The 114,180-nt window shown below is 38.7% G+C and overlaps 1 protein-coding gene and 1 long non-coding RNA gene across 2 annotated transcripts; one reads left to right on the plus strand and one right to left on the minus strand.

Annotated features, from left to right (window-relative positions):
* Positions 1 to 2,994: 2,994 nt before the first annotated feature.
* Positions 2,995 to 99,721, minus strand: MBOAT2 (membrane bound O-acyltransferase domain containing 2). The gene is made up of 13 exons (XM_064448006.1): positions 99,502 to 99,721; positions 81,852 to 81,997; positions 76,921 to 76,998; positions 40,921 to 41,016; positions 37,133 to 37,188; positions 27,992 to 28,046; positions 26,997 to 27,180; positions 20,969 to 21,161; positions 17,923 to 18,026; positions 17,516 to 17,580; positions 12,582 to 12,714; positions 10,302 to 10,453; positions 2,995 to 9,709 (listed from the first exon to the last, which is right to left on the minus strand). Exons 1-13 carry the CDS (start codon positions 99,571 to 99,573, stop codon positions 9,487 to 9,489), a joined length of 1,557 nt encoding a protein of 518 aa, XP_064304076.1. The 5' UTR covers positions 99,574 to 99,721; the 3' UTR covers positions 2,995 to 9,486.
* A 152-nt stretch (positions 99,722 to 99,873) lies between these two features.
* LOC135312672 (uncharacterized) lies at positions 99,874 to 107,999 on the plus strand. The gene is made up of 3 exons (XR_010372355.1): positions 99,874 to 99,981; positions 100,593 to 100,752; positions 107,571 to 107,999. It is a non-coding gene; the product is annotated as an uncharacterized LOC135312672 (long non-coding RNA).
* Positions 108,000 to 114,180: the final 6,181 nt, after the last annotated feature.

Raw genomic sequence — 114,180 nt, forward strand, 5'->3', positions numbered from 1 at the left:
AGAATGGTTGAGGTTGGAAGGGACCTCTACAGGTCCCTCCTTTGCAGCAAGGGCACATTGCTGGCTCATGGTTAATTTGATGACACCAGGACCCCCACATCCCCCCCTGCAAAGCAGCTTTCCAGCTGGGTGGCCACCAGCACATACTGGTGCATGGGGTTACCCCTCTCCTGGTGCAGGACTTGGCATTTCTCCTCTTTGAACTTCATTAGGTTCCTGTCAGCCTATTTCTCCAGCCCATTGGGGTCCCTCTGGGCAGCCTCACGATCCTCTGGCCCACTAGCCACTCCTCCCACCTTAGTGCCATTAGCAACTTGCTGAGGGTACACTCTGCCCCATCATCCAGATCATTAACAAAGATGTTGAAAAGGATGGGACCCCTTACCAACCCCTGAGGCACACAGCTGTTACTGGCCTCCAACTCGACTTGTGCCACTGATCACCACCCTCTGGTCCTGGCAAGTCAGCCTTTTTTCAGTCCACCTCCCTGTCTGCTCATCCAGCCCATACATCAACAGGTTCTCTGTGAGGATCTTACGGTTGCAGCATCAAAAGCCTTGCTGAAGCCCAGGCAGACAATAGCCACTGCTCAACCCTCATCTACCAAGACAGTCATTTCAGCATAGAAGTTTCTCAAGTTGGTTGAGTATGACTTTCCCTTGGTGAATCCATGCTGATTATTTCCAGTCACCTTCTTGACTTTCACGTGACTGGAAATTGTTTCCAGGATTAGCTGAAATTCAACAATCCAAAATCATGGATAAAATTTAGCGAGACTCAAAAACCAACGAACCAACTAAAAACCCCAAACTAAAAACATTAAGTGCATTTTTTAAAATAGTTCTTAACCTTTTTGTTTAGCCTCCCTCATAATAGAAGTATGATTTTTAATCTTTAAACTTTTCAGCTGTTTAAAAATTGAACTGTCACAGTAACTACTCAGGCACAAAATTGTTCCACTGTTTCAGATTTCAACATCTACCCAATACAAATTAAAAATTATTGCTGTGCTTTAATTATCAATAAGCTTATTATTCTGATTTTAATTAATCTAATACTTAAAACAGTTTTCTTTCCTTCCTCCAATTTCCTCAACTTAAATTGATCAAAATTATGACTATATAACATGGCTATTTTTGCCACCTGACAACAGCATTAATGCAGGAGGCGGCTGTTACAGGGTGGAGTACCCGGGCAGCCATGTTGCTCACTGTGTAATAACCCAAACAGTGAAGTAGGCAATAGAAGGCAAACTCCTAGGATTTGACACAAAGACCAACGTATCTTAAACAAAATGAGAGCTGGCATGGAATTCTCCCCCATGAAATTATTAATTATCAATGAAGTAATTTAGGTACCCCATCAGGAAAGCATTGCTTTAAGCATGCGTAATACAGGAGCGTTTTGGGTTTTATCTCATGCTTGATTTGTATTTAAATATTTTTCTTATGACAGAAGAATAACTAGAATAAAAGTGTGGAGAGTCCTTTTGCTGTCATAGTTTATTTAGTTTGGAAAGATCATGAGTAACCCCCACAGAGAAATACTCTTTTGCTACTATAGATGACCATCCTAGGAAGATCTGTAAAATGTACTGGCAAACCTCGCTGAGGGTACAGGTCTCCAACTCTAATTAGAAAGTAGGTTGAACACATCTTCCCCTAGAACTACTTCTGTATTCTATACTGAAACATCCTGCATGTTGTCAGGAAGTCACTCAGATGGAATCAAGTTAATTATAGTCACAGGAAAATATCTGCTGGCTCCGGGATGTTCTTAATCAGGACTCTTTCTGTTCAGTGCCTTAAAAGAGCAGAGTTAAAAGTTTATATCATAAGAATAATCAGATTCACCAACAAGTCTTAGCACCCTGAAGCAGCAGCAGAAAGCTGTGTTTTATGTTAATATCTTCAAATTAGTTTTTCACTAAATGCAGTAATAAGTGTTTAGTTCATGAAGATACTGTTCCTACCCCCAGCTGGCCCCATTGTGAACGTGTATTTGAGGAGGCAACTTCCATTGCAGTCTCTAGCTTCTGGTTGAAATGACAAATGTCACCAGAGCTTCTAAAATTGCATCTGTAGTCCTTTGTGTTGAAATGCCAAGTATTTTTATCTCCCATGATGCAGCTTGCTGAAAGAATTCTAAACACACAAGGCTTAAAAATATCATTACTACAGGAGGGCCTTTCAAGAGCCCAAAGCACATGTTCCGGTAATTCCTTTAGGGTGGGACCACTTGCAGAAACAAGTCTTTGTAAAGGTGTCTTCACAAAACTACAACAGCATTACAAGGTTTGTACAGAAGCAGCATTAATACCAGCTCAAGAGAAGAGAGAAAATGATTCAGTATGAGACAGGAAGTGATGGAAGCAGCCCTTGTTTAGTAGCGGCATAAAATATCCCTTCTTTTCTGTCACAATCTGAACGCACCTGTAGGTCAAGGAGTCTCAGCCTGCTTTAACATACTGCCACAGGCAAACAGAAACTATTGTAGTGGGGTCCTAGCAGTCAAGTTTCAAAAAAAACCAAAAAAAATGTGCACATATGGTACACATTTAGTCCTGCTTCTTTGGAATCCTCAGTTAAAGCAGCAGCTTACTCACACTTTTGATTTGTTAGTTATGAGGATTCCATTTCTCAAGCTAAAAATACCTGAGTTATATTCAGAAGTAGTGCACATGAGGTAGCAATATGCTTTGAGACAGAGGGTTTAAAGCTGCTAAGTACCTTTCCTAAGTAACAAGAAGCTAGACTTGAAACTCTATTTACCAGCTCTACTAGAAAATAATTATATACACCTATGTGTATAGAAGCTCTAGAAAACAAATGAAATAAAAGCAATTCTGAAGCAGAACACTCCAAACAACAGTGTTAATGCCTGCATAGTCAGGTTTAGTAATGTAAAAGGAGAATCTGCATTGAAATAATTTTGTTCTTTAGCACTCATTAACGACAGACACCAAATAATGTAGAAAAACAAGATCACTTTTTTTAAACTACAGTTTAATCAGATTTAAAGACACAAATTAGAAAAAAACATTTATAGGCAAGTTAAAAACACCTTTAAAACATAACAGCATGCTGCTTCAGCAGCACTGCTGAGACAAATTAGAAATAAGTAATTATTAAAATATCACAATCACAGTGTAACTAACAGTGGTATTTTAATTTTACCATACAACAACACTTAGTTTATGGATCTGTTGAAAAATAACACTTTTTAAAAAATATATATTTTGGAATAATAAAAATTAAATTCACCAACAATGCATTATAATCTGAACCAGGAAAGGCAAATTTAGGAATACTGTAGCTATCCACTTTTAGGGGTGTTTTCTCACCTTCACAAATGGGTAGTTGGAGGCATAACTACTTCTGAGTTGAGGTAAAACTATTCCCTTGAATGCGTAACCAAGGCAGGAAAGAACAAATTTTAAATTCTTAAATTGAATAACTTATTACAAGATCTTTGAATAATGCTCTATTTAACCATCTTACACTATTTTTCGTTCAATACATTTTGAATGTTCTCTTCTAACTGATCTAGAACACATCTGAGGTCTGGGATTTAAGAATAACTACCTAATCACTATTGTATCGTTTTGACACCTTTGCCACAGTAAGACACATCAGAAGATTCTTCATAGAAATAGTCAACACCACCGGACAAAAGAGGGTACAAATAAAAGATGTAAAGAGAACCGATAAACACATAGAAAGGCAAAATACGCGTAGGCAAATACTCCTTAAGTTATTGTGACAGAAGATTGTTGCACCTTTAATATGCAGCGTTGCACCACTCTGATTACCAGTCTCTAGGCACCCTGTTTCTCTATTTTTTTTTCAGATTGCATCGTCACAGTTTGGAAGCCTAATCTGACTAGAGCATGGACCACACCCATTTGTTCATATGGCATTCTGTAGTGAGATCTAAATAAAAATGCATCTTGGGCTATTTCTCCCTCAGAACAAAAGGAAGGAAGAAGATTGTGCAGAGGTCTCTTTCACCAAGAGGTTTGTTTGGAATAAGGTGCTGGACGGAGTCACTATTAATACAAAAAGTTTCCTCGGGAAGTGGCCCTAACTCAGATTTCAGTCATGTATCCAAAGTCGCATTTTGTATTCACTGACTGCGGCAGAATACCCTGTGAGGGTTGGTTTTGCAGAGCGAAAGAAGCCTTTTACTTTCCACTTGAAGTGTAACCAACAAATTGTATTTTCCCTTTAGGAAGCAGAAAGCTTAGTTCTCCAAGAACAGAGCCCAACAGCCTTCAGCAGATGTAGTCTACAACTGGAGGGCTCAACACCAGCCTCACAGAAATGTTGATATAGTGTGCATAAATATACTTCAAATAGTCCATATGTAACTACAGTTTGTCAATTCGTAAAGTTTACACAATTTTTATATGGATATGCACATGGATATAGAAAATTTAAAACCAGCTAAAACCAAAACCAGGCCCAAGTCACTGGACACACAGCTAACGCACAGAAGACGATGCAGTGGCAAAATTTTCTTTTGCACATTTGTATACCTAAAGTGGGCAAAATTCTGGTTTAAATGGGATTAAAATTGTTATAATTGATGGTTAGGTTTATAAAAAACATACAAAAAGCTCATCTCAAACCAAGTTTTTAAGAAACTCTTTTTTCTTCGTTTAGTTTTGACCATAATAAGCAACTGTTGCAATATTTGCAGTTGTAACCTTGCAGGGTGACTTTGTGGATGCCTGGGTTTCATGGTGTTTGCAAAATGTCTAGGTTATGACAGCAAACACAAAAAATTCAGGTAGATCTAGCCCAGAGCAGCTGCAGCCTGGGTCGTGAGCGAGCAGACCCTCCGTCAAGCTCTATGTGTAGGGTGAGCTCCCCCCAGGAGCTGCGGGGACAGCTTGGGGACAGCTCACGGCCACTGATGGGACATGTTCTTACCAGAGAGTTCTTCACAGCCAGCTTTTCCACCATGGCTGTGAAGAGGATCAAGACCGACAGTGCCAGCTAGCTTAGATCCAGACAGATCTGCTCATCTAACGAGAGTAGGCTCAATTGACTAGAGTATTTGTTTAGATACTTACTCAGCACAGCATTTAAACACTTGTTTAAGTACTTATACCCAATTGATTTTTTTAACAGGAAATTTAAAAATACTCCGAAGTGTTCTTCTGAGTATCACTAAACCTAAACAAACACATAAAGGCTAATCATGTAATGAAATGCTGTGATGAGTCACCACAGAACCAGTGTATCTTTCATACATAGAGTCTGCATCACATTAAAATCAGTATATTTCCATCTGTTTTCCTAACATGTATCACTTCAACAAAAATGGCAATATTTCCAAATTTTCATTGAAAACAAAAAATTCTCAAACCTGATTTCAGAATTCAATGAGAATTACAAAGCAAAAGGCTTAAGGATAAGGGAAGTGAAAGCCTAAATTATTGTAACTTGTGCTTTTAAATTTCTTTATCATTCAAGGCCACCAACTTATGAAGTTGAGCATGTGAAAGTTTACACGTAAGCAACAGTGACACATTTGCAGGCAAATGTAAGGATATATTTGACCATGTATGTTGACAATAAATTGTCAACAATTTGTTTGCAAAGCTTCTGAGAGAAAAATCCAGACTGTTAAAATTACTTTTGATATGAATTTGACAGGAGGCAAGGATATTAAAGGTCTCCTCTGCATCAGGGGAGATTTTACCACTAACCAATTCAATGCCATCAAAAGAGACACAACTACCTAGTGTGCATCCTGTCATACAAGCATAGCAGAGTCATGTCGCTTATTCCCATAGGGGAAACAGAACAAGTTAAAGTGTAAAATTCTTCTAATAAATAATATACTATACTGGTAAAATTCATACCATAAGTCAGCGTCAAGCAGGGAATATAGAGAAATCTCTCCGTAAATTCTTCTCACTGAAGTATGATTTGTTATCAAGAGCATATTGAAATGCATACCAGTATTTTTACATGGTAATGTATTTTAAAATGTCACCTACTGAAATCTTGTCTACATGTCAACTTAAGGAATGGCCATGGAAGATTAAGTTTCCTGACTAAGAAGGGCATATCTAACTGTGAAGCTAACAAAAGCCTTCACGATTACAACAGTAGTAGGCACCACTGAAAGTATTATTTAAATATATATTATATCTCTCTTTCATTAATACAGAATCATAAAGGTTAAAAAAGGTTAAGCAAGCAAATAGTTACTATCAGGGTGACTACATTTACTAATTAATGTGAACTCATTAAGTGCCTGAACAAACTGTTCACAATAGGCAAATAGCTGCAAAGCACCATAAGATTACGAATGATATGGTTGTATTTACTTGTCATAGTGTGCTGATCTGCAGCACAGAAAACACTTTTACCTTTTGGATAGATAGTAGTTAGTAAGTGAAAGAATACTTAAAACCGTGCTTCCTTCATGACCAAAACGTTTCTAGGAAATTTACTTTCTCCTGTTTTGCTCAGCAAGAGCAGTAGTAAATCACCACCATCCTTCCAAATTCAGCATTAGAAAATGATGTGTGTGAAACTGAAGGATTATCTAAAGCATCAGGGCTGGCTGCTCTTGACTTTCTGACTGAATGGATTAAGAAGGGTCCAGTGCGACAGCAAAGCAGAAAGCTAGTAAAGCAGAGGTAAAGCAACAACAACAAAACCCCAGTTTGACTAAAGTCAGAGTGCTGCCGTTAAAATAAAAAACCTCTTTCCATAGTCCCCAAGAGAATTCATTTACATGAAGAGCAGATTTTGGTACTTTTATATTCAATGACATTTAAAGGGCAAATTCTAGGACACCATACTTAGAAATAATTTCTATGCAGAACTAATTGTCATAATTTTCTTGTGTTGCAATTATTTAAGGGGCTCAGATCATAAAGAAAAAGTAACTGTATTGCACACAGACACCAGTCACGTCCGGTTTGAAACACATACCTTGCCACTTGTGCCCAACTAAAGCATGTACATATTTTCTTAGCTGTTTTAATTTCCCCATATGCAAAAGTTCTGAACAAAACTGTACCTGTGGATTCACTCACACTGAAGTACCAGCCTTTGCTATCCTAAACCTGCTTCTTTTCTGAGAGTGCTTACAACTGTTTTCATATTTCATAATGAAGAATTAGTAAGCCTCCATCACACACAGGGACGCACGTGCCAAAACAAGAAAACAAGAGCAGCAGAACATTATTGGGAAAAACGGCACATTAGATGTTCCACTGGCATCCAGAAGTGCTTGTTAGGGTAGATACATAGACTACACCAACAAGATGAATTTAAGCTCAACAGCAACAAATGCTGAAAGAAACAACCCTAACTCTACTAACCTACCCAGAAATGTGCATTTCTATTTGTCATTTTACGTAAATGTTCCTTCAAGAGCAGACAGTAGAAAAGTGTCTTTCCTGATCCTATATCTAATAAGGATAATCACACATAAGGGGAAACTAGGTGCCCTTACGTAAACACAACAGTAAAAACCATGATGCCATTTCAAAGACGTATATGACAACCACAACCCCACGTAAGGGGAGGTCTGCTTGGGTAATCAAAGTAAAGATTTAGAAGTCACATTATTTTCTTTTCAAGATAATACAGCTGTCACTGAAACAAAAAACATCCCTACTCATATAAACAGACTCGCCCACTCTCATTTTATATTTAGTTCCCCCTTTCTAACTGTGTAGGTTAATTAGTGCTAACCTACGTATATGGAAAAGGTATATTATCCTTCTGGAGTTTTAGGCAAGGAACAAAAGGCCAGACACAGGACTATCACAGCAAGGAAACGACTCTGACCTGACTTAGGATCTAGTTCTTTAGTCACAATCCTTCTGGCCTACTCTCCATTTTTGCATGGTACTATCCCCAAAGCTGAGGGCTATCATTGCACTTCTGGTACTAAGACTATTCACCCCACTGGTGCCAGATCTTTGATCAAAAATCTAAGGTTCAAAATATTATGACAAAATTTCTCATTCATTTGTAGGTTATTAATCAACAAGCTGCATTATTTTTCTCCAGTAGTATTTTGTGTCATTTTTAAAGCTAAAAAAACCCCATGTGGATGAACAATTTGTGTTTACTTAAAAAAAAAAGAAAATACAGAATATAAGCAATTAAAACGTAGCCCTTTAACAGTAGTACTCTAGCAGGGACCATCATCACAACAAATGGTCTGGAATAGATATAATCATTGCATTATTCCCTTGACACACTTCCATAATTCAGGCAAGTCAGAAGGATTTCTTTCTTTTTTTCATTATGTTACCCACAAATATGACGTGAATTTTGCATCTAAAATTCTAATTCAAAGAAATAGCTTTTCCTCAAATTCACATACTTCTTTGGATAAAGGGCCATCAATTACCACGCACACAGAAATTGGTTATGATAGTAATTTCATGTTTGACTACCTGTGCACTAGAGCTCAAGGTAATTTTGCTATTTTATACAGAAAGGATCATCAACGAACTACTGTATGCCTGAAAATTCCATACAACTTTAAGTATTTAAAAAATCATTTTTTGTAACACAGTTCTACTCTAGCACAAGTATTTCTGGTACTTAAGGGTAAAAACACACTTTCACTGAAATCCTGGTGTTTGCACATTGTCTTCTGCGTCCTATGGCTGCCTTTCCTTCCCTAGCTGCAAAGCCCACTTGGCAGTGCTTTTAAAATTGTTTTTAGGTACTTTAAAGTAAAAGAAACCTAGATTAGAGCTATCAAGCCCTGGGAAAAGGTGAACCTTCTGGTGTTTTATGTTTTTTTAATCCCTTCAGAAGGGCTATGTGTAATTATATTCTTTAACAAAGAAGCCTAACTATAATTTGGCATCAGTAATGCTTACAGTTCCATAGTGTACTGTAATAGTTTGAGATACTTTAAGAAAACCCTCCAAATACTGAGATGCTTATTGCAATTCCCTTTTAAAGATTCAAAAGCCTTTTAATGACTTTCCGTTTCCTATTTTTATCTTCTTCATAGCATATGGTATTATATATTTGAAATAGGCTTCCAACATAAAATCAAACTTGAAAATACCCACTTTCAAAACAATATTTCAGTAAATAGAGGGTTTAAGGCAAGTCATTCATTTGGAAAAATTAACTTCCATTTGTTAAACCTAGACTGACACAATTTTATTCCACCCCATCAGTGCCTTGGGATACACAACGTACATTCAGCAAAGGGCACACATATGACCCTATGGACATACGTTGCAAGTCCTGAGTGCCCATTGGAATAATGGTAGTATCTTCATATAAGGCGTGACCCACAGGGACATGGCATGGGAGGGGTTAATTTGTTTTGTTTCCAGTCTTGCTATTGTATGTGATTTTCCTAGGTAATGCATTCTTTTCTTACTAAACATCTTTGCAAACAAATACAAACCCCTTTAAAAGGTGCTAAAAATGGGTTTCTGAAAACATACAAAATATATTCATCATAGTATTTCCTCAATCACTCTTTTAATGCTTGATATCTGCAGGTTATTTCTCGTTTCTGACTGAAACTATTATTTGTTGCAGAAAAACTGTTCTTTTGCAAAAGATTCTCCTCTTCTAGTTTTTTGGACCACACGGGCTGGATGCTTTCATGCGTTTTACTTCCTTTTTGAGTTCTTTTCAATGGAAATACCAACAACACCAGGATGCTGGCAATATGAAGACAGAAATAGCAGGAGCTAAAAAACAAACAAAAATAATAATGCAATAGAACTCTGGTCACTCTTACAGGATGCTTAAGGAATATGCTGTCAAAACCAACTTGTACACAGTACTTTGCATGTAAGACATTTAAGTCAGGAAGACATCAATATTTCCTTTAATAAAAGTAATAAGGGGGAAACCACAAATGAAGTCTTCCGACACAGTACCCGGTGCTGTAACAGAGATGAGGGCAGACTTCCTGTCACTTTACAACTATTTTCACAAGTTACTTTTGGAAAGTCATTATCTAGTCTTGCTACAAAACAGTTCAAGCACATATAGTGATCTCAAAGGTACTGTCTGTTGTTTTTTTTTGGTTGGTTGGTTTTTTTTCTTCCCTATTTTTCCCCAGGAAAAATGCGTCTATTACAATAGGAAAACAAGATCACTTTATGGTTTCTCATACACAACACAAACTATGTTCGAGCACTAGAACAGAAATACAGTTTGCTCAGCTAATGAATAAATCTTGTTACCACTAAAATAGCTTCAGAAATCTTATGCCACAGAAAATACTTCTATTCCAAGTCAAAGAAAAGAAAAAGGAATCTGATAGGATGTGCTTACCTGTAGAAGGTGAAAGAGGGTTTTACGGAGAGCAGTACAAACGGCACAACTGTGTAACTTATTGCTACTTGAGTTGCCATCCATGTTATAATATCATAGCATACTTTAACAGCAGGAGATTCAACAAAATGGTGTCTGATATTGTTTCTTATCTGAAAAAAAATCAGATAATAGTAAGTCAGCTTACTCCTAAGCTTTGAGAGCTATCTTACTGCACAGAGTTTGTTGCACTTCCATAAAATTTATAGGATGAATTTAAATGCTACAGTTTGGTCAAGTATTTTTGAACTATTGAAAATACCCATCAACTTCAACAAGAGTCAGTTCAAATTCCCTGCCTTTTAGGCTAGTGTACTTCATCCAGCACAGGCATTTAAGTATTTATGAATTTAAGCAGAATTTACATATATGAACACCACACATACCGCACCCCCCCAAATCCAGTGTGACTTTGGACTACTTGGCTGAATGAAGCAGACATTCTATCAGGCCGTTCTGTAAAGATAGTGTTGGAGTAAACGAAAGCCAGAACCCTTCTGTTGAAAGCTTCTATATGGTAAGCCATTTTCACATACTTGCTAGTAAGATATATTTTAGGACAAGAATGGTATAAATCAGGATATACAAAATATCAGTTCCAATGACGTATTTCAGGAGTCTCAATAACATCTAACATCAAGCGGGACTATTATTAAAGGACTATTTTCTATGCTGAGCCTTCTTTCTTTCATAAAATTCTGTTCAAACAGTGGAGTATCAAAGGTATTTAAAAAAATCCAAAACCCATACAGGTTTAGGTTCAATTTTATTTAAGTCTATAACTAAAATGACACCAGCAGATCATTGCCCCGTCTTCCTTTGACTGAACTGTCATCCTTGCTCACACTCTTATTTGCTGACAAGCCAAGACAGGCTCAATTCAGCCTCTGTGTCACTTGGTATCACAGTTGCCCCCTTCCAACCACCCACACTGAGGTAGTCCTCTCCGAAAAGCTGCACCCAAAGGACAGTTTAGCTTCTTCATCCTTCTGTGACTTTAGAACTCCTGGTTCTAAAGAACATATGGAAGGCTAGCTTGTGCTGATTTTATTATTTATATTAAAAACTGTTTTTAACCTTCTTGTCGTTCTTACCCAAATTCCCCTGTAGGTATCACATTCCCACTCAGCCTTTGCTTAGTTAAGCTAAGTAAAACAAGTCATTCTAGCCACATACCCTTCATCCTACCATCTGCCATCTCCCCCCAGTTTTCTCCCATGGTCACGTGCAATGACTTGTTTCTGAGTTCTGTAAAACTTGGATGAAGTTTCAAAGAATTTCTTGTAGAGAAATCTAGTATTTTAGGACTTGGAGGACAGCTTCTAAGATAAATCTATAATGATCTATAATGGCCCCTAATAAAAACTTGATTTTGAAACATGTAGTGACTGAAGGGAGTAAAACTAGTTGAATACATGCTTAGGCATGACAGGAGAAAGTGTGGGACATAAATGCCAAGCTTTGCCGTCTAGGGGTAAATAATGAACATGCTGGAGTACCTCTAACATATCTTGGCAGTTAATATTAAGTAACAGTTCATACATAAACTAAATATTTTTTATTTAATAGCCTATTGATTGATACATATGAAACGTGAATACAACACAGCTTACTAGCAAAGCCCAGGACAAAGTGCAGTGAGCACTCCGCTCTACTGGACTCTCCTTACTAAGAGAACACTTTTACCTGTGAACTGACCCTGAATCTTGGCTTTTGCACCAGCCCCTGGCTGATAAATATCAAAAATTCACTGTGATAGAGTCTGGAAAGGAGAAGGGAGCTATACCTATTGTAAGGAAAGGAGTCAGTTCTGTCAAACAAGGACCATACCCATATCTTTGTGAAGAAAGAGGAAGAGCATCTGTTTTACTACTGTATGTAGCACTGATCCCCCAAGTTTTAAACTACTGATAAACAGTGGTAAAGTTTTTTCAAAATGATATTAGGTAACATCATCTTGCTTAGCATGGCATAATAATACATGATCAGTTAATACAGAGGAAGGGCTTCCACAAAAGATATGCTACAAAGATGTTATAGGCTGTGTACAGTCTTGCTTGTTTCTACTGACCAACCCCTCCTTATCAATAATAATTCCCGTTGTTTCTCATAACTAAAAAAGTAAGCAAAACTATCAGACCAAATGTGCATCAACTGTAAATTGCATCTTTGGGCTACAGAACACAATCACTTTTCTTTTACAGGACTAATTATTTAAGAAGATACTTGGTTGGTACTTACAGCTCGTGCTGCTAGTGTCATTAGTACTCCTGTTAAAAATGTTAAATAATATCCTGGGTAAACCCCATGCCAGATGGCAGAGAGGATGAAGGTTTGGATCGTTGGGCTGAAGGTGGCTCGCTCATAGCACACTCTAGCAAGTCAAAGACAATTCAAGATAAATGAGACACAGATCACCAACAATCTTCCCAGTTATCATTTATACATTTGCACTTCTAGCAGATTTGACTCCAACACATGGAGTCAGAGCAATGCAGTTTCCGTTTACCATTACTTAATAATGTTGCCACTATATTATGAATTACAGAAAATACTTAAAGCTATTCACAGCTCCTGATTTAACTCCTCAGTGCTAACCTATGCTCAGTGCCATCACATATGGTACTTCTTAATAGCAAAGAAATACAGAAGCATCCAAAGATGGGTGTTGGTGTTAATAAGGGACCTTGAGCCATCCAAGAATGTGTTTGAGGAACTACACTGGAAGGCACAGACTATCCCGCAAACTCTTGCGATAAGTCAGATATATTAATCATAAAATAAGAGCAGCTTTAGAGGAAGGCAAAAAGTAACAACTATCTTCAATTTTGAGTAAGAGAGAGACAACAGTTGAAAATGTGTCTGTGTATGACAATTAGGTGAGCATGATGATGAAATAATGACTCTAGGGATGTGAGAATATCACATGAGGAGAATGCTGAACTCTATTTAAAAACTGAGACTCCAAATTATTAGGCAAAGTCCTATAGTAAGGAATTCTAGAAGGAAGAAGGGAAATAGGAATCCAAGAAAAGTTGTTTCTAGAAGACAACATTAAATGACACAATGACAAACCATCGTGATGTGGAAGAATGATAGGAAACATGGTAAGGTCCTGATATGGCTTCATCAAAAGTTCTTTAATGTCTTTAATGATCTGAAAACCAAAAAGCAATAGGAAATATGGAAACAGATGCACACTAACACAAAACAAAAACGAACAGCACAAGCATGCATGAACACAAATCTAAAACTAACATGCAAAATTAGTTTTAACTAAAAAAGGCCATAGACAACAATATGTAGAAGGTTTTATAAATGCATTGCAAGTAACAGAGAGAGAGGAGAGAATGCACGTCTTATTCAAAGAGAAAGACAAGCTAATGATACAGAGGGCCAAAACATTTACTACTAATGTAGTATTTTACTACAACTTCTGTATATACAAAAGACTGGTGAGACCAAGTTATACAGTCAGTGCTAAAGAACAGAAGGTAAAAAGAAAGGAACTGAATAGGGAAGGATAAAAAATATATTTTGTTAATTCAGTTTATCCTGGTCAAATACATGTGATAAGTTTTTTTTCTTATGAGGTCTCCAGTGCGGGGTACCAGCAGAGGCCCCTCTCCTTGCCAAAGGTCTTCACTAACAATGCCTGTTAGGATGAGAACATGGGCCTAAGTAGGGTGCAGGTGCATGCATGCATAATACACAAAACTATCTGAGGACATTTGCCCACAAAGCTACATTGGCCAGACTAAATAGTAACCAGGGAATTTCAAGGAGACCTTTAAACAAAGAAGGTGTCAGCCTAGAAAAAAGAAAAGCGCTAGGAAAATTTGTAACAAGTCAGGGAGGCACCTTTGAGCAAAATACTAGTCATCAAAACCTGGTGTGACACTGCCAGAAGTTGCCCCACCAGCATTATGACCTCTCTCTTGGCCAAGACAGAGCATCCTCCCTGGTAGACACCCAGTAGCCTGCATCCAGCTAGGGGACCATGAGGGAGCAATGTCTCATCCCTATCAGCTGCATGCAGGTGAGTTCGTGGCATGCTTTTCTAATTGGCATGTGAACCAATGGGTTCACTTAGAGCTGGAACACCCACATCTCCCACAGGCAGCAGATACAAGCAGGGCCTCTGCGCTTCCAGAGGGAGGTGGCGTTTTTGTGACCCACGTGTCCTTGGGAGCGGAGGTGCGGTTTGCACATAACCGTGTGTGTGCATGTTGATTTCATTGGCTTTTTTTAAGCCCTTCAGGATTAGTTACAGAAGAGTGTTTAGAAATTTGTTTATCAAGCCACAACACTAAGCACTTACAAAACATTATCTGTTCTAGTACTGATATTAATTCTGAATGTGTATTTCACTGACTAGTGGTTAATTATCTTGTTAATATACTGATAAATGGCTTCAATCTTTATTTGTTTTAAAATACTTTAACTAAGCAGATTTTCTCTGCAAAGCATTCAGGAGCTAAAAAACTACCTAAATTAACTACTCAAATTTCAGCTATATCAATGCTCAAATGATCAAAGACAGACAAATACATACTAAAAAAACAGATCATCAGGCTTCAAATTTCAAAGAGTTGCGTCCCTAAGAGCAAACCAAGGAAATATGGTCATCACAACAAGCTAAGAAAATCCATTCAAATATGGGTGGTTCAGGTTATCTATGATTTGTTCTAGAAGTGGAAAGGTGCATCAACTTCTCAGCAAGTCACTCCCCATCGACTGGTTCTATATTTTCATTATTAGCTTGGGCGGTAAACCAAAAAGTGTATTTTTCCACCCTGCCTTCCCTTCCTTTTTTTTTTTTTTTTGGAGGGGGTGAGGAGATAAAGGAGATTGGTGGTGTTTCCTTAATAGACAGAGCACTAGAAGCCAAAATTATCTTGACAGACTTGAATGGTGTTATGAAATCAACAAGATGAAGTCCAAATTCTAGAACATCTTAAAAAAGTGGAAGACACAAAACAGTACCCGTCCATTCAATGTTACTGAAGAAGTGTAGCTGAGCATGAATATGAATCAAGAGTATGAAATGCTGAGCATGAATCAACACTACTGCTACAGAAAAGGACAGATGTAATACCCTGATGCACTGGCAAAAATTATCTAAAGAAAAGAAAGGTAATTAATCCACTTAAAGCATTCAACTCCACCTGTAACAAGCCAGGGAAGGACCCTGGAGGTCCTCGCAGAAGTACTACCTCCACTGTATGATGACCGGATGTTTGGAAAGAAGCCAGAAGAGAACAAGAACCACAGAGGTTTGCAAACATGAGCAAAGACAAAAGGAATTAGATGGTTTTTTTTGGAAAAAACAATGAACAGGCTGAGGCGAACATGACATGTTTCCCCAGTCAGGAAACAGTACCATGGTACGTACTGTTGATATGCACTACTATGTAAATATCTTAACTTGCATGCTTGTAACAATATGATCTTTGAACTGCTGTATTTTGTGATCTACATTAAATGTTAACTAACTTCTTTATGATCTGTAAACAGTTAACAGTGTTTACAAAGAGTTTGTTTTTACAAATCAGGGTTTAAGATTGGTTCCTCTTGAAAGATTATCAGAAATGAAGACAATGAATGCTGACATCCGATATGTCTATTTCACATGAGAGAAATGCCTAAGATTTTTGGATACTTCCACAAATGGTAAACAGGTCATGCATTAAAAATGGATGTTTAAGGTAATACATGAGCTTGTCCTCTAATCAAACACTGCAACTAACCGAGGTATTGGTAATATGATATATACTCTGGACAAATATTTATGCCTCATACAGAATCATTAAAAAAAATCTTATGTGCAACATATCTTTAAGAAAGCATCCATCCTGTGGCAGAATCACTATGTGTTTTAGACTACCCTCAGATTCACCTACAACTGTTCTAGATCATTTAAAAGCAATTTATTGTTCTTAAACTGAACGCAATTGTTCTTAAAAGTATTTATTAAAGGAGATGCTTTAATTTTTCTTTACATCTTCTTTTAATGTCACCTTGAACAACTGATTTGCATTTTCTTCTTTCTATTCCTAACAGAAATGGTACTTGCGGCCTTAGTCTCTTAGTTCACCATCATTCAATTTAGGAGCTTTGGAAGTTTGTTGGAACACAATCTCCTCTTAAGTTTTAACACTGATAAACTTCTGTTCTCTAACTAAATTAAAATGCATTTTAAAATAGCTTATTTGCTTTATTAAATTATATATTTCAATACCTGCAAGCACGCAATTCTTCTTTACTGAGTGTCATAGAATAGATTCTATTGCCTACTGAGCCAACTACAATAATCACATAAATTTCAACTTCGGTTTTCAATTGCATCAGAAAAATATTTGGGAAAGAAGTTACAGATGGAAGAGAATACATTATAGAGAAATTTGGTGGAAGAAACATCCTGTTGCCATCCCTAGAGTAAGGGAAGGCCCTCTGAGTGATCCCAAGATGGGGGTCTCAGTTAAACTCATACCTATTCATAAAAGATCACATCTATACAGAGACTGGAAGCAGGGAAACAACATCCATGTACTACTCAAGAACACTTTTTTATTTTCTAGTTACCACAAAGAAATATTAAAAGCAGAGTTTTTTAGTTCACTGGGCACTATACTTGTTTCCCAGACAAGGGAAAAAGCACATCTGAGGAATACTCATTTGCAATTTTTTTGATAGCACACTGTAGGGTTTCATATTTGCCACGCACTCATTACAGAGGGAGGGCACAAAGTTTTCTCGCAGAACGTATAGAAGTTCCTGTATCACTGTGTGGCTAGAAAAACCCAACCAACCAAAATAAACCCCCAGAGTTTCTGCAGGCTAGCAGCCAAAGATGTGCATTTGCTTACGGCTCTCAGCAACCTGCACTGCTTTGAATGCCAAGAGGGAAAAAAAAGAGACATCTCCACAGAGTAATACTTTTAGGTTTCCTATGAGGAGTGATGAAAAAGTTTCTACCGTGACCTGATCATTTACACTAAGAAGAAAAGTGCTAAATTCGGAGGCTTTACTTCAAGTATTACAAGAACGTCCTGTGCAGTTGCTAATCGACTGTATTGTTTTGTGGCGCTTAACTTTAAACATCAAATTATCTTCAAAGACATATTAATCTAAGAAACTTCATTGGAGAAAACTTTTCTTTAAGCAATAAATACCTTTTAAGCCAAAGAGCTGTTTGGATATTCCAGTTATCAAGAAACATCTTGAAACTTGTGGAAAACTGTAAAGTAAAAACAAACCAATAATTTCTGTAACTGAAAAATGTTACAAAAGTATTTCAGAATTCTGACAGATGAATTATAAAAAAACCCTATTTTGTTATGAGTTGAATAAGGTACTGACTGAACTACTTAACCACAAAATATTTTGGAAGTCAACTGACAAGTAGAACATATTCAAAACAGACTCTATTTTCTATCCTTTCCTAAGGGTGTGAACATGTAATTTCTGACTTAGAACATATTCACTATCTTGAGGAATGAAATACATAGGAAAAGTTACTGAAATTATAAGCAAATAGCTCCATGGGCATGGATTTTATTTCAAAGAGCCATAAACAAACCTCTATTTGCTGGATTCTCAGATTAGATATTAGATCCCAACGTGTAGCTCCGTTTTTATCGTAGCCTCTAAAACCAAACCCTGCTGCATTATTAATTGCATCTGCTGCAATGAAACAAAAAGAAACAAGTGAATTATAAACTGCCTGTATTGTGAATTGTGCATCACACAATGTATACTTTGTTAAAAATATTTATCACATTTTAAAGGCTACGGTTTTTTTAAATACTGAGAATCACTGTATTAGACACTCAAACAAACAGAAAATAATCCAGGCAACACACCAGCTTTCAATTAAAAAACTTGTACAAAAGCAAAGAATGAAAAGTAGCACTATTGACTTCACAGTACAGGTGTCCCCCCTCTCTCATACCACCTACTTCAACTCGCTTGAGCAATCTGAGAGAAAAACAAACTCAATGAGATGCATCTAGACTATGGAACAGGGGCTGGTTGAAATGATTTGAGATAGCAGCTCAACGCTCAGATGGCATGTCTTTGGTCTTCATTATGCTTTAAACATCATTGTTGCTGCATAAAGATAAAATTGCACGAGTCACTTCCAGCAGGTGCACATTTACAGCACCACACAGAGCAGTGCAAACCTAATAGAAGAAAACAGTAATTTACTAAGCAACACAGGATTTGTCAGATTTCCACTAATGGCACAAGGCCACCTTTAGCAACACTTCTGATTGTGAAGTGTTTACAAAGCATGTCAAAGGTCAAATAGTTCAAAGCAAACAATATCTTTCCCTAGGACAAAAAGCTGCTACTGTCATCTGGTCAATGTAGGAAAATACAAGGGATCTCTGTCTGAATGCTGCTTATCACTTTCAGTCTCCACCTTTGCCTCAGCTTTGTTGTACAAGACATTTGGAGTCTTTTCTCCAAAAACTAGTTTCTTCTCCAAATATTGCCTCTGTTGAGCCAGGCACTCGGTTGCAGCACCTAAACATGGGGGCACATCTGTGAGGCAACGAACCCAACCATGTACCCTCTTACGTGGATCAATAAGTGACCGTGGGGAGAACAACGCCAGCTCTCCTCCCAGTGCAGAGGTGTCCCGAGGCGTTGGAAGCAAGGTAGGCAAAAGACTCTGCAGAAGCATTACTGATCTAGTCCTCTAATTACATGACATAAGCCCTCCCTGTTAGCTTGGAGTTAGTCTTAGGCACTGTAATTAGATTGTCACCTTTTAAATTACAACTAGCAAGGCAAGAGAAATTGCTCAGTTTGTATTACCATATTAAAAATAATTTACTTCACACAGCAGTGGTGTGTAAGAGAAATTCATATCTTTCCCATTTTCCTTTCTTCTTAACAACTTTTTCAACATATTAATCCAATGTATTTTGAAAGTAAAAGAAACAATTGACTCAAACAGTTCCCTTCCTAAACCTCTTTTTCTCCAGTTATCTACTAGTCTGGAAGAGGGCTTTGTGACATTTGATTTAATATAGGGTAATTTATAATATTTATATTTCATCATCAATAGCCATTTAAAAAAAAATATCTTTAAAAGCAACTATTTGCTGCTTTACCTCTGATATCACTGATGTTGACTTCAAACATCAGACAATAATTTTATGCTCAATTAGAAACAGTTTAAGACATGAACTCCATAATCTCTTGCTAGCTAGAGTACAAAGACTACGGTTACAGTAAGTACTTATTTACTAAAATGCTAGTTAAGTAATTCATTTAATTAACAGATTTTTTTTTTTTCTTAATTGCAAAGAATAGCAAGGTACCACTCAAAAGCATATCATCCAGTAAAATTTTAAGGGTTCCTCACATTCTACTCATACCATTATAAGTTTACATAAGGTAAAATAGAAGGAAGAAAGTAAAAAAAAGTTAGTTAGTAAACTAAAAGTACAGAGTTGACATAGTTTATTTTCTCCAGTAATTTCCCAAGGAATGCTAGCGAAAACATAAGAAGTCCGTCTGAAGCATTATGGAGGAAAACCACAACGAAGATTGCTCATTTTTCAGATGACTCATACTCTTTACAGACAACGATACTGGTGCATAAGAGCACACTATTTAAAAATTATTTCATTCCACAACAAGCCCCAGCATTACTATATCCAGACAAGCTGAAAGCACTTCATTCATTGACCAGGAACGAAACCAGCAGATGTAAATGAGTCATGCTGCTCTGCTACACTAAGGCTTTCTTTATTGCATTGTTTCCCACAGATTCTCTCTCAAAAGAATTATGAAAAAATATTTAAAACCTGAGGAGGAGGAGGAGGAAGTTGATGAAATCTGTTTTGTGAGCCAATTCCAAGTTGTCAGCTTACATAAATCAGCATTTTACTGTTGTATGTGTTGGATTTATTTTTTTTTCAAATAACATGAAGTGAAAAGCAAAATGTTCTTTAAACGATATCATCTATTCAGTGTCTTAAATCAGTGACTATGGGTGTTATCCCATCGGTCAATTAGAACTTTTAGGAAACGAAGACTAAAACTGAAGCGTCACCCATCAAATTATGAAAATACTACTGTGAATGCCACCTCCTATTAACAACACTACAATTTACCTGAATTCCAATATATTCATTTTTCCTTCATGCTTGAATAACATTAGGTAAGTTACTGGTAACTAACCACAGAAAGAGGCTTAGAGAAACTTTTCAGATATGCCAAAAATCAAGGTATCACAAAAAAAAGGTAAAAAAATAAATCAATGATTGTACATCAGACTAAACTACAATTTTTAAAAACCAAAGAAGTAATTGCTCTTTAAAACACTTGGCACTCTCCAAAAACCCTTATGTTTCACTCAGATTTGTTCAGGGGACCATGATGTCATCTAGAACACTGTCACAGCACTGTGCTTAGATTTATGGTAAGTTTTGTTTCTCAGAAAGAGAGACACCATTCAATATACTTCAACTATACCTCATAATACTTAAATGTAATAATGTTTTCCTAAGGCCTCAAGAGGGCACTGTCACTTTTTAATGCATGCCTAGTGTGCAGCATCTCAAATGAAACTCAATACATACACTTTTTAAAAAAATATATTTACTTACCTAAAGTCCATGCAAAATAATACTTGGGTCTGGCAGCCATAAGAGACACATACAGGTAGAAAAACCTTACAGGCCATGATGCTGTAGCTCTGAAATTATCATCAATGTTGTATTCCACAGGCAAAGTTTTTGTAATAGTCATGTGGAAGAGTAAGGACAGTCCACAGATTAAGAGCTTCTGTGCCACAGCTATCTGAAAAGTTTAAGACGGGAAACTTTGTAAGCTTAATTTTTTATTAATCTTCTGGAAACAATGGCAAGTTATAATCTTCCTTCCCTAAACAGTTATATATATATGCAGATTTTTCTGTAATATATACTACCAACTTTAAAACATTTTATAGAGGCTCAAGGAATATAGTTGATTAAATTGTGAGCACCACTTTTGGCAAACACAGCAAATCCAATCTGGCTACAAGGAGCCTCTAAAAACCCTTTCAATAAAGGGAACATCTTTTGAAACTCCAGTTTTCTTATTTCATTGTCAAATTACTATAGCAAGTAAGTTGGTAAAACGCCATAACACAAAACATACAATCTAGGACAAGATGAGTGCAATTATTGCAGAGATTCCAAAAACAATGGCAAAGCTTCAGCTCATTTTCGGTAGCCTTTGGCATAATGCAGGTGTTCAACTGCTGCCCAACTCAATGTATCAATCATCTCTGTTAGATTATTACAATATCTAAATTCTGGAACAACTAGGATACCAAAATAATTTATGAATCTACAGCGAAAATACCTCAGTTCTATATAGACCTGTTTTCCCAACTAGAGAGAACCAGCTACACGGGGTCAAATAATATGCTCACAGATGTGTAAAAATATGTTGTTCAGATAGGACCTGGACTCAGATTTTCCTCAAAATTCAGTTTTGCAATAACCATCACACTAAAGAGTATGTATTTTTAGGAAAACATTCTTATGGTTCTATTGGAAAACACACAGAGCAATAATGCACGACATTGCTGTAAGTCGCTAGTCTGATCCATGTCTAAAGGGCACAGACCACGTTCTGTGCAAGTTCCTAAAGTAACACACTAACCAAGCACCTATAACGGAGAAGTTCGGGAGCTAGTTAATTTAAATATAATTTTCAAGTTTTGATTGTAAGTGATCTCGATATTTAAACATAACAATTTTAATTTACCTAATTCTACAAACACTAAGTTTGGCGAGAAAACAACAAATCTAGCTATTTTTCTTTGAAGCACCAGAACATAAAAAACACCCCACCAGAATCCTTTCTCTGCCCATCCTGCTCCCATTACACCTGCCCAAACTGTTAAAGATAAGCTGTACTCTACTTGAAGCAGGACATTTACATATCTAGTTCCAAAATAAAGATTAATTCTGTTCCATGATACAGAATAGAGCATTAAGTGCCCAAAGGAAAACAGATTTCTGCAAGACACAGTTATCTGATTCACCCAGTGACACAGATCTAAGAGGTGGTACAACCTGATAAGAAACTAGACTTGGAAAAGCTGTAAAATGGTGAGGGTAACTTTGGCTATTGCATATATTTCATGTGGCTGATCTCAGAATATATTTCTGAGAAGATCAGAAAACCCAGCTAATTAAACAAAGCAGCTGGATAATTCAGGAAGCAACTAGCTAAAAACACTAGCTAAAGCCAGCATCTAATTATTTGTTTCTACTTGCTTTCTAATAAACTTTTGTAGTAGAGCAAAATATTAAAATAGAGTTCAAAGTAAAGGGCATTAATTTTCTAAAAGTGTTCCTTTGTTTTTCTAGCAACTATTAATACATCTCTCTCTTTGCCAGAGCAGGGGAGAGGTTCAGGTGGCTTAACTCCTTCCAGAATTTAAACAGAAATGAGTGTTCAGAAAATGAGTTATCAACACTAATGAACCTTTAATTTTAATATGCAATATTTGATACATGCAAAGGTTAGATATTTGTAGATACTGAAAGGCACCACCCCAAACTTGGCTGCAGGTTTTTTGGGTTTTGTGTTGGTTTTTTTTCTCCCTCCTTCTAGTGAGTCAGACTAGAAAAGCAAATAAAGTGAAAATCTAGCCTTTGAGGGGTTTGCCTTTTTTTTTTTTAAATTCTGTAGTTCTCTATTTGTAGCAGTAGAAAAAAATACTTAGGAGGAAAGTGTTTTAATTTATTTATCAAGTATTTAAATGATGTATTTCTACAATTTTTTTCTTTATGAGCAACATTTAGGTGTAGGGACAAGCATAACTACATCTAGAAACAACATGACTTTTTAAAAATCATACTACTCGACTCAGTAATTATAAATCCCAGAATGCCAATCAAGCATGATGATGCCACTTACAGGGCTCAGTATCAGGTATATTAGTGTCCTTAGCAAACAGCGATTGCGATATTCTCCTGCCCCTACAAAGACTGGGAGCTGCAGTTTCAAGACTAGTTTAAGCAGAGTTTCTGGAGGACAATCCAAACACAGGCTGCAGTGCAAAGCAGTAGTCCTGCCCTGTCTCCTCACCCTGGCTGCAGGTTTTTGTTCTTTTCCTTCTAGTGAGTCAGACTAGAAAAGCAAAACAAGTGAAAATCTAGCCATTGAGGGGTTTGCCTTTTTTTTTAAAATGCAAGTTAGTTTTAGACCAGATCGAATAATCTGCACCAGACCACAATGCAGTACAATACACGTTAGCACTGCTACAATAAACAAAGAACACAGCCAGGACCTACCATGTTCAGCAAGAATTTATACTTTGGTTGGCCTAAATAGATTATTAAACTACAGCCTGAGGCTTGTTTATAGCACTCCAGTTTTCAGTACATTTATACAGAAGCAGAAGTCCTTACTGACAACAAAATACTCTACAGTTCAATTACCTACAGAAACGCATTTCATAAAACATTAATTCACTTCCTATTGCTCAATTAACTAGGTTACCGATACAAGCTTCTCTGCCAAGGCATAAGTGGCTAATCACTGGATTGCACATTCACAGGAGGGTTGGTCAGTTTTTACAAGGATGAAGTAACTAATTCAGAAGTTTGAAGTTGAATTTCATTCATTCTTTAAAGTTTTCAACATATCAAGTTGAAGAGTAACACCTGGTTATGGTGGAATAACTCAGAAACTGCACTTCCCCAAAATAACTGTTCGTTAAGGAACTGAAAGACCTTAAGCTGCAGGATAACTGATCTCACACGAAGTAGAACATAAATTTATTTTACAACAAAACGTTAGAAAGGTTTGGCTCATTTAGCTTTGATGAAGAAAAACTGAGCATACCTGTATAAAAATATCAAATATGGCCAACACTGGAAAGGTAAAAAAAGCACTTAAGCTAAAAGACAGTGCCAGGACAAAACTAAGTGTGCATTCATTAGATGGGAATATAGTTAGGTTGAAAGCTAGATTCTTAATCAGAGAAAGGAGTTCAGGAATAGCTGTCTAATTGAAGCAATAAAGATAAAACATTCACTGAGCTTAGGAATTTTATAAATATATTATTGTATAAACATACATAAGATATATAAGCATATACCGAAAAGTAGAAAAGGATCTTCTAAACTTTTATTTGAATGAATCTGTTATTCTTCTTGGTTGATAAACGATCAATAAGGAGCTCAATATAACACTGAACTATGTTAGAGCATATTACTTTGAGGAGGTTAGCACCTCAGGTAGAAATTACAGGTAATTAATCAAGAACTTTATAACCTGTAGGAAGAGTCTGCGTAATAAGCAAGAAAGCAGATATCTGCTGACAAGAATCTTGTATTTTAAGGGTAGCCATAATAAAAAGAAACTTACAAAGACACATTAATTTCTGAGAGTTGACACCACTTTGAGCACCAACAATTGATAGCTTGCAAAAAGGCACAATAGGAGGAATATAAGAAATAAGTTTTAATATGTTGACTTGATTAATTTAACATGCAATGAACACAGCAAAAATACTAAACCAAGTTAACATCATGCAGTCAACACACAGTATAGAGGAGGAGGCTGGCATGAACTACTTCAGTTATGTAATTATATTTAACAAGAAATGAAACTTATTGTAACTCAGCTGAAGGATTTTTTTTTTCGTTTACTACATTAACATTTGCTGATCCCCATTACATTTCATTTTCTTTGAATTATATAAATTTATTCTTGAAATAATAACAGGAGAATCAAAAGAACAAATTTAAAGTATTAATATGAAGTTAATGGTATTTAAACATTCTTCTAGAACAAGACCATGAATATTTTAATTGATGCAGCAAATGCAGAAAAACTGTATCATCCGTATTTCTCCAAAAGCACAAAATACTCTCTGGTGTTACAAAATGCAGCCAGATTTCTCTTAACACCAGTTGGAAGATGAAGTATCAACAGTATAGACAGCTTCTCTTTATGTCAAAAGCTAATGCAGCATAAAATCGCAAAAATTTTCAAGCATCTTAAGAGCAATTCATTTTAAAGAAAACTGCTTACCTGAAAGAAGACTCCATCATAGGTTTACTTTTATTTCTGTTGACTTTGTTCAGACTGCTAGCAAGATTATGTGGTAAAAAGCTAGGAAGTCCTACCAGGTAATCAGTAGGTGCATGTCCAGAAGTACTGATACTGGCAGATTTAGTTAGTTCCATTTATTTGCAATATTTTTACTACATTATTTTTCTGCAGAAATAGGATTTTAGTACATAAGCGGTAATGCCTGTACTGAGCCAATACGTCCTTTAAAAACAAAAGAAGTGTCTTCCACTTCGTTGTTACAACACATCAGTGCAGGCTATGAGGGGCCAATCTATGCAAGGTGGTCTCTTGAGTCTTTCTACCTTCCTGAGTACCTGCACCACAGCACGCTTCTAGGAGCTTGGGTACTTTGTCAACATGTGGAGAGGCCTAAAACGTTATCCTCCAGCCACTAGTTTACACTCCTGTGGTGCAAGTTACAACCACACAAGACAGGTAGAATGGAACGTGTAAAGAGCCCCTACACACATTCAAAGGATGGAAGTGGCCGGAGATGACACAACCGATTGGGAAGCACTCCCTGTTAGCCCAGCTGTTGGGATGGTAGGACGTGACAAGCAGCTGCAAGTGGGAATGCTTTCATCTGCTCCAGCAACAGCTGGTGGCCCACAAGATAAGCAGAAAACAGGTAATTGCTGCTGGAATTAGCAAAAGCCATTTATCTGAAGTGTTCCATTGAACTCTATGATAATTCCACTATTTATGTGTGGTAATAATTATCTTAGGCACACATAAAATTAAGTCTGATACACTCCTATTTAAGAGAATATGAAAAGAGAAGATAATATTCACTACCCTGAGCATGAAACTAATTGGATTAAATTTAGAAGTAACAAGCTTCCAGAGCCTTTGATTTTAATTCAGGCCATACAAACTCTTGTAAGGTATGATCAACAGGACTTTCTTCTGTATGTATTTGGTCTCTTCCAATAATGGAACAAAGAGAAAAAAAGAAATATGTGGCACGGATTACTAGCCATAGTATTACGGCTACTACATCTTTTACTGCACTTTCAGATCAAAACCCATCTTTAGTACTTCTCTATAAGAATGAAAGCCAGAAAAATGAAACTCTTCCCTTTGGGTGTTTTTCAACTTGTTACATATCAATGTTTTCTACTTGCTGAAAGACGACATTAAAAAACAGTTGAATCTGAAACATTCATGAAACCTTGCTGAAACTGTTAAGTCTTATCAGCTTTCAAATGACAAAATGTGCACATCGTCCTTACCAGGACTTTTTTTATGCACAGTATATGCTTTGGAGGAAACATACATGAACTGTTTGAATTTAAAGATGGCTTTTTACCATATAGGCTTGTTAGGAAGCTCCAGTTTAATCTTCTTTTATCCACAAGATCCACATTGGAAACCATGGAGAAAGCCTACCTTAAAAAAGTAAGTATTTAACTTTTTGAACACGGAACCATACTGTGGATGAGTGAACTCCAGATACAGCTCAGAAGTTATGCCTGTAAATGAACTGTGCAAACCAAGCTTTTCATGCAATGATTATGTAAGCATCAGCACTGCAAGAGTCATACATCTTACATTTGGAGAAGGATCCGTTTGTTCATATTTTGTATCTTCCTTCCCGTTTGCTTCAGACTGTTGCAGTTGGTATGATCTGCCTTCAATGAAAGTAATATAGTCTTTGTAAGAGCATAACGGGCCTGCCAGGATACCCATGAAATTACAGTTGTAACTTAAATACTCCAGTAGACTTGGCATGCGTCTGTAATTCAAAGACAAGCAACTCGTGAGATGGAATGTGTAGTTCTACAGAATTTCCACAGTAGGAAAAGCACTCCGTGTTATTGCTTACTCTAACTGGCAGTAAAAGCCACATGTAGAAAAGCAGTTTGCGTGTCTTTTATAATCACAGCTTAAAACATTCTATACATAGTGTTTCTTTCCCATCCATACTGTGCATTTTCAGACAGATCTCCTGAACTCTTGGAGACTCTCTCCTTGCCCAGTAGAGGTGTTTGAGTGAAGCTGAGCCTGGGGAAGAAGGAAGGGTGCTTCCCTGAGAGTTCATTCAACTGTTTATACTTCCTCGTTTTCTGCTTAATAACTGAATTAGTAAATAAAGGTTTGTGTTAACTATCAATAATTTCAGTTAAGGTCAACTCAAGACTGTTTTGCCCAGGACAACGTACTACTTCCAAGTCTCCTGAATAAAGAAAGGAGAAAATGTAAGTTAAATACTGAAAACAGAATTAAACAAGCATGTTCCCTTGCCAGATACTTCATAGGGGTACTAAATATTAACTATTCTCCTGTCTGATATGGCATTAATTTGCATAGAACTTAGGATGTTTTCCTTAAGGAAGTGTAAAACCTACTTCTAATGATATTTTCCTGAACAGATGTGTGAATTAAGCTACAAATACAAAGAGCATAGATCTGTCTTACATGAGTTTGCAAACTCTCTCTCTTGAATGTGAAATGTAGCAATTCCACAGAGCATTAATAAAGCACACAAAACATCAGCTTCTCCCCACACCCAAAAATATATTCTCAAGAGATGTCTGAAAGCCTACCTTACAGCCAAGCACCTCTGTGATGGAGTCAAATCTTCACTTTTCCGAAACATTCCTAGGGAAGAAGACAGAAAAAAGGAAAAAATAAAGAAAAGCTAAAGCCCCACACATTAATTAGCAGTTTCTTTACTCAGTAGAGCAAGCTTTATGCTGCAATGTAATTTCTTAAGTCCTCAAGTAATTTCAGAGGTATTATGCCACATAACATTTTTGCTGGAGTTGGATCAAACAATTCTTACTGTTGACAGAACTACCAGCTCTCATATCCTCAGTTATATCCAACAGTGCCTAAGCCTGAAATCATACGGATTTCAGGGAAGTATTACGAAGTCTTGCAATAAGTGTTGATAATTAAAATTCCCCTACATTGGTTAAGATTATAAAGTCTGCAGGTTTTAAAACCCTTTATTCCCATCCATGGAAACTGGACATGCCCCAAACCCCTTTCAGCATTGCAGTAACCCAGGGGCAGTACACTAGTCATTGCACTTTTGATATACAGTATGAACACAGTCTAAGATAGATTTAAGCAATTCAAAACTTAAGGCAGACCTCAAGAGCACCTTCATGCTGCAAGTAAAGTTTGGAAACAAGGTCCAGTGAAGCAGGCACAACAAATAAAGGGGAGCTCAAGTCTTTTTTATGAGGACTAAGGAGAAGCCCTAACGCCTGCTAGCAGAAGGGGGCAGGCCAAGTCTAAGTTCAGCAGCAAGACTGAATTTACGTTCTTGCCATAGTGGCACCTTCTGAAATGCTGGTAGCCTACCCCTGAAAAATAGGCTTCAAATATTGTATTCCCATAATAGTGAATAAGTAAAAAAATATGACCTTCAAAACTTCAAATTATTACAAAATACACTCATTCAGGCGCACAGAAAAAGGAGAGCTCCTTCTTTCAGATAGCCCTGGTTTATACCAGCCAGCACCGCTTGCCAAAATGACTGCTTCAGCTCCTTCTGCAGCCTCTCCACTGGTTCAGACATTAGCGCATTTATCCATTCCTGGCTATTCTCATTTGCAAGTTGTCTTTGCCATCACAGGCACTAAAATATTTATGTTTATGAGCATAGCTTCCTAAAGAAAATGAAATTTATGGAATACCGTTTCAATTATCTTCCTCCCTAGGAGTGTCTAAACCCAACAGCCAATTTCTAACCAAGTTTGATGAAGGAGTAGAGGTAATATGATATGAAATGCCCATGTACTTTATGCAAATAGGTGATTCTATAGAAGATCCTCCTCCACTCACAGAAAGGTTGCCTTAAACCCCACCCCTTGATGCCAGTAAGTCCACAGAGGGAAGCCCTTATATTTGATCCAAACATAAAGAGAGTTTTAACTGGAGCCAATTATTTTTTTTTTTTAAGGTATCAAAATTAGTCAGACTTAAGACAAAAACAAGACTGGGGGGCAGGAGAGAACTCAAACCTCGTTTCATTCTATGATTCATGGAAATACTTGTTATCTAAAGAGAAGATAACTCTGTTGTCTTCATGTGACTCCAGGAACCATGATGCTTATAACTTTAAAACTTGTACTTTTAGTCTTCAACAAAGCTGAGAATACAGAGGGGTTAGCAACTTGACATCTCCTCTCTTCCAATATGACCTAGAAAAATACCTTCCCCAGTCCTGATTCTTTGCATTGGAAAAATCATGCTCACTCAAGGCAAGAAATTGAAGGACAAAGGCATCACCCCTAACTTCATGCTGGTACTTTCTCTTTCCCATCATTATATTTTCACATCTTTTTTCCCGGTGCTACAGCAAAGATTTCTACGCCAATAACTGTACTGAATAAAAAAGTGTGGGAGAAGCATTTTGAAAGGTCCTTATAAACTTTAAGGCCATAAGACTACAGTTCTCAGGCAGTGAATCTTTTAATTTAACACAAACTTCAACAGAAATTTAACACAAGGGCTCCTATAGATAGATGTAGCTCACATGACATGCCTAGTGTACAGAAGTAGCCCGTACAGAGTGTTCAGTCTCTCACAGAATATACAATGCAAACTGACTGGAGCAGGAGCCTTTGCTGTTATATACCACATGAGTATTTTACCCGTAAGTCAGAAAGAAGCAGCAGTTACCAAGTGTGTCCAAATGAACTTGCATAAAGCCAGACTAACCACTAAATAAAGGTAATTAGTCAATTTTTCCATGTCATTTATGCGGTATGAAAAAAAGAAGAAAAACCCTCAAATCTGAAATAAAATAATCACTGAAGTATGACCTATGCTTTTGGAGGGGCGAGGAAGAAAGATTTGGCATATTTAAAACAAGTTCAAATTATATACATACATAAGAAGCCAGTTAAGGCCTAAATAACTTGGTGAGCAATACCCTTGCTATCTCAAACATACCGCATACAAATAAGCTACCATTACCTTTTCATTTCCCTACCTCACTAAGATTTCCCTTCAGTCAGCAGCTTCTTTGAGGTCAGTTCAGCGGTTTTCCTTTTTTTTTTTGGGGGGGGCGGGGTGGGGAGAATAGGAGGAGGGGGTGAAAATAGTGGTGGTGGTGTTTAAGTGTCTTCTCAGTGCCTTGAAGGCCTATTTATTATCTTTGCATAGCATGCAAGAACAAGGAAACCATTGATCTCTGCCTCTGTCATACTCTTGAAAGCTTTTGGGAAGCTACTGTTAACATTTTTTTAATTCATAGAAAATACATATGAAAAGGTGCTCTTACATTGATGCTTATCTAATATGAAATTAATTCATATATATAAATTCAATATTTCCCAGACAGGGCATCTGCCCATGGGAACAGTGGCCTCATAAATCATAGCTGCTCCCTACCTACTACACACTGGAGATGAAGAAGCCCCACTCCAGCAGGACGCTGCTGACAGGGAACTCATGAAGTTTTGTAACCTTTCTCTGGGAATTATGAGAACTGTTTTCTCCTGTCCTAAAGCAGGAGACTACTGCAATGGCTGCAGCTTTTATTTGCTACCAAATCACACAGCAGGGATTAGAGAAAATGAGTTTTATCCAACACCTGTTAGAGAGCAACTATAACTCAGTTCTCATCCTTAAAGAACAAAGTACTCCTACATTCCTTCCTCGGTAAAAGAATTTTGTCGATCAGCTATAACAAAATTTATTCCCAGTGGTCTAGATCATGAGGAAGTTGCATCTTTTCATTCCTCCTCAGGAGACCACATCCTAATGGTAACAAAATCAACATCTTTAGGTAAACACCAATATCCTGCCATTAAGGCATATTATGACTACTACCTGTTCTCACTATCATAATACAATCATATCATAGCACCACCACAGCTTTGCAGTTAATCTGCTTAGAATATATTGACCTCTGTATTTGCATTTGCTAATTAGTAACTCATTAATAAAGCTTAGACATAAGATTATATTACATTAATAATACTTAAACATGGAGATCGTATCGCAGGCTCTGTTGTAATTACAGTAAATTTTAATTTGAGGTTCTGAAATGGATCACCAGCTGAGCACAAATGCATGCTGTTATTAAAATATTTTAAGACTTGAAGACAGACAATAACAGTTTTAGTTGTTAGTAGCACATTGGCAGCAACAAAAGCAGACAGACACAGATGCCAGCTGAGTAAAACTGCAAAGAAACTACAAAAAGCAAGCAAGAAAAAAAAAAAAATCAGTCTTAGTGTCCAGAGAGCTGTGCAAGCAAAGATAGGCCCAGAACAATACTTGAAGACATAGGAGCAGGGAAATAGAATATATTTCCTTTAAACACTAATGACACGTATATCACAGTGATTTGGTAACTGATATTAAAACAATGACCATATAGGATCAAGAGACAATTGGAGAGAGGGAATTAAAAGAAACTCCTAGAGATAAGAAGGAAGCATCAAGTTACAAAAAAAATCCAAACAAAAAACCCAAACAAACAAAAAACCCAGCTACACCCCTATACCACCCCACCATGGCAGTTCCACTGACATAATTAGCAGACAAATTAGAAAATAACAATCTTGATTGAACAGCTGCAACTTTTTTGCTGTAATACCAGCATTTATGAAGTGGAACTGGGTCATAATGACCTATCAAAAATCCTTAAAAGTATTTAGTTCTACATATGCAAGCACATATTCCTTTGTCTCATGGGTTGTTCAATTTTCTCTTGCTTGCAACCATCCAAACACTTTTTAAAAGACCTAATAAATAATAATAATAGGCCTATTTGAAATCAGAAAAGTACACTGATCCTTTGAGACCTTTATTTTCATAAATATTACAATATTCCTTAACTGACCGCCTCTCACTGCAACAAAAAAAATCCACTTAATTGCAAAAGTAAGTTACCATGTTTTGGCCATGTTCCCCCTTTTACCATGGGGTCACACCGTGACAATTAGCAATTCAGCCTGGTCATCTCTTCTGGTTTTGTAGGTATTTAAAATAAATGTGAAATATCACCTCTAGTGCACAGAAATACATAATCTGTTCAACACTTCAGTACATCCACATTTCCACCCTTTAAGCCAGAGCAGACCAATACTAAAGTTGTCTGTAAGCCTTTAGAAAGATGTAGCATCTTTCTATTGAATATGGGAATTATTTCCCTTTGAGAAAAGTAAAAGGCAAAGAATCTAGTTAACTGAACATAAAGATGAAATGTTTATATCAACTAAATCAAGAAACTTTCTTCAATACTTCTGACACTATTACCTTGTTCAAGAACAGGTAACAAACCCACTACTACTAACATAATAGCAGGTATTGTAGTTTGGATGGGACTGCTCATTAGCTGAAAACCAACAAGGAAGTTACTTTCTAATAAAAAGAAAGAAAAGGAAAAAAAAAAAGCATTGTCTGAAAAACCTCCCGAGTTTATGGTGTAGCACCACAACCTGATGAGGCAGGTAGCAATAGATAGGGAAGACCGTGGCAACTAAAACAGTGTTTGTGCGTAAGTTACTCCAACACCACCTTTGTTTCTTTTTCCTCATCTCTTTCCCACTTTCCATGTGTTACATCTATCCGTTGAAATATCTCTCCTCTCAGTGACCATATTGGACAGAGACTATACTTTTTCATTATTTTTTAGGGTAAAATGGGCTCTAACAGCCAATTTGGAAATCTTTCAACTTTATAATAGTACAACAGCAATATAAGGAAAAGCAGCATAACATAATCCAACCACTGTCCTAATAGCCTGCTGTTGGAACAAAGTAAATGACTAAAATACTGGTGTAAGACTAGCCTTTAATTATATTTCACCAGTATATCATTCAAACTAAAAGGCAGAGGTTAAAAAAAGCATATCCTTCAAGTTGCATGTTCAGTGTACTCTATCTCCTTTTACTTCTCACAGTAAATGCAGTGCCTTACCAAATCAGCATCAATGTCTACTCTGTTGCTTTTAAAAATGAAGAACACTAGATACATAGAAGGAAACAAGCAGCATTCCAGGAAAAGCACATTTAAATATTATCAACTACTGAGCTGAAACCCAAGGCATAAAGGATGGGAGAAGGGTACACACAGGAACAAAGATTTTATTTTTTTTTGTGGTCAGAAAGCACGTGAGGGAAGCCCCTGGAAACTAAGCAGCAGCTGACTGGAGAGTGTTATGGTTCTGGTTTCTTAGCTGTATTTAGCCACACATTTTTATAGACAAGTGCAACATAGTAATATGAAGCAATAATCTGGAAGAATTAGATTTCCTATTTAGTACATGGGTATTGCACTTAAAAACGACCTTTTTTTCTTTAAAGTTTTATGTATTATTTCATTTAAATTGGAGAAAAGAACAAGAAGGTTGGAAGAAGCTGTGAGAATTTTTTTTCCTTTTAAATATTATTTTCAAGTCTAACGTTCCTTAATTTTGCTGGCTGAATCTCTTGGAAATTTAAAAAGAAACATGTTGTAAGCTCCAGAACTTCAATGGCTTATGAACAGAAACATTTGAAGAGACTCAGATTCATTAAGCAGTAGAATTAAAAACAAGCTGCCAAAGTGCATACAGATTAGTGAGGTTAAATTCAGATACGGGTCTCTCCTGTAAAGATCCCTGATCTCATACAGAATTGCGGTAAAATGAGTGAGACTCTGTGGGGATGAGTGTGTTATAAGCAAAGAAGGGAGAATGCCATATGAACTCATTGCAAGATAAGACTTAAGCAGTGACAGTATTTCTCTTCCTCTCCCCTGCTTAATTTTCAGTACCTTATAATGACAAAAGCTTCTCTACTTGCCACCACCTCTTAGCTAGAAATTTCTTGTGCAAGTACAATCCTCCATTTTATAGCCTTGCTAAACTGCACCTGTAGAGAAGCCCCCTGCTTCTAAAATAACTGCAGTGCACCTTGCCTTCTCCAAAATACACTAGTTTTAAATTTGATGAAAAGGCACTCCGGAATATAGGATCTGAAGTATAAAAAAAAATTCCTTTTCTCCCTCAACTGTCATTAGCCTAAAGTGTTGCATAAATAAATTTAAATCTTGCCATAAAGACTGAATATGGACACAAGCAGTCTCCAAATCATGTAAAAACATTTCTGCCCTTAGAAAATACATGTGTGATGCCAAAGATAATCAGCAAAAAATACAAAGCAAATTTTAACATACTGACTACTCATTTTTGGCAGTGCTCATCTGAGTAACGAGAAACTGTAAGAAGGCAAGAGCTATCAAGGGCTTAAGTTCAAAATGTAAAACAAAGTGCACCAAAGGCATACTCCAAATTTACTCAGGTGTAAATCTGTGATGCATGCAACCTTCTGAAAAGTCAGTATTATATAGCAAGCTTGCACAATATTTTCCTGCTTAAAAAGGCCCATAGTAAGTGCACAGGGTTTTAGGAGTTATAGGGGTAATTGTTATTTATTAATGGGATTCCATACCAGTGTTACACTTGGAATCAAGCATATCCATTTAGCTAGACAGGTTCATTAATATGCAGCATGAGTGACCGGCCTTACTATTACATCCAGTTCTCTCCAGGACCTTCCAATATAACACTGAAACCAGCTGAACGCAACAAACAGGCTGCCAGGAAAAGATAAGTCCAGAAAGCTTGCCTTTACCACAAAACCAACCTAACTACAACTAGAGTCTCGAAGCTTACCAAGATCTTCCAACACACCAAGACTTTTCTTTCAGCTGTTTATTTTCATTACCTCTCCTTGGACACACTGGTAAAAACGAGGGTGGTGTGGAAATAGAGTCATTGGTGGTTAATACAGCCAAGCTGATGTGACTAGATGCTCAGAGTGCCACTAATCACTTAGTATAACAATTCTTGACATTATCTCTTCCCCAGTCATTCTATCTCTTAAGGTATTTCTCAGTGAAAACATGAAACTTTGTACAAAGAAAAAAAGCCCACGGGCAGCAAGCTTGTTTTTATTAATTTCTCATGATGGGCCCTCTTTAGCTTGTCTGTGGTTAAAAATCATTGCTTTAACACAATCTCAGTTTCCCCTGTACATCTCTCTTCTTGGTCTGGTGTCAAGAGACGTACTAACAGTTGCTCTGGAATTCATACTAGTCACATCAACTTTTGCAAGTCACATTCACACTGTGCTCCTGGTGATCCTCCAACTGAAGTCAAGGACTCTGCTAAACTGCAAACGCAACCAGAGAGGAAGTTTTCCAATATATTATCAGCTACTCCCCACTGGTTGACAAAGACTCTAGAAGATCTCTGATAGTCAGCAAGGAACAAAATTTCAAGACTGATACTTGGAATTCAGTATCTACAAGAAATTCAGACAGAAAATAAGATGGGCTTATGAGCAAAATATAAGTTATCTGAATTAATTCAAGCAGAAAAAAATCAAGCTTAGTTTGTGATAGAAGTTAAGAACAGAGCTGACTAAATAAAACATTTGTTTCAAGATTACCAGGAACACTCAACATGCTTGTCCCATACTACTACTCCCTGTCTGTGCATGATGCCAGGAAATTGAGAATAGCTCTTTCCTCTAGCGAAATAATAGTAAGAGGATGCATTTATCTTTGATAGTAGAATTATTACTTCCTTATAATAAGCTGTTTCCTCTAACTTGTGTACTCTGTACTCTAATTGATTATAGCTTACAAGACTAATACTTTGAATATATTTTCTCTGGAAGTTAGGCTCAACTTCTTTGACGAAGTAGCTATGCCCAGCATTATTTATTTTCATTCATACAAGGATTTTTACAAAAAGGCGTTTTCCCAACTTTTCATACCCATCGATGTTGCTGCCTACAGACATCTCTACACACTGTAACTTAACAAGAACGGAAGAAAAAAAATGAAACCCCAACAGCACTACAGCTAGGAGGCATATGAGACAAAACCATATTAAACTCCATACATACTGTTATTACAGAAGTTTCAGAAAATCAGGGTGCTTGATCCAGGTGTCTGGGACTACACTCCCAAATCTTCAGCTGACAGCTGTAGGTCCAAGTGATTCAAGCTAATTGGCTAGGTGTATTGGATGATAGTTTCAAACTTTAAAATGAAAATTACTCCTTTGAATTTAAAGGTGACTAAAAATCTAGATACCCTACCCACAAACGCCAACATCAGGATTCATTTTTGTCACAACTAGGGCAATTTATCTGATGGATAAATCTGACAGGAGAAAAGGCAGAAACATAATTAGATAATCTCCCTGTTCACACTGATATGTTAGCAGCAAGTGTAATTATGATAATAAACAAAATGAAACATATACAAAGGTTTTCTAAAAATCAGTATACATGGCACAAATTAGGGGGAAATGAACAGTTAGGATTTTAAAACAAGAGGTGCTCAACAACTGAAGTGACATGTATGTTTTTCTACCCATCTGTCAGCAACAGTGATCTCCGAATTTATTTAGCTAACTTTCAGGATCAATACCCCAAGCCCAAAGGAAAAAACAAGTCAGCGGTCTTTGGTCATTGGCCCCAAAAGTGTCAGTGGTCTTCTGATAAGTAGCATCTTCTGCACAATGGAAGCATTTTCAAAGCATTTATAGTGTCTGAGCAACATTTCTTGGTACTTCTGTTAGGAAGCATCAAAAGAATCAGTTGAGACACAAAAATATTTTGTCCTAAAACACAGTATGGACTAAAGTAACTCACTGACTCATGACTAACTGTCCTTAAATTTATTTTTTATGACAAGTTAAACACAGGTTAAAGAAATCTTACCATCATGAATCTCAAATGCCAAACTAGTGATCTTCTGTGTAATTATCATCATTGGACTGTTACAAAAAATGAAGAAAGAATAATTTAGAAAAAAGTTCAGGATTTTATTTCACATGTAAATATCAGGGAACGTTTATACTAATAGTCAAGGTTAATTACTCTCAAATGGAAGATTTTCAATGCAAGGAAAAAGTGATTTGTTTTTGGAGCTCAAACCATCACAGAGTTTTCAAAGCAATGAAAAGAATTTAATCTTTAGATACAGTATTTGATAACCCATGACTTTTATTGCTGCATTACGTTCCACAAAAACAGCCAAAGTGTTTCACATTTATTTTCCACTAACATAGTTTACTTTTTTACAGTGGGAAGAGTAAAGATAAAAGGGCAGTGAGAGCAATTACATGCATTGTAAATTATAGCAGCAGTAAGCAAGCAAAGGACAATAAAAATATACCAAAGTTGAACAGTACTATATATTATTTAGATATGCAGACCGTTTCCACTGTGTCTACTAACACCTACTCCTATGCTTAATTTTTCCATCTAGAATTATTATTTGCTTCAGGTAAACATACCTGGCAAAACAAAAACCCAGCAAAATTATGTTGGCTCCAACAGAGTTTAGTTTGTTTTGAATTTGGTACACTTGAGCGGATCTTAAACCACCTGAGAAATATTCTGCCCTGGCTAAACAAGTCAGCTTCATACTGAGAAATTATACCAGCTTTGTAGCACCTAAGTGTTTTTGCCTGATGTAAATCCCAGCATTGCTAACCCCCTAACTGGGGGGAGGGAAGGGACAGGGAGAGCATAGTGTAGGCTACCAGGATTTAGAAATTTAACTTTGAAATCAGATCTCAAAAATGTATTAGGGACTGTATTTACTTAGTAGTATCTGGGTTGGAGTCAAAAAAACCACTAAAAACACACCACACAACAACAACAAAAAAAATCATACTGTAGGATGGGCACATAGTTTTGTTCAAGTCTTTTGACTGCACTTGGCCTTTTTATAACACATTTAAGTTGGCACAGAAAAATAAATCCAAGAGCCATCAAGTCCTCCTTTATTGACAGGGCTACACCAGTATTTTGCCAGATGGCCCAATCTGTCAAATTAATTTTTTTTAGGTTATGGTTATTTCAAAGCACATAGTATTTCCTGTCCTCAAAATGCAATCTGGGAAGAGTTTCTTTTACTGTATTATCAGCATCCCCAAATCCTGATATCAAGACTAGAGGGACAGGCAAGGGTCAGCAAGGAAGAAAACTAAACAAGAACGGACAGTCTGTGAAATCCCTCATATCTCCTTCTAGCATTTAAGCTGTAGACCTGCCTGGTGCTGGCAGAAATCCCCAATTGATTCTGAACACAATGGGCTTTCCTTCTGTAAGTGGGCATGTGACAGCATGGATCCTGCCTGGTGGAAGACCAGGAGGATCTTGGTCAGACCTTACATTAATTCTGATACATCTGTCATTGGATATCATAGCTGAGCCTGGTATTTTTCCTTCTCAAGTGGCTATTCCAGTATCTTCAGAGATTTGGCTGAGGAGCAACAATCTAGAGACTAAAAGAGGAAGAGACCTTCCTGGAACAGCAGGGCTGTGAACCAGGATTTTAGTGATCCCTTTTAGTTGTTGGCAGAAAGGCAAAAGAGGTGGTGGAAGGCTTGCTGGCAGCTGGGACCTCTTAGTACTGAAGCCAGAACCACACAGCTCTGCACAAGCAATTGCACCTCCAGCACAAGGTCTCCTCAGCTTTCTCCACTGTCAGTGCAGTGCTACCTTCCTTCAAACTTTTTTCAGATTCTCTGGGCTTGGACACCTTAGATGGGCATGGCATGCTAGGAGAAATATCTAGGTAAACAGACATTCAAAGCTTTTTTGGGGCTGACCACTATATGAATCTACGCCAACACCTTTGGAAGAACTTGCTGGTGCTGGGGGTTCAACAGCTGGTTAGGCAACTTTTGTTATTTTCTTGAGCTTACTCTCTTCCCCTGGAACTAGAGAAAATTGATAGAAAATAGTCCCCTTCTGTTAATTTTCTTTCTCCTCCTGTTTTGGAAGTAACCCCTGCCTCAGGCCTCAAGCGAGCAGATGTACATGCCAGAGATTTAATGTGATATGTATACATCAAGCTCCCAAACTGGTACATGAAAAAATGGTTTAAACCAGGCAGCTCAAACATTTAATCAGAGAGCTGGATCTAGGCTTCAGAACAGTTCTATCCAGAGCACAGACCTTATCAATCTTTGGACATGTTTAGACCTAGCAGAAATCTCTGAGCTAATATCAAAACCCCAGAGCCACAGAGACAGCTATCATTTGAAAGCAGTACAATTGCATTTGAGCAATGGTGTGCTCAAGCTCTATTAATAGTTTGAGAGCAGCAACAAACAAGTGCAATTATACTGTTTCCAGAGTCAGCTCAGAGGTTTGATTGCTGCCAAGATTGGCACTTTGGCCCTACAGTGACCTGGAAGGGACAGCATTTGGATTACAGGACTACTTGTAATGGTGAGATTTAATTCAACATCAGCAAACCTAGTTTTAAAGTGTGTTTATGCATATATCTATGCTGCAAGCTCTTATTATAGCCAGTGGAGATCTAGTCAATAGAGTCAAGGGCATCTGGCAAGTGACCCAGTTGATGCTAAGGTAGATACTTCATGGTGGGTCAGGTGAAACCCCCTTCAGGCTCTGCTGTCTACATCAATCAGATCTCCACTGACTACAGTTGCAACTTGGGTATGTAGCTTGAAGGCAGACACTTTGATGCAGGTATAAATGTAGGAAGATGTTTCAGAAGGTAAGACCGAGCTAAAAAATTGACAGAAAAGATGAACTTAACCATAAAAGCTTTTGGCTTCAGCCTACAAGTTCAGTTTCTTGACTACATGCCTGTCACCAGTGAAGACAGAGGCAACAAGGCTAACAAGCACAACTCCACTACACGACACAGGTAATACTAAACTACAAAGACCACTGCCATTCATAGTATTCCTGCATTTTTTTCAGGCAGTCTAGCAAAAGCTTCCCATCTTTTTTCCAAAATACATGCTCTCCTTTAAATCAACAAAAGCACCATCACAGTAGCCAATTTATTAATAGGGAACATTGTGCCTCACTTCTCTCTGTCTGCAGAACAAAGAAGAATCACCAATATGGTTTATTTTTACTTTGCCTATTTAATTCTGTTTTGCTTCTATAAGCTCAAGTCAAATATAGGCTTAAGGTTATTACATAAAATAAGAACACATATACACAAAACTTCCTATTCCAAGGGCTGCATGACGACTACACCATATAGGTGCCTCTCTTCTTAGCTTTCTTCTTCTAGAAGATCTAATATAAAACCAAAAAAGAAATAAGCTAAAAGCTAAATTCCATAAAACATTCAGATTTTCCTCTACGTGGTATCAGACTGTGCCAGGCATGCAAGTACATTAGATATAATTCAAGTTTCATCATGGGTGGTAACAGAGCTTTTAGGGGAAAACGCAAAAGCAAAAAATCCCACAGCCACCAGATCCTTTATGCCCTTCAGACAAGAACAGGAGGCAGCAGGTAACGCGGTCATAATTCTAGCAGACAACTGTTCCCAAAATTCTCAGTTTGCGTGATTAAAGCATAGGTACATATGTATTTGAATGTACGCCAATATGCACACACATGCTTTCACAGTTTAAAAGGTTGACATACTTAACTTGGAAAAAAAAATAGTAACAGATACAGCATCAGTTAGGAGGACAAGATAGAAAGATTGGTTTTCTCCTTACCCAGAAAAATCAGCAGAATACTGTCCATAATCAAAGATATAGACTCTAGTAATTTGGCACACAGTGAGGTATCCCAAAGCAAAAACAAAGCAATACCTGGAAGGAAAATGGAAGAAAAAAGATTTTCAATTAAAAAACAAACATTTGGCCGTTGAATAAGCTACATTTTAGGTAGAGTTTAGTTTCCAATTATATGTAGTGAATATTACATAATAGAAGGATGTAATTACACCTCCATTCCACCTGGTTGTTTATTTTTTAAATATTTTTTCTGTGCAAGCACATAGACTTTGTTTTTTAAGTGTGCAGTACCAATTTATTGTCATTAGCCAAAATATTTATTCACATAAAGCATAGGATTTATAAGTTCAAACACCACTGTAATAAACTGGAAGTCCTATAAAGAGACTATTAATCTGTTAAGCTTTTTTTTTTTTAGTACAAAGTTAATTTTTGTCTATGTGGGCATAGACATTTGGCAAATTATACAAACAATTTCCACTGAATGTATTTCCCTACATTTAAAATTCAGCACCGCAAACCCCACTGCTGCTGTTTTCAGAGGAACTGGAAAAGGAAATTAATTTTCAAATCCACACATTAAAACATACCTGAGTGAAAAAGAAGCAGGATGCCTTTGTGCCTCCTGTTAAAGGTGACCCTCACCAAGTGTAAGAACAAACACAAAGAACCACCACCTTATGTAAGTATTATAACATTAATTTCACATATCAGTTTTTCAGGTCAGGGTTGGGATATTTTTTTACACCCCTTTAAAATGTACAACAGTATACTAATGAAAACTGATTTGCCAAAACACCTCACAAAACCTGCGAAATACTCTTTGCAGTGAAAAAGGATGGTGAATGCCAGCAGGAACTTAACTAATCCTTTAAGACTTTATGTATGAACTTTACAGTCTTGAACTTTTCCACATAACTTAGGAAACATTCACAGTAATGAAATCAAGCACTTGTTTCATGTTCGCAAGACTACAGCACAACCCCTACAGCAGACCCTATTACACCTTCAAAATCCAGTTAGAATGAAAATATTCATATACCAAATGGAAAATCATGACTAGGACTGGATTTCGGTGAAATAGTGATGGACGCTACAGGAAGACCCTGGAACATGCTTTTCCTTTCTCTTCCAAATAAATGTTTTTGCCAAAAAAAAAAATTAACATAATGAATTCTAAAGTCTTAGAAATTATTCTTCATTCCGAAAGTGATACCTCTTCTCGCCACACAGAACACCTGCAGTTTAACCCTTAAGTGTGCTTGCTATAAACCATTTAAAACCATATAAACCATTTTAAAACATCCAACTTTCAAATTACAGATTATCTTATATATCAGTAGCTACATTAAACCACACTTGTTACTTTTTTAAAAGAAAAGATTTAAGGTACCTGTTTTACCAATAGTTTACTTCCTGTTCTCATGAATGTTAATAATCCAGAATCAATATTATATTGTGTGTCTAACTGGTACAAAAATTTTTAAAGCATCCAGCAAAATTATGCAATAATTGGCTCATAATTATACCACATTATTTCAGCAAGAAAAAATTTAACACAATTAAGTAGTATGTAGTGGACTGTAGCTATCAGGAATATGATATAATGTATAACCCTTTTTAAAAAGTTTGGAATTAAAATTTTCCTGATATATTTTAAGCAGAACTACCTCCCCAAAAAGTCATCCAGGTTTCACATGAATGAGGAGTATGTGGGTTAGTTTGCCCACACTGAGATCAATCCCAGTTCTTCCATTCACTAAAAAATTAATTATGATTTTCAGCTTTACCATCCACTTGACTTGCATACTGAACAACCCTAGATTAAAAGTAACTTGTTATGTGTAGAGATACCTACAGACCCATTCATAGATACCATACTAAAAAGCCAAGAAAAATTTGAAATACTGTAGTTTTCTTCAAGGGAACCTCATTTTATCCCCACTGGCGAGATTATGTATTTACTAACAACAGGCTAGTCACAGTATATTGCAATAGGTCTAGAATAAACAGAACTACAGAAGTGATACTAACTACAGCTTTCATAATTTAAAATGCTACCCATAGCAGCCCTACATACTTTATTAGGACAAGAAACACACTTAATACATCAGTGGATTAGGTACACGCTCTTAGATGGCAGAAAACAGACACCAGTTTCTACCTCATACAGTTTATGTCAAAATTTTTCCACTGGTTTTAAACAAGACATTATGAAGACTTCCTCCTGCAAGCAGAAAAGCTAGACTGATGGGTAAAACTGAAGAAGAAACTAATAGTTATCCTAAAAGAAGAAAAGCACTGAGAAGTCAGGAAACCTTTGGTTCTGTTCTATATAGTCACTGCGATACAGTCCTGCAGCATTATGTGAACATGCAGCTGCAAATTCATGTCTCATCGAGGAAACAGGTCATTACCTTGATACTCTTTAAAGGCATTGCATTCAAGACTCATCCAGTGATTTTACTTATTGCATACCCTCCACATGCTGCACTTGAGAAGTTTGGGATTTCCCCATGAGCACTTCCTCAGTCATTCAAGTGTTTCATAAAAATCATGTTCCCCTTTCAGATGAGTTTTAGTGATACTCAATGTTACTCCAGTTCCACATATATGAGGAAACTGAGAAATAAAGAGATTACATGGGTCTGAATACAAACCAGGGAGATGTAATATCAATTATTGGGTGAACTTATCTTTTTTAAAGTTCACAGAAGGGACATCACCAGCACATTTCAGTCACACACACACACACACGCTCTGTACTTCTACAAATCTAACCACAGGTGTTCCATGAAAGGTGAAAGACTATATTTGTAGCTAATACAAATAGTTTAAACCACATTGTAGCATCCTGCATGAAGGAACACAGACTGAGGCAGCAATACTACCTGATGACAGAACAGTGTAATTGTGAAAGGCAGTTTAAAGGCTACTTCTTTGCTTGCAGGTTCCTGTGGCTTAAATGCCTTCCAACTTCCACAATTTAACTTTCTACAATTAAATGACTGGCCTGGTAGATGAGGGGAGAGCAGTGGACATTGTCTGCCTGGGCTTCAGAAAAGCTTTTGACCCTTGACATCCTCACAGACAAGCTGATGACGTATGAGCAGACAGTCAAGCGGATCAAAAACATCTTAACTCTGGTCCAAATCCAGCTTTACTTTAAAAAATTCAAACAGATCTGAAGATGCTTTGAAAACTTTCTGAAGTACTCTTACTGCATGTTTCCTACCCTCTTCAAAGACTCATTTACCAAAACCACCCCTTAGATCAGAAAACTGAGTAAGGTTTTGCAGAGCTCAGCCACAAAGTATTAGCCAACTACAACAAAATTAATTACAGGCGGTACATGAACGCAACAGTTTTACCCAAGGATAAGTTTTCTCCTCCAGTAGAAAAGCAATTGGTCTTAAAAGTCAGTGTTACTCTATACCTGCTACTCGGGGACTAGTGTTCTTGTGAGCAGAATGACAGAAGGAACTCACACTGGACACGAACAACTAGAAGCAAGTCACAATATTGTTGTTGCTAGAAATAACTTTAAGAAAAACTGACCTGTAATTAATATTGTACTATATATAATAAAAAGACACAAAGACATTAATTTAGAATATGTTTGAGATGAATTTGCAGACCTTTGTCAAAATGACCTTCTTTATCTATCAACAGATGGAACAAAGTCAGACGTCTCTGGGAGACACTGCAGTAATGAAGTAGCAGAAAGCAGAACAGATGGTCTGATACGTCTAACTTCTGATTTAAAGTTTTAAAAAAATTATTTTAAGCAAACAATACTAGATAAACTATTATACAGGAGGGCTCTTCTTATAGAAGTCTGCTGTGTTATGTTTTAATTCCTCACTATTTTGAACTTTCCAGAGCACTAAAAGTAATATTTAATGTTCTAGCCATAAAATTCTATCATTTCTTTAAAAAGAAATATATCAAGTAAATGAATCAGCATTTTCTAAAGATATATTCTAACATATTATGCATAAAACATAATTAATAACACACTATACATATATATATAAAATATATAGAAAATACTACGTAAGCAGCCTCTCCAAGTAGTACTCTACAGAAGGTGCTCATCAAGAACTTCTGTTTAATTATATTTTAAAAAATGCAAAAGAATCTTATATTAGAAAAAATATTGCCCTGTATCGTTATTACTTGTCCAATTGTGTTTTTGTCAAGTTTAGTCAACATAAATGTTAGGTTTCTTTATCTGCATATATATATGTATATAAAGCTAAAAAGCTTACACACACAGATAGACAGGGTTTGGTTCTTTCACATTACATGAACTTTCTTTTAGCTTCTGAACATCCTGATGGAATTAAAGATACTTTTTCTATTATACTTTCTACTGCTAAACTGGAATAGTGACATTAAATAGACTTCTGAAGCACCATTTCTGCTAATGCAGAAAACCTCAATCAATCTCATCCCGGCACTTTTTTTAATCATCCTCACAAGCTCAGCAGAGCTAACAGAATATTCACACCAATGGTGCTCATCTATTTCAGCCCAAAGTGGTCTGATTTTGTTTGAACATCTGATTTTCTTACAGGTAAACCCATTTTATCCACTGTTGCCTTATAAATCCATTTCACGTGATAGACCTACTACCCTGCCGACCTCGTCATCTATAACAGAGAAGGACATAAAGGCCCTATACAAGTGGCAGTACTGGGTTAGGCAAAGTCTCTATCCAGCACAGGATCCAGGACTCTGTTTCTCTGCAAAATAGCAGCGTTTAAAACAGATAGATGGTCAGGAAAGCAGATGAGCGGAACAAGCACAGAAACTACTTGCTGATGCTCTCCCAAACACAAACTAACAGCGCCTTAAAGACCCGGATTCAAACGTGGCATCCATGCATTTAATAACCTTCAGCATACTACACCACTATCAGCTTGTTGCTTCAGAGTACACCCTCATCTTTACCACCCTCTGCTGCTCCAAATACCCTTGAGAAAGACCTGTTAATTTCTATATTTTCAGCATAACTATTTACAAATTTGGTAGCACAGAATGAGCCAACAGAACTTGCTTACATAAAGTTTCCAGAGCTTTATTTTCTGTGATTTAACAGAAGAACCCTCAGCTTTCCCTGTGTCACTCAGAAATTCTGGGTTGCTGACTAAGGAAGAGTAAGAACATCTGCAGGTTAATTCTAGAGTTTTGTATCTGCTGACGGGCGAGCCAGGCTGCACACAAGCCCAGGCTAACCATAACATACATTAGCTGATTGTATTTGCATAACCAGGGGTGGGAGTTGTGTTTTTGTTTGATTTTCTACTTTTGAGGGACTCAGCATCTTAGTTATAAAATATTTTGTGAAGTACCTACCATATCTATCTCTGTTTGCACAAAACTCAGCAAAAATAGAACTGCAACCTTGACAAGGGCACGCTTTGGGAGATGTTATAACAGCTTCTGTTATTTTAGGCTCTTCCCATGCAGTGGAAGGACAACACCACAGTATGCTATTTTGCTAGAAGAAAGTTAAATAAACCAATCAACACAGGGCATTTTTTCACCAGTTAGTTGGCACATACTACAGATTTAGCCTTGAAATAAACATTTCATGTCCAGTCAAGATCCACTCCTTCCATTAGGTCAGGAAATAAGAATTTTTTTTAAAATGTGTAATTATTCGGTTTCAAAAGGCAAACCTGACCACCATGTAACATTATACTGCTTTGATTTTTAGAAAAGGTGACAGAACAGCCTGAGTTTTCCCATGCCCGATGCTGAAAGCTGCTGCCTAGGTTTGTTTGTTTGGTTTTACTATTGCTTGTACCAACATAAAAATATCTGGAAAATAAATTCTTGTCTCTAGGGTCAGAACTGAATCATTATCAAACTGCAGCTATATTAATTGTTTATGCTAATGAGCATAATTAGTTTTCATTGTTCACACATTCACCTCCATGCGGTTGGAACATACAGTATGTGTTTGCAAACTTCAGGGGGAAAAATATACATCAAGCAAAAAGGTCCAAAGTGCCAAAGCTAAACATCAAATTCTGAAATCATCAAGTACAAGCCAATAAAAATACTGATTAGAAGTAGCTTAGTTTTGACTGTCTAACAGTCACAAGGTAAGCTAGCCTGCTGCAACACGCTGTTGTTACACCAAGAAGAGATACCCATTTACACAATTCCGGTTCAAACTACGGGTGCACTATTGACATACATCATTGGTGTTACTTAGAACACAGATCAGTTTTGTGACATAATCAGTAACAGACTCAGTGTGCGGCCTTAACCAAGTCCCAACCTTCTCTGCATTTCAAGAAACCACTTTCTAAAACATAAGCAATACTAACCCTTTTGAGCCACTTGGAAGCCTTCTGATCCATACACTAGTCTGTCCCTTCTGATTACTTCAAGCAGAGATCCAAAATGCAATGGGGAGGGGGTGGGGTGGGGGTGTCAAAAAAAACCAGACTGCCTACGAGCCCATTTCCAGAGAAGAGGAGGTCTGTACCATCATGCTTTGGTAACGAGTAATCCAGCTATCCCACCTCATCCCTCTTCTACCATCAGTTGAAGATTTTGGGCTCTGATAGCCATTTTAAAAGCAAATTTAACAAGTGGATGGAGTTCGCCAACATTTAGGTGCCGCAACAGTCCTACACAACATAAGGCACTACAGCTGCACGCAGCCTCCGATGCCACTTGCTCATGCTGCCTGCTTCTACAGCGCAGTGGCTTGCCGAGCTGGTCAGCACATGCTGGCCATGCGTCAGGCCCGCACCTCCAGACCAGCTAGTGTCTATGTTGGGTTTTGCTCAGCCAGCACAGAAAAAGCTATCTGAGCCCATCGGTTTCCTGCATACAACCAGATGCACAAAGCCACAGGACATGAGGCTTCATCAGCCTAACAGCACCCAGAACCATTTGCGATGGATTTGCTAGTTTTGTTTACTACAGATTCACTGTAGACGTTATCACTTGCCTAATGTATTTTGGCGTTTTGCTAAATAATGGCTTGGTAAAGGAAATCCTGAACCGAACTAAATTAAATGGTCATTCCATTTATAGCTACAGGCCATATTCCAATAGCAACATTAATATATGACAAATATTCTTGTCAGAATGAATACTAAAAACTTGGTATTTTCCAGATGGTCCCTAGGCTGACATTCTCTCGCTTTCCGACCTCTCACCTTACTTGCTCTGAATCTGGAACGTCTCAAGGATAAAATCATCAGCTTCAGGCTCTTCTACCGGGAGAAACATCATCTACAGCTAAAGTGGGATGGGGGGAGGGTGCTTTCATTTCTTCCCTGGGATGGAAGAAACATGTGTGCGCTTCATTCTTCTTGTAAGTCTCCAAAGGAAGATGGAACCAGGAAGGGTGGGAATAGAAAAATTGATTTTATCCCTTATCAGACACAAAGCTGAGAGCTGAAGTTAACCGTGTTCCAAGATCTTAAACTGACATGAGGGGTCAGCTAAATTCCCTCTCACCTGAAGAACCACAGCATGTCATATCAACCCCTATTTCTGCAATAGCTTGCAAGTGTAACAGTAAACAATGTAGATAAAAGCAACAGATCTGACCTTTATATTTTAAAAAGTTGACAACAGCACACAGCACTTCAAAACACACACGAAGAAAGCCTAATAGGTTCACAATGCAAAATATATAAAGGCAGAACTCCCCGATTCTGGAATGCAAGGAGATTCTTGACACATCTTCTGACAAAGAAGAATACTTGTAACTCAGAAAAAATAGCTGCTAAGTTCCACAGAGACTTCTATGCTGGCGCTGTGAATTTTCATCTGTTCACCCATTTTTCTATATATTTGCCTAGCTATATGATATTTCACCATCACAGCATGCAAGTGATTTTATCCTTCCTCTTCCTCCTATGGGGTGCATAAGTAACCTTCTTTCAAAGATCAGAACCATGCTCAGTACCTCTACTTCTGCAAACCAGCAGAAACCCACAGAGCACATAGCCAGAAGACTGTCTCCTTTTAGGAGCTAGGCAGCAACACAACTTCTGTAGAATATTTTTAAGGAAATAAAGATGTTATTACAGAATATTTACAGCAATAGAACTGAAAGTACTATTTTGAAGTACAGCCCTACTAGCCATAATGGCTTAGCAACTGTAAACTAGAACTGCTAAATACAAACTATTTTGCAAGACTAAATAATTTTGTCTCAGTGAACCATAAAGCTCCACACAAGGACTCACAGCCAGTAAAACAGAACAAGTCCTCTGCTGGCAAAACCACGGTGAGGTCAATCATTAAGCCTGTTACTGCCATAAACTCGGTGCTTGGCAGGTATCATCTTGGATAGAGATAAGTGAGCTGTTATTTTCATTCACCCGCTCATCATCCGGATCTAGCTACACACCCCCACTTGCCACAGCTGTTGCTCCTTCCTGGCTGCAGAGCAGAAGAGATTCCCAGCTGCCTCAGCCTGCCCCCCCCCCCCAAGCTCTGCTGCAACCCCACATCCTTGCCTGGAGACAACACCTGAGACAGGGAACCAGCATGACCATAACACCACTGAGAGAGGGGGGAGTTTTGCTCAGTCACGAGGTGATGCCAGCTGGAATTTGTGTTCAGCCAGCCAGGAGACATTTTCTGCATGTGTTAAGGATGGCAGCAGCTGGGAAACATACAGGATGCGATTTGCTGAGAAGGTGGTTGTGCAGCCAGAATCAGTACACGGAGCAGCTAGCAGATTAATAAACAACCCAAATCCCTGCAAGGTGGAGTATGCAAAGCGAAAGGCCACAGGAACCGAATTTAGTTACAGGAACAGAATATTTGAATGATTCCAGTATCAAAGGAAAGCAAGGAGTGTGTGTTAACAACCTGACACATCTGGAAGACAGCTGCATTTCCTCTTAAACCATTTCTCAAAACAAAATCCCCCTTTTTACAGAGGTACTTATCAGAGGGGATAATGGTACTCTATGTCTCACCCTATTTCTTGCTTCGCCTTCAGGAAGGAATCAAACAGTTCTTCGATTTCAGCCAGCCACTGAGTCAACTGCAAGCCCCACCGCTGGTCTGACCTGCACCACAGCTGCAGCCCTATTCCTTCTTGAACTATTCACATTGTCTTGCACTCAGACATGCATCTCAAGCAGCACAACATTTGGAACAAAAGCTTTTCTGGAAAATCTGATTTAAAGTATCACTTAAATGAAATGCCTGTTTTGCTCCAATGCTTAACATTCCTTTACCTTGGAAAGACCTATCCCTTTCAGATGACTTGTTTCATTTCTGTCAATTTTCTCTCCCACACACCCCCGCCCAAGCGAAGTTAAAGCACCACAACCACACAATTTAATATCTTCTACATCCTTTAGTCAATGCATGGCAAAATACACAACATTCACATGATGCATCAATTTCACCACTGTCACATGCTCCTGCAGAATCACACACAGACATCTAAGTCAGCTGTCTCCTGCCCCCAGCCTGGAAAAAAACCTTGGTAGCTCCATTTTCTTTGCTTCATGGTGAAGCCTGACACAGGTTACTCCTGAATACAGGACGGCAACTTCTATTTTCATGCAGATTTCTTTTCTTCTACATGACAGAAATGCTATTGACTATTTCCAGGGGTGAACTTGAGGTACTCCACAAAAAGAGTGACAGACAATAGAAACGGCATGGCAAGTAACCAATCCTCAGCAAAAGTGAGCTCTATGCATAACGTTTATTTATGGCATGGAGTAGTCCTACTGTACACTTACAAGGAAATTCTTCAGCTTGGTGATTGGGAAGAATCAGTACCTGTAGATAGTTGCATGCAAGTATACAAGGAACCCAGTAAGAAAAAAGCCTTGAATTTACTTTTGGATCATTTTTCCTTCTTCCAGTTACCAACAGGAAACCAAAAAAAGAAAGTTAACTACTCAATGACAGTCCAAGTCATGGCACAATCACTCATGGAAGTGTCATATGCTAACCCCAGGCAAACAATAATTCAAAGCTACATTTATGATCTCTAAGTTAGGAAGTAACTGTCGTCTTAGAATGTATATATAGACATATTTATAACTATATAAACTACACTTTTTTTTGTTTCAATTTACTTGAATACTGTCTTGATTCTATCTCCATACACATTTGAATTTAGCTGCACTTTCAGCCTACGCCAGCCACCAAACTGCTTGCCCTCTGCTTTGTAATCTCCCTGCCCTTCAGGAAAGATGCACAAACCCACTGGTGTTTATGATCTTCTAATTGCCCTTCAAAATTTTCCCCTCTAAATGCCCAGGGCACTCAAATTATCTCACAATTAACTAAAAATAAAAATAGTAATTAAAAAATTCAGAATTGCAGAGTTTATTCCAGCTGAAAGAACCATATGACCTGTCCCTAACAATATGTTTTATAAAGTAAACTAACAGAAGCTTTTGGGTAGATTTAATCACAATATATGCAAGTGGAAGAGGCTATTTTTCTGTATTAATGCAGGTTTTGTGTCAATGCTAAGAAGAATGAGGAATGTCAGGTTGTTTATCAATTATCTTTTGAGATACAAATCAAAATCATGAATTATTCACCTATACGTACACTAATATCAGTGCCATTTGCCTATCACTCCTCATCAACGTGTTCCATTACCTTCCTGAATTGTTCTCTCTTTCTCATTTCCTAAAACTTACTACAGACCTCAGCTTTCAATTAACTAAATTTATATAACTTAGAATAGTCACTTAAAATTCTCAAGTAAATAAATAATCAATCTTAATCAATGTCTTCCTCCCAGCATTCAAACACTTTTCATACTATCTGCAAGTTTCCTCATACTACTAGTTTATCCCATTTTGTACAAGTATGGATATAACCAAACACAATGAGCCATCTTTGTGCAAGCTACGACCAGTTATTTTTCTCATCACACACAGAGTGTCCAAGCAAGTGAACTTCTCGCTCCCAAATCTTTTGTAACACTGACCTATTGATGATCCTTTGCTGCTAGCAGGACTGCCTGGAGGCTGCAGTTACATACAAGGTACCTGCAATCATTTTGCCAGATCAAAGCTTCCTTTATGAAAATTTTCATTACTTGAATTCCTTTATCTACAGGTAACACAAAAGCCACAAGAGAATTCTGAAGAGGCATTCATGAATTTTAAAACCTGAACTACAGAAAAAAAAGACTATGAAAAGAAAGTTTGTCTTGATTTGTATTTTTGATGATTGGTACTAGTCTGAATTAGGAAATATGCCCAAATTTCCTTTAAATCATAGTTCTAGATGTTATGCAGTGAAAAAGTCTGTATTTGGACTATATAAAGTCAAATACTATCACTTAGAAGTAAGTTCATTAAACTTGGAGCAACAGTCAAAAAAGTAATTTACATTAGATAGTTTATACCTATTTGTTCATAGCAAGAAATACTTATTACATACATATAGAAGTAGATTAATGTTACTATGTTGGCAAAGGTCCCACTGCACATTACATAGTTCACCATAACACTACCAACAGCCAGCACAGACAGGCAGAACCATCAAGGAAGGGAAGTAAACTCCAGCAGCCTGGGAGAGCCTATGCAGACTCATCATATGATTACAAAGGAGTGACTTAAATCAAGATCCACAAATGCAAGTGTTCCTATTTATATAGTTGTTCTTTAGGCATTCAAATTCCCATTGTCCAAATCCACAGAACCTTGATATTTAGGAGCTAAATTTACAGAGCTATTTCAATCCCTCTGACTGCCCCATCCATAAAACACAAATAGAAACGCTTACCTAGTCCACAAGAGCATTCTATGGGTAAGTGCGTTAAAGATTGCAATTCACATAACTGCTTTATGGTCACTGCTATAGGAATACCTAAACACCAAATTTGTCTACTCTCCAAAACAAGTTTTGTTAAAAAGTGTCCAATATATGTATAAATTGTGTTCAAGTTAATTAAAATTACTAATTTTCAGATAGAAGAGAACGTATAATTTCATTCTAAGCATGTTAAATGCCACACTGTAACCCTTTAAGCCTAAAAATAGCATGATTGCCAGTCAGCCAGAAATTTAGCATGCATCCAGAAGCTCCTACGCTGCACTTGCCAGGAATGTCAAGACTCTGAAAAATCACTTCTAACAGTCAAGACAAACTAATCTGTAACACAAGCACACAGTGCGCACTCTCTGATTATTCATTACTGTGATGCCTGGCAGTGTCGCTGCAGTTAAGCTTCCTTCTGTGTTTTCATTACAAACCACATTTGAAGAAAAGTTTCAGCTGAATGTGCATGTCCTGTTCTACATGCCTTAAAAACCAGTTTAACATGTTTGGGGTTTATGACACTTACTAGCGACTTGGGAATGTAAGGGGAAGTGGACTGTACCTTTTAAGCAAACAGAATTTCATACTGTTTTGGCCACCAAAAGCCATAGGTATCTATATAGTCACAGACCAGAGTAATGAGAACTGCCCCACGAGAGGTTTGAGTCAGCTGTATTCTATCAATCTGAAATGAAACACATTGTGTTTATATTCCTTTTTTTTTGCCTTAGTTATCTGATTATCAATGATATTTTCAAAATGTGAATAAATCTCATTGCTTGATGTTAAGACCACCAGGTATCCCTCCAGCCTAGGCTGAAGTTAAATTACTATTCAGTACTCTGAGTCCTAGCTTTGCAACCATTTATAATGTTCTTGGTTTACTAATAATTACTCTCCTCCCACCTATAGTTGTTGGAATAGTTGAGAAAGCATTCTGTAAAGACAACACTAGTCTGAAAACATTCTGTTTAGGCCTTTGTTACTTAGAAGAGAAAATTTAAGTGGCATTAGTTTGAAAGAATGTGAAGATGGAATTCTCTTCAAACTTCAGCTAGGTGTTAGGGACAAATACTGTTTGCCATAACACCATTTCACATAGAGTCTTAGGCCAGCGCACACATTCAAACTAGAAAGAGGCAAGAAGAAAAGAAGTTGGTGGAAGTCTTGTGAGAAGAGCATAGAATGAAAAACAAGCAAGCTGTAAGAATCATGTTTTGCTTTGGTGAGTTCAGCTGAATGCCAGCACCTTGTCATACATTTTCACTCTACACTTCTCTTGTTATCTTTGCATCTCCAGAGACAAAGGACAGGAAAAAAAGAATCAACAGAAGTCACCATGAGAAAAACCATTCTACTTCAAGCACCATCAGCTGTAAACAACACTTAAGAGAGCTTCAGTCATGTCACAATTCCTAGTGAATTACTTAATAGCTAGACATTGTCATACAGTTTTCAGCTGTTGGTTTAAGTATTTTCCGTCTAAATGAAGGCTCTACCACGCATTTAGGAAAGCCCTACCACATAGATCAGATATTTCTATAACAACTGAAAGCAGCACATAGGTTAGCCTTCAGCTACTAGTAAATTAAAATCAGTGGCATAGCCAAAAAAAAAAATCAGTGCTCCCTTAAGTACCTTTGCCAGAGAAAGCACTTTTAGGAGATCATGAACATATTAGCACACATTGTAGCCTAAAGTCATTATTGCTACTAGATACAGGCATGCTACACCTCTGCAATGACTCAATTTCTCAAATTATTTCAATAGTAAACCAATAATGCCTGTGAATGTAACAATGTAGGAAAAAGTACAAACATATGACTCTTATGAAATCTATGACTGCAAGAATAGAGGAACAAGATTTTAATCCAGAGGAGTAGTTATTCATCACTGCCCAAATCATACTGGACTGCTGCAAAAACCACGAGTCCAGAGACCAAAGAAGACAGGGAAACCTCAGACTATCGGGCTGCTGTTAAGAGGCCCACAGCTTTGCACTTTGTTTTGTTAACCTAAGGTACGTTTTATGCAGTGGTAATAAAAATACATTAACAGTGGTCAACTTTAATTCAATGTGGACAACAAAGCATAGGGGCAGGTTTTTGTTCTCAAGGTCTGTTTTTATGTTTTATAGATGTACTCCTGGCTGATGATCAGCTTGAAGGAGAGCACCATAGGATGGTGATGGTTATCCAGACCCAGCAGGATAAAGCTCTGAGCAACCTCGTCTGACTCCATCACTGATCCTGCTTTGAGCAGGAGGCTGGATCAGAGAACTCTTGAGGTCCCTTCCACCTGAAACCTCTCATTCTATTAATTTATTCAGTTTATTTAATTGTCAATTTTCTATGATTAGAATATGGTAAAGAAAATGAGTAACTTTTTTCTATTGAACTTCGCCATCAAACAAAAACATAGCTGCATTCCAAGCACAAAATAGTAGTGTCTAACAGCTTTTTGTTCCATAAGTTCATATTCCTCAAATAATCAAAATCCTTCCTACCACTTGTGAAAGGAGAGTTGCGTGAGAAGGGTACCACAGGATGCAGGCTGAAGCAGACCTTACCGAAAGAACTTACACTGAAGTGATTAATACTGGAGCACAACTGAGACATTGCCACACAGGATAAATGCAACAATAATGATACTTTTGCACATAGCTTCATCTTTTTAGTATGTACACATCACCATGTAGTAAGTTATAAAGTATTGCTATATTTATGGAATTGTACTAAAAGCATCAAGCTTTAGAATCCTGGTATTTTGATTTATGTAACAGTAGAAACATTTACCTCCTCTACAAACTTGTATATTCCTAAACTGTTGAATAGAAGGCTCTATTGCACTGTAAGCATCACAGACAAATCTCATATTTCTTACTGCTCTAGCTACAAAACTATTTACTCCCAAATACCCATTCTTAAGTTGCAGAAGCCTGTAACTATGAGAGCAAACATGTCATCTCACCTTTAAGTATAGGTGGCAGAGACTGCAGAAAAATCCACATTTTTATTAAAGATGCCAAACATTTGTAAAGATACTTTGAAAGAAATAACTGGGGAAATGACAGCAGAACATCTGAGAGGAAAGGAGTCAAAAAAGATTATTTACTTGAGCAACCATATGCTCCACCAGTTACCACGATCTGCTGTAGGAAACCATCATTAAAAATTCTCTACATGTGCATGCCCCAAACCACTTAGAGAAGGACAGGAGTTATGCAAAGCACCCAGAGTTAGCCACAGTTTTAAAATTACATGTCTGGATCCCCCCTTATAGAAAGCTTTCCAGAAGTGTTAGAAACGCTTTTTATTTGGTGCAGGGGGAACACAACACACAACAAAACAATACACGCACAACCATTATTAGAACAAGAACCAGAAGCTTAAATTTTAAACAGAAAAATCAGAGAGCAAGTAGGGCAGACAGAACAAAAAGCACATCCCTCCCTCTGTTCATTGTGTCCTTGGCAGACAGGCCGGTACTTCCAGCCAAATCTACTGTTTTCTGAACAGTGGTGGATTCTGTTCAATTACCCCCAGTCCCTCAGAAGCTCTCCCTATCCTCTCTGAGGCCCAGCCACCCGCTCCTGGCCCCTCACTGAAGCCTCACAACCTCTAGACGAGCCAGCAGCTCCCTCTGCAACTCTCCCTTTGCCACACTTCAGCAATTTCTCAGTCCCTTAATCCCTAAGCAATTTCCCCCTCCATACAAGTGATCCACCTATTCTTGCCTTAAAAGGAAGAGACAAGTCCGAGTCCCAATGCATTTTGTTAGCTACAATTTATTTTAGGACTTTTTGGGCGATTTTTGTTCTACATAAAGGACGAAACCAATGGCTCACTTAATTCCTGATTCTTGTCAGGAGCAGGTAAATCAGAAGCAGTTAAGCGAACTAGATGGCACAGTAGCTCAGACTAAAAAAATACCTGGTTAGAAGACAAACATTACTTTCATAGTGAAAGAATGGGAGGTCCATTAGGAGATCTATTGAAAAGGAAAAAAACATGCAGGCATAACAAGAAATAATGCCAGGAATATTGCTCAAAAACATTCAGACTAGAATCAATAAAAATGATTTTGGGAATTGACTTTTAACAGAAAACACTAACACAATATTCTACAAAAGCATCCAATCTTGATTGTGAAATATGTTTAATCAAACAAGCTATTGGTTGTAATAACTGTGGAAAATATTATGTCTGTGCTATATCAGAAGCCAGGTAAGATGAACTTAAAAATCTCCCTTTAAAAGTTTACCCTGTCCTTATGATGGCTTTATCTTAACTCTTTATAGCTGGAAACCATTTGAGATTTTGATGCCTAGTATTCAAGCCTCACAGAATCCTTTCTCTCCTATAAGGATACTGAAATCCTTCTTGGCATTTTCCTACAGTCTTGGCTCCAGGTATGTCCTAGAAAAATTAAGATCTAGATTTCCATTATGAACTGAGATAGTTCATATGGACAGGATAGTCATAACTCCTGCTTTTATTTTCTCAGCAGCAACAGGAACATCAAATCCAGCTTTCCATCCCAGATCCCCTCCCAGTCCCTTCCACACTGTCCTACAACAGAAGTAGTTTCCCCTATGCAGACAGACAGCTTTAGGTAGGTTCTGATCTTAACGCCCCTTCTAATTAACTTCCTGTTCAAGATAACCAACTCAAATGTCTTCAACTTGTCAGAGTTATGCACGCCTCTTGGCTTTTTTACTAACTTTCTCCAAATCTTCAGTAATTTTGCAGTATGTGCAATAAAGTCCTCAACACTGGGCTCTGCATGACAACATATCCCCTATCCATGTAAGAACAGTATGTCTTTTCTATTATTGTCCACTTCACACAGCTTGTTTTATGAACCTTCTCTTGGACATCCCTCTACGATATACAGATCCCATTCCTAATTTCAAGCCAACTATGTTGCATGCACAGTTGAAGAGCCTTAACTCAGGTAAGCATTGTTTTCTTTTTCAGTGTTGAACTAAGCCTGTAATTTTTTTTTTTTTTGCCAGTTTATTGTCTTCTATTAGTTCTGAAGTTCCTCAAAGTCTTCCTTTGTCTGACGAAAACACTATTACCCACAATTGTTTGCTGAATTAGACAAAGTGTTGCCAGCAGGTTGAGGGAGGTGATCCTTCCCCTCTACTCAGCACTGGTGAGGCCACACCTGGGGTGCTGGATCTGGTTCTGAGCTCCTCAGCACAAGAGAGATATAGACATGAGTCCAAGGAAGGGCCACTGGAGCAACCGGACCATCTCTCCTATGATAATAGGCTGAGAGAGTTGGGACTGTTCAGCCTGGACAAGACCAGGCTCAGGGGATCTCATCAATGTATGTAAGCACCTGAAGGGAAGGTGCAAAAAAGATGGCGGCAGGCTCTTTTCCGTGGTGTGCAGTGAGAGGACTAGAGGCAATGGGCACAAACTGGAACACAGAAGATTCCCTCTGAACACCATGAAACATTTCATTACTTTGACAGTGACCAAGCACTAGGACAGGTTGCCCAAAGAGGCTGCAGAGTCTCCCTCCTTTGAGATACTCAAAAGTTATCTGGACATGGACCTGGGCAACCAGCTCTGGGTGGCACTGCTTAAGCAGAGGGGTTGGGCCAGATGACCTCCCGCAGTCACTTCCAACCTCAACCATTCTGTGATTTTTAATGTCTTTTTCTGATCATTTATACATCTAATTCTGAGTTGTGGTGTTGCTGAACTTTTACCTAGAAAAAGTCTCTCTACTAGCTTCCTATTAGTAGATGATATTTAATAGACAGCAGCCCTTTGCCTCTAACACACACTTAATGCTTAAGATGAACTCACAACAAGCTGTTTTTGAACCATCTTTCCTTCTGACAGTTACAATAAATTAAAAACCATGCAAGTCAGACTATAAATCATAAAGGCATTATTACCAACTTCAGAAAAAATATTCAAAGATAAGATTCAGAGACAATGTGGAGTGATAAGAGTTGACAAATCAAAATGCAAGTGAAATCTAAAAGATAATAAGTTAAATGCAGCTTAGTCATATTAAATAATTATCCACTGAGAAAAATTTAGCAAGGTTAAGATTTCCTCAAAAGTGGAAAAAAGGGCTACCATTCTTTAGAACCTTATCTTTAAAAGTAGAATGGGGAACTCAGAAAAATCATAGACCTGTAACCTTGATATAAAATACTATGAAGGGTTGTTTGTTCGGGTTTTGGGGGCTTGTTTGTTCAGTTTTTTCATAAACAAAATATAAACACCTAGAAGGTAAATGGTGCGACACACCTCAAAGGCTTGTCCAGAACAAGTACTATAAAAGGGCGTATTTCTAATGACTTGGTTAGATGACTGCAACTAACAGACATGGTCTGTCATATGAGCTGTACCATGCACACTCAAAGCCTAGTGACTGCCATGATCAAACCTACCCTGGTAGCACAGCCAGTGAGAGGTACAGGTATGCATACAGCCAGTTACTCTGCCTAAATCCTCATGTTCGAGTTGCTAAAGACTACCTGCCAATATGCAAATTGTACAAAAAAGAAAAAAGGTATTAATGAAACATCAAATTGTAATGATGTAACAGATATAGTTCTACTAACTCAAAACATATGAAACAGGAAACATTTAAGTATTTTGGTAGCAGTAAGTACACTAAATCTGCAGGTGGACATTAAATTATACAAACTGCGAACACTTAGTTGATCAGAAAACCAAGTTACCTTGGAAAAAAAAACAAGAAAGGCTTCAAAGCATCAGATGGAGTTGAATGAAATTGTCTGCAAAGCACAATTTCAGCTGTAAATAATTAACCATATCAACCTGTAATGGAAACCAACTATTAGGTAGCATTAGAGCAGAAAAGGATCTGTAGAAAGTCACAGCATTGCAAAACAGAGTAAGCTTTTTATTCTGCTTAGCATTACAAACACCTCAATCTGTTTTGAAAAGCACATCTCTAAATGACAGAACAACTGAAAGAAGTCCAAAAGCAGCTACACAAAAATGGAAAGAAGCCTTGAAAACCCAACCTGAGGAGAGATTAAAACAGACTTGTTCAGACTTTACCGGACTGAAAGAGACAGTATGAATAGAAGACTGCTGCAGAAAGCAAGAAAATACACTGAGCCCCTTCATCTGTGTAGGGAAAACTACAGAAGATTTAGGTTAAACCTTGGCTAATTTCCAGAAGAACCTAACCGCAACCATAGTTAGGCTCCTATACAGATTGCCTAACAAGACTGGAAACTCTTTGTGGTTTGTTTCTTTTTATGTTACTGTTTTTAGAAGATCTCAAATGGCCTTTGATTAGACATCCAGATAAACTCTCAGAAGCCTTCTAGCCCCCTTTTCCAGAATTCTATTATCAAGCTTTGTTTCCCAATAAGGATTTTTAGGACTTGGAGATATGGAACCTGCCTAAAAAAATGAGCCAGTATGTAGATGAAAAGACATCTGTATTTGAAGTATTTATAATTTGGAGTGTGGTGAGATCTCAGATGCAATAAAGAGGAAAAACAGCTGTGGGAGCTGATGGTCTGGCAAGACCAACACAAGAATAGGAATGAGACATACCCATGGGAATTGTTTCTATGTCATAATGTTTTAGAACTACTCAAATTTCTTTTAAATGTTTTCAACGTTGTCAAACCAAGGTTATGTTTGCTGCAAAGATTTCACGGTTTGCATTATAGTCACATACCTTTTTTTGAACCCATATGTCATATGCTGAACATTAAGGAGTTCAGCTATGCTGTGAGGGCAGGCAGTCTCCTAATCAATACAAACAAATATTTTTCAGTGAGAATGAGGCTGTAGCACTAGTAATTTCAGAAACATTTGTTTGATAAGAGGGAGGTAACCCACAACCTTTTTTTCTGTCTTCTAATTTACAGATTGTTCAAATACTTTGTGTATCAAATTTCTTTGCAATAAGCCACAGAACACATCATGAAATGCAACAATAAAATGCAAGCAATGTAGAAAATTGAACTGAGCTGAAGCTCTCACACACACTGTTTTCCTTCTACATGTATCTTTCATGTACTCTACATGCTTTTCAACCAGAGAAGCCAGCTGGAACATTTCTTATTGATACCTTTGGGAAAGCAGGGACTGCAAGAAAGAGGACAGATTCTCTGACAAAGCTCACAAATCCAAATTCTATGCTTAGAATACTGAATTCCTTAAGTACTGCGCAAGATGCAAATCTAGCACCATCCTAAATAGGGATATAAAGCTTGTGGCCAAGGCAACATTGACAGCAGTCCTCCATGAGGCAAACTATTCCTAAAACTTTCGTTAAAAAAAAAACAATATGTACATTTACCTCAGGAACAAATGTAAAGAAGTTGCAGATTAAAAACCTAAAAGTTATATTATGTCAAAAGCTTTGCCCCTCCTCCTCGAGCAGTGATCCTGGACTCTGCAGCTGAGCTGTACCCACACATTGATTCTCACAAGACATGCCCTGATGAGCACAATAAGAAACAGGCAGAGAAACATGAAGAAAGATGAAGGCTTCTTCCTTCAAAAAAAACTTCCAGGAGTGTTAATCTGTTGAGGTAAGTCTTAGTGTTTTCTCCTTTCCAGCAACTGGGAGAAGACAGCATAGGAAGAAATGGAACATTGTTTCTGGTCTTACTCCTGCCTATCCCTGCTGGTCTCTTCATAGTCTACCTGGTCTGCCAAAGGAAATAAAAATCAAAACCGAAGTAATGCACTTAAATACAGAGGCTTTCTTTGCTTTTAAGGAAGACAAAACCAAAACAAAACAACCCGAAACAAAAAAACCGTAACACCTAAATTGAAAGTACTTGTAATACTCTTCAGCTCACAGAAAGCCTTCCATTTCCAATTAATATTTTAGTAGTGACAAATCATCAAGGATCAATCTCTTTCTAAAAGTCTAAGCTCATCTAAAAGGAAGGTTTATACTTGCTTCATTTAAATGGTGACCTCCACATTAGCAGCTGGTTGGTAGACTTTCTGCACCCTGTATTTTAGACAGCTTTGTGTCCCAGTGGAATACCTGAGAATAGGACAGCCAGATGTCTGAAATAATTTCTAGCTCATCAGGGATGTCCAGAAATGCTTTCTTACTATCCGGAAATGTTTCGTACTGATTTGGAGCTCTGTTTATGCAATCCCTGGAAATCACATTTAATTGTATTTCTCTAGTTCAAGTAACAGGGAGATCTGAAGTTTCATGAATGATGTAATATCTTTCATTACTGCAGCCAAATAATCTCTGAAATAGCCTATGACATTTAAAGGGTAAAGCTGCTAGTCTCCTTTTAGAAATTAAGTCACCCCCTCCCCAAGGTTTAACTAGAAAGCATGATGCAAACATTTTTTTTAAAAAACCCACAAACTATATTTGTATTAAAAAAAGTAACAGCTACTGAAGTCCATATGTAAACTAATTAAGCCAGAGGACCTTCTTCCAACTCTTGCCTTTCAGATTGTACTTCCCTCTTCTTAGATTTTGCTGTACTGAAGTATGTCAGACTATAGAAAAAAAACGCACTAACACCCAAGGATTTGTGGAGTTTTATTTTGTTGTTGTTTGTTTGGTTTTTGGGGGGTTGGGTGGGGTTTTTTTGTTTGCCTTGGGCTTTTTTTTATAGCTAAGACACCCTAGCAAGGAAGATTATCTCAACATGATCTTTTAAAAGAACCATAAAGGAAATAACATTCTGGTACATGCTCTGACAGCACCATGTATTTGGAAGAGTAGTTAATCCCTGCAAAAAGAACCAGAGCATTAAAATATTGGAAGTAGCTGGCTCTCTAATACCATCCTATACTTATTACCACAAAAGCCTAGGAAAGACATGTAACAATATCTTTCCTGCCTGAAGCCAAAAGGCTCTTCCTCTGCCCAAACTTAGGTCAGAGATTGACCTGCAGAAAATGTTTATAACAGACATGGATACAGGAAACCACAAGAGCACTAGAGTACTTAACAGTCAGATAAATACCACCAGTTCAAATTCAAGAAAAACAAACTTGCCACTCACGAATTGGAGAGCACAGAAAGGCACAGTAGTTCAACAGACAGTAAGGTCAAGGCACGACATGGTGTTCCATAGACAGACAGGAGAGGCAAGTGGCACATGGCAGGAAAAGAGCAAGGAGTTGCATAGATTCACAGGAATGCGACCATTAGCAGGTTCTCAGAATGGAAACAGAAGGTTGAGCTAGCAAAGGGGAATGTGTGTGTATGAGAGGATGGCTAAGTTCAACCTGCAGGACAAAGCAAGTCTGCAAGAGATGGCTGAAGGTTTTGAAAGCACCACAGACCTAGGACAGTCAGTACTCTTCTCCACTCAGCATCCAGTTTTCACAACATGCAAAGGAAATTATCTTGAAGAAAGTAAAATTTATGTCCAAAGCTGATTGAACCAGCTGGCCATTTTCAAATCCAAAGGATAGCATTAGCTTCCTTTCACTAAGAAACCAAAGGGACAAAAAAACTAACCACACAAAGCCCATCATGCACTTCTGTTTTTAAGAAAGAGGACCAGAAAGGGATTCAACTATGGAGGTACAATTAACCCTATTAATAATGAAATAGAGACCTGGTCTTTGGAAATCTACAAGTGTCTTAAGGTATCACTTTTGAAGTTGAAAAGCAAATTCAAATATGCCATAATATAAACCAGTATGGCCTCAGATTCAGCAAATAGGCAAGTAACTACTGTGTCTAGAAAGTTCTGTTACAAAAGCAAATTGGGATGGTTTTGAACCTTAACAGACTTTCTTAAAGGAGAACACTCAGGTGTCTGTCTTCCAAAAGAAGACTTCCTCCTACTTAGATAACAGCCCACTTCAGACATAAACCAGCAGTGCGCCCCTACCACAAAGGCGGCTAGTGGTACCCAGGCTGCATTAGACAATGTACTGCCAGCAGGTCGAGGGAGGTGACCCTCTACTCAGCACTGGTGAGGCCACACCCGGAGTGCTGGGTTTCCCAGTGGGGACATGGACATACTGGAGAGAGTCCAACAAATGGTCACTAAGATAAGCGAGTGGAGCATCTTTCTTATGAAGAAAGGCTGAGAGCTGGGACTGTTAAGCCTGGAGAAGAACAAGCTCAAGGGGATCTCATCAGTGCATGTAAATACCTGAAGGGAGGGTGCAAAGAGAACACAGCCAGGCTCTTTGCAGTGGTGCCCACTGGCAGGACCAGAGGCAATAGGCACAAACTGAAACACAGAAGCTGCTGTCCAAACAGCAGGAAATACTTTTTTACTGTGAGGGTGACAAAGCACTGGCATATGTTGCCCAGGGATACGGTGGAGTCTCCCTCCTTAGAGATACTCAAACACCATCTGGACATGGTCCTGGACAACCGGCTGTAGGCAGCCGTGCTTGAGCAGGGGCGTGACCTCCAAAGGTTCCTGCCAACCTCAACCATTCTCTGATCCTGCAAAGACTTTTCAAGCTTATTGCAATTAATAAGACAGACTATTTCAGGTAAGCAGCAGACAACTAGGACTTGCTCCTGTATTAGTCAATCTTGGAACCCCAAGACCAGAATTTTACTGTTAAGAAATAAGATGCTGACAGAACAGACAAAGCAACCAGTTGCTGCAAGGGAAGGTTCACTGTTGAGCCTTTAACGAGAGCTGCCTGGCTTATGTTGAGGCTACCATCCATCCTGTCCCTCTGCTTCCTCAGATCTCTTGGCATCTAAAACATCCAGCAACCAGCACCTATCTGGCAGAGTCCCATTCTGGAATCCTTTGGGGTCCCTTTAAGAGATGGGGTACTCTGAACTTCTCTGGCAAAACTAATCAACATTTCCATTTGCAAAAGCTTCCCTTTGACACAGAATCCTTAACTGACCACACTGATAGTTCAAGGATTGTCTTCTGAAGTTACCCAATGACAAAGCCTGATTACTCAAAGATAAGAGACCAACAGGTCAGGACAACAACAAATACACAATGCCCATAATTCAAGTACCAATTATTCCGTTTGGGTTGTTTGGTCTCTTCTTTCCCATCCCATCTCCACTCAACTGCCAAATGAAACACCAGTTACAAGAGTTACCTGTTAATCACTACCTACTCCTACTACAATTCTTAAGCGCACCTGCGCATAGGGACAGTAACACTGCAAGAATTCTCACTGTCAAGAAAAGCAAAGGAAAGTGACCTGTACAGGTTGGTCAGTATCTGCTCAATGACTTGATCAAATGCCATTTCAAACATGTCATCACTGTTAACATCCTGCAACGTGGCAAGTGTGGCAGCATATCCAGAAGAAACCAGAGAGTCTGCCACAATGTTCCTGTGTGTTTGCAGAGGGTGAAGGAGAAAAAGAACAATTAAGACAAACTATCTGCTGATTACTCATATAGTGTCACTCTTACTATGAGAAATACAGAAAGAAAAATCAAATGTGATTATGCAGTACACTACAGATAATCAGATAGTGGTTTCATTTCACAGTGAACACAAGTACACAACAGGTCATTACTGTTCTGATAAAAGATACTTTAAACAACTGGCTCCCAGTGCTGATCTGAAGAGTAAGTTTCCAAGAAATATCCTGAATTATAGATGTTCCTATATCTAGTTAACACCTATAGCAGAAGATTCAAAAGATTAAGAATGATTCTACTCCTTCATTGATTCCGCTTATACACACAAGGAATGATACCTGTGAGGAACGTATACATTAGCCAACATAGGCATTACTTGTACTATTAGTGGTTTTACCAATTTTAGAAAGCAACATTTGCCTCATAACCCAATGCATTATTTTTAGCTGCTAAAATATAAGGGGTTTACTACCAGCAAAAGGATCTCTTCTACCATAAGAACTGGATAGGGACTGCATCTTGAATTCTCTTCTAGAACACAATATTTCAGTTGGAAAGGACCTGCAACAGTCATCCAGTCCAACTGCCTGACCACTTCAGGGCTGACCAAAAGTTAAAGAATGTCATTAAGGTCATTGTCCAAATGCCTCTTAAACACTGACAGGCCTGGGGCATCAGACACCTCTCTGGGAAGCCTGTGCCAATGTTTGACCACCCCCTTGGTAAAGAAATGATTCCTAATGTCCAGCCTGAACCTCCTCTGACACAGCTTCAAGCCATTCCCACTTGTCCTATCAGTGGATATCAGGGAGAAGAGATCAGCACCTCCCTCTCCACTTCCCCTCCTCAGGATGCTCTAGAGAGCAGTGAGGTCACCCCTCAGCCTCCTCTCCATCCAAAATAGACAAACCCAGGGTCCTTAGCTGCTCCTCATAGGACACGCCTTCCAGTCCTTCAGAACTTTTGATTTTTGTGTGTGTTTTAGATGATTGATGTTGTAATTCATCTCAATCCTCATTCATAAGAAGATAGTGTGGAGGAGCAGAAATCATTTGTCTTGAGGCACTCACACTTCTACACTGCAAAGGGAACACCTTTGCAGTAGCTTTGAAAAAAATGCAGAGTAGTTATATGAATAGCAAAGCATAGCTGGCACAACAAACTAAACTCAATCTGCTTCTAGGCGCCTTAAGCTCCTTTATTTAGACCCTTCTACTGTTTATACAGATTATGTCACATACACTAATTACTCAAACATGAAGTGTGGAAAAATGCCAGGAAACTAATCAGCTTCCAAAGCCACATATCAAACCATCATCAGAATAAAGCTTTATTTCAACCCACTTTTCAGAAGCCACCTATGAACCACTCCTGCTTTCACACCCTTCTGAAAGATTTAGAAAGCCTTAGCTATTTCACTCTGGAGATATCCTGCCTGGATACAGATGTTGTTACTTCAGCCATTTATATAAAACACAGCAAAATCTGTTATCCTGCTCTCCAATAGCTAGAAATGATGAAGCTACTGGCTTCTGACTGCAGCTCTAAAAGCAGCTCGGTAGCAAGGCCCTCCCGTTCTTCTGGAAAGCTCCCTCAGGCCCAGTAATATAACATACCACATTATGATCACATAGACCGATTCTAATCTGTGACCATATCAAGTGGTAAGAAGTTATTGTGGGGATAATTTTTAAGAAATCACAATCACGCTGCTTACGTGAATTTCTGAGGCAAAACTTCCAGTGAAACTACTGCAGTGAAGACAACTGAAAAACAACGCCCTCAAGACTACAGTTTTACATGAGTGTCCTCTGCCTGCAGAAGAATGTGCATTTACTGGTCAGCTTTCCAAGAGCACCAGGGTCATGTAGAGAAAGAAAGCCAGAGGAACCTAGACTTGGAAAAAAAAACAAATAAACACTGCTGATAAATGAGACCTACCTCTGTCTGGAAAAAAGTCTCTACAGGTTTTTCTTTTGATTTATGAAAATACATTTGCCAAGTTTCAGCTGGCATCTGTATAACTGACTATATCTGACTAGTTCTCACTATACGCATACCACCTCATAAGATGCCCTTTAAGCATTCAATAGATTGCGAGAGGCTTTGAAGATGAAAAGCTTTCCACAGAAACAATAATACCAATCAGAAGAAATTAGCACTCAGTATCAAAGCCAGAAGACAGTGATTACATACGTGGATGATGCCACAGCATACATTAAATGTGGTATCACAAATGGATCCTACGGTGGATGGAAAGAGAAAAGGAACACCTAATGAACCCAAAAGCCCAAGACTTACTAGGGATTTCCAGAATATAGGGTTTAAAACATCACAGACACTCCTAGAAAGGGCAGAACACCAAGAAAAAGAAAGCCAGTTACATGATTGTTGTTTAAAATTATGCATTAGTTGTAGGCCTTCTTGCACACAGCCCTCTTAAAACTTGCAGGCAATTCATCCTTACTGAGGAGTGTAAGTAAATCCCTTACATTATCTTCTCACGGCACAGAAGAATGGATTTCTTGTTTGAATACTAGAAACATATTTGTCTTCAAATGCAACTGAAAAGCAAATTGAAAGAAAAACCAAAGCTGAAATATCAAATAGTCCCTCTGATATTTCTTTCTTACTCAGCCTGGCTTCCACCTGTTTCTACTGACTTAAAGACACAAGAGTTAGGTTGTTAGTTGGCATAGTCTTTGTTTCCTGTGTTCCGCCCCTACCCTCCTTTTATTGTTGATACTATCTCTTACAAAAAAAAAAAAAAAGAATAAGACGACAGAATACTACTACTTGTTGACTAATGTGGTCTCCTCCTACCAAAATGATTGTCTTGACTGCAGCTGCTTTATTTCACTTGAAATTGAAGTGAGCCTAACTGATTTAATTTCACAATGCTGCATCTGTGCAATTTCCTTGAAATTTGACAATACGGTGCAATTATTGGGCAGAGGGGAAATTAAAGAACAAAAGAGCTTGTGTAGCAAGTCCAGATCAGGTCAGAAAACAAAGCTGCATGAAGTCACCTCAAATAAATTTTAAGCTATAATAGACATTGAAGCAAGACACCAAAAGGAAATGGCTAGCATGCTTATGACAACTGGAGCTACCCAGGATCATATTCGTATTAAGGAAGACTTCAGTTTCACAGAGCAACCTGCTCTAGCTGATCCTGCTTTTAGCAGTGGGGGTTGAACTCAGAAATGTTTCTCTTCTCAGCTAATTCTATGATTCTATTATCTCACCTTTGACTTCCAGTAAAGGCATTTGACCCACAAAACATATCAGCTTTAAAAGCTATATGGAAGTCATGAATACGTTTGAGACACTCGATTTTTAAATGAAGGAGTTTGTATTTTTAAAATATCAATGCTTTTTATTTACATCCACCTTTCCGTAAAGGAAACAAAATACACATTTTTTTGTTTTGTTGTGCATCATTAACAATAAGGGGTCATCATCATTTACTTCTTCAAATATCTTTTACCTCCAACCCAGACACTTTCTAAGCCACCTCTTGCAGTTCCGCAGACAAAACTGACTTGCCTAATTTACAGCCAACAGTTCCATTCAGGACAATGAAATGATTGTTTACTGAGCTTGCCATAATTACTCAGTGAAGTTTGTCTCAAATATAAGATATTTCACTAAAGAATAACTATGCAGAAGCATGCACTTTGAGAAGGAAGTTGACTATAGTATACAGAATCCTTGTATCTAATCTCTCTATCAAACACCACTGGTTTAATTCAGTCAATGCCACGCAACCAGAATTTTTAAGCAACTCTTATTAGCAGCAGTCTTTGCCAGGAGCTGAAGAGGAACACAGCATTCACTGAACTCTTCTAGATACAATTTATTCTGCCACTTCATTTTGTAGGAAGCCTGATTTATTTGACATCAATAGTTTGTTGAGGTAATAAACCATGCAGTAATGATACCATGACTCAGAGCTCATTTGCTAGCAGTCAAGTTGCTTGGCAGCACGACAGGCAGAGTAATGTGCATTGAAGTAGTATCTATATAGATGCTATAGATTACCAAACAAATACAGAGCCCAGAAAACATGACTTTACTCTCACTATCAATTTTCTTTTGCTTCATTGATTGTGCTCAGCTTCACTTTGAGCACAAAGATTTAAAAATTTGAGATCTATGCAAGCCAAAAAGCAGTAGCTACTCAGTCCCAACCAATTTCTAACACACCCAGACATTTTACACTACTGGTCCTTCCCAAGAAAAGGTTGTCCTTATATGCTCTTAGAAACCAAGTACAGTGTGAAAAAGCTACCTATAAATTTAAAGTTTAGGGAAGTAAGAGAACCCTCTTTTGGGTGAACATCAATACTCAATACTGTACAGCTACTACAAAGAACAGAAGTCCAGAAACCTTTCCACCTGAGTTTTCTCAAGTGTGATGATAGAGGTTTTGTATGCCAAAAACACTCTTTAAATGCCTGTTCTGAGAACTCCATTCTTTGAATAACATCAGCAACCAAGTAAAAAAAAAAAAAAAAAAAAGAGGAAGTGAATTTAAGCACAGACTAGTTTAGACTTCTCCGTGGAAATACAAAGTATACAATCACTTTTTTTTTTGTAGTTGCATTAAGACAGCATATACCCCTTTTGTACCAAAGCAACTGAAGTGGCTACAACACTTTAAAAATGCCTTATTTTGCATTATTGTTTATCATCTTTATCAGCCTCTCTACTTAAGTGTCAACCGTCACAAAGCTGCAGATGCTACATGATTCCTGTCCTTTCTCCCTATATATACGAGGGAGCTGGGGTGGGGAGAACAACACAAAGATAAAATACATGTATTTAATCTTTATTTAAAAATAAGGCAAAAATGACAGGCACTAAAGATAAGAAAATTCCAGTTCTATTTTCACTCAATTTCTGTAATTACAAATAATACGATGAATAAAGGCCTCTCCATTTGAACATTCCAATTTTAAGAATGATACATCAAGTTATTTTTCAACTTATACTTTTATTGTTTTAAGTAATGCATTGAGTTCTTTGCAAACTCAGACAGGAGAGTTACAGGAAGTTAGAGTGGATGAATTTGTAATAGCTATTTAAAACTAATAATTTCAAAAGAAATTAATAAGGATTACTCAGAAACTCCTTCACACTTGTTAACTTCAACAAGCGCTCACTTTTCAAGTCATTTAAGACAGCCATCCATTCACACAGTTATTTTTGTAATAGCCAAACCTTCAGCATACAGAGAATCGCTGCGCTGCCTGGTACTAGTCAGTGTTTCCATTCACACTCTTCAGAATACAAAACGCTCATCCCTAGGTAAGCATCAGAAAAATCAAACATATAACAAATCATGAAGATAAAGTAAATAAAGCACACTCAAGAATTACAACGAAACCTCTAGCACTATTAATCTCAATTTCCAAGCTCCACAAATTAAACATGGATACAGAGGGGCTTTGTTGTTGTTTTTTAGATTTGGTAGGTCAGTTTTAAACAGTAAGTGGTTTTGATGAGCAAGTTGATGTAGAACTGATGCAAAAAGCATGTGGAAGACAGCTATTGAACTTCAAAGAACTATGGGATATGCCCCATGCAAGCCCATGCTTTGTCTGCTAAAACAGAAGCTATCTGCATTTTTATCTCCAACAAATACTTTGCTGTCTTGTAGTTCCTTGATAAGAACATAAGGTTCTTAACAAGACCTGGTTTCAGTTCCCCAAATCATTGCTATGGATCTTCACATGAGATTCAGTATTTCCAAATCATTCCTTAACGTAGCTACTAGAATGGGACAAAATTCTGCAATCTCACCACGACTTTTGGAAATGAAAAAAACCGAACTGATGTGTTTCATGTATTGAAGATTTACATTACCTGTTTTAGTTACAACACTGCTCATGCTGAGACAGATACATGTAACCACCATCTACATTTTCTTAGAGGGAAATCAACAAGTACAATCTCTTTGGGAAAAGGCATACCACTTCAAAATGGAAAACTGATTCTTTTTAGTTAATAATGATTGAAATATGCTCCTAAATACAGCCATTAGTTATCCTTGGTGTTTATTTCTAATAGGGGAGAACAATATTTCTATGTATACTGTAGAAATCATACTGTTTAATATGTATTTGATTCTCATTTATACAAAAAATAGATTTTAATTGCTTTTTAATCAAATGCAAACTTTATAAAATTTTAATAGGGTTTTATTTTGCATTTAACAGATCTGATATGACAAAAATTGCTTGCAGTGATGAAACAGTACTTGTTTTTCCAGTCTTTGTATTATTTAAGTCTACAGAACCAGTAGATCTCATCTTCCTCCATCTTGCAATTATCCTTGGTTGAATGATAAGAATATACTTAATGTTTTTCAGCTCTCAATTAGTTTCTTAACTTCAGATAAGTTTATCTTATTTGCACTAAGTGTAGAAGCAGAAATGCAGAAAAAATTTGTTTGCATAAGGAGAACGGTTCACAGCTCCTAACACTTGAAATTCTGAATCTAGGTGTTCTCAATGCTACGCCCACCGTCCTTTGGCAGCTACCTATGCAACAGAAGTTTTTACTCAAGTTATATAAATAGATTACAAATTCGTAACCGAGAAGTTATGCCAGATAGCTTACAGTTGTCTGGATGCCCTTACGCCTTCAAAGAACTGTAATTATATTGGCAGGCTTCCAATCCTAGATTAGCTAAAAATTATTATTAGAAGCCAATAGCATTTCTTAACTGTTAAGAAATCCTTAACAATTGTTAGATACTGTTATTTCAGTCTGTTGATTTCATGATGACTAATTTTAGATGTTGCTTCAGATCCTCTTTTGCAGATAAAAAAAAAATCTTTATCCACATCATGCATGTTCTTCATAGACTAAGACACCCATGATCAAATAAAAAGCAGACAAAACAAAAAAATAAACACCCAACCAAACCAACAAACTTACATTTACCTTGATCAAGGGCTTTGGAAAAGACAATATCAAAAAAACAGCCCAACTCTCATTTTCAAATATCACTTCAGCTTACGAATGCTCTCACTTCTGAAGCTATAAAGATGCTTATGAAAACCTTGCCAATGACTCACAGGATGTGCATAGTTTGCTTGATCCATTTTGTAGTTCACTGAAACCATAACTTTAAAAAAATACCTAACTTAATTTTCATAGCAATCTAAGTTGTAGGCTAACTAGCAAACTTACCTATCAACAAGTCATGACATTCAGCATAATTTGCCAGTCAGGTGTTCAATAAAGTGCTTCAATTAACATGCAGAGTGAATTAGTTCAGTCAAGGAACGAGACTTATTTGTCTCTTAACCTGAGATTTCTAAGGTCAAACCACCAAGTCTCCTCCACCCCTCCTCCCTTTGCCAAATCTCTCCGTTTGTCAAAACCACACCAAGGACTGAAGGAAAATGGGAGCAAGGCATTGCTCTGTCCTGGCTCTGGCTAGGAGGAGGAAGGGAACTTAGTGATGACTAACATTCCCAAATCCCAAGGAAAGGGATGACTAGAAGGGATGAAGGCCCCACATGGGCCAGACCAGTTACAACCAAAGTTTGTTTACTCAAATTCAAATCTCTCTACATTACCATGTTCGAACGGCTCACATACATGAACATAGGTACAGTACAAAGAACTGTATGTGCATCAAAACAGAACAGAACCACAGAATGGTTGAGGCTGGGAGGGACCTCTGCAGGTCCCCGGGTCCAACCCCCCTGTTCAAGCAGGGCCACCCAGAGTCAGTTGCACAGCATTATGTCCAGTGGGCTTTTGAGTATCTCCAAGAACAGAGTCTCCGCAGCCTCCCTTCACAGCAAAAATGAGTTTCCCACTGTTCAGGCAGCACCTTCTGTGTTTCAGTTTGAGCCCATTGCCTCTCGTCCTGTCACTGGGCACCACTGAGAGCCTGGCTCACTCCCTCCAGGTATTTATACGCATTGATGAGATCCCCCTGCGCCTTCCCTCCTCCAGGCTGAACAGCCCCAGCTCTCAGCCTCTCCTCACAGGAGAGATGCTCCAGTCCCTTCATCATCTTTGTGGCCCTTGTGGCACACACACGCATCAGCTCATTACTTATTTACTGCTATTAGTTATCTCAGGTCTCTGGGTCCCTCATTAATTTACTTTTCATAACTTAAATATGCCAGAAAAGTTAAAAAATTCATTTTTTAAAGCCAGAAATAACCTCCTCAAAGGTGAGTAGTTCAAGTCGAAATTTCTGGAACAAGAAAAGTATCATCCTGCAACTTCAAGCATAACAAAGATATCAACATGAATAGCATGTCTGTCACTTGATTTTACATTAGCACATTTAAGAAAGTGACCAGTTTAACAGGAATGATTTTTAAATAAACAGACTTATTTTATACACTGACACAGCGGGGACTTCCACATTTTGTCAGTGAAATCACTGAGAAAAAAATACTGACTTCAGTGAAGCAACTGTGAGCCCCATGATTAACTCTCCTTTCCCCACAGGCTGAGGGATGTTATTTACCAACTAGGAAATGAACAATCAAGTCAAAAGAGAAAGATTTACCTAGAAACCTTAAAAACCCTGTCATCAAATCACCTGTGCAAGCACTGCTTATATAGCTCTTAGTTAACAGTAGCCGAATGCTTTTAAGGAAAAATGTGGCATTTGGGGTTTTGTCTTTTAAGACAAGTAGCAATTTCACAATGATAGAAGAAACAGAAGAATTTCTAAGAAAAATAATATTAGTACCATCCCAAGATACCAAATGTTAATTTATTGGCACTGAGAACTTGTTTAAACACATTTTTCAGTTTTACAATTGAGCCGTGAAGGCACCAAATAAATATTAAGATAGCTTAGCCATAAATTAAAAAAAATAAGAGCTTTTAAACCATTCAGGAGTAGTGTTACCACTCTACCTTTCATCTAAAGTACCATCATTTAAATAAGACTTAAGTATAAAAATAATTGATCAATTTTAGTTAAATCCAAATACCAAGTAACTAATTTTCTGCTAATTAACTTTTAGAATAAAGTTGCTAAAATATAAAAAGGTTTCCTCCCTTATTAATATGGTCAGTTTTTTCCCCCTCCCCCCCGAGGGGTTTTACCTTTTTCTCTCTTTTTTCCCCATCTCCGTTTTCTGTTGTTCAAGTAAGGCTTTAATCTTTAACATAACACATATTGTGAAGACCAACCTAGAAGCAATAGCTGCACAAGGTTCAGTTACCTCAGGAAAATCACGAAGACGGGAACCTTGTAGAGCAGAGACTTGTAGGATCCAATGGAAGCACATTAAGAAAGCAGAGGTTTAGAAGAATCAGACTTGAAAGTCTGCTTTGGAGAATATAGAAGTTTATCAAAAACCTCTCCTTCCTTCAGATGGTAAGGAAAGCCGGTATGCCCAGTGCATAGCAGCTGAACTGATAAACAGTCTAAGAAATGCCATTGTCCCTTACTTTAAACAATTTTTAGAGAGGCCGGAAAGACTGAGGAACTACATTAGGAGGTGGGGGAAACAGGAATAAGGAGAAGGATAATGGTTTTACCAATCCATACACTCATGAAATCTGCAGGACAGCAAGCAGCGCGGGGAAAAGGAGAGAGAAACTTACTTCAGTGAATGAATTTAGATAATAGACAAAAATATTTTGTACAACACACAAGTGCTTTTCCAATATAAAAGTCACTTGAATCCATATTTACATCACACATGGGTATTTGGTGTTCTGTGGTCACCAAGTTTAAGAAGCTTATGAACAATGCACATAACCTCTAACTAGAACTGCCAGCCAGCAGGTCCCTCTACGACATAGAAACTAAATCCCAAAACTTGGGCTATGCAGGTATATACAAGTACTCTGATTAGCTGTATATACACACACATATCACTAAAACATTGACAGGGCCTTTCTCCTATCCTGAGGCCAGGTAGTGCCAGCTGCATCCTACTCTGCAGCACTTAATCTTCAATGTCCCCTGGACATCATGAGACATGTGTGTAGACTGAAGACAAACATTTAGGTGGGAAGGGGAGTCGGTCCAATAGTTTCTGCTCAGACAGCCAAACAGAAAACTGTAAATGGCGTTCTTATAGCAGAAAATTAAGAGTTATGTGGTGCATTCCTTCAGTAAAAAGCACAGGCATATAGGTGCACCAAGAGGCATCACCCCTTCTGGGATACTGTGGCAATGGAGGGAGCAAACTTTGTACAGTCTTGCCTGTATCATCTACTAGAAATGGTCCTGGAGCTTCCCATACAGCATCCAAGCGTTGTCCACAACTCAAAGTTACGAATTACTCCATTTGTTACATTTTTTTTTCCTCCCGTGGAAGAAGAGCTTTCTAGTTTTATCCAATGGTGTGTTATTTCATACTATGACAAGGCAGCATAAGGCCAGTAGTCAAATCTAGGTTTTACACTCGCACCTACGCAGTAACCAGGAGTAACAGAGAGTATGCACACACAGTTGCGTATAGCATGGCAAACATTTCAGCAGATGAAGCCATGCAGCAGTTAAACCAGCTGGTATGAATTGGGAGGATCAGGAACTAATGAGTTCCCTTGCTCCAATGCAGGAATGTTAAATACACACATGCCTACCTGCCTCTCACTGTTAGGGAAGTAAACTACTGCTAGATTTCCTTTTATGAGAAACCTATTTGTTTTCAAATTTGTAATTTGTTACAATAAAGACCAAGGTATTCCTGCCTGCTACCTCCCTTTGCAGCATTTAACCACATTAGTAATTTCTTTTAAAAGACTAAGCTACATAAGTTGTAACTTACATCATTACATGTCTAAAGAGAAATTGACATGAACAAGTTGCTTTAACACAGCTTCTAATCAAATAAGCCATTAAAATATAAACCAGCCACCCAACTAAATGAAGTTCTCTCACATCTGCAGTAGACTGAATATATCAGGCTTTGTAGAAAATCCTGAAAGTAAGAGCCTAATATGGCAATATTTCAAAAGATAATAAAATTATATTCAATAGCAGACTATAAAGGAGCAAAGTAGAATCACGAACTAAGACCACCCTGGCTTTGCACTTCCTGTGTAAAGCAATTTTGCTTTTTGGTGCTTTTACCAGCATCTTTCCTTATGGCCTCACATACTTCAGGAACCTATTGAAGCAGGGATTTGCTATTTTACTAAACATTTATGCAGGAATTAACACAGTGGGAACCTAATTTGGTTCTGATCTCTAGACCAGTGGAATAGTAAAACATATGCATACAGTAATAAAAATAAATTTATGTCTTGCTTTTAAGAATGAGTGAAAAAGAAAAACAAGTGGCATTCTGTATAGAGTCAGATACCACTAGTATAAACATGCATTTAAGCAAACCTAGAATAACACCTTACATACGTAATTTTACGATAGTATTCTTAACCTTAAGACAGCATTCACACTGCAGTATTCTTACAAAACAAAGAAAAAAGGAAACGACAAACACTTAGTACCTAAATAATTTTCTCACACAAATTCTGTTCCCTTTGAACATCTTCCTTCTAGTAGCACTGGCTGTTATCAAATAACATTTGTATAGTTAACTCATTTGTGAGACATCTAGAATAATTTATGATTAAGTAATGACAAAAAAATCAGAACTCTGAGAACTCAAAAGAAGTCTTCATGGAATATTACCAATTCTAACAAGCTTTAGATATTCCAAAAAGCAGGAAAAAAATACCCAGATAAGCCATTTTCTCTCCTGGAAATAAAACCATGGTTAGCAGAATTCAAATATTGAAATATTATGATACAACCAGAAGTACAGCATATGTGCACAGTTACTAAAAAACCTAAACACTAGCATTCTTGTAAAAGCCAAAAAATATTTTAGAATGGAAACTTACTTGTGCATATTTTCCACTCCTATTATGATCATGATGTAGTAGGAAATTCCACTTTGTATAACAAAATGTAAGGCATACCTAGGAAAAAAAATAGTAAACTCTCAAGGCACTTTTATTAACGACAATAAACTGCATGCTTTTCTTTAATTTCATGTTAAATAGGTTTGTCAAATTTTAATTCCATCGCTGCTTCCAAAAAACCCTTTTCTTCTCTTTAGGTTTTTGCAGCCCTCCCTTCTGTTTCTTTCTGTTGCTTCTCCCTTCAGTATAGCACAGACAGCAGCAACAAACAGAAACTACAGACTTAGCTAGAACCCTCCAGCTCATAAGCAAGAATATAGTAAATGGTGATAATCCTTAAAATACTATGCATATGCCTCATAATACTTCCACTTGGCATTATTTCATGTGTAAATAACATGAATGTTTTGTCATTCAATTTCCATACTCATCTTTTTACCTATTTGCAACAACAGGTATCTCAGATAACACCAACAACATCTTAGTATCCACAATATCAGTACACTGAAAGATTTCCCAGTCAATAGAAACTAACTCTGTCCAGTCCTGGGTAATCAATAACTGATAGTGGGATGATGGTGATGGTCTCGAAAACACAAACTAAAAATCCTATGTACCAACAACACACAGATTTCACACAGGAGCTCTAAGATCATCTCATTATTTCTTTTCCACGGCTTAACCACCATAGCTAACAGACCACCACCATTTCGGTTTTTTGGGGCGTTGCTTTGATTTGTTTTTTTGAAGGAGTTGTGTTTCAGTAAGGTAGTAGAGCACTGGTGGCAAACCATTGCCAGTGATTGGGGAAAAGCATCTGATCTTCAGTAAATTGATTCTCTTTCACTCTCGTACTTCAATCTAAGTGCCTCAGTAGCATACTTACACGTGCTCAGGTGACACGTGATCTAGTTTTATGGGAATTTTCCCCATGAAAAAGCCGCCTAAAAAGCAGCTACTCTTTTGTTATACTGCTGATACTGGTTTTTTCCAGCTTATCATTACCAGTTTCCTAATTTCACTCCTCATCTATTCATAAAGAAATGTCTTCAAAGACTTTCAACAAGAAACACCATTCTATCCAGCTGAAATCCTACAAAGTCTACACACAATGAACTGAGGGAAAACACTTCACTTGGATATTACCTGGCCTCAAAAATTATGACTTTTTAGGGAAGATATAATCTGCACCCACTCTCATGCTTCACTACTAGCTAGTCTCATCTAAGATATGGCTACCTAACATTCAAATGCACACTTAATATAAACAACTGTCAATTAAAAACATATGCTTTTTCTTTTCATATCAGGCACATATTAGCAACACTGTGTAGTAAAGACAGGCACTACTGAAATGACAAAAATTTAAGTTTAAGAGGTTTAAACAAAGAAAGGGACCTAATAAGATATCAAAGCCCAAAAAAGTTCGGGTTGACATGGAGTATCACATCAAGATTACAGTCTGAAAATATTTCTCTCTCAGATCTGTTATGAGTAGCAACATGATTGACCTCCACTTCAAAAATTAGAAGGGAAGCATTTAAATACAACATGAAGTAGCACATTTTAGCTACACACAAAGGGTATTCTAGGTCTTTTATGCTATTTGCTATTACTCCAAAGGGATTATCACTTCTTTTCCTGTCCCACATCACCATCACAACCACTACAAAGGTGACTGAAAAGTAACACACCTGAAACTGAAGAGAACAACATAATGACTAATAAATATTCTTAAAAGGGTGCAGATTCCAAACTATTTCCTACATTTAGGTTTGCATGGGATTTTCTGCAAATTTACGTTTACTGTAACCACCATATGAGAAAACAGGAACAGTTTCCCCCTTGTGTTATGACGTGTGTGTACAATTGGAGAGCTGCTGAAGGGTTGTACCACAGGGTTGTAACTTATACTTACACTTGATTCCTTGGGGGGCACGAGGACAGGGGTGGGAGGGGTGAGGGGAACCAAACCAAAACAAAACCATCAAGAACATGCTTGTAGAATACATACTTAAGCAACAGGACAAAGAGTTGGCTCAAGTGTAACAGAAGTATAAGCATTTTGAAGAACATATACTTTTAACATGTCAAATTTAAGGTTGGACTAGGTGATCCCTGAGGTCCTTCCAACCTGTGATTCTATGATTATGTTCTTTCTTTTTGGCATTTTTAAAAAGACTTCAGTTCCACTGATCCATGTAAACAAAAAAAGCCCAACCCTTTTTGTAAAATAGAAATTCATTGCTAAAATAATTGCTTTAAGTATGATCCAAAGCAAACTAGAATAATCTGCTTTTCTACTGTGGCATAAGATTTCTCTGAGTTCTCTTCCAGGGTGTATTGCCAGCAAGAGACTTCCACAAATCTCTTTATGTCTGTTGGGGGTGGAGGTTGCTTCTTTCTAAAGTGTCCTATCCCCAAATTTCATATATGAATATAGTATTAACACTTTCTAATTACAAGCTACAACAAAAAGTGACTTGCCTGGTTGACATGGGTGGGCAGTGGACATTGTCCACTTGGACTTCTCCAAGGCCTCTGATACAGTTCCCCATAGCCTCCTCCGGGAGAAATTAATGCGTTATGGCCTAGACAAGTGGTCTGTGCAGTGGGTGGGGAACTGGCTGACAGGCCACACCCAAAGGGTGGTGGTAAATAGCTCTTTTCAAACTGGCAACCTGTCACAAGTGGGGTCCCCCAGGGATCGATATTGGGCCCAATGTAATTCAACATTTTCATAAGTGGTCTGGATACCGGCATCAAGTGTAGCCTGATGAAGTTGGCTGATGACACCAAGTTGAGTGGGGAAGTAGATGCTCCAGAGGGGGAGCTGCTCTGCAGGAAGACCTGGATAGGCTGGAAGAGTGGGCCAACAAGAACCTTATGAAGTTCAACAAGGACAAGTGTAAGGTCATGCACCTGGGAAAACATAACCCAGGACTGCAGCACAGACTGGGATCCACCTGGCTGGAAAGCAGCTCTCTGGAAAGGACCTGGGGGTCCTGGTAGACAGAAAGCTCAACATGAGTGAAGAGTGTGCGGCTGCAGCCAAAAAGGCCAACAGGATGCTGGGTTGCATCAAAAAGGGCATCGCCAGCAGAGAGAAAGAAGTCATTATCCCACTCTGCTCAGCGCTCGTCGGGCCACACCTGGAGTACTGTGTACAGTTCTGGTCCCCGCTATACAAAAAGGATGTGGACAGGCTGGAAGGGGTCCAGAGAAGGGCCACCAAGATGATCGAAGGATGGGGAAGCCTGCCATATGAGGATAGGCTGGGAGAACTGGGTTTGTTCAGCCTTGAGAAAAGGAGGCTTAGAGGGTATCTCATCACCATGTACAGGTACTTAAGGGGTAGCTACAAAGAAGACGGAGACTCCCTTTTTACAAGCAGTCACATGGAGAGGACAAGGGGGAATGGACACAAGTTGCTCTTGGGGAGATTCTGACTAGACATGAGAGGGAAGTTTTTCACAGTGAGAATAGTCAACCATTGGAATAATGTCCCCAGGGAAGTGGTTGACTGGGCCACATTGGACACCTTCAAGAGTCGGCTGGACAGGGTGCTGGGCCATCTTGTCTAGACTGCACTCTTGCTAGAAAGGTTGGACTAGATGATCCCTGAGGTCCCTTCCAACCCATGATTCTGTGATTTCTGTTTCTAAAGCAATGGATACAGAATGTCTTTCTAAAGCTTACACAGTTCTCAAAAACCACACACAGCAGCCCCCATTCTCCCCCACCATCCTCCTCATTCGGTGCCGAGACTGGAAAGCCTTTAAGCATCAGATCATTCAAAGCAGAATACAATGGACGAAATGCATGGGAGTAATGGAATTATATACACAGGTAAACTGCACATGCAAATCCAAAGAATAGAGCTTACCGATTTTTCTTTTCCTAAATTTAAAAGTAATACATATCAACTAATCTTGAGAAGCCTCTGCAACATGCCAATGTAGAGGCCAAATCTGAGGTATGGAGTTCCAAGAATTGTTTATACAGACACTGTGCACAGACTCAAAGCGTGCACAAACTGCATGCATCTTCCCACCTGCGCAACAGCTTGATTAATTCCCCCTAGTTCAGTAATACTCTACAGTCGTCAGTATAAATAAGTCTTCTATATACTTAAAGCTGAGCAAGCACTTTGTTTACCATGCAATAAAATGGAACTGGCAATTAATCTTACTCCATCTTGGGAAGATTAGAGCCATTTAGCAAGCTAATTTTGAAGGGGGGGGGGGAAGGGAATTCACCGAACTAAATGCATACTCTTTAACAGCCATACTAAAATTCTGGCTTGCTACACAGTGAAAGGATCAAGATGTGAAAACAGTCACAGAAAATCTGGGCTTAAAAGAATTGAAAAAAACCACCCCCACAAACTACGCCTTCCCTCCAAAACGTAAAAGAACATCTTCACACACAAAAAAAAAAACCCTCTCAAATCGAGGCCAGCCTCCATGTTCTAGGTGTTTTATACTACTAGGAACATCCTCCTTACTCCAGCTCTGGCCACCCTTCCTACAAAAAGTGAGAGTGTATTCAATATTCATAAAAAGCCACAGCAAGTTATCTCATACAGTAAATATTTAAGAGAAATTATCTTAGTCATCACACCTGTGCTGAGCCTCAAGAGAATACTTGTCAAGCAAGTTTATAGAAAAACTAGTACAAGTTAAACAAACTGCACCTGCTCCATCCTCCCAAGACTGGAGGCAGACAGCATGTTAGTTATCAGTTTGCAAAAGGAGATCTTTCAAAATTCATGCACAACATCAGAAAATTTAAGCCAAATTCTGTATGTTTGCAGCAGCTAAGGTTCTTCATAACAAAACTTTTGCTTCCCTGCAAACAAGAAATGAAAATCCACAAATCCCTGAAAAGTGAATTTAAGTGCTACTTACCATCCAAAACAAAAAAGTGCAAGATAAAGGCCCAAGAGGGTTGCAACAACATGTCTTATAAATGGGCTAGTTTTGCTTGAATGAAGGTATGTTCGAAACCAAAAAGCTGCAAGCAAGGCAAACAGTTGGCACACTACAAAGTTGACCTGCATGAGAAAGAAAAGAAAAAACTTCTTACCCACTTGTGTATTAAAAGTTAACATAAATATCCACACATTATTAGCAATTTGCAAAACCTTTGACTCTGTGTTGGCTCTTACTACAGCACATCAGCCTCAAAGAGCTTCCTTCTCCCAAGAACCCCTCTCCTCCTAAAGCACAAAACAGTGCACCCCTGAGCAGAAGAAAATATACATAAAACCTACAGAGGCAATCTGTGCATGAATCAAGAAAAAAAGAAGTTATGTATTTCCCATAAATTTTCTATATGCCAAACTACTCCATTAACCATGGAATCATTCATACTCTCCTAGTAATGCGAACATCTGGGTTGGGTTTTCATTTGTTTTTAAAGTGAGCATGACTTGGAAATACGTATCAGCTGCACACAACACTGGCAGATCACTTCAGTGGCCTGTGCAGAAGCATGGCTCAACAAAGTGCACTTCAGTGGTACATAATCAGATAAACAGCTTGGTTGCACATAGGATTTTCTTCTTGTACATTCAAGTAGGATAGTTTCAGAAATTCTTCCTCCCTTCAGGCCGTTTATTCTAGAAGACAGAAAATCTCTTGTATATTAAATATTTAAAAACATTAGGGCACTGAAAGGAAAAGTGGAATTAAAAAAACCAAACCAATGAGTAAAAAGAATCATTCTGACTGCGGCCTGAAATAAATTTAACAGTACGGGCACGATAAAGAAATAATTTCCTCAAATACAGCAACTGTTACCAAAACTGGCTTAAGCTACAAAAAGCCAGATCAATTCCTTCATTTAGAAAAGGACATTTCCCACACCATGGATTTTTTTTTTCCTTCTTCCACAGAAAACTGCCTAACATTTATCTGTGTCTAATAGCAGCATCCCAAGTCATCACAAGCAACAGCGTAGGGACCACTCCTCTGGGTCATAATCACTTCAACAGAAGAAACATGCACATACTGCATATGCTTGACTAGTCCTCAGCACAACAGTGGTTTTGCCTGGTTCATGTCACTTAGCTGAAATATATACTTAATACCACAGGGTACTATGACAACACTATTTTTATGTTCAGGACAGCAGGCCCAATATTGATGTTTGCAGCAACACAGTACACGCCTCTAGTACTATAATTCATTTAGCCCATTCCTTGTTTTTCAGCCAAGCTTCAGGCAATAACAGGTAAGGGTGGAAGAGTATGCAAACATGGTTATATTTAAAGTAGAAGCTAAGTAACACCAACTCCTACAGAACTCTCATCTTTGTAACAACTACACAGATTCCATTTGCAAATCCAAGGATAATTCCCCTTTTTCTGAACTACTCTAAAACCTTCTGTAATACCAAGTTACACAAGCTTTAAGTGCTAGCAGGGAAAGAGGCTCAGAAGGCAGGGCTCTTCTCTTTAACAGGAGCAGTTCCCTAAACTAAACCATCACATACACTTTGCCATCCATTCTTTTACTCTCACATTTACATTATGCTTTTAACAGTATTTGAAAAATCCTAAATGAAGGAGGAGATATTCTTTCAGGGCATAACTTGACCCGTTTTCTCTCCTTTATAAGCAATGATGCAAATGAAATGGGGTGAGGTTTTAACTGAGGATGAGTCTGTGGATTTAGTGGAAAAGTTTCATACAAAACAGTCAAGTTTAATGAACCACTGAAAGGGAAACAAACCAATAATGTTTTAAAAGAGAAGGCAAGAAAAAAAATTAAAGCCGAACTAACCAACCATTAATTCATCAACATTTGGTTTGGATATTTATTACAGAAATTATGCTATGTATATCACAGTGCATGTTTCTGATCCAAGGAACTTGCACCCTAGACAAACTAAACAGGGGAGGAGACAGGAGAAAACTGGGACAGATATGCAGTGAAGCTGAGGTGAAGAGGCAGAGGGAAGCAGTGGTGATGAATACCTGCCCGTAAGCGATAGCACAGTGGACAAGTTAGCTGGTTTTACTGCATGTCCAGACATCACTGCTTTCACTGCATTACAGATGATTTTACCAGCTGGTGTCTCATGACACCCTACTTCTTCAGATTACCCCTCAAAGCAAGCTAGCAAGATCCAGGTAAGAAAAGTCACCACCTGATTCCTACTATTACCATGGCAAAGGGCAGAGGTGCATGGCATCTCTGACCTGTATCATCTCTATAGGGGCAGACAAGTAAAACAACAAACCTTGATTTACACTATTCAGGGTGAGTCTGCAGCTTTAAGAATGTGGAAAATCCTTATACAAAACAGATAATCTGAGAAAGATGCCCCCTCTTCACTGCCTACCCGCTGACTCCCTTCCTGGGCACTTGTTCTTGCTTTAGCTATTTACTCAAACAACCAGATCCATAAAATGCAGGATATCATACCTTAGACCAATCCCACAAGCAGAAGTACCAGGAATGTTGGTGTTTTGAACACAAAACTAAATGACTCAAGCAACACAATCTTGTTCCAAAAGCCTTCCTCCCAAGTGACTCTAAAACAACCAGTGGGTATTTTTAAACTGCTCTTCCCCAAAAGTGCACAAACGTATGCATACATAAAAGACATGACCACAATGTTCACACACCACCCCGCGTTCCTTCTCTGCTCTTGCCTATCCAATCCTTACACTTGCCTCACAGTACAACAAAATGCAGACTACAAAGCACCAACAGTTTTGCACACTTGTATCACATCAAACCTCCCAAAGCTTTAAATATATATTTATAAAACCAAGCTATGCAGCATTTAAGACTTGAAAGCCATGCAACTTCAGTTTAGCCTTTATACCTACTACTTCTGATAATATTCTTTCTGCTGCTTTATTGCGTTTTCCCCAGCAGGATTTCTGCTTCATTCAGCAAATGGACAATTGCCCAGTCTTTGCCCTCATCCTGTGACCCATTAAATGCTTACCATCTGCATCCTACACTGAATACAAAAACTTACATTTCCCCATAGACATATTTATGCAAATCTGTCCATAATGTGGGAAGACTACATAAGATAAATGTGAACTTTGCAATAGCTTTGAGATCAGTATTCTTATTCCTGTTCTAAAGGTGGGTGATTGGGCTTTCATCATTGTGTGCCAAAGGGTAAAATAAATGCCCGCTAACTTTGGTTGCCCAATTTCAGACACTCAGTACCTAGTTTTTCAGTCAGTATTTTTAACAGAATTTTAACTGAAGGTGTGCTTTGAAAAAAATATAACTTCAGCTGCTATTTTGAATATCCAGCATGCATATAAATCAGGCCAAATTATCTCAAAATGCAAGCAAAATTGAAAATCATCACCATGACATATTTTCATTATATTGTTTCTCCAGGTCACTAAAACTCCATGGTTTACTAGTAATCTGTATTCCAAATAAGGGAAGAAGCTGATATGGAAAAGTCTGTGATCACTACTGGCCTGTGTTACAGTCACACAGGTAATCTGCATCTGACACTTTCTGGCTTCTGAGTACCTGCTATCATGGGCTATATATTCATTTGGTAAATATTTTGAGTATCTGATTTCTTACATTTTAAAAAGAAATGGAAAACACAGCATTTTTACCACAAAGTCAAAGCTTATCCATTTGTGATTACCTGTGGCTGCTTCAGCCCGAAGCACAGATATCTACCACATCAGCTCTCAGAAATATGTACTAATTTCCACATGGAATTAAGATTAATACCTTGCCAATACTGTAGGGGGTAGAAAGAGAAACCAACTCTCTGGGGTCCCAAATTCTATCCCGTTCACTTCCAATTCCAGCAGCAAGACAACGCATGCATCTACACAGCCTTTTAGTTCAGATCAGGAGAGGGCTTCTGAAGCAAGCCTCCCAGGTTTCCTCACTTCAGGTGCTTTGGCATGCATTGTCCAGCACTGTCCAAATACACAAACCTGATTTCTTTTAAGCCAAACTGAATTGGAGGATCTGCCCCAAAGTGGATATTTAGCCCAGGTACTGACCTAGGCAAAAGCAGCTTTTTCCAAAATTATTACAGCATCAATGTTGGATCCTCAATGCCAACCACTTTGGTCCACAGAAGCATTCCTCTTGTACTATACTACTTACTGAAGTAAACAAAGCCAAAATTAAAATTCAGCCTTTTCCTAATGACACCTCCCGTCTTTACCCCCACTGACCAGTGTGGAGCTGACATACAGTTGCGCTGTATCCACAGAGATACACGAAGAACTGAAGATGCACAACTTGTCTTGAAATAGAGCACAAAAACTATCCAGCTTCTTAGAAGACAAACGGAACAGACATTAGATAGTAAGGGAGCCATAACAAGGACAGAGATGGACATCACCATCATGAAAGTTTCCACAAAAACCAGGTCCTTAACCAAGCAATTATTTTGTTCAGAAACGTTATATACAGTAACTTCAACATCTGGGAAAGGTACTTGCATACCTTTTGAAAACTTTTATCAAGCTCTTATAACATTGTGAGTGTAGGCAAAATACAACTTTTAAACACTTCATGACTTGGTCAGATGCAAGCAGACCACCCACAAAGAACAAAGACAACACTTTCCCGGAAACAGCATGATACATTCCTTAAATAAAATTCCCACTTGCCTCCCCAAAGTCATAAAACCTGTTGCAATAAGCAGCTTCAGTTTTATAGAAGAAATAAAAAACCCCAATCCACTTAAATCTGAGATTTCTATGGGAAAAAGTTTTGATGCAGATGCATGGAACACCAAGTTTCCCCCTGAAGAGTTACAATTTAGCACATGTAGAAGAAAAACACACACAGAATTTTTTTACCTTCTCAGGTACAGGTTATACCAACAGCTCAGCTTATAATGACAGTAACACCTCAAAGCCCTATATAGAGAACAATGTGTAATAGAAATAGAAACGTAAGAATAAAAAATGTGCAGTGATAACGCAAGTTATCAGCACTGGTTATTCAGCAATGATTAATGCAGGTGTGTGTTAAATACCATCTAGACATAGTGAGCTACTACAAAACCTGCTGCATGTGCTGTAGCAATTAAAAAATTAAATCCACTATTTTGGTGCAAGACCAGTCACACAGCCAGTGCAGTTTATAGGCACACTTTGTGCCAAATTAACAGTAAAACATGAGAATTATTTCACAGTTTCAGTGTTTGGGGTAGCTACATAAAATTCAAATCCATTATATAATTAACTGCATTAAACTAGCTAAATAATAAATTTCCTATTTGCATGACCTGGGTAAAAGTTAATGGAAAGTTTATAATAAAACTTTTAAAAATTTAAATGTAATTTATACCATACATTTGCAAAAACAAAGTTGTTTCTTAGGAAAAAATATTTGAGATCAAGTCTTCACATAAAGCAAAAGAAAAAAAAAGGTGACTGACTGCTACAAGGATTTTCATCATCATGAGGAAGTTTTCGCAAAACATCTAATTTGAACAGCTACGAATCTCCAATTTTCCAACATACGCAGCATCTTTAATAAACCTTTGAAGAAATTTAAGTCCATGTCAAAAGAAATATAGAAAAATGTATTTCTCCTACAAAACTCATTTTTAATATGCTGCTGTGCAATATTTATCCATTAATTCAGATTTTAGGCTAAGCTTCCTCTTCACATCAGCTATATTTTAATATCCAAAGCCAGTCGTTACAGCCAAGCCCTCCAGAATCCTGCTACTTCACAGCACAGAAGGCATTTGCCTCATTCAGAGAAGCGGTTTTACTAATATAGATAATTCCTAACTGAATGGCAAAAATTAATCAGAGGCCCACGGAGCCTCCAATCCACTGAGAATTGGCAATAATATCGTATGAAGTTTTGCTTACTAGCTCTAGCAAGGCACTGATAGGCAACTTAGAAGTACAACAGGGACAATAAATTACCTTACAAGAGAAACAGCAGTCTGGCAGGAGGAGCACCAAATTAAGATTCAGGAAAACAGCATTTTACTGTCTCTTCTGTCAATCACCCACACAAACTCTTTGAAAGCTACCTCCTCTTTGTGCATCTCTATTTTTTCATTTTTAACAAATCCTCTCTGATCAGAAGACCAAAAAAAAAGTATTAAAACCTGTTAACTGCAGTGAATGCTTGTGGCCTCAATAACATGCTTTTGATGAAGGAAAGCCAATATGCATTTGTTTTGGTTTTACACCATGGTAAGTTTCCTCCATGAAATTCAGTTTTTCTCAGCTGCAAGATGCCAGCGTTACTTGTCTCCTTGTCTACAGCCATTTTGGTCCCCCCCACAAAGTCATCATATATGCTTCCTGCTTCGTCAGACAGGGTTACTGAGCAAGGTGCATTGAGCAGTGTTCCTGTTCTCCCATCTTATGGCCCTATTTTGAACAACTATCATTACTGGAGGGAAAAGACATTTTAAAAGACATTTTAGAATATGAACTGCAAAAACAATTTGAAAATAGCTCTTGCAAGAGCCAGGCGATCAAGACAGAATAATGCATATTTTCTTTAAAAAGAAGCACTGATCTTAAAGCTGAGGCTTCAATTTTTTTTTTCTACACCTATATGGCTATTTTATTAGCAGTAACACTGTAAAACACAAACATCTCAGAGCATCATATTTGTTGACACATACTTGTCAAAAATTGCCAAACCTTATTACAATTAACGAAGCCTCAGTTGTGACTTGTTTCTCAAACATCAGTATTTTCTTATTCACGCTGCCAGTTAGGTCAAAACCATTCCCCTTTTCCACCAAAACAGTAAGTTGAGGAATTCAAAACATCTACAGATGTTCATAAAAAGCTACTTATAACACAGGACAGCTGATGCTTCTCCACAGCAACCAACTAGCAGTACAGACTGATCTTCTGCCCAGTTTCTAACCCTCATCTAGTATAAAAGGAACAAACAGCTTGTACAATTATCCAATAACTGCCTACTGACAAATGCCTAAGAACTGAAGAGTGCAAATAGCTATTATTTGAAACCAACAATCAATTTTCCAACTATTTCCTGAAAATTGCTGCACCGATATTGGAGAGAAAAAAAAAAAGAACAATTTTCGCAGTAAAGCTGAAAGAAGCAATTCCATGACAAGAATCAAAATCAGTGTGTTTGGTAATTTTCTTCAATTTATTGGGAAATGTCAGAAAGAGGAGTCCAGAGACACTGGCACAAGTATCTATCCGATAAAGCAGAAGGATGCTTGAGACATTAATTTGGGAACGTTTGTAACTGATAGGAAAAACCAGGTATTCCTCTTTCAACTCAAAGATAAATCTTGTGGCAATGCTTTCAAGTGCATTTTTGGTTCAAATTGTAACAAGCATCTTCCATGATGAAAATGTAACTAATTAACACTCCTGCCCTGAAATCTCAACCTCACTTCACGGGTAAAGTATGAAGAAACAGAAGATAAGCAGCAGTGGTTATTTTGGGGTAGTATTATTATGGGAGATGTTTATGTTAAGACAGTGTGTTCTTTGTAGCAAAGACTGTGTGACTGCATGTTTATACAATTCCCAATGTGAAGCGACAGTCATTTTCAGATGAGACTTCCAAGTATAGCCCCTCCATCAGCAGCCACTTCCTTGAAGTCCGTACTTTAACTTTAACAACACTGACAAAACCTTTTAATGTTGCACGAATATACCTCATCTTCATATGAATTTATTGGCAGCTGTAAGGACTTACTCATCAGATTCTGAATGCTTTCTTTCCAAGCTGATTTCAGTGCAAATCAGTCATGACATACATTAATAACAGTGTTTCTATTTCCAGTACTAACTTCCAATTTCTAACTTGTAATTCCTAAGTATGATAGAGACAGTGAAGAACATCACGAAGAACATGATGTAGGCACTAGTAATCTGGTTTGTGCAATAAATGAGCATCAAATCCAATAAGCTTTTTCAAATAGGGCTTACTAAATCATTACTCAGAATTACTCTACGAAAAACTGTATGACTAAAGATGTAAAATGAAATATCAACATACACATTTTTATAGTGATGACAACCAAAACTAATTCATTAAGGATAGGAAGATGCCAGCTGAAGGGTGTTCCCTCTGATCAGCTCTTCAGGATTCAGCATTATAGATACTGCGCTGCCACATGTAACAGCTATTTATTCACAGGAATAGCCAAAATCTAAGGAAGCCAGTTTGGTTCAAAAGTGAAATTGGACTAAGAATGCTGGCTTGTGGGTTTTCTTTGTGTGTTTTGTTTCCTTTTCTTCTCTCCTCAAAAACTATAAGGACCTAAAACACTTCTGTTGAGCAAAATCTGGTTTGGCAAGTTAAGGGTTGCAGAACTCAAACTACAGGGGAAAAAAAGAGTTTACAACATCAAAACACAACAGCCCGGCATCATGTTGGCAAAACACAGCTCCAAACAAAGACCAGCTCAGCTACAGAGTTTTCAGAAGTGTGGCTTTTTATCACTTGCATGAGGTGCACATGCACATAGCGATTAACCTCAAAATCTCTGCTCTGCATCACATGAGTATCAGCAGTATGCAAGATATTAAAATGTGTTTTGAACAAGTTTTTATTTTAATGCTCAGAGAGCCACTAAAGTGCCTGAAATTTTGTAAAAACTTCACAAGTTCCTAGCTATTTAAAAATAAAACAAAATAAATAACACCTATGGAGGTATTCTTCTCAAATGCAAGCAGAAACAGGAACTTTCTCCATGAAATCTCCTCAGTACTATTATATTTTGCTGATACATGAGAAACTGAAATCCATCTTAAAGTAAGCAACAAAACACAGAAGGTGACACTCTCTTGTCCATATAGCCTGCAGAAATCCAGTAACAGCAGTAGTCAATTTAATTAGCAAGTAGAACAAATGTTCCCAATCTTTTAAAACAGTCAGCTTCCCAGTGTTCTCCATGGGAAGAAAAAAAAAGAAAGAAAGAAAAAGAATTCACCGTGCTCTCTCTTGAATGAACTACTGTTCAACACAGACAGTCTCTACTCCTCCATATCTATTATCCTCCTGCTCTTCCCAAGTCAGGAATCATCTGCATGAAATCAGCCTCCTACGAAGTCTCCAAGCACCACAACAGCCCTGTAAATGTTTGTAATACACAGCAACCTGCAGAAGTAATGGACGCTACTTGGAGCTGTAACAGCTCTTCAAACTAATTCAATTTGCTTTTATAATATTATAGTAACATTTAGAATTATGCTTCCATATTAAAATATTTTATCTAACTTCTTACATTCAATCCCATTACAGATAAACATTTGTTAATATATTCTAAGGCTAGACCTTCTACAGATCTGGCAGCCATCACTGGCTGCTAACAAATTCCTGCAAATTCATGGTGGCCTCAACTTCTTTCTAGCTTTTCCACCATAAAGAATAAAAACCCATTCATTATACTCTGGACTGTCAGTCTACTCTGAGTGACATGCTTAGTCTTCACTGAATTATTATTCTTTTTATTTTTATATATATGTATACGCACACACACATACATATGGATGTTTGACAGGAAGCAATAGAATCTAAAGCATCGCTCAGCCAGAAGGCAGGTCAGAAAGATTAAGAATGATCTATACAGGTAGCATTACCAATATAGAATATACCACTGTAGTTATACAGCCAGTGTGCTCACATGCTATGTTTCAGAATAAGAGTGCCGCCTTCTTCAGCCTAGGCCATTTTAACTACAAGTAAAAAGAAACAAAAATCCCAACTACAGAAAATTACACCATTACAGCCAAACCAAAATAGCTTCTTCACCTTTGGATATATTATTCCAGAATAAAAAGCAGAGCTATGGATATTTTCCTTTGCAAATGATGCCTTAGCTGCCAAAAACATCACTTAAAACAAGCAGGCATAACTAGCATTTATCTAAATTTGCAGACAAATTGAAATTGCTAAACATCTCTGTCTGGACAAGTGCTAAAAGACTAATAATAACTAATGCTTAACTTACAACACGTTCCAAAGGAAAGATGGAAAATGAAATAATCATACCGAAGAATTGCATCAACATTCTTTGTAAAACAAATACTGTAAAGATGCACACACTAAGTAAACAGGTTTTCACCTGGGTATGTGTAGTTTTTCTCACCTTCCAGGAGAAAATAAAACCTACAGTATGGATCCCTTGTTCAACAGCTTGGAAAACAAGGGGAAAAGTGCACATTAGTCAAATTAATAAATGCGAAGACGACATGCCATACTCAAGGCTGCAAAAGATGTATCACAGTGCTTTATTAGGTCAAAGGAGCAGGTAAACAGAAGTTAAAGACAACAAATATCAAGACTAATGAATTAATTTGTATTAATTAATTTAATGAATTAAAAAGATGACTCATTTCAATGTTATCAGTTTTCAGAACTCCTGTTCCAAGTCAGCACTGTACCCAAGAAAGCCCACAAAGGGAAAAGGGCTACATAGCTGTGGTGCCACAGATTTACAACAGTAACACTTCAAAAACAACAGAAAACCCAGCGGTAACCACATACTCAGTAAAGAGGTGACTCTTGTCATCTTCCTGATGCCTTACTGTCTTTTCTTTATTAGCCTGTTCTTTGGGCATTTCAGTATTTCTTTTCAACATCCCAGGACTGCATTTTTGCAGCAATTTCTGAACTGCATTTTGAATTCAGAAATGGCTTGTACTGTGGTAAACATAGGTCAGTAACACTTACACCACCTAAGTGAATTGCCTAAGGATGGGAAAAACAATTTGACAAAGCAAAGCAGGTGACTATAAGCTGTTCAGGTAAAAACTGTTTATTTTAGATGTTTCCTGTAGAAACCTTGACCTGTAATAACATGTGAGCTCTTCCACTGCTTCACAAAAAACTGGAGAAAACATACCCAGTATGAAAGTGAGAGCATATCAGAATGAAAATTCACTGCTGCCTTAAAAATTAAAGAATTAAAGTAGCTCTATACTTTATGCCCTCACAATAATATTAATGAACCTGAATTAAATAGAAGTATTTTTATTGTGCTAAATCTTTAAGAGATGGTTCATCTTTTCCAACACTGTAACCAGTGTCTGCTTTGTTTTCTCTTCCAATTCTGTTCGTTACAGCTTCCACTCCTTCCTTCAAGAGTCACACTCTCTTGCCAATTTTTTTCTCTTATCCCAACAGTTTCATTCTCCTTTACATATTTTTCATTACAGAGTAATTTCAACCAGCAATACCTCGAGAGTTAAGTCAGCACCTAATCAGTAATACTAAAATCTGAGAAAGGTGTCGCTGCAGAGAGACTAAGGCCCTTCTGATGATACATTCCCTCCCTTCCACTAGTTCAAACAGAAGGTAAGAAACCAGTAAAAACACCACCCCTGGACTTTGCTAGCGAATCTAAACAATTCAAAACATCCAGTCATTCAGAACAGCACATACAGAATGGAGAACATGACTTTTCCAACTTCTTTTCACCCACTACAGACTCCATCTATTACTACAGGCTCCACCTATTGTCACGGGAGATCACGCTTTGCTATCCACCCTTCCTTCTTCCGACTGCTGCTAACAGCAGATAAGGAAAGTACAGGGCAAAGTAGAGGCACAATTTTCTTACTCCACCACTCCCTTGTCTTCAGTGTTTGGATTTCACACACCCACGAATGTCAACTTTACTCACCTTATTACTCTTAAGTTTCCTGGGTCACATCAGAAAAATCAGCCACATGCTGCTCTGTATTTCACACCTGCACACAAGGGTCTATGAATCAATGATGAAAAAGGATAAAACTTGGGGACACTCTTCACTTTATTCTTTTTTTAATAGTTTCATAATGCTTAGACACATATTAGGCCATCTAAATTCTGGACAGCTATACAGGACAAATTTTGATTTCCACTCCATGTTTAAACAGAAAGGTTTTTATCAGACTAAAGCATTTCAGCAGAAAACAAGGGAGCCTAAGGCATCACTAACACCCAAAATTTTGTGAAATAAGGGAGTGCTAGCTAGGAGACACATTCAGATGTTCCCTGCAGGCAAATCAGGTGCATACTGCATCTCAGCAAAATGATTCCCTATGACACCTCCAAGCCTGGCCTTTTACCTAAGCTCCAACTGTGGCTCATCACCAAAGCCTCAAAGTAAAAAGATATTTGCAGATACATCTTGCCAATCACATGCATGTAAGAAAGAAACATTTCACACATACATACAAGGAAAAAAGTCCTGCCTACTCTCCTCGAAAGCAATAAGGTGAAACACAAAGGCTCAACATACATCAATGATAATTGCTTTTAGGTGGAACTGTGCATTAACGGCATGTTGAAAGCAACTCCAGCAACCCTCTGCACAAAGAGGTGTATGCTGAAAATTATGCAAAGATATAGATACAGCAGACTGACTTGTGATCACTAAATTAAGAAAGTTCATATGGTTTATACAGTTCACATTTAGAAGGGCATGGATTTTTATGTCTATTCTTGTTAAAAAAGGTAGAGTTAGATTTTTTGGAGGTTGATGGCACTTACGTAGAAAATGATATTTATTCTAAACAAATGAGGAAATCTATTCAAAGAAAAGCTAAAACTAGATGGTGAAAAAAATCAAGAAAAGTATGGAAATAAAGGTGTTTTGTTTTGTTTTTTTTTTTTTACTTTTGTTGAGGGGAAAAAAGCCCTGCTTAGCTTTACATCCTGGATTTTAAGTGAAGTGCCTAATCATAAGCATGACATTTTATTCAGTCCACACAGCTATACTGTTAGCAGTTGAAGCCATACTCTCTTTTCTGATCTGGAAGATAATCACTGAAGTTAGCTTAGTTGATCCAGTTGTTCAGACCATATTTCAGGATCTCAAGATCAATCTCTTCAACAACTCGTGCAAAAAGTGCACGCTCACATATTGTCATACTCAATCTCCCATCTCCCCTGCTCAGCTATTCCTCTACTACGGTTATCTGTTTCTATGGCAAATGAAGGGCAGTAATAACCCATATAATTTTTGCCCATTTTCAGGTAAAATTTTTGCTCACTCTGGTGGAAGCAGTGAAAGCAAAGACTATTCTCTGAACTCACCTTTCCCCACAGAGGCCAAGAAGAAAGCTTGGCTCTCCTAGAACCATTCTCATCTCACAGAAAATGTAAATATCTCCAATTTAATGACAGGTAAGCTGACAAGTCATCAAGAGGAGTCATTTGTCAATAGACAATCAGCAAGATAGTGCCAGAACTAGAAATGGACCAAGGTCCCACATGGTATTTGTCAGGCTTCACCTCCAAGAAAGAAGAAAGTGGCAGAGACACAAATATGACGAGAGTACAGACAGGAAAACCAGAAGGCTAGGTGAGAGACATTACTAGAATAAAATCGTTCAAGTTGCAACATCGATGCATTATGCAACACATGATTCTCTAACAACCAAGTTCATGATAATCCTTCCCATACTTCTCTTTAGCTGTCAGGGACAGGAGGGCATAACCACTTTTATTCCCTCCCTCCCCTAACAAGACAGAGGAATGCTGCGGTACATTAACATTCATGCACTCATTAACTTTAAGAACCCAAGGTGACATAGTCGTCAACAGGATGCTTCCTTTGCTGAGTAGCAAACTTAAGTTCTCCAAGAAATGAGAAGATAGAATTCTTCTATGGTTTTCCACCCCTGATGAGTCAATCTTTTTTTCCTGTAACAAAATATGGATGAAAGGTATGCAAGTTTGCCTTCCCAAATCTACAAAGATAATCGTAGGCTCTTGTTCACACCAAGCATCTTCCCTTGCACCAAACAACTGAAAATAACAATAAAAAAATTGGAATGGGAAGCCTATCAAACACACAGTAGCTTTTCCAAGTAGCCATTTCAGTTAACTTGGTGCAAGACAAAGAGCCAAAGGAAGGGTTAACATAGCAACACATTATCACATAGTGTCTTGTTGGGGGATACACACGGAAGTGGAAAACAATTTCTTCTCCGTTCCTGCAGCTAACCAGTACTCTAGTACCAAGAAGAAAGGTGTAGGAGCAGCAATTGGTCAAAGCAACAAAGCTCATCTCATAACACAGCTGGGCACAGAGGAGACTGTTCTTACACGTGTATCAAATGGCTCTGGTGGAGCTGTCATCCTTTTTACACTGACCTCCAACTAGCATGTAACTGACTCCATTCTCAAAGGAATTTGCACCTCTAGTTCTACCAAGCATTAAGTCAAAAAATAATCAATTTCTTATACCCAATCCATACACAGATGTGGATCTGATTAATTAATTCAATCTCAAAGACAGAGGTTTCACCTTTAACTGAAATTTCTACTTCATTCACTGCCAAAGAGGCAAGGCTCTTCCATTCATTTCTTTGAACAGCCAGACAGTAGAATAACATTGACAGATTGTGGGGTCCTGACACTGGGACCCAACTAACGTCAAGTGTCTGCTGAAGAGAGGAACACCACAATGAGGCCGAGGTGAGGGGTGGAACTAGGTGAAGACTTGATGGTCACCCCTTGCTTAACCCACTGTCCCAACTGTGCAGACTCCAGTAACTCCTACACTGCTTATCAGCTGCCAGAAAATTAGGCCTAAACTTAAGTCAAGAGCCTAGACAGTTTCTAGCAGAACACCCTGGGGGAAGTACTAAAATCGAAGCAAGAAGCTGTCACCCACTCGAAGCTAAACACTAATCACAAGCACAACTCATGGTTGAGTGTTTAGTTGTGTGGCTCCTTTAAATTATAGAAGAATAAACATTTTCACTGAACATGAGGCCTTCCTCCATCCTCACCCCTCATTTATCTACCCAAACAGTTCCTGTTCAGCTCCAAGAGTCATAGCAGGGTATGCTGCAGTGTTTAAGACTCTGGGTACAAAATCATGTGGGGACTAGGGGCTTCACACCAGCTATAAAATTGGAGCAGGGGAGTAACTCGGTGGAGCTCCCTCTCAGCTGGTCTGAGACCCCCACTACCTTTGGCCTTGCCATGGACTACTGGAGCACCGAACAGGTTGTATTCCCCTTCCCCCAATTTCACGTATCTTGCTCTACCAATTTTTCTTACTATGTATTGGGTTTACTATCTAGGTTAAAATCATTTGCTTAAGGACAGTGGAAAATATAATAAAACTGTGGATATGTTAACTGCCTGGCATCTTGTCAGTGAAGCAGGACCTGTCTCGCTGTGGGTAACAATCTGGGAACAGCGCATGACACACATGCTACCTGGATTTGTTCTCCCAGAGGTGCATGCCTTTGCCTTCGCCTTCACTAGAACTTTACCGCAGAATAATTAGACAGTAATGGCTTAAACATAAATCACAACCGCAACATTTTGGATGTGAAGATTAGTATCTACTTGTGGTCAAAACTGAAACACAGAAGTGGAGAAACAAAACCCATTCAGGTCCATCAGCTGAGTGCCGGTATTATTGTGGAGTGCCCATTTCAAGTACCCACTGCAGTGGTATGACTGTAGTCCCAGTACAGATTTGGATCAAGTATAGAAACAACCTACTAATCAAAAAAACATTTTTTTTTCCCAAAGAACTGCTACTATAACCATACTTGCTACAAAAATGTATCACTGAATGTCATGCATAATCCTAGAGCACACACACCAAAGAGCATCCGCTTTCTTTTTCCTTCCCTGCCCTCATGCTCTCCTTTACTACCTTTGATTTGATCACGTTGAACACATTTCACATTCTTTCTGTATTATAAACTCACTATCAAGATAGATTCTTAAGCTGAGAGGTTACAAAACTCTAACTTTGCCTTTTTTTCTTTAATCAGTTATAGATTCATTCTCCTCAGTGCAGCAAAATTCTGTGACTCTTCAATCCTTACTCCAGTCGTAATCAGTGTTCTTCATACACAACTGGACCTATATTACATATGGCCCACTGAGAGCTAAAACCAAAGTACGCATGATTTTTACCTGCTTACAACCAATCTTTTAAACCACATCTTTAGCCACCCTCCATTGTGATTATCCCCAAAAGCTTCAACAGAGCTCAAATAGTATTTTATGAAAACGTCTTGGCTTTACAGGAGCATCTGTTGCAAAACATTCAATACAGGGAAGTCCTCCAGGCTCTGATAAAAAGTAACTTTATCATCAACAAAATACCATATCCACAACATTTAAAATAAATTTGGTAGAAGCTGCACTATGTCATGAAGCAATTAAATTAATGACTACTATTATGAATAGATAATTATATGACGCCAACATCGTCCCATAAAAAGATGGTAATCTCTTGTTTACAGTTTTACAGTACCCCATAGAAGCTACACACTTTATGGAAATAAAGACACAGCACCTGCCAAGAAGAGCTTACACTTTGCATGTAAGAGGTACTTGAGTCATGTCGTGCCATTGACCCCAGACACAGGTATCGCTGCAAGTTGGGCACCGTACCTGTTCCATCACAGCAAGCTTAATTTAGACTTGTCTGCTATTGTAAGTTTTCTAGAAGATACTTTTTCATGTGTATCCTTAACTTAAGGATCCATTCAAACACATGGCTGGGGAGGGGCATGAAGAAGAAAGAAAGAAGGAGCATGTAGTTCAGACACTTCCAAAACTCTTTCACTAAAGACTAAAGGGCTCCTTCCTCTGTATTTTGTTTTCAGTTACTTTTCTCACTTATTAGGTATATTTTGTAAAATGAAACCATGAAAATCTCGCTCTACATGAGCACAGACTGTTTTCCTTGATGTGTTTCATTCAGTCATACATTAATGGAGTTTGGTTTTTTAATAAGAATTCCTCACATTAAATTTCCTGGTTCTACAAAATTCATAGGAGAAGTTACTTAGGGTTATTTTACTTAGGTATTCATAAAAAAAAAAATATTCTGTAGATGTAGGAGGTCTAGACCACCTCCCTCATGAGCAAACATTCCATACAACTCCAGCCATCAAACTCTGCAAACCTCCGTTTCCCAATCTTATTTTGTTATCTTCTGATGCTTTGTGCAGACGGCAGGATTAACAACCTTCAGGAATTTTTACATCACTCGGACAAAAGACTCCACAGAAGCGCCCTGCCTACAAAGCCCGCTCCCCACGGCACTACGTGCAGCGCACGGTATCCCCGCGGGCTGCCTCTAACACCCGCTGCCGGGCGCGCCCGGGCAGAGCGCGCTGCTTCGCATCCGCAGTTACCGCCCAACCTCCGCACCGCCGAGCCGGTACCGGCCCGCTCCCTGCCGCAGGGCCACGTCTGCCCAACGGCGGAGTGCCAACAAGTTGGGGGCGCACCGGGCCCGGGATGCGGCCGCGCTGCCGGACCGGCGGGGAGGGTCGGGGCGCGGCGGCGCACCTGTACGCGGCGCGCGGCGGCAGCTCCCCGCCCCGCCCCGGCGCCCCCCCGCGGGCCACGGCCGCGCCCCCCACCCCCCTCACCCGCTGCTGCGTGAGGGGAACCGCCGCCGCCCCGCCGGGCGCTGCCCACCCACACCCCGCGCCGGCCCGGCGGAGGCGGGGAGGATGGAGGGGCCGCGGGGGAATGGGGTGGGGCAGCGCAGAGCGGAGGCGCTCGACCAGCGCGGCGGCGGTAACGGTGCCCCTCCCCGGCGAGCCCCCGGGAGGCAGCGGCGGGGTGGGCGCCTCCTCATCCTCACCTGGTCGACGGGCAGCCGCACGGCATTACTGAGGGGCTGCAGCAGCGTGGAGCCGGTGGTGCTGGTGGCCATAGCGAGGACGCCTCCTCCCGCGCCGGGAGAGCGGGCGGCGAGACTGGCGGAACCGCTCCCTTCTCAGGCTCCCGCGGCGGCGGCGGCGGCGGCAACAACGGCGGCGCGAAGAGCCCCAGCCCCGCACGGCGCCGTGACAACACGGGGCCGGCACCACCCCGCAGCTGACTGACACCACCGGCGGCCAACCCGCGCGCTGCTCCGCCGCAGAGTGACAGGCGAGTTAGCCCAATCCCCGCCCCTTCGGTGAGGTGGGGCGGGACGAGGCGGCTCCCCTCTGGCGGCCGCGGCCCGGCGCAGGGGGCGGGAGTGGGAAGATGGTGGCAGGGTGGGGGTCGGTGAGGGGAACGGTGGGACGGCGGCGGCGGCCCCTGCTCCGCGCTGAGGACGGCCAGAAGCTGCGCGCAGGTACCGCGCAGGGCCCGGCGCGGCCTCGCCCCGCGGCGGTGCGGGGCAGGGGTCCGCCCGCCCATCGCCTTCCCGCGCCTTGCCTCGCCTCAGCGCGGCGTGCGGAGCCCTGACCCGCGCCAGGGCGCGCGCCGCCTCGCCGAGGGCGCGGATGGCGGCACCTGAGGGGAAATGGCTCCGTCTTGCGCGGGGCGGGGACAGCCTGAGGGGTTGCTCCCCGAGGGGCCGGTGGCGGGGGGTCGGCCCGGATGGCGGCTCCGGAGGTGTCTGAGGGTAGCGCGAAACCGCGTGGGCGCAGGCGTGTGCTGAGGTACCGAGGAGATGAGCCCACGTTCTGCTCCTAAAGCATCTCCCCTTGGCCAGGAGGGACACAGGCAGCTCAGTGGCGGCGTACTAAGCGGGGGGTGAGCCGTGGATGCACGCAGGGTGTGAGGGTGGGCCGGCACCCCGAAGAAGTGGCAAAAAATGGGTAAAAAACTGTGTTCCGAAAGCCACCCATCAACTTACGGAAGCCCGTTTATCATGGCGATAACCCAAAGTTTTTAGTTTATTAATGGCCTGTTTCTTAAATACAGAAACCCGAAATGGTACAAGTGTGAATGCTCTTTCAGTAGGTACAGCCTAGCAGTGCCGTTTCCTTACAGCAAGAGACGTGGTGACGCCAGTAGCACGATGCGCTGTAGGCAGCACGGCTCTTCCACCAGTCCAGTCAATGCTATCCAACGTGAAACAGCGAAGCCTTCACGTTGGGCGCGAAGCAAACTCTACCAGGTGAGCTTGTGCAGTAGCCTACTTATTAAGTCATTCTAGTCTAGTGCCCTGCCTGCCTCTTTTATGTTAGGGCTTTCTGTAGAGTTTTTTTCTCCTGAAATAACTGTATCCTTAACCGTTCTAAATGATGTGGTGTAGGAGCCTCCAAAGGAATATACCACTCCTATCTATAAAACTGCTTGAGAATCCTGGGTCTTCTGAGAGAAAACTGCAGGTTATTCCTTGCACTTTATTAAACACTTTTTGTATTTGTTGTATATTATACCTCTAAACCAAGCTGCAATCAGTAATTTACCCTTAACACACAAATTTCACCTTTACAAGTATGTGAAAGATGAATTGCCTTGTCCAATATCACACTAACAGTCTGAACTATGTCTGGAGTACTGGCTAGGTATAGTGATTTACATAGTCATTTGAGTTCATGGTTAATGCTAATTGGTAGTAGCGGAAAAATGGAGGTAAGTGTAATTATCAGAAAATATCCGTTGTTTCTCTTACTGAATTGCAGACCACATTCTGTACTTACGTTTTACCTTGTGATAAGGTCTTTTGTCTGCATTTAAAGAGACTGGGTAATAGGTGCAAATGGTTTTAATTAGATTTCTTCACTGCATGACAGGCAATTACAGTTGTAGCATCTGCAGCTTCAGAAGCAATAGCATGATGGTTTTTGTAGTAAAGCAAAGAGCTGCTTTCAGAAAAAGGGGAAAAAACCCTTTTCCCTGTGAATTCTGAGTCAGTCCCTTAAATTTAAACCTGCAATTAATACATACATGTAACTTCATAGAAGTGCAGTTCCTCTGGGCTCAGTACAGTCTGCATTACACTATACATATGTATATATGTGTATAAAGATTAAGCTCATTTTATCTGATTTTCTTTTAGTAAGGAGACATATACCTACGCACAAATCTTTGGAAATCTTAACCTAAACATTCTCGAATGAAGCCACAAAAGAGCTTCTTTAGGAAAGGCTGATGGTTAATTCTGAATCATAGTCTAGTCACAAGAAATTATTCTGGTGCATCTATATAAATCCATGGAGGTGGTGTTACTGAGACTTTCATGAAATATTCACAACAAATAATTGACCTACTGAATGAACTCCTTTCAATTAACAAAATGCCTCAGAACAAGCTCATGATATCACAGCACAAATGTTAGATGGTTTTAAAACACAGCCTTTAATTTTCTGGTAATTTTTATTTTATTTTTTCAATGTATGTGTTCCTGCAATGCTCAGAAAATACAAAAATATGCTTCCCTGCATGACTCCTAGGATCTTACGAGTTCATGCTTAAAAGATACATTTATCTATACCGTAAATCACAGTTTCATTATAAATAGTTTGCATCTATGGCATTAAGTTACATAACTACATCTTCCACAAGTTTCCACTGGAGAAATGCAGTGCTTTAAGAAGATGCTCTTGTGCTCTTATTTAGGAAGGTGTGTGTGTGTGTTGGGGAAGACAACGTCAAAGAAATTCATCTTGAAAATAGTCACAAAATAATAGTCCCTTTGTAGCTACGGGGGAGGTTGGTTACATGAAAGAGCAAGTGGGGTCCTGCCCCACAGAGCTTAAGATCTATGTTTGCAATTAAAATCGAAGCATACAAATGTTGGTCCAGAAGAAAGTAACAGGAAAATAAGCAATTTCTGCCAGAGAAAAAGTAGCTTGTCTTTGACGTCTGCTGTGAAATGTATGGTAAGGGCTTTCACAGGCTCTGCTGTAAAACTAGGTCTTCTGATTTTCCCATTTTTTCGAAAGAAGATTTCATTATGTCTGTTTTCAGAGAACTTCCTGCCTATGTGAGAATACTGTGTTGTGTGGGGGAAGATGAAGCACTGGCTGGCGACAGGTAGCGCTCTGCATTGCCTTGACACAGTAACAGTGCAATTCATCCTGAAAGTTAAACAGTGCTGTGAAAAATAAGGCTGGTGAGTGATACAGAGAAGCTAATGTACCCAGAGTAGTGAATCTATAAAATTTCACGTTAAGTCGGACAGTTTTCAATAGACATTACTTACTTTCCCACTGTTCTAAATATTTGCATTTAAGTGAACAAGAAGTGCTTATTTCCATAAGGAAATTATTTTCACTGAAGGCTGTCAGTCAAAGTGCAGGAGGATGTGTTGATTTAAGTACTCCCTGGAGAGTAGCTTGGCATAGCATGATCTTCTGATGTTCTGTGATTAAGTTTTTATGGTCCCATAAGTGCTTATAGTTCTTAGGTATAAAAATAATGGCAAAGGCATCTTTCAGCCCTACAGAGATTACTTAATCTGTCAGAATGATGTGATGTAACAAATGCTAGAGGTTTCCTGAAAACTTTGTGTAATTGAATAGCAATTTAAGATATTCAGATATAATTCAGAATTTAAGATACTCATCCAGATGTTTACAATGCCAGTCTTCCCATATGGCATTATACAATAAAGAACAAAAAGAGAAGAGCTGTGGTAGAGGACAGGACGGGACAATGGGACAGAGTTACTAGATGCACTACTGTGTTCTTGTTCCCCTATTTGTTTCATAAGGTTGTTCTGGGAATGCGTTCACAATCAGAAAATAGGAACAATTATTGAAACTCCTTTTAGCAAAACAGGTGAAAAGGAAAATGGGTTTCAGTATTACCTGTAGAGAGGCAATCACTTTTCCACAGTAAAGTTTTATTTTAGCCTTACCTATCTGGCTTTGCTTAGCCTAAAATATTTGAGACTGTGTCCCGAAGAGAAGACTATTTCTGCAAAAGCTGGTGCCAGTCAAACTGAACTACTGTTCATAAAAAAATCTACTATTGAAATTTTGGCATTTGTTTGTACCTTTGTCTCACCCTTCCTCCAAAGCAGCCTTTTGCCATCCCTTCAAATGTTCTGTACAGCACAATAAGCCTCACATGCATCAGCTGTTCTCTGAACTAATAAAATCTTTAACTAGCCGGTTCTGCTATATTAATTTAGTGCCCAGTGTGGTCCCTGTTAGTATTAGTATTTTAGTACTTATTAGTATTAGTATTTTAGTAGTTAGTATTAGTAGATTGCCAGCTCAAGTAACATTTGTTTGACTCTCTACTTACTAGAAAAATATAAATACCTTTCTACAGTCTAGCTACAGGAGAGCGAACATCTCCCTTTGGCTCTTTTAGCAGAACACTTTGGCTTTAGATTTTTGACTTGTTCTTTTGTCTTAGAGCCGCTCTGAGAGCAAGCAAGCTTCTCTGTTTTTAAGCCAGCAATCAGTTTCTATCGTAAAACTGATTTGAGCCAACTTTCTTTTCTCTAAGTGCTTAAGTTTTGTACATTCTGTGATGGGGAAATGCATTGGTGTCTCTCGAAAACATAGACTCATGTTCAGCTCACACCATTTAGTTTTTCAGTTACAACACTAAGTCTGTTAACAAAATCAGGCAGAGCTTGTAAAGAAGGAGCTCGCTTTACTGTTCAGCTATAAATATCAGCTCTCAGGTACAGATCTTAGAAATGATAATTTCCTCACTGAAGAAACTTCCTGCTTTCATGACAAGGACAAACTAACTGACTTCAACAAGAAGTTACTAATGAATGAGTGAGTTGCCTTTTCAAAGCAAATTCTACTCTAATATTCTTTATGGGGAAACAGTACAAACCGACAGCGTACAGCATTTCAAAGTGTAATAACTAGTGCTGCAGGCAGTTGGGGTATTGTCATTCTGATTATTGCAAAGTTTGGGGAGTAGAAGCCCTATTTTCAGGACTGAAATAAAAGGAATGACTGCCAAAGCTAATTATGTGTTTAAGAACAGTTGTTTTGAGCATAAATTAGGTATTTACCAGACTATGAGAAATACTGTAGATGGGAGAGGCTGGCGATAATCTTGCAAGGAACCTACTACTATAAAACAGTAGTAAAGAACTGACAAGTCTGCCTATTGTATTGATATAAAAAAAGCACATTCATATTAAACACATAGGAATAAACATACCATGAATACATCATTTAGTTTAATTTGCTGTCTTCCTGAAACAGCAGGGCATGGAAATAACTGCTTTTAACAAGTTTCTCAGGTTTCTGGGGTTTGTATCGTGTCTCTGGCTGAAAGGGGAGAGCTGCCTTTTCTCGATGTCTGATGTTACAGGTTCTCAAACTGATCCCTGCTGCTTAGAGAGCTTGGTTCCCAAGGTTCCTCGTACTTGCCCTAGGTGAGTGCAACAAGATAGGACTAGGACCCTTCTTTACTTGGATTGTTTCTCAAATAATAATATGCCTTATTCATCCCAGAGTTGCTAAAGAGTTGCTTTTAATGCCAAGATAAGCTTCCAGAGTAAAGTGAATTTATGCTAGGAGCAAAGGTTGACGTGTAGGAGGGGTTGCAAAGTAAATAATAAAATGCAATTTAAAATCAAGCTTACCAAAGAAGTTTTCCTTTCAGTTGCTTCAGGTTCACAGTTAAGGGAGAGAAAGGGAGGTCTGTGCAGTTTTCTTTTTCTATCCCCTAGGACTGGCTCGCCCTAAATAGCATTCTCAGTCCGTATGGTCAATGCTACTTAGTTTGGGATGGTTCTCCCTGCTATTACAAATTATCATGTTCAATCCTGATCGTATTTCTGTTCATTAAGTAGGAATTTTTCCTTGAGGGGCTTCTGGTGTCATTGAGCATTCATTCAAGCTTAAATCACCCCCCTATTTTTGGAACATTTGTAAGTTTTTGTCATAAGGCATCTTCAGTGTCCTTGCATCTTATTAGCTTTATTGTATGCCATTCGTTTTAATTCTTTTATGACAAATGCACATATCAACACTAGAAAGAAGAAGTTTGGTCGTACAACACTTCATTGCCACCACTCTCATCATTCCCACTATCTCCTTGTCTATGCACAGTTTTGAGGGATTTGAGGGAGAATTTAAAATTCCTCCCTTGCTAATTCTGACTCCAGCGGCACCAGTCAGCACAGCTTGAGGTACCTCCTCTTTGCCAGCCAGTAAGTCATGCCGGACTTCTTAGCGGCCAAAACTGGTGGTGTGTGTCAGAATCGGGGTAAGTGTCAGGTAATGAATGGGAAGTAGGTGCTTGGGAGGTTAAAGCTGTCAGCCACAGCCTGGAGCCTCCCTGTGCGATTGAACTTGTCACTGAGTCAGAGCCTTAATGTTTCTGCGATTGTTCCAGGACCCACTGCTTCCCCAACACCTTTCTCTTGCTGTCTATAACAAGCAAGAAACTGTTGCCATCTGTTCTGGTGGGTAAGCCTTCGCTTTGCAGAGCAGCAGCATAGGGGAAGCTTTGCTCGACTTGGAGATCTAGAGACCTGAGAGGAAGTGGACCTAGAGCCTCACACCAGTCAGGCACAGAGCATAAAAATTCTTCAGAGATTTAATTTTGTTAGTCGCATCTTAGCTTGATGTCCCATCTGCTAAGTGTCCCTCTGCAAGCTTGTGAGTCTTGTCCAAACACAAATTTGTGATATATAGTCATAATAATGTAGTCCGCCCCACAACACGCCCAAAGGTTTGATGAGTAATGTTCTGGGAACAGTAGCCAAAGATGTATGTTAGTGTTCAAGTTTGAGAGTTACTTCAAGTCATGTAGAAGCTCAGATATATGTTCCACTTATGTAAGCGGTGTGTTTTGCATAAGTAAAGCCATGAGTTTGTTCAACCATTCGATCGAACAGCAGTCTCTCTAAAATTGCAGTGTGTGAACCTGAAACACTCTAGGATACAAATTTCTTTTCAGAAAACCTATTTAGGAAACTAAAGAAGCATTTTAGTAAATTGTCTATACTAATCTATATGTATAAATTCAAATTTTGTCCTTTTCAGTTCAGCTAAATTGTTATCCCATTAAAGATTTTTATCCTGCTGTATTTTATACTGTGCTTCATTCTTTTGACCCCCTAAGCTTTATGTAAGGGCAAAGGTTGGCTATTATGGCCTCCATGATTTTTGAAATTGATATTTATGATGATAGTAAATTTAACATGTTTCTAAAAGGCACTTTAATTGGGGGGGATATTTAGAGCTGGGAAAGATTAAACAGCCTGAATGAGTAGGCAGTATTCCATCTCTTGCTTTAAGTTGGTAGCACCTTTATTGCTTCCGTAAAGATTAAGATACATGTCTGCACGTAACAAAAACCGTTCCTAGCATCAGCTTGCTGTACTCTATTATGGAGATCAGAATAGTCCATTTCATAACATTTTGTCCATGTAGCTTTCTTTTAGAGAGCAAATCTGTCTGACGTTTCTGCTTGTTTTGTTTCATCCTGCTCTTAGTTTTGACATTTTTATTGACAAATTATGATTACATTTACTTTTAATAAGGAATTATGAGTACTAAAGATTTCATAGGAGCACTGGCTATATTTCCTTGTTGTGTTTAAATGTGAAGTACAATTATTGCAAAATTGAGAGAACAATGAAGAGCTTCACTGTTCTTGTTTTTCTTCTAAAAGTACCATATTAAAGTGAAATTCTGTGAAAGAATGTAGAACAGAGAGCAAATTTTAAAATATGTCATTACTTTGTGGAAATCACTACCAGGAAATAAAAGCCATTTTAAAGGTGTTTTAAAAAATACCAGCAATGGTAGACATAGTTTAAAAATTACAAGGGATATAAATCTTTAAGCCTTGGACTTATAGTTATTGAGCTAAGCAATTGTTACCAGTTCTGTGGAAGAAACTTACATGTAGGTGGTTAGGTAATTGACTTCTCAGATTTTTTGCACCTTTTTTGAAAGATGCTAAGAGGGAAAGAGAGGATGCTAGACCGCTGATCTGATTCCCTGGTGCTGCAAAGTTGTCCTGTCTCTTCCTAACTGTACCCATTTCTATTAGTTATTGTGCCATGGTAAAGAAATACTAACTTCAGGATCCAGCAGTATGTAACATCGCTGGGGACCCTTGAAGCTGAATGGAGCCGTGTTCCTGTAATGCTCCAGTTGAGCTAATATCGTGAACTGTAAGACTGATGTTCCCAGGGCTGCACTCCCAGCTGTTTTAAACAGGAAGCTCTTCCACTATCGCTTCAGTTCAGCAAACAAGGCCGCTTCCTTAACAATACAATAACAGGAATTTGATCAGAAACTTCAAAATTCAGTTTGCGAAGTCATGAAGGTGATTGCTTTCATTCTTGCATTATCTCCAGTATTTAGCTATAAAACTTATGCTTTTTGTTTGGAAAAAAATGGCTTTCCTCATATTCTTTTCACAAGGAGGGGTCTGACTTTTTTACGATCATTAAAATATTGTTCCTGTTTTGTGAGAGATTTGTCATTCTTCTTTTTTTCCCCAAGAATGGATTTATGTTGCCAATATCACAATATGATTCTGCAGGAAAAAGCCTTGAGCTACTTGTAACAGTTTTTCACCTTTTAATATCCATATGTGGTTCACCAGTAAGAACAGTTGTTCTAGACAGATATTGTTCAGATGCAGGTTGTTCAAGAGGGAACCCTCAGTCACTGCCTGTATTCATTTGCTACTTCTAATGCAGATACAAGAAATATTACACCTAAATAAAATTGAATTATTTATACTGCAAAACTAAATAATTTGCCCTGGTTTTTACTGTTAAGATTTGCTTTCAGGGATCCCAGGCTGCGGAGATGGGTGGAAAAGTCTAGAGCTCTGAAGGCTTAACCTCAGTTGAGAAGGATGGAGTTAAGAAACATTTAAACAAATAGAGCGTACATGAGCCCATAGGATTTGGTGGGATTCATCCATGCATGCAGGACTGCTCTCAATTTTATCTGGAAGGTCATGGCAATCGGAAGAGATTCCTGGGACTGTAAGAAAGCAAGTATCACACTTGTCTTCTGGAAGGGCAAGAAGGAGAATCCAGGGAACTACAAGCCTGTCAGCCTCACCTCAATGCCTGGGAGGGTAAAATCCTCATGGAAGCTATTTTCAAATATGTCATGGACAATACAATCAGGAGTTGTCAGCATGGATATGTACGGGGAAAATCACGCCTGACCAATCTGATAGCCTTCTGTGATGAAACAGCTGGCTTTGCCAGTGAGAGGAGAGCAGTGCATGTTCTTTATCTTGACTTAAGCAAGGCTTTCATCATTGTCTCCCACAGCATCCACACAGACAAACTGATGAAGTACAGACTAGATAAATGAACAGTGAGGTGGACCGAAAACTGGCTGAACTGTTGGTTTCAAAGGGTTGGGCTGGGCACTAAGTCCAGCTAGAGCCCAGTCACTAGTGCAGTACCATGGGGGTTGATATTGGGCCAGTACTGTTTAACCTCTTCCTTAAGGACCTAGATGATGGGGACAAAGTGCACCCTCAGCAAGTTTGCGAACAATACAAAGTTGAGAGGAGTGGTTGATAGACCAGATGTATGTGCTGCTGTTCAGAGGGACCTTGACAGGCCGGAGAAATGGGCTAACTCCTTTTCATGAAACTCAAAGTTCAACAAGCGGAAATGCCAAGTCCTACAGCAGGTGAGGATTAACCCCATGCACTAGTACACGTTGAAGCCTGGAAAGCAGTTTTGCAGAAAAGGACACAGGGCTCCTGGTGGGCAAAAAGCTGACCATGACCCACCATGTGGGCTTAGAGCAAGGAAGGCCAACAACATCCCAGGCATTGCCAGTAGGTGAAGGGAAATGATTCTTCCTTTCTAGTGAGACACTGGTGTCACTGCACTTCGAGTCCATTTCTGGGCTCCCCAGCACACGAGAGACATGCACGTAGTGGAGCAAGTTCAGTGAAGGGTCACAACAATAATTAAGAGGATGGAGCATGTGTCATACAAGGAGACTGAGAGAGCTGGAATTGTTTAGCCTGGAGGAGAGAAGGCTCAGGAGATCTTACCATTGTGTGTAAATACCAAAAGGGAGGTAGTAAAAGACAACAGAACCAGCATCTTGTCCCTGCTGCCCAGGAAGGACAAGTGGCAATCGGCACAAATTGAAAGACAGGAAATTCCACTTAAACATAACAAATAACTTTTACAGTGAGGGTGGTCAAACACTGAAACACGTTTCCCAGAGGGGTTGTGGAGTTTTCAGCCTTGGAGGTCCTTGAAACCCAGCTGGATAAGGTCCTGAGCAACCTGCCATAGTTGACCTATCTTTAAGCAGAGTAGGGCCTGAACCAGACAATCTGATGAGGTCCCTTCATGCCTCAACTGTTACCACTCTGTGATTCTATCAAATTAGGGTAGCCAGAAAGGTTTGAGATAAATTCCATCATTTACAAATGGATCATAAGAGCAGAACAAGCCACGTACAACCTCAAGTTACGTTGTTGGCTGGGAGTTTCTATTCAAGAATACAGGATTTGTGCATATCAGGAGTGAAATATGTATAAACAAATGTGTGCAGAACAGACTTCAACAGTTCCTTTTGGCACTCTGTGCTAGGTTGCTAATAGGTGTCCTCCAGATTGGAATTTCCAATTGTAGAGAGACCCTTGACTGAAAAAGTAATTTAAAATCCTTTTCAATTTCTGTGGAAATCTGTTAATTCAAGGAACCTGCTGGGAAACCCTATGATTCAACCATGCACAGACTTTTATTTTTAATGCATGTTTGAGGAACTCGATTAAACTTCCCAACTCCAAGAAATTACAAGTTGTGGCTTTTATGTATATGTGCAACAATGTAACAAAATAAAGGGGAAATAGCACAAAGATGCTTCTCTCCACCTTTTTACTGAATCTTTGTTTAGTAGCTCATGTATGCTTTCTGGCTTTTGGAATTTTCTGGGCTGATGCCATGTTTTGGATAGTGCGAGGGGTGGTACTTGGGTAAATCACTCCTTTTTCTGCAGTTTATTCTTAGCCATGGTTATACCTACTCCGGATTAAGTTCTCTTCCCTTTTTTTCTTTTTTTTTTTTTTGTGTCCTTTATTTCCCCTCCCATCTCCTTGTGGGGGATGGCACAAGGAGTCTTCAGCCTTGGAGACACACCACACTTAAGCTTCAGGTTCTCCCTTTGATGAGAGATTCTACAGCCATTCTTCAGCAATTCAGACATTCCTCTTGCATCCATGTCATTCGCTGTGCGAGCTTTAGCAGAGATTCAACAACTTCCCTTTTCTTTCATGATAGGCTCCAATAGTCTCTTTTTGGCCAATGTGCAATTACTCTGTCCAGGACAACTGCAAAGGCTTTCCCTTTTATCTTCAGTAACAGATGGGTGCTTTCATGTTTGGGGAAGAAGATAAAGACTGGACCTGTATTTCTTAGCCATCTGCTTCCTGGATGACCTCTTTAAACTGTGTTATGGCAGAGGACTAGCAGGGTCTCCACCATGATGGTTCTACATAAACAAATAAAAAGGCATGGTTCTTGCTCTAAAATTTTACAGTAAAAAGAGAGAAATGCCATGAAAATCAGTTAAATCATTGAGGCTTGACAGATGTACCTAAGTTTAACAGGGATAAACCTGCATCACATAAGATAGGAAATATTCGTCAGTTCAATCTTTGCAATATATCATTATCTCATATATGCAATTACACCCATAGATCCTAAGAAACCTGCCATAATCTCATATATTAAATTTTGCAGCACTATAGAATAGATGCATAGGTATATTGACATGAAAAAGCCTGTTGACAGATCTCCTTGAGTTGGAGGGATTACAAGGTCTGTGCTTCTTAATTGTATCGTTCTCCCACTTGCTCATGTACATGCTTGGGTTTGTTTGTCCTGCAAGTTGGGAAGTGCAAAGAGCTTTTGTTTTTTTTTTTAATCACACGCTGCTTTCTGAAACTTATGCAAGGTCATAATACCTGTGTGCGTGCTGTGGTGCTTGGAGTGTCTGGCTGTATTGTCCTGGGAGGAACATTGCAGGTTTCCTACAGAACCCAATAAAACAGCCTTTCCCCTTTGGGAAAGTGATTTGTGTTTCTTTATTAGCCCAATGCTAGAGGCTATTTTAATCCTCCAAAGTCTGCACTTCACTGATCTAGACTCAGACTTGCATGCTTACTGTTGTGGAGAAAAAAAAAAAAAGCATAGATCCTCTTCACATTTGCAAGTCATGTATCCTTCCTGGGAACAACACACAGGCGTATTATAGAGAGCATTAGAGCGCTAAGGAGGAGACAAAGCAGGAAGGAAGGAAGCAGTACAGAAGTGGAAGATCTAATACACGGCTACATCATGGGCTTTGCTGAGCAGGATAAATATTGTTGCCTACATTGTTCATACATCTCCCTGCAGACAGAACAATACCAATGATCCCAGAACCTCTGCCTGAGGAACCTGCCTCAAATCTCCAGTGACTCAGTCAAGAAATGGTAGAGGCTGGCTACCCTAGGCTACTGTTGGCAAGTCAGCTATCGGACTCAACAGATAAGTCATGTTACCAGGAACACACCTGGAATATGAGCTAGTTTTTAGAATGTTCTGCTTATAGGCTACAGATGTCCTTGAGTGTACAGTTCGAAAGAGCCAAATTAACCTGAAGAAGTAGTATTCCTTTGTCCTGCAGGATTAGGAGACTGTTGGGGAACATTTGTAAACACCCATTTGGATGAAGGCTCCACTTCAACATGTTCTGAAGCAGGTGAGCACTCACCTCCTTTGACAGCTGAAGCCTACAGCTACACATATAGCTTTAGGGGGAACTGAGCCTGTCATCTGCTGACATGACCCAAAAGCAACCTCACACAGCATGGGAACAGTTTGTTCTTAGTTGCTCAAAGGTAGCGGAGTTCCACAGTCATGAAGCAGTCATGTAAGCTATGTTGACCTAGGCCAAGAGAGGCTAGTGAAATTAATGTTGAACATATTTACTTCCCTTCTCTTTACAGGTACTTTAATAAGTAATTGCCTGCAATCATGTACAGTGTTAAGTTGCAAAACACCTTGCAACACGTTATCCTCATTTCTTGCAGGCCATGTGGTCTATATTTGCTTAAACTTCTAGTGTCTGGGGCTTTCCTGCCTGGGGTGTTTTTTCACAGATCAATTTTTGGACTTTTATTGGGTAAGCATTTAATTACTGTGGGGAACAATGACATGTTTACACAGAGAACTGTACTAAATTCACAAAGCCTACAGGAAAATCTTTAAGGAGCCCTGTCAGATTGCTAAGGAAAAGTAAATGTACTTTTTAACTGTGGGAATGCATGTGAATGAGCCAAAATTCAAACTTCTGAAATGTTAGGGCTGCAGCATGAGTTGTGATTTCTCTTTCATTTGAGGGTCTTCTTTTCGCTGACACCTCTTTTTTATTTGGCACGGACTGAAAAGGTTGCCTGGCCACTATGTGAGGTCACACAAGCATCCCATAAAATGCTCATCTTTGCCTTTTTCATTCTTCGGGAAGCAATAGACTAAAGATTCAGAGGACTTTGGGATGCCTGCCTCCAAACTTGGAGGGCAGCTTTTGAGACAAGGACCACTTGTCCTTGCATCTGTCAGAGCTAGTTCTCAGAGCCCTGGCAGAAATGCCCATGCTGGGACTCATACGTACTCTGCACAAGTTCCTGCATGACTATTTATGGACCTTCATCACTGAACTAATGGTCAGAGTGTTTCTGGTCTACCTCCACCAAAGGATTTCTCTTTCAAGAACTCTGCCAGGGTTTGTGATTCCCACATGTCTGCAATAACTTTGTAAATTTTTGTCTCTTAATTTGGGCATAGAGACGCATTTTCTCCTGGCTTGACGCTATAGTGACCATGTGCTCCTGCTCCTCTGTTTGTAGAGTGGCTACTATGGGAAAAATCCCTTCAGTATTCTTTCTCAGATAGCAAGGCATGGATTTTCGATGCGAGAATTAATTGCTTTTACATTACTAGATCACAGTTTGCATATTTAATTTTGTTTTGTGCCTTTCACCTTCGAGCTCAGCAGTCCTCAGAGGTTTCTGCTAAAATATATCAAGGCAACAACACACCATGTGTGAGAAGGTGCTTCTTATTTGTTGCTTTGCTTAAATCACTTTTATAAGCTTACTGACTTCAGTGGAAAGTCATTTACCTCTCAGCATTAATGTGGCTAAAGAGATAATTAGAGCCTCAGCCTTGGGCCTGTTTGACTTTCTCACAGCCTGGGCAACCCGCTGGAGATATTACTGTCTTGGAGATCCCTGAATGGGGAAGAGAGGAAACCTCTGAGGCCAGTATGGCCTGAGCATTCTCTTCAGGCATGCAAAGTTTTTTAAAAGCCTTATGAACACACAGTTTCTAACTAAAATGAGAAATATTCTCAGCTTGAACACAAATTGCACTATTAATTGACCAAACCCATTGCTAAAATGCTTTCTCCCTTAAATATTGCCAAAATCTGGATCTGGAATAGCATTGCCTGAAGTAACTACTCTTTGAATGACACCTACCAACCAGCCTTCCCACAAGGACACTTTATCTGCCACAGCAGAGAGAAAAAGGAGTGGTTTGCAGTTTATCACCAGGATCTCCTATGATACAGCTGTGATACAGCTGTGAATGCTCAAAGGAAGCCTTCCTAAA

Source organism: Phalacrocorax carbo, chromosome 3 (genome assembly GCF_963921805.1).
Source record: "Phalacrocorax carbo chromosome 3, bPhaCar2.1, whole genome shotgun sequence".
Taxonomy (NCBI): domain Eukaryota; kingdom Metazoa; phylum Chordata; class Aves; order Suliformes; family Phalacrocoracidae; genus Phalacrocorax; species Phalacrocorax carbo.

What these genes read in the sequence shown, in the direction of transcription:
- MBOAT2 (XM_064448006.1), bottom strand. Translation starts at nt 99,573, where the DNA reads ATGGCCACCAGCACCACCGGCTCCACGCTGCTGCAGCCCCTCAGTAAT. An exon ending in AAACGGATCCTTCTCCAAAT is followed by an intron (nt 21,162 to 26,996) that starts GTAAGATGTATG and finishes TAAACTTTTCAG; the next exon opens with ATAGCTGTGGCACAGAAGCT. An exon ending in TGACACTAGCAGCACGAGCT is followed by an intron (nt 10,454 to 12,581) that starts GTAAGTACCAAC and finishes ATTTTTTTTCAG; the next exon opens with ATAAGAAACAATATCAGACA.